At 55.2% G+C, this 132,574-nt stretch overlaps 15 protein-coding genes across 17 annotated transcripts; 9 read left to right on the top strand and 6 right to left on the bottom strand.

The window, feature by feature from the left end:
- Nucleotides 1-3: 3 nt before the first annotated feature.
- Nucleotides 4-249, bottom strand: LOC101533017 (histone H2A type 3; the record flags this gene model as incomplete). The annotated part of the gene is made up of 1 exon (XM_004586343.4): nt 4-249. A coding segment is annotated over exon 1 (240 nt), but the record flags the coding sequence as incomplete, so codon positions are not given.
- A 293-nt stretch (nt 250-542) lies between these two features.
- LOC101532773 (histone H2B type 3-B) lies at nt 543-1,095 on the top strand. Its single transcript, XM_004586342.2, has one exon. It carries the CDS (start codon nt 570-572, stop codon nt 951-953), a length of 384 nt encoding a protein of 127 aa, XP_004586399.2. The 5' UTR covers nt 543-569; the 3' UTR covers nt 954-1,095.
- A 2,097-nt stretch (nt 1,096-3,192) lies between these two features.
- Nucleotides 3,193-4,044, bottom strand: LOC101532535 (histone H2B type 3-B). The gene has a single exon (XM_004586341.4). It carries the CDS (start codon nt 3,719-3,721, stop codon nt 3,341-3,343), a length of 381 nt encoding a protein of 126 aa, XP_004586398.1. The 5' UTR covers nt 3,722-4,044; the 3' UTR covers nt 3,193-3,340.
- Nucleotides 3,720-12,599, top strand: RNF187 (ring finger protein 187). The gene is made up of 5 exons (XM_058677404.1): nt 3,720-3,759; nt 7,971-8,689; nt 9,370-9,462; nt 11,461-11,682; nt 11,959-12,599. Exons 1-5 carry the CDS (start codon nt 3,720-3,722, stop codon nt 11,959-11,961), a joined length of 1,077 nt encoding a protein of 358 aa, XP_058533387.1. The 3' UTR covers nt 11,962-12,599.
- Nucleotides 12,600-15,313: 2,714 nt separating this feature from the next.
- Nucleotides 15,314-24,164, bottom strand: ZNF496 (zinc finger protein 496). The gene is made up of 8 exons (XM_058677697.1): nt 23,862-24,164; nt 22,528-22,938; nt 22,277-22,436; nt 21,621-21,694; nt 18,051-18,183; nt 17,841-17,927; nt 16,860-16,970; nt 15,314-16,481 (listed from the first exon to the last, which is right to left on the bottom strand). The coding sequence occupies exons 1-8, from the start codon at nt 24,000-24,002 to the stop codon at nt 15,823-15,825; spliced, it is 1,776 nt and encodes a 591-aa protein (XP_058533680.1). The 5' UTR covers nt 24,003-24,164; the 3' UTR covers nt 15,314-15,822.
- A 9,123-nt stretch (nt 24,165-33,287) lies between these two features.
- Nucleotides 33,288-42,190, top strand: NLRP3 (NLR family pyrin domain containing 3). Its single transcript, XM_004586345.2, has 9 exons — nt 33,288-33,937; nt 34,720-34,839; nt 34,908-36,663; nt 37,816-37,986; nt 38,171-38,341; nt 38,603-38,773; nt 40,516-40,686; nt 40,805-40,975; nt 41,238-42,190. Exons 1-9 carry the CDS (start codon nt 33,661-33,663, stop codon nt 41,335-41,337), a joined length of 3,108 nt encoding a protein of 1,035 aa, XP_004586402.2. The 5' UTR covers nt 33,288-33,660; the 3' UTR covers nt 41,338-42,190.
- A 1,184-nt stretch (nt 42,191-43,374) lies between these two features.
- LOC101516355 (olfactory receptor 2B11) lies at nt 43,375-51,163 on the bottom strand. Its single transcript, XM_004586545.3, has 2 exons — nt 51,109-51,163; nt 43,375-44,355 (listed from the first exon to the last, which is right to left on the bottom strand). The coding sequence occupies exons 1-2, from the start codon at nt 51,161-51,163 to the stop codon at nt 43,451-43,453; spliced, it is 960 nt and encodes a 319-aa protein (XP_004586602.3). The 3' UTR covers nt 43,375-43,450.
- An 8,662-nt stretch (nt 51,164-59,825) lies between these two features.
- LOC101516590 (olfactory receptor 2C3) lies at nt 59,826-60,800 on the bottom strand. Its single transcript, XM_004586546.2, has one exon. The coding sequence runs from the start codon at nt 60,798-60,800 to the stop codon at nt 59,826-59,828; it is 975 nt and encodes a 324-aa protein (XP_004586603.2).
- A 3,951-nt stretch (nt 60,801-64,751) lies between these two features.
- Nucleotides 64,752-92,915, top strand: LOC101517319 (olfactory receptor 5V1-like). Its single transcript, XM_058677614.1, has 2 exons — nt 64,752-64,843; nt 91,901-92,915. Exons 1-2 carry the CDS (start codon nt 64,827-64,829, stop codon nt 92,847-92,849), a joined length of 966 nt encoding a protein of 321 aa, XP_058533597.1. The 5' UTR covers nt 64,752-64,826; the 3' UTR covers nt 92,850-92,915.
- GCSAML (germinal center associated signaling and motility like) lies at nt 64,757-76,367 on the top strand. 3 transcript variants are annotated; one of them, XM_058677615.1, is made up of 6 exons: nt 64,802-64,843; nt 66,003-66,081; nt 68,793-68,852; nt 72,490-72,530; nt 73,271-73,299; nt 74,773-76,367. In XM_058677615.1, exons 2-6 carry the CDS (start codon nt 66,062-66,064, stop codon nt 75,010-75,012), a joined length of 390 nt encoding a protein of 129 aa, XP_058533598.1. In that variant the 5' UTR covers nt 64,802-64,843; nt 66,003-66,061; the 3' UTR covers nt 75,013-76,367. The 3 variants fall into 3 exon arrangements, with proteins under 3 accessions (XP_058533599.1, XP_058533600.1, XP_058533598.1); XM_058677616.1 differs by lacking the exon at nt 66,003-66,081 and having other exon boundaries at nt 64,757-64,843; XM_058677617.1 differs by lacking the exons at nt 66,003-66,081; nt 68,793-68,852 and having other exon boundaries at nt 64,757-64,843.
- LOC101517072 (olfactory receptor 2G2-like) lies at nt 81,367-82,634 on the top strand. The gene is given in 2 exon segments (XM_004586548.2): nt 81,367-81,792; nt 81,795-82,634. Coding segments are annotated over 2 exon segments (948 nt in total). The 5' UTR covers nt 81,367-81,449; the 3' UTR covers nt 82,400-82,634.
- Nucleotides 92,916-101,419: 8,504 nt separating the features above from the next.
- LOC101517567 (olfactory receptor 5V1-like) lies at nt 101,420-102,358 on the top strand. The gene has a single exon (XM_004586550.2). It carries the CDS (start codon nt 101,420-101,422, stop codon nt 102,356-102,358), a length of 939 nt encoding a protein of 312 aa, XP_004586607.2.
- Nucleotides 102,359-110,197: 7,839 nt separating this feature from the next.
- LOC101517823 (olfactory receptor 6F1) lies at nt 110,198-111,133 on the bottom strand. Its single transcript, XM_004586551.2, has one exon. The coding sequence runs from the start codon at nt 111,131-111,133 to the stop codon at nt 110,198-110,200; it is 936 nt and encodes a 311-aa protein (XP_004586608.2).
- A 6,537-nt stretch (nt 111,134-117,670) lies between these two features.
- Nucleotides 117,671-118,618, top strand: LOC101518067 (olfactory receptor 14A16-like). The gene has a single exon (XM_004586552.2). The coding sequence runs from the start codon at nt 117,671-117,673 to the stop codon at nt 118,616-118,618; it is 948 nt and encodes a 315-aa protein (XP_004586609.2).
- Nucleotides 118,619-125,754: 7,136 nt separating this feature from the next.
- Nucleotides 125,755-126,705, top strand: LOC101518302 (olfactory receptor 9S13-like). Its single transcript, XM_004586553.2, has one exon. It carries the CDS (start codon nt 125,755-125,757, stop codon nt 126,703-126,705), a length of 951 nt encoding a protein of 316 aa, XP_004586610.2.
- The last annotated feature ends 5,869 nt before the right edge of the window (nt 126,706-132,574 follow it).

Below are 132,574 nucleotides of genomic sequence, written 5' to 3'. Positions count from 1 at the left end.
CGGGATGATGCGCGTCTTCTTGTTGTCGCGCGCCGCGTTGCCCGCCAGCTCCAGGATCTCGGCCGTCAGGTACTCGAGCACGGCCGCCAGGTACACGGGCGCGCCCGCGCCCACGCGCTCCGAGTAGTTGCCCTTGCGCAGCAGGCGGTGCACGCGGCCCACAGGGAACTGCAGCCCGGCCCGCGACGAGCGCGACTTGGCTTTGGCGCGCGCCTTGCCGCCCTGCTTGCCGCGGCCAGACATCCCGCACGAACCCCGATCCCCGAGAACAGCTGAGCCGGAGCGCGGCAGCCGAGAGCAGGACCACAGCGCCGCGTCCCCCGCCAGCGCTTATATATGGTCCCGCGGTAGGCTAGACGGCCGCGTGTGATTGGTTCACACCGGCGGCCAATCAGAACGGAAAACCAGAATCCCCTCATTTGCGTACGTTTGCCCCGCGGTGACGTGCAGGAACACACTGTCCAGTCGGAGGCGACCACGAGCTGATCCTTCATTTGAATATAGGGAGGGCAAATACGCTTGCTTGGGAGTCGCAATTTTTTCCTTCCCGGGCTGGAACCTTCGGGATCATGCCCGACCCGTCCAAGTACGCCCCGGCGCCCAAGAAGGGCTCCAAGAAGGCCATCACGAAGGCTCCCAAGAAGAAAGACGGCAAGAAGCGCAAGCGCGGTCGCAGGGAGAGCTACTCCATCTACGTGTACAAGGTGCTCAAGCAGGTGCACCCCGACACGGGCATCTCGTCCAAGGCCATGGGCATCATGAACTCGTTCGTCAACGACATCTTCGAGCGCATCGCCAGCGAGGCGTCGCGCCTGGCGCACTACAACAAGCGCTCCACCATCACGTCGCGCGAGGTGCAGACGGCCGTGCGCCTGCTGCTGCCCGGCGAGCTGGCCAAGCACGCCGTGTCGGAGGGCACCAAAGCCGTCACCAAGTACACCAGCTCCAAGTGACGCGCGCCCCGGGCGCCTCGCACCCAAAGGCTCTTTTCAGAGCCACCCACGCGCTCGAGAAAGGGTCTTGAACACGGCGAGGACGGGCCCGAGGTTGCGTGGCGGTCTGGGGCCGAGATCCAGGTGGCGGTGGCGGGGAGGACAATTCCGCAGAGGGGCGTTGTAGGGATCCCACGTCCTCACTGGTTAAAGGGGTGCATTCTGGAGGGGGACGGGGGAAGGAGCTGTGCGCGCCGCCAACGCTCTGCCAGCCTGCAGTCTGTCCTGGGGTCGGGAAGCCTGAAGCTGTGGAAAAAATCGGAGGCGTCGAGTTCGTTATGGTCCCTAATCAGGAACGACAGTCGGCGATCATTCAAAGCACAGCTCCCTTCCAAAAGGATGCTGGCACAGAAAGGCCGAACTCGGAGAGGCCCCGCGCGGCTGTCCGCAAACAGGCATGTTCTAAAGTCAAAGGCCAAATAGCCGCTTCTCCAGCAGCCTCCGTAAGGGCCCCCGACAGCAGGTGGCGGACCCCCGAACCCCGGGTCGGAGACGTTGAGAGCCAGCTCCCGATGTCTCTCGCAGCCCTGGCTGCGGAGGACAATTGGCAAATGCACGGATGGATGGGCGAGCTCACCAGCTCTCTGACCTTCAAAAATAAAAGGTTTAATTAAAACTCCTCAGCCATTTTAAAGGTAGCGCCTGAAATTTCCGTTTGATCCCACAGCCAATTCCTAAAGTTCAGGAACAGATGCAGCAGGAAGATTCTGTTGGCGCCATGTCCATGCAGTGCTGCCTCTGCGTTCACACACGCGGTTTACCAGAGCGCTATTCTGGTTCAGCTGCTCTCGCACCCTCCCTGCAAAGCCACGGAAGCCCCGCGCTGGCTGCTCTGAAAGCCCAGCCTGTCCCACGGGCAGCGGGTCCTGTCCGGAGCCGAGGCGAGACGCGGTTCTCAGTCCCTGTGCATTCACAGGCGCATATGTGCTGTATGTTGGCACTCCCGCAACACATGTGGGTTGTGTGTTGTATGTCTGCGATGCCCACATGCACGTAGGTGTGGTGCCTTCACGGTCACATGTGGGTTTGTTTGTTCACACCCCCACAGCACACACATTGTATGTCCGGAACACTCCATGGTACCTGTGTGTTGTGTGTTCACGACCCCTCCTGGAGCCCACATCCCTTCCATGATTTGACAGGAAGCAGAATGTGCTTACAGGAAGAAAAACATTCATTATTTTATTCAGTTCGTGGCCTCCTTGGTTCTCATCAAAACATCATCAGAAGTGTCACCACAGAACACAGGATTTGTGCCCAAAATGCCACCTCGTGTGCTGGGATGGGAGCGTATGCAGGCCGGATCATGGTGGCTGCAACAGCTGACAGGCACCTGTCAGTCCATTGTGAGGCTCGGCCCAGGCTCAGCTCAGCTCGACTCTCAGTGTGTGGAGGGGAGCTCAAGAAGGCAGGCCACCCCGTGGGGATGTCCCCCTGAGTGCTGCACCAAGGCATCTGGGCTGACAGCAGCATGCTTGGGCGAGTGCAGGGCGGCTCACAAGCTCAGGCCTGGAAGGGGTGAGGAACTGGTGCTGAGACTGCGCTGGGCGGTCTCCCACTGCACAGGTTTCCGGCTGGACTGTGCTGAGCGAAGATTCTGGAAGGACTTGAGGCTCCTCGCAGGGCAGACAGGAGACAGCCCGTTCTCTCGCTGGATGTTCCTGATCCAGAGCACATGGGGAACTCGGGGCGAGGTGGATGGGGTGACTGCGGGGACACGCAAGGTGGAAAGGGGCAGCATCAGGCGCTCGGCAGCCAATGCCCGCCAGTGGACACACAGGCAGACGGGACTACACCCCCAGCCACACACCCGTATCTTACACCCTGGCTAGGATGACCGGCACCACACACCCCAGCGAGTCTCAGGGGGTGTGCCTTTGACCCCCAGTATCTCTCAGGGACTGTCCTAATCTGCACGTGACTTACTAGATTAAAGACAAAACATCCGTTTTATTTTTATTTAATTGTCCTATCAGTCACCAGGTGTCCACGACACGAGTGCACAAAGCGCAGGTGTACATAGCCTTGTAAATATGCACACGCAGACGCACACCATGGAGAAACTAGGAGTGTAAAGACCCGAGCCTGGACGAGCGCGGGCGCCCCCTTCCGCTCCACCTAGAGAACGCCGAGGTCTGCAGCCTGTGTAGGGAGAGGTGGGCGCCTGGCGCGATGTCTGCCAATGAACCAGCATGCCTTTTGCGGCGGTGGGGGTCCGCCAGCAGGGAGCAGAGGCTCACACAGGCCCAGGACACTCACTGCACGACCAAGCAGGTGGCACGCTCCTTTCTCGAGCGCGTGGGTGGCTCTGAAAAGAGCCTTTGGGTGCGAGGCGCCCGGGGCGCGCGTCACTTGGAGCTGGTGTACTTGGTGACGGCTTTGGTGCCCTCCGACACGGCGTGCTTGGCCAGCTCGCCGGGCAGCAGCAGGCGCACGGCCGTCTGCACCTCGCGCGACGTGATGGTGGAGCGCTTGTTGTAGTGCGCCAGGCGCGACGCCTCGCTGGCGATGCGCTCGAAGATGTCGTTGACGAACGAGTTCATGATGCCCATGGCCTTGGACGAGATGCCCGTGTCGGGGTGCACCTGCTTGAGCACCTTGTACACGTAGATGGAGTAGCTCTCCTTGCGACCGCGCTTGCGCTTCTTGCCGTCTTTCTTCTGGGCCTTCGTGATGGCCTTCTTGGAGCCCTTCTTGGGGGCCGGAGCCGAGCGAGAGGGGTCCGGCATGACGAGAAGTCAAGCACTCGCACAGGCGCTGCAATGCGGTGGGGGCAGCGCTACTTGTCGGCTCTATATTCAAATGAAGGGTCCAAATCCTCAGCGTCTGATTGGATGGGTTGTCTCCCCCGAACAGGCACTTATGCAAACAGAGGCTGCTGGTTCTCCTTTCCCATTGGGCCGTCGTGGAGCCAGTTAGGAAGCGCGGCCGCCCCGCAGCGGGCGGAGGTCAGGCCTTGTCCGAGTCCTTTGTCTGGACTGGCCAGGGGTCCTCCGCTGCGTCGCGAGTTCGCGAACTCCCCGTGCGCGTCCGGGCGGGTGGCGAGGGTTCCCGTTTCCCACAGGTTCTTCCTGTCCCCCTACCCCGAGGCCCACAGCAACATTCCTATCGGAATTCCGGGTGAACCCCGAACACAACCCTGAAGTGTGCAGAAACACCAGCATCCCGAGCCAGCGGCAGGACCAGAGCCTAGGGGACTTCTCCTGCGTGATGTCCACGGTCCGCCATGCAGGCTTCCAGGGGCACTGCTGGCCCAGCTGACCATGGTCTGACCTGGCTTCTCGCCTCTACGTCCCTTGGAGAGCTTGGGTGGGCGCGTGGCGAGTGCTCCAGGGGCAGGCAGTTCCAGGGCTGGAACCAAACTCCGCTGAGCAGGTACCCTAAGCCAATCACCCTGGGTTGAGTGTTTGAACGGCCTTGGCATCTCATCACGAGTGCCCTGCCCCTTACTGAGTGTGGATCCTGGTCTCCGTGCCGCTAGGTGCTGGACTCAACCAACACCAGCCTAAATCATTCCAGAAAAGTGCTGCCTCTGCGAGGAACGCCACAGGCTTCTGCCACAGTCTTGTCGCTGTTCCTTGCGTGCCACCTGCCTGCCTCACCTTGCGTCCTCTGCTGTGACATGGAGATGATTTCCAGTTTGTGGGAGAAAAGGGGTTGGGCAGGCACTAAGTCACAGAAACAAAGTTACGAGTCCTGGTGTGCAGGAGGCTGAGGAGAGATGGGGGGCTACATACAATCTCTCTCTATATGTACACATATATATGTATGTACTTTTTCTTTCTTTTAGGGAGGCTAGCACAGTTTACTGTAGCAAAGTAGGCCTCTGCCTGTGGCAATGCATCCCTGAGGGCGCTGATTTGAGTCCCCTGGCACTCATCTGGCTCCTGCTACTGGCCTGGGCACTCATTTGGCTCCTGCTACTGGCCTGGGCACTCATCTGGCTGCTGCTACTGACCTGGGCACTCATCTAGCTCCTGCTAATGGCCTGGGAAAGTAGTGGAAGATGACCTTGGGACCCTGCACCCACATGGGAGACCTGGAGGAAGCTCCTGGCTCCTGGCCTAGGACTGTTCTGGCCAGGCAGCCATTTGGGGAGTGAACCAGCAAATGGAAGATCGCTGTCTCTCTTCCTTTCAAATAAACAAATCTTTTAAAAATTATTGAATATTCATATGAAAGGCAGAGACACAGACATTCACCACTCAATGCCTATAGCAGCCAGGCCTGGGCCAGACTCCCACACAGGTGCTGGACCAAAGCACCAGGGCAGCCAGCTGCTGCACAGGAAGCTGCAGCTGAAGCCAAGTGGAATTTGGTAGTGGTTTAGCTTGCGTGTCACGACACGCACCCCCACACTGAAAAGCTGCAAGGGAGTGTGCTGAAGGCATTCTACAGGAGGTGACAAATGCTGGAGACACACTACTTCCCCACCCCCGCCACCGGAGCACGCTGCACCCATGCTGGGAGCTGGGGTACAAGCCCAAGGCACCCAGAGCAAAGGCGGGAAAGGCCTCAGACACTGTGTGGAGGGCAGGGATACACAAACACTAAACTCGTGGGACCCTCACCCAGGGAGTGAGAGGCGCCTGTCACTTGCTTCCCCCTCCTGGGGGACAGCCCGAGGTTTCCCTCAGGAGAAAGGAAGGAGTGAGCTTCCGGGGACAGACGTGAGGGGACAGGGCAAGGCTGCCTGCCAGTGAGGCCCTGGGGCACACTGACCAGTGCGCACTGCTCCCACTCCCCTTCCTGAAGTCCCAGAATGGCAGTACCCCTGGCCCACCCCTTGGCCCCCAGCTGGCCCTGGGTCCTCTGTGTTGGGCCAGCTGGCATCTCAGTGAATAGCATTAGCCAGGGAAATAGGCGACCCCAACAGGATCTGGCGCCTGGGCGAGCCTCTCAGGGATTGGAAGTGGGGGACAGCAGGCTGGCCCAGGAGCCCAGGAGCCCAGAGATGCAGAGGGCAAGCAGGGCCATACTCCTCAAGGCTATTGGTGCCCTGGTGGTCGGCAGCAACAGCAAAGCGGCAGCCCCTGCCCCATTGGGGGCCTGCGCATTACAGCTGCCCAGTGACTGGTGGCTGTGCCAGCAAGCAGCCATCACGTGCCTGGCCCCAAGTTTTTTGACCTTGTGAGGTCATGGGCCCTGTCCGGGCAGCCCACGCCACTCGCATGGGGGAACAGTAATACCGGAGGGGTCCCCGCCATGGGTGGAATGTGCACCCACCAGTCTCACAGCTGGTGAGGTGGGGAGGGCCCTGCCAGGTGGCCTTGTCCCGGGGCCCTGCTTGCACAGCCATTACTGCTAGGGCTGTCAGCAGGACCCCCTAGCCCAGCCTGTCCTGCTGCCCCCCAGGGTGTACCTGTAGCTCTCTCTCTCTCTTTTTGCTTTTCCTGTATCTGGGGGAAGGGAGGATACAAGGGGAGAAACCACACCCAGCCCCCCAACCGCCTCAATACCCGACGTGGAGCATGTTCCGAGGATTCTTTTGTTTGCTTTGAGGATTCTGTGCAAGTGGCTTTGCTAGTTCTGACTCCCTACCGCCAAACAGCAGCTGTTGGTGCCGCCCCCAATGTCTGTGCTGTGTGACCCTGCGCCCCGTCCTCCGCTCTGTCTGACCCAGCAGTGGGTGTGGATGACACGAAGTTGTGAAGAGAACAGCTCTCCTGTTGGCAGGTCCAGGGGAGCTTCCAGCTGTATGGCAAGGCCTGGAGGATGTCTCTCCCACCACCTTGACGCAGTAGGGAGCCTTAGGGCCCCAGCTGAAACGCGTGGGCAGCAGGCAGGATGGAGACGACACCCGCGTTGTGGCTCCTGACTGAGGGACGCTAATGGGACCAGAGTGGCCTGGGTCAGGGCTGCACTGTGGGAGCAGAGAACACTGCTGAGCAGGGTCTGCCTCTGGGGTGAAGCCCTGGGACCTGTGGCCTAAGACTGGACAGCGTGGAGTGGGTTCTGCTGTTCTTACCAGCAGCACTGGAGGGACTCCAAACTTGCAGTATATCTCCCGTCCACCTCCAGGCCCCCCTGGGGTGGGCATGGAGCACCACCCAGCACATGTCCCTCCCTAAATGCTGGAATCTGAGCCAGCAGTCCCCGCCACTGGCATCCCACGTGGGCGCTGGGTTGAGTCCGGGTTGTTCCCCTTCTCACCCAGCTCCCTGTTGACATGCCTTGGAAAGCAGTGGAGGATGGCCCAAGTCTTGCACCTTGTACCTATGCAGGAGACGCAAAAGAAACTCCCTGCTTCAACCTGGCCCAGCCACGACCGCTGCAGCGTTTGGGCAGTGAGGCAGCGGATGGATGAGCTCTGCAATGCTGTCACGGGGAGAGGTGGGGCGGGAACCTCCACCCTAGCTGACCTCAGAGGACCTTACAAGGCCATGACCACATCTGCCCCACTCCCATCTGTCCAACAGCCCACCTTGTTTCCCGATGTGTGGTCTCGCTAATCAGGGTTCAGCAACGAAGACCCCAATCCAGCCCAAAAAAGCAAGCAGGCATTGTTGTCCCACATTCGCCCGTTAAAGGAAAAACAGGTCCCAGGTCAGGGACTACAGCCAGCCTGGAGCACAGCTGCAGCGAAGCAAGGAGGCGGGGAGTGGACAAGCCCCAGTCCGGAGGCCCAGCGCGCAGGGTGCACACTTGGAGCCCTCCAACTCGGCCCACAAAGTGAGACACAAATATCCTACAGCCCAGTCTTCTACAAAAGGTATCAGGACCCTTGCTCGCGCTCACACCGCCGCCAGGCCCCTCCCTTGCTGTATACACCGCGGCCAGGACCCTCGCTTGCACTTGCACAGCTGTCAAGACCCTCTCCGCTGCACACCGCAGTCAGGACCCCCCACTCCAACCTCCACAGCTGTCATGACCCCCGCTCGTTCTTACGCCGCCCGGGACTCTCCTGCTCACACCACTGTGGGCATTCCCACTTACATAGCTGTCAGGACCTTCGCGTGTTCTTTATACCGCCGACAGAACCCTCGCGAGAGAACACCGCTGTCGTTACACCCACTAGTTCTTACACTGTCGCCAGGAGCCTCCCTCGCTGTGTACCCCGCCGCGAGGACCCCATCTGCCCCCCAGCTCCCCACGTACACCGCTGCCAGGACCCTCCGTGGCTGCACACACCGCGACCAGGACCTGGGCGCGCAGCCCCGCAGGACCCGCCCCGCGCGTCCCCGCCGCCGTTCCGTCCCCGCCGCCCGCCGTGCGCTCCGTCCCCACCGCCCGCTCCGTCCCCGCCGCCCCGGCCTCCGCTCCCTCGCCACCGCGCCTCGCCGGCGCCGCCGCCCGCAGCCCTGGCGCTCCCCGCCGGCCCCGCCGAGGCCGCCTGCGCCCTGTGCCAGCGCGCGCCCCGAGAGCCCGTGCGTGCCGACTGCGGTCACCGCTTCTGCCGGGCGTGCGTCGTGCGTTTCTGGGCTGAGGAGGACGGGCCCTTCCCGTGCCCGGAGTGCGCCGACGACTGCTGGCAGCGCGCCGTGGAGCCGGGCCGCCCGCCGCTCAGCCGCCGCCTGCTGGCACTCGAGGAGGCGGCCGCGGCGCCGGCGGGGACGCGCGACGGCCCGGCCAGTGAGGCTGCGCTGCAGCTGCTGTGCCGCGCCGACGGGGCCCCGCTGTGTACCGCCTGCCGCATGGCTGCAGGCCCCGAGCCGCCCGAGTGGGAGCCGCGCTGGAGGAAGGCGCTGCGCGGCAAGGTGAGCACCCCGGGCCTGTGCCCTGGCCCCCACCCTGGCCGTGTCTGGCGCGGGGGGCGCGGCACTCGGTGTGCGCCCTGCCCTCTGGGCCTCCTGGCTGGGGCTTGTCCACTCCCCCGCCTCCCTTTCTGGAACCTTCTTCGCTGTGACAGTGCTCTACGCTGGCCATGGTACCTGTCTGCACACGGAGTCTGGCTGCAGCTCGGGCTTGAGGAGTCCCAGGGCCAAACCCCTGGGCGAGGGGGTTGGGGCGCGCACTGTGACTGGACATTATGGTCCCTAGGGCCACAAGCCCGAGTACCCTAGCCAGGCACTGCTGTCTGTGTTCTCTGGGCTAGCATGTGCGCCCACAGGAGTCACCTCATCCTTCTAGGCTGCCGCAGGCCTTGCTATCCTGGAGCGGGGCGAGTGTCCAGAGAAGGCTCAAGCTCCACTGAGGAGGTGGGGTCAGGAGCCTAGACCCCCAGCACCTGCACCGTCCAGGTGGCCCCCTTCCACCCCCACCCCCGTGTGGACCACCAGGGTCCAGGACCCCACCTCTGCCCGAGGCCATTAGCACTTGGGGGCCTGGAGTGGGCAGGTGTGGGGCAGTCAGCAGTCCCGCCTGGCCAAGGCTGAGCTCAGGCTCTAGGGCCTCGTGTGGCTTCCCAGTACTCCCCCACACCCCCTATTCTCTCCAGGAGAACAAAGGGTCGGTGGAGATCATGAGAAAGGATCTGAATGACGCCCGGGACCTGCATGGCCAGGCCGAGTCAGCGGCTGCCGTGTGGAAGGCAAGTGGGGCCCTGGGGCCTGGGGGCAGGGGAAGAAGTGGGGTGCTGTGGTTCCTGGCACCTGCTTCTTCTTGCATACATAGGTCTGAAGAACCTGGCTGGGTGTGTCTGTCCAGGCACTGTGAGGATATGCCACACAAGCCTTAGCTGGGCATCTGAGGACAGCTCCCTGGGCAGCAGGTGGTGTGGCCTGGCCCTGCCTGCCTGTTTCCTGGTGAAAGTTGTGGGAACGTCTGGGTGTGCTTTGCCTGGCAGTTGAGTCCCAGGCAGTCCATGGTCCAGCAGCTAAGCTCCAGGTCTGCGTTCCCTTTAGGTATGGGTGAGTGGGAGCCTGTGCTCTCCAGCTGGGGCAGCAGCCTTGGTGGACGGTGCCATGACCTCACTGTCACCCCATCTCTACTGAGCACATGTGGACTGTGTCCCCCACAGGCAGTGGTGGCACTGAATTGTCTGTCATGTCATGGAGATGGCCAAGAGTCTCCTGGAGGTGTGGCTGGTGCACAAAGGGGATTTGATCGTCCTGGGGCGGTCCCAGAACCAATCCGCCATGCACACCAAGCGGTCACCTGGTGACCCCAAAACCAATCCACCATGCACACCGAGCGGTCACCTGGCTACCCCAGAACCAATCCTCCATGCACACCCAGTGGTCATCTGGTGACGATGGGACACAGGACTGCTCCCCACCACAGCTCTCAGGTTGCTGTAACTCGGGGTCCTCATAGGAAGTGCAGCCCAGTGCTGGACCTCAGGAGGCACAGGTGTGGGAAAGCAGCTCAGCTGCCCACGGAGGCTGGAGGGGTACAAGTGTTTGGGCAGTGGCACCGGCCTAGGCTGGACCCTAGAGCTCAGGTGCTGGGTGGAGAGAAGCGGGTCTTTCTTTTACAGATTTGCTTCCTCTTTGAAAGGCAGAATTCCTTCCGTCCACTGTTTGAACTCCCCAAATGGCTGCAATGGCCAGGGTTGGGCCAGGCAGAAGCTAGGAGCTTCCTCCCTGTCTCCCTCATGGGTGCAGGATAGTAAGCTCTCGGGCCCTCCTCTGCTGTCTTCCCAGGCAGGGACCTTGATGGGAAGTGGAGCAGCTGGGACTGCAGCCCACATGGGATACTGGCGCTGCAGGCGAGGCCTTTACTGGCTGCCCCACATGTTAGTTATTTAAAAAGATTGCAGAGTTCTAGTTCTAGTTCATTCTAATTCCCACAACCTGGTTCTTTACCGTGAGCTGAAACACACCAGATGCAACGAGGTATCTTAGGTTTATTCCAACGGGGCAGGAACGGGTAGAGGTGGTGAAAATCAGGAGGAGAAAAAGGGGAGAGGAGAGCGAGGGAGAGACCAGAGAGAGAGCAGAGAGACAGACCAGAGAAGGAGGGGTAAGAGGGATAAGAGGGATGAGAGGGATAAGAGAGAGGTAAGAGCAGGATAAGAGGCGGGTAAGAGAGGGAGGGATAAGAGAGCGAGCCGCACCTGGGGGGGGAGCTTTTTGTCTTCCAGGTGTAGGGGGTGGGGATTGGGAGGGATTGAGGCCAGGCCCCCAGGGGATTGGTGCCTGCAGGTGAATGCCTAGGGATGATTGGCGAGTGGGCGGAGTTGGGGAGGGGGCTGGAAGATTGGGAGGTGGGATTCAGGTGGAAAGCCAGGTTACATCCGATTGGTGGATAGCTAGGCCGGCGCGAACTTCATGAGCTGTGAGGAAGAAGGAATGGCACCCCGGGTCCAGGGAAGGATATTGGAATAACTCCTTACACCACAAGTTTCTGAAGTTGGGAGTTTTGGAGACTGAAGCCGGACGCTGTGGCCCCTCTGCGGCGCCTGGGAGGCCCTCACCAGGTGTCCCCAGCCACTGTCCCAGGCCTCAGCTCCAGCCTCGGGCACCCTGGGGCCGGAGCAGACAGTGCTCTGAGCAGGCTGTCCTGCAGAATCCATGCACCTGCTGTCATGCAGTCCCCGGCAGCCTGTGGAATGGGAGGGTGGGCTGAGGACGCCTCCCATCCGCAGGGACATGTGATGGATCGCAGGAAGAAGGCGCTGACTGACTACAGGAAGCTGCGGGCCTTCTTCGCGGAGGAGGAGGCGCACTTCCTGGAGGAGGCGGCAAAGGAGGAGGGCTGCCCTGAGGACGAGCAGGCTGCCCCTGCGGAGCGGTTCCGGTCCCTGCTGCAGGCTGTGTCGGAGCTGGAAAAGAAGCACCGCAACCTGGGCCTCAGCATGCTGCTGCAGGTGGGGGTGGGGCTCACGGAGGGGCGGGGCATCGGCAGTGGGGGCGGGGCCTGCCGTTGCAGGGGCTGAGGGCAGTGGGGTTCCCATAAACTAAGAGCTGGGGGCCCGTTGACAGTCTGGTTGGCCAGAGGAGAGGTTTCCACTGCTTGCTGCAGCTTTCCGGGTTAAAGAGGTGGTCCAGTGAGGTGGGGCAGTTGGAGCCATCAGCTCCCTGGGTGCCTCCTGCCTGCCCGGGGCAGTAACTCCAGCTGTGGTGGGCCCTCTCTCCCTGTACAGTGACGTTGCTGAGTCGGCGCAGAAAGGTCGCTCCTCACAGCTGGCCCTCCCCTGCATCTCCGTCTCCGTGGACCCCACTGGTGATGGCTGGGGACTGCTGCACAGGCGCCCCCATTTCCTCATGTCGTTTCCTGTCTCGGCAGTCTGGTCTTGGGGTGTGTGCCCCCTCCCCCAAGTGCACCCGAGAGTTCCCCCACCTGCTGGAGAGCCTAGGTCCTTGGTTTTGGATTTGGTTTTGCCCCAAGGGTCCCCAATCCCAGCTCTCCTGAGGGGTACCTGGAGTCTTGTCCTGGCCTGAGGCGCCCCAGTGACCATGGGAAAGTGGGGACCCACAGCTTCAGGGCAGGGACGAAAGGCAGGTTCTCACCTTCCCTGGCTCCCCTGCCATTTCTTCACCACCTGTCCCCCTATCTTGATGCCCCCTCCCTACCTCAGCTGAGTCCCTGTCATTTCTCAAGCCTGTGTCTGCGAGTGACCCATGCCCACTGGTGTCCCCAAAAGGTGGAGGTGGGGCATAAATGTTTAGCTTCTCCACCCACAATGTGTGTCTTGGGGTCCCCTGGGAGTCCCGTGCAGGTGTCCAGCCGTCTGACTTATCCCTGCGTGGGCTCCCGCTGCTGAATAAAGTGGGTGTGTCTTGGCTTGTTCATTTGAGTGTGGGTGCTTCCAAAGGGCCTCCCTCAACTCTCCTCGGGACAGCTGGCTCCGCTGGTCAGGATGAGGTGGGCACAAGCTGTGGGGGTGGGCAACAACAGGCTGTCCCCTCAAGGAGGGGCCACTGAGTGACCTGGCATCTCAGGGTGGCACCGGCTCATCATAAGAGTTCCCTGTTGGTCTCACCCTGGGGCTCTGATGTGTGCTGTGGCCTGATCACCACTCCGGGACTCCAGCGGGGGTTCTGCATGGCAGCATTCAAGGAGGGGGGCTCACGGCGCTCCCAGTCCCTCCTCGCCCTGGCCGACCGTGTCCTGTTCTGGCTCAGATTCCGCTGACACGTTTTAACTCTGGGGGACCCAGGCAGTTGCGGTGACTCCAAGTGCCAAGGCCTGGGGTCTGGGGGCCCAGAGGCAAGCACACAGGGGCTGCAGCCACAGCGGATGTGTGCAAACGAGGCGACTTTCCAGGTTGTGCCTGATTGGACAAATCACTCTCCATGGCAGCCAATAAGACCCTAGGGCTGCAGAGCCTTGTCAGCCCATTGGTGGGCACAGAATCCGCAGCACAGGCTGGGGCGCTCACGGAGCTGCAGGACCAGGAGGCCGGGTGCTTCCGCAGGGCGCACGGCAACAGCTGACCCGCGCCAGCTGCAACAGCCAGGCGCAGGGCTGCATCCGTCCCGCATCCCGGTCGAGCAGAGCTACTGCTCTTTCCCTGTGACTCTGCCTTCTGCATAAACAGATCTTAAATGAGAACAAGCAGCTCAGGCACTGTTTTCTGCTGCCAGCGCAGGCCCAGGTTCCATGGGCACAGCTGCCCTCATGGGTCGGGTCAGCTCTGTGGAGTATGGATCAAGTAACCCTTTCTGCAGTCCCCTTGGGCCTCCAACACGTAACAGTCTAACAGCTGGATGTTTCCTAGCCTGTGTCGACTGTGGCGGCAGAGCACAGGCCAGGCCCAGGACCCGCACATGGTCCCTCCCTGCCAGTGGGGGCATGGCAGATGGTGTCTGGGACAGGTGCGGTCCACCCAGGTAATCAGAGGTGGGAGGGGCTCCCGGAGCCGGTCATCTAAAAAGGCGGGCTTTTTTCAATAAACATCGTTTCCACAGGCAACAGGCAGGGAGGGGATTTTCAGAAATGCACTGTAGAGAGCAGGGCTGGGCACTTTGGAGCTGCTGAGACAGAAGAGTGGCAGTGGCCCCCATCTATGCAAATCGTAGCCTTTGGGGGTGCCCAAGCCAGACATCTGTCCTCAGGCCCATCTCAGCCCAGCAACTCCCAGTGACTTCTCCATTTCCTCAGGCAGGACTGGGTCCCCAGAGGTTGGCCCCCTCCTCTGGAGCCCCATTACCAGTCTTGTGCCCTGGGCCACATGTCAGGCCCTAGACCCATGGATCCCTCAGGCTGGGATCCTGGGAGTGGGTGCTGGGGCAGGAGATGTCTGGCTGGGTGTCCAGTGTGAGGGAGAGATTGTGTGGTTATATCTGTGAGAAACAGAGCAATATACAGATTAGGCCAGAAAGACGTGATGGGAGTGGCCCCCAAGCTGGTTGGCTGTGCCTGGACCCCTGCCAGCCTGGCCTGGCAAGTTCTAGCAGCGTCTCAGCACTTCAGAACAAACTTTGGTGGCCAGAAGCCCCACCCTCTTTCACAGATCTCTCAGTGTGGCTCCAAGTCTCACACAAGCCAGCTTGGAGCTGCCAGCTGATGCCAGGCACAGTGCCACCTTGGGCCTCTCAGGATGGAGGCAGCACTGGAGTCTGGGTCCAGCATTGTTTGCTGTGGCTGGAGTAGGCCCCGTGGGAGGGGCTTGTCCTATAGGGGCGGGCCATGCCCAGGTGGGAGGGGACTTGCTCAAGGTTGAAAGCCCCCCATTCTCTGTGGTCCTTGGGTCCAGTGTGCTGGAAGTAGTGAAAGCGCCACTTCAGGAGTGGCCCTGTGACCTGCAGCAAGCTGGGTTCCCAAGCAGCATCCTTGTGGTAATGCTGTCCTCTGGCCCCTCCCTTGTCCACCCCCTCTGCCCAAGGTGGTCTAGGCTGAGCCAGGGGCACCAGTGGACAGCTCCATGTCTTAGTTCTCTGCATCCTCTGTCCCAGCTCAGAGACTCCTCTCCCCCCGTGGCTTTCACATCCCAAAGGCCTTTGCCAGTTTGTGGTTCACCACCCTTACCAGCACTTAATTGTGACTATTCCTGGTCAGACACAGGACAGTCTCCCTGTGGGGAGTCTTAGTGCTGGCTCCAGCTTCACTCAGGTCTGCACATAGGACACTGGCATTGTAGGCTGTGGCCCAACCACTCTGCCCCCCAGAAGCAATTTTAAAGGCTACTTCACCTGTCTCCCAAATACTTTACCCATCTTAGTTGGGCACCATAGAGGTGTTCACTTCCAAATCACAGATGGGGTCCACGGCAGTACCTTGAGGTGGGAGGATGGACGAGACATGTCCTGGAGCCCCCTCCAGTCCCGGCATGTCCCTTCTTGACCAGACTTCATGCCTTTCCCACCCTTGGAGGCCAAGTGATTCCAGGCCTAGGCCTCCCCAACTACAAAGACAGATGTTTAAAAACCATGAGCCTAGGCCATTTATTCTGACCATGTGGTTCTGGGTGTGAGGACCCCCTACCAATGCCCCCCCGGCAGTCGCTGCACCTATAGAACCTTCTAGCTGTCACTGGGCACATCAACCTGCTGCTGCTAGGGCCCAGCTCCTCCCCTTCCCATCAGTCTCCAGGAAGTGGCAATGCCAACTTTTAACATGTCACTGCTCTGGGCTGGCCCAATCAGGGATCCTCCCTCCGGCCCCCAGGAACGTTCAGCCCTGCTGAGGGCCTGACCCTGGGCAGTGCCAGACATTCCTGCCACCCACAGCAATTTCAGGAAAAGCCCAGGGGGCTCAGCTCCAGCCCAAAACTCTCGGGGCAGGGAGTGTTCTGGGATAGGTGCCCAGCACAGATGAGGATCAATATCTTCCTTGGGAGCCCATCCCCCACATACATCAGGAGGGACCAGGGCCTGGGGCTCCCAGCTAAGAGTGCCTCCTGAGGACATGCTAGACACGGCACAGTAGCCACCCTGGATCCCAGGGGACTGTGTGCAGGGCAGGCTGGGAGTGGCCCAGCCAAGCCCTCTGCCAGCCCAGGGACCATGGCATTCGGTTGGCTCCTGCAGAGCCGGCTTCAGGGAGAGGTGGTGTCTGGGATCCCTCAGTAGGAGTTCAGGGCCTGCTTGGAGCGCTGCCTCATGTGCATGCGCTCGTGGCGGAGCAGGTCTGAGTTCTGCGTGAAGCTCTTGACGCAGTAGCGGCACTGGAAAGGGTGCAGCGCGTCCCGCCGGTGCGTGTGGCTGCGGTGCCGAGCCAAGTGGTCCTGGCGCAGAAATGTGCGCTTGCAGTCCCGGCATGCGTAGTCCCCCCCTGCCTCCCTCGGCTTCTCAGGCTCCAGCAGGTGGATCCGCCGGTGGGAGAGCAGATGCGAGTGGAGGCGGAAGCTCTTCCCGCAGGCACTGCAGCGGAATGGCCTCTGGGCCCCGTGGGCCTCTAGGTGCCCGTCCAGGTCCTGGCCCTCACCCAGCACCTCGCCGCACTCCGGGCACACGTGCGGCGGGTCCTGGTCCCTGCGGCTGCGCAGGTGCCGCAGGAAGTTGACCCTCCAGCGGAAGGCCTTGCCGCAGGAAGGGCACACATAGCTCTTCCGGGAGGTGAGTGCCTCGGCCCCACGGCGAGGCCGTGGCCCGGTGGGGCTGGGAGGCTCCTCCCCGCAGTAGGGGCCGTGCTGGGAGTCCTCGTCCCCAGAGCTGGACAGCACAATCTCGATGGTCACCTCCTCCTGCTCCTCCTGGCTGTTCTCTAGGGTCTGTGGGCCACCTGCAGCCACGGGGGTGCAAGTGGAGGTGAGAGGTGTGCCCAGTTCCTGGGACCCCCGGGAAGGGCAGACATCTGTGGTGTTGTGGTCCAACCTGGGTCCTCACTGGGAGGACTCTGCACCCCTGCCTCTCCTCTCTCTCCCCGCCATGTGACACCTCAGCCACCAGCCCAGCACACACAGGTACACACGCGTGTCTCATGCGCATGTGTCTGATCTGGGTCCTCACTGGAAGGACCCTGCACCCCTGCCTCTCCCCTTTCTCCCCGCCATGTGACACCTCAGCCACCAGCCCAGCACGCACAGGTACACACGCGTGTCTCATGCGTATGTGTTGTGTATCCCACGCAGCACCTGCTCTGTTCCCAGTCCCGCTTTACCTGCATCGGAGGCTGGAGGCAGTGCCGCCTGCTGGAAGGCCTGGGGTTCTGACATTTGCAGGTCCTCACGCTTCCTTTCATCCATCTCAGAGGGCTGGAAGGCCACAACATCTTTCCAGGGAGAAAAGCAGGAAAGTTGGTTTGTCTCACAATGGACCTGGGCACCACTGAGTACCCACTGAATGAAAGCAAAACGGGCCAACACCACGAGGATGGGTCCAGAAGGCAGACTGAAAGGCGGGCATTGGGGGATGACAACAGCCTGCAGGGCTGACATCCCCCACAGGTACCAGTTCGAGTCTCGGCTATTCCACTTTGATCCAGCTCCCTGCTAATGCGCTTGCAAGGCAGTGGAGGATGGCCCAAGAACTTGGACCCCATCAGAGTATGGGGGAAACCTGGGTGGAGGGCCAGGCTCTGGCTTCTGACTGCCCTAGCCCTGGTCAATGCAGCCCTCTGGGGGAGGGAACCAGCAGACAGAAGAGCTGACTCTAAATTTCTTTCAAAATAACACATGACTCTTCTGAAAGTCCAGCTGGAGCAGAGCAGAACCTGGATGGTCCCAAGTTGAGCCCATCATGTCAGAAGGCTGCAGCCCAGCTGGACAGGAGGACTAGATCCAACTTGGGGCACTCCTGGGTCCCAAGGAAAAGGGGCTAATGCTGAGGACCCTCACATGCTGCCCCCAAAGTTCCAGCCAGAGTCTGAATTCCGGTGACAACAGGTTGATGGGCAAGTGGGAACCTCCACTGAGTCTCAGCCCCTCACTCTGGCTCAGGGTCTTCACGGTGCCCTGGATGCGGTGGGTGGAGGAGCAGGCCAGACAGACACCTGGTGGGGATGGACTCAGGGCCCAGTGGTGGGAAGATGCCTATGCCTCAGGCAGTCACAGTTGGGAACCGGGCCCAGGCAGGGCATCTGCCATATCCAGACAAGGCCTGAGGGCGCTGTTGCACTGCCAGTTCTGGTACCTTCACTCACCCAATGAGGAGTCCTGGGGAGCTTCCTTTCCATGCAACTCTGGCAGCTCTTCCTCCAGGGAGAGGTCTGGCTGGGCGGCTGGGTCGTCTGTTCCAGAAGGGCAAAGGACACGTGGATCACTGAGCTGTAGGGTACTGGGGTCAAGCACCCTATCCCCCCATCCCCAGTTTCTTGCATGGAGCCCTTCGCGGTCTGGGAGCTGCATCTTACAGGGTGTCATGGAGACTCCGCAGTCCTCCCCAATGATGAACTCCCCGTAGAAGCCGGTCTGGCCAGGGTCCAGCAGGGACCAGTCCTCCTCAGAGAAGCACAGAATCATGTCCTTGTAGGGAGATGCTGAGCTCTGAAACCACAGGACGGGGCCTCGGTCAGGGTGCCTGTGACACCTCATAGTGCTGATGCCATGTGCCCAGGACCAGGGCAAGCTGGGCACATGGGGTGGGTCTGCACTCAATCCAGGGTCCTCCTCCTAAGGACAGTCATGCATGCCCCGGCTTCCTACTCATATTGCTCCCGCAGGAAGGCTCAATCTCAGGCACTGTGTGTGCAGAGGGTGGCCCCGGCTGGGGCTGTGGGGACTACTGTGGCTTCTTACTGAGACCTGGCCCAGAGCAGACACCCCCCACCCCACTGGGGTGACTGGGGAAGACAAGTGGCAGGGACTAGGCCAGTCTCAACCCCTCATGCTCCATGGCCTTGCCTGGTTTTGGGTAGTCCAGCCCCAGCTGCCACCTGCATGGGCTGCCTCCCTCCTGAGTGACAATTCCATCCCTTGGTACCACCCTCTCCCCAGAGCATGCCGGGAGCATGTTCACCCAGTGCTCACCTCTTTAGGATCAGAGGCCTCCCTGGCATCCACACCAGCATCTGTTCTCAGGAGAGGCTTGGCGGGGGCAACAGAGCCTTTCCAAGGATATACATACTGTCTAGCCACTCTCCCCTGGGGGTATCCATCACCTGCTACCTGCACCACCAGGCTGGGCTGGCCTCACCCAGACAGAGAGCAGGCGTGAGCACAAGGCCCTTGCCTCAAACTCTGCCCAAGCCCTGTGGGATGGTGTCCCCGCACGTAAGGACTCCCTGTTCAACCCTTTTACCACCTGCTTGAAACCAGGATGTCCCACCCCAATTCTGGGCAGTATGTGCACTCAGACCCCCGTGGCAGGGGGGAGGGTGTGTGTGGTGGTGTGGACCCCCAGCTGAACACAGGTAAGGGGGGGATGGGCCTCTTGGTACTCAGGTCACCAGGGTGCTCAGCCCAGTTTATCTGGCAGAGGTGCAGGGTGAGGTCTGCACCACCCCACACACATGCCCAGAAGATGGCGGGCACCCCTGCCCCAGCCTCGACTGCTAGCTTCAGTCCTGCCTCTGCTTCAGTATTGTAACACAAAGGGGAGCAAAAGTCCAGACATTTCAGTAGTGAAACAGCAGGTGGGAGCTTGCTCCCCCTCCACCCATCACAGAAGGAAGAATCTGATGGAAGAGCAATCCCCACACCCCTCCTCTCCCTGCTCGATGGTGCTGCGCATCAATCCACCGGATGAGAAGCACCTTTATCACTGACACCATGAGGCTGTGGACAGCGCCAGGGACTTTGGCCAGCGCAGTGGCACAGCCAATGAAGCTGCTGCCTGAGAGGTCGGCATCCCACATACCAGTTCATGCACTGGCTGTTCCACTTCCCATCCAGCTCCTGCTTGTATCCTGGGAAGGCAGTGGAGGGTGACCCAAGTCCTTGAGCCCCTATATTCATGTGGGAAATCCTGAGGAAACTCCTGCCTTCAGCCTTGCTTGACCCTGGCTATGGTGGCCACTGGGGAAGAGCCAGTGGAAGGAAGGTCTCCCTCTCTCTGTGACTCTGCCTTTCAAATAAATAAGCTTTTATAAAGGTCAAGTTAGCTGAGAATGCACATAAAATGACCCTTGGCCACTTTGATGAAATGTAAACTCATAGTCACCTGGTCCTTACCAGAGAAGCATCTGATTAGAAGCACCTTTAACACCTGTTAGGCCTGGAGGCCAAAATACCTGCCCCTTCATTTATTAGGAACCTTCCAGAATCTAAGGTCATGGGAAACCTACTATTTCTACACACTGCTGGACAACAACTGGAGGATGTACAGTTGGTACAGACAGTGGCGGGCTGCCTGGTCACAACTCATAGAACCACACATGCCTAGGCGTAACACCACCCTCACCAGACACCTGCTGGTCCTCACCCACCCAGCCCAGGCAGACAGTCCTTGGAGGAGAGCGCCATCTACTGGCAGACACGATGCCCAGAGCCGGGCAGTTATACTGCCTAGCCTCTCCACAGCGAGCAGTGCTCTGCACCACACAGATGTGCTGTACACAGATCATGGCTCAAAAAGGACACAGTACAACATCGTGGCAGCAAAGGCTACAGGATGCTGATACGAGAGCTGACATCTATCTGGAGACGAAGGTAAGACGTTGCTTGGGAGTCCACAGCCCTCATGCGACAGTCCCAATCAGCGTCCCTGCTCTGCTCGACACCAGCTTGCTGGGAGGCACTGGCTTGGTGGGCCTCTGCCCCTCCTGGAGACCTGGATGGAGCTTCAGGCTCCTGGCTTTGGCCTGGCCAAGCCTCGGCTGCTATAGGCATTGGGGAGTGAGCCTGGGGCTGGAAGATCTATCTGCTTTTTGGACAGAACAAGCACAGAATCCACTGCAGAGCCTATGCCAGTGACTGGCTCAGGGACCAGGACAGCCACCTTGCCAGTGCATGGGACCGACCTTCACGGAGCTCCAGACCACTTCCACCCAGTCATGGAAAACCCAGGTGGGAGACACACCGGGCAAGGAGGCCGCATGGCTTCCTCTTCTGTGAGAGAGCCCCAGCACTCAGAAACCCGGTGTGGGGATGACAGAGCTGCCAGCCACGCACGGTTTCCTCAGGGTGGGCACTGAAGGGGGGCGCTGGGGAGCCACAAGGGACCCATATGTCTTGGTACTTATTCCTGCCATCTTCCCTAGGTTTGAAACAAATTCCAAAAGATTAGGCAGTAACTAACAAATCTTATGTCTGCATTCCGGTTTGAGCCTGGCTTTTTGCAGGTGCAAAGCAGCTGTCTGGGGGATCTTGCCAGAATCCCATTCTCACTCAGTGGCCTGGGGCTCCAGGGGTCAGGGCTCAGTCTGGGCCTCCCCCAAGGTGGGAGCGGGACTCGCAACTGAGCCATCACTCTGTCTCCCAGGAAACTGGAGAGAGAGCAGAGGCAGGACCGGAGGCAGGCAGCCCAAGCGGGGGCTTCCCTGCCCAATCCCATTTCCCACGAGCTTCAGGCACCTTTGTATGCACAAACATCACAAAATCTGAAACTCTGATGGACCCAAGATTTCAGACAAGGTGTCCTTAACTGGCAGGACCATTGCTCATTCGATTCCTGCTGGCCAGGAAGACAGTAAGTGAAACAAGGTTACACCCCCATGCGGCCATGGCCCACAAGCAGAGAGGACCCTGAAAACTAAGCATCAGCCAACAAGGTGCCCGGAGGGGATGTGGTGGGGCAGGAAGGAAGGAGCATGGAGCTTCCTGCTGGGTCAGCTCCACCTGGCTCCTCAGAGGGCCGAGCAGACCACCTTGACACAGACACACAGACACACACACACTGTCTTGAGCTTCCAGAGCTGTCCCCTGAGTCCTGCCCATCTGTTCTTCCTGGGCCAGATGCCTCGTGGCCTGGACAGGGCAGTGTCTTGGGTCGTGGAGGTCTCAGCCCTGCCTGTCTGGCAGCTCCATGGGTTCTTGAGACTCACCAGAGGCAACTGGAGGGTGGCCATCTGCGGGGCACCCCGCACGATCTCCTCCTGAAGGGGGGCGTCCTGCAGAGCTGCAAGAGACCACACAACGGGTATCCAATGAGCCTGTCTGGGCACCTGTTCACTACAGCAGCAAGGGGCTCATCTGCAGGGACAGTCCCATGTGGTTCTCTGTGGGGCCTCTCCATGGCTGCTCCTCGCATAGCCCAGATGCTGTGTGCTTGGGCGAGTGACCATCCGACATCTGCTGCTGGGGGCACGTCTACGCCAAGGTACTGATCCCACATAGACACAGGCTGTGGCCTCAGTGAGTCTAGCTCCCATGGCTGGTGCTGGGACACGAAGAGGGGCCCAGGGCTCACCCAGGTAGCTGCCCTCCCTCTCATCACTCCGGCTGCAGATGTGACAGGATTGTATTTTTGCTGCTGGGCATGACTTACAGAAGTGGCAGGAATCTATTCCTGCCACCCAGACCCACCATGGCTAGGATTCCTCCTGCCTGGGGCATTCAGTCTGTCCCAGCTGTGTTCCCATCAGGCCCCACCCTAGGAAGCCACCTGGGTCCTGGTGCATTCCCAGACATGTGCAGTGGCAGGACCTCAGATGTCACCTCTGTGGCGGGACCCGCGGGAAGACCGAGTGTGGCTGCATACCTGGGTCTCCTATGAGTTGGCCTGCAGGTCTACTGGGGAGCCCGGGGCCCGGTGCCAGGGCCAAGAGCTGGGTGTCAGGGCTCCCGACAGGCTCCATCTGTGGCTGCTCTGGCTCCTGCTCCCCATCCTCGATTATCACTGGATCCTCACAGTGCTTGAGCTGCGAACCCAGGGAGGGTTTCAGGGTCTGGGCGCAGACAAGCCAATCCCGCTCTCCCCGCCCTCCCAGTTCTCCCCACCCGCTACCTCACCCACTGCCAGGGCCGGCCAGCCTCGCGCTCCAGTGCCTCCACGGCCGCCACCGCCTGCTCGCCGCTCTCTGGCTCCTGTGCGCGCACCCAGCTCTGTACCTCGCGCGGCAGGATGGCCAGGAACTGCTCGAGCACCAGCAGTTCCAGGATCTGCTCCTTGCTGCGCCGCTCCAGCCGCAGCCAGCCCCGGCACAGCTCGCACAGGCGGCGCAGAGCCTCGCGTGGCCCGGCCGCCTCCTGGTAGCGAAAGCGGCGGAAGAGTCGGCGGGAAGACTCGGGGCTTGGTGGCTCTGCCTGCGGACCGTGGTCCTCCCCCGGGGGGCTCCGCATCTTCCGGGGCTCTTCGCTTTCCTGAGGAGCCAGGACTCGGGGGCACAGCGCTGTGGGCATGACCGGTGGCGGAAGGCGACCCTGGATAAGAACAGAAATTACCGCGTCAGCGTCAGAAGTCCAGGAGCAGTCCTCACACAAGCACACGGGGCGGCGACACTGCCTGGGTATCCGTACAGGCCAGCTTGGGAGTGAGAAAGGCATCTGCCCTCGACTCGAGGAGGGACCTCGCAGCGCGGGGGAAATCTGGCCCCGTAGCTTCCTGGGGCCAGGTCTGTGCGCGAGGACCCTTTGGGTACCCAGCCCTCTACCAGAAGTCCAAGGTGGAAGTACAAGCCGCCCCAGGGATGAAGCGCGGTGGGGAAATAGGCTCAGACCCTGAGGTCATGAAAGATGGAACCAGCAAAGGCGCGTCATCATCGGGGTTTCTGATGAGCCAAGCCCACTCCCCTCTGGGGACACACCAACCCATTTCCTCCAGCAACAGTGACTATAGCCCCGGGGTGCAGGGCTCGGGCACCTGCATCTCTGGCTGCTACACGCAGGGCACAGCCTGGGGCACGTCACGACGGTCGGGGGACCCGTGACCACCGCAGCTCACCGCGGATGCCCCCATGCATACACTCTGGGCACCGGGACAGTGAGCGGGCAGGTGTGGCCCTCACACCCACCTCCCCTCCCTGCACCTAGCCCTCCGCGTCTTTAGCCCCAGGTGCGGAGGCGACGCCGGCCTGGCCCCTGCTTTGCAGGAAGACCTCCGAGACTGGGGCAGCTGCAAAGCCGCAGACCGGCATCCAGCAGCCGGGTCTCTGCTGTGCAGCCGGGGGGGCACAGGACCCGTCAGCGCCACCTGCCCGTGCTGCGCACCTGCCTCTGCATCCCACACCTGGAGCCCAAGCGCTCAGGCCCCGAGCCCCTTTGTGCCTCTTCCCGCCCCGAGGCCGGGATGACCGGACCCGCACGGAGCGCACTCGGCCCCCACACAACCACCCGCTCCCGCGCACCTCGCGGCCCGAGCTTGGACCCCGTCTGGGCCCCTCTTGCGGCACGGGATCCGGTCCCCGGTCCCGGCCCCCGCTGATCCTCTCCGGCACGGCCTCCCCGCAGGGCCCGATCCGCTGCGGGCCAGCGCCGCCCGCGCCCATCCAGAGAGCCGCGGCCCGGCGCGAAAGGAGGCGCCCGAGCGGCCGCGCCTCGCGCCCGCCCCGCCGCTGCCCGCCGCGCGCCCCCGGCCGCTGGGCGCCGCCGAGCTCGCGGACTCCGAGGCGCGGAAAGGCCGGACCCCGCGCGCCCTCCCCCGGGACACTTCCTGCTCCGCTCTAGGACGGCGGAGGTCTCCGCGTCTCACTGGTTCCCTCCCGCCCCCGGCCGAGGTGTGCGCGGGGTGACACCCGACACCGACCGGCCGCTCCGCCCCCGGCCCCCTCCCTGCCGGGCCGGGGCCACCGAGCGCCGAGCGCGGGCGGGGGTCGCGCCGGGCCGGGGACATTGCCCGGGGCTCCTGGCCCACTCGTCAGGAGAGTGGGCCTGGGGCGCAGGCGGGGACCCCCGCGCTGCATCTCCGGGCTCTCAGGTGCGCGGATCCTGGAGAGGGCGAAGCGCGTTGGAAAGGAGGGGCAGGGAGGAACCGGTACTTCGACCCCCAGAGCTGGAGCAGGCATTTGGGTCTCTGCGAGCCACTCCGCCGGGCGGAATGTCGCCCATATTTCAGATGGTTCTCCGACTGTGGTCAGCCAGTCAGGCCCGAGGCTCTGGGGAGAAGGGGAGAAAGAGGAGCAAGTCTGGTGTAGCTGCAAGGGCAGGCTGCAGGGAGCCCTGGCTGCCCTCTTTCCCCCTCTGCCAGTGGCCTGGCCCTCTCCCCCCTCGTTCCGAGCATCAGCTGTTGTCAGATCCTGTGACAGGATGGGGCTCTCCACTCCAGCCTGCAGGGCATTCACTGGATTCCCGCTGGGCCCTGTGATGGCCCAGCTGGCAGGCTGGGCTTTGGGCTGGACCGGCTGGCGTGCCCACTCATCACCTCTGGTCTGGAGCAGGCCCAGGCTGATCGGAGCTAGTGTGGGCAGCTGTGCACCTTGTGGCTCCCAGGCCGACCAGATGCAGGGATCCGAGGCTGTAGGTAGCAGGCTGATTCCCTCTGCCCTTGGGTAGAGTGAGAGTTGGGGTGTGATGTCTACCTAGTGAGCTCCCATCTGCAAGAGTCTACAGGCGATTGATACCTAAGTCTGTGGATGGGCACAGCAGGGGGCACTGTCGTGCTGGTGTCCGAGCAGTTGAAGGCCTTGGAAGCCAAGGCGGAGGCCTCCTAGGAAGGGTCCTGCAGTCTGGCCTCAGACAGCACCCAGCTCGCCCTGACTGCTGGCCACAGGTGCCAGCTCCTGAAGCCATGGTCCTCTTCCTTCCCCGTCCCTCAGTAGTGGAGGAGGGAATGGAATGTAAGAGCAGGAACAGGAAGGGAAAGTGACCGGGCAGCTCAGGGGAGCCACGCTGAACTGTGGTCCATGTGAGAACCAGTGCTTTCCAGAAGGGCAGCCTCGCCCCTGGGGGGGTGTCGCCTCATCTGGGACCTCCCTCCCACAGGGGAAGGCTCAGCTTCCTGAGGCCTGCCAAGGAGGGTATCGGGAGCCATCCTCACATGTCGGGGCAGTAGCAGGTGGGTAACACACTCCAGTGTGGGTGCGTGGCAGTCAGGGTGGAGATGGTAGCATTCAAGTGCAGGAAAGGACACCCAGCAGACGCTGGTCCAGGGTGACTGCAGATGAAGGCACGCCTCTCTCTGGAATGTGACTGAGACTGGAAACATGACCCCAGGACTATCAAGGGGCTTTAGGGTCTTGAAATGGAAATGGGGCTGCTGGGGGAGGGGTGCAGGGTGGCACTGGTGACACACCCTCTTGTGCCTTCCCTGTGCAGGATAGGCCCCCCGCCGCACCGGCTCCAAGTCCAGCTCTCCTGGTCCGGCAGACATGAGGACACTGGAGAGCTGTGTAGCGCTGGAAGCTCCATGGTGATGAGTCAGCGTGGGGCCTGGCCCTATCACAGGTTCAACAAAGGCAGTGAACTGCAGGGCTGGGGGTGCCGGGTCCCGGACTGTCACAGACCTGGAGGCAAGGCATGGACAAGGCACCCAACACCCTTTGGGTCTGTCCTGAGTCTGGGTGGTCATGCGGGTGCAGCCAGCCCACTAGGGACAAGGTCCAGTGTGCTGAGACCACCAGACCTGTTTGAGTGCAGCAGAAGGGCCGGGACATGCCTGAGGAAGAGGAGGGTGTGCTATGCGACTCCCTGCGGGTCTTCAGGGATCCGGCTGAACAGCACTGAACACACGGGAGGTAGAACAAGGGTCCATGGAGAGCAGCTCAGTAGCCACGCAGCTGGGAACCGTGGGGACCCAAAGACAGGGTTAGGATGGTGCGGTCACTGGGTCTTGGGCAGGGAGGGCAAGAAGGGACCTTGAGGCAGAGGTGTGCCTTGTCACCCTGGTATATCAGGTCTCCTAGGCAGGCGTTGAGACCCACTCGTGTGGCTATGAAGACACCAGGAAGATGGGAATTTAAAAAATGCAGAAGGCAGATGTTGGACCTGTTGGTCATGGTGCCCTCATGCCAGGCTTGGATCCCTTCTCTAGCACAACTTCAGCTTCTTGTCTCTGGCGGGGCCTGGGAGGTTAGTGGAGCCCTGGCTACCCGAGAGGGAGCCCTGGAGGGAGTTTCTGGTTTCCACTCTGGGCCTTGGGGAAACGAACCAGTGCATGGGAGATAGATCTCTCTCTCCCTCTCAAATAAGTAAATTCGGGCGGCTCAGGAGTAGGGGTGCTGTGGCTACCAGGAGACCAGGCCCCTTGAGTGAGGTGGCTCCCAGTTTCCTGGGATCCCAGGGAAGGGACATTGGTCAGAGGTCTGGGGCTGTAGTGGCACAGTGTGGGCTGAGGAAGGGAGACTTGCTCCCCAAGGCACCACTGTCCTGGGATGCTGGGGCGATTCACGGTTGGCTTCCAAGTCTCACCAGTGTAAGGCAGGGCCTCAGACCAGAGACCTCAAGTGAGAGTGAGTGGTAACTGTGTGAGGAGCCCTCAGGGTTAAGGGTGACCACATGAGGAGCCCTCGGGGTAAGGGTGCCCGTGTGAGGAGACTAGGGGTAAGGGTGCCCGCGTGAGGAGCTCTCACTTGGGGGCCCTCCTGGTGCCTGGCCCTTGTTCTGTGTCTCCCTGGTGCGTTCTGGCACACCGGAAGATCGCAGCCTGGATAACCACCGGGCTTTCTCCATCGCGCGCAGCACGGAGGCCAGGCGTGAGAGGGGGCAGAAGGGGGTGGATTCCGAGAAACCACTTGGCTAGTGGGTCTGGTGCCCGCCACCCTCTCCTGCCTCCGTGGCCTTGGGCTCCGTTGAAAGAGCAGGGCTCGGGACTGAGAAGATGGGAGCCGTTGATCCCATAAGAGGTGCTCGCTTCCTCCCGCCCTGCGGGATCTTTGAACTGCATCAGCAGGCAGCCGGCGCCCCAGCAGCAATCCCTGCTACCCTCCCTTTTGACTTGGGAGGACTGACCTGAGTCAGCATAGGCCTCTCTCCTGGCGTTGGATCGAAGAGGTTCACAGCCCGGTCTAGGGGGTTCACCGTGAGAGGAGGAGGAGGGGAGACGCCCTGGGGCTGGTGGGACGCAGGGACTAAGGGTGGCGCTGAGCAATGAACGGGCGATCGGCCCCAGTGTGGGCCCCTGATGGGTCCACAGTGCCTGCCTTACTTTGAGCGGCCAGTTGGGCCGTGGGCGGCCGGTTTGGGGTGGGATTCTCTGATCCCAGGATGTTGGAGAGGGGGCTGCAGCAGTGAGTTCTGGAGAAGCTCCCGGCACTGCGAGGCCGTGTGTTCACCTGGGGACCACAGTGTCACGTCCCTGGAGTTAGGGAGCCAGGAGACCCAGAGAACCTGCAGCAAGAGCCACTGACCAGCAGTCTCCGGGAGGGGGCTGGAGCTGGGGAGACTTAGGACAGGTGGGCCCCACTGTGCTTCACTTTAGTGGGCCTGGCAATTTTTGCTTATGTTGCATACAGGAAGGAAATAACAGTCCATGTTTGCTTTTTTTTTTTTCTTTTTCGAATTAGTTATTATTTGAAAGGGAGATTTATGGAGAGAGAGCAGGAGACACAGAGATCTATCCACTGGTTCACTCCCCAAATGGCTGCAATGACCAGAGCAGGGCTAATTTGAAGCCGGAGCTTCCTCTGGGCCTCACACATGGATGCAGGGGGCCCAAGCACTTCGGCCATCTTCCACTGCTTTCTGATCCAGATCCCGGCTTACGACCTGGGACTGAAACTGGAGCCCAAATGGGATATTGGTCCTGCCAAGGAAAGAGGTCCCCACTGCTTCTCTGCTGCCCTCTGCTGGTGGTGGGCAAGAGTGACCGTCCAGCAGCCCTGCTCCCAGAGGAGCTACAGTGGGGGGCCTCACCTGCCCAGGTGTGCAGGATAGCAGCACTGGCTAGCCTGTCAGGGGAGACATGCCTGCATGTGGCCCAGCAGGAAGGGCCTCAGTAGGCCGGTGTGGACAAAAGATGCCTGCCCTGTCCACACAGGTCCCAACCCCAGAAATCAGTGTCAGAGGTGGGGACTTGGGCAACTGACTGGGGCTCATGTGTGGGATATGAGACCCCCTCCTTTCAGGGGGTGGGGGAGAGGAAAGCCAAAAATGCCATCCTCCCCCCAGGTGCCACCTCCCTGAGGCCAGAGCTGGGGGTCATGCAGCAAGGACTGGGATGAGCCTGGAGTGATGTCCCATCTGTGTCCTCCCTGGAGTCCCTCGTCCTTCACAGGGGGAGGGGCCTTCACCCCATGCTTCTCTTCTTCCTCTGTGGCCCCCAGGTGTTGCACCAGAGCCAGGCTGGCTGGGAGGTCAGAGCTCAGCCACCTGGCAGGTTGGAACGGTCATCTCCAGCACCCTCACTGCATGGGGCAGGAGACGAGCTGGTGACCGTCACACTCCAGGCAGCACTGTCCTCTGCAAACACTCTAACGTGTGCTGCTGGACACTGCCGACTAGCCTGTGACCCAGGTCCTAGGTACTACATTACCCATTGCAACGACTCCAGGCTTGGCTCCTAAGCTTACCCCGTAGTGCCAGCTCTGGCCATCCCTGAGGGAAGTTAAGTAGTACAGAGAAACTGGCCTCCAGTTGGTCAACACCATGCTCATTATGGTGGCAAGGTGTCTCCTGTTGGTCTGGGGGCACCACAGTCTACCAGAGCTGGGATTCCCCTGCCTGGAATTGCCCCGAGCAATCTCCCCCCAGATAACACTGGCCAGCAGGGTGTTCCTCATGGAGATGAGCCTGGAACCTGGTCAGGCCAGATGTACCACTCCCTCATGTCAATGAATTCCTTTTGTTAGAGGCACACTGGGCTTTATTAAAAGCCCAGAGGAGAGGCTGGGTCTGGCCACTGAATTATACAGAGGTTGGGCCTCAGTGCTGGGCAGCTCCTGCATTTAGTCAGTGAGTGTGATTCAGAGCAACACCCCAAACTGCCATGGAAGTCCTAAGCTGGGCCTGCTCACCCAGCGCACAGACAGTCAGTCACTGACATCATCGCGGTGGTAGGAGAAAGCCACTGCTTACTGCAAAGTGCAGAGCAAGGAGCCAGAGGGCTATTGCTTAATTCCTGGGCTCCCTGAAGCATTAGGGGTGAAGGTTCTTAGGACTGAAATTGGGGTTGAGAGCCCGTGTGCAGGTTCCTGGCTGGTTAGTGGAGCTCATGAGCTCCCTGTGACTGGTCACGATGCCGTGCTCTGTAGGGAATCCGCAGTGGCCAGGTGGGCTCCAGTGGGCTGGGGTGATGTGGCTGTGGCAGTTACCTCCCACCAGACCTGGACTCCCCTGCACAGGTCAGCCCAGCACAGCACTGCCAGCAAGGTGCTGGTCCACTGGAGAAGCAAATGGCCCCTTGAGTCTGGTGATTAGAACCGTGTACGGCCAGCTGGACCGCTCCCTTAGGTCCATGAACTCCTCTTGGCACAGAACAGGCGAGGACCCTTGAGCTCAGGGGACGGACAGGAGGCTGGGTCCTGCTTTTATGTCTTAGGGGCTCAGTTTCAGGAGGGCAGTCATTTCATGACTGCAAAGGGGGCACGATGGTGTATCTGGGGTCTCGGGACAGACAAGTACTCCTCACAACAGATTGGGTACTCCTCGAGACATACTTAGTACTACTTTGCTTAACCAAAGCCTGAGATTCTGTGAGGTTCCCAGGAGAGGCTGGAACTCTGGGGTGGGGATCCAGGGTGGCCTGCCCCACACCCTCATGCTCCTTCAGCTTGGAGCCAACCCACCACCTTCGAAGGAAAAACAGAGGAACTACAGGACTGTTGTGGGGAGGGTGATGAAACCTGTGAGCAGGCTAAGCCTTCCCCACCCCTGACACTGACTTCTGGGGTTGGGACCTGTGTGGACGGGGCTAGGCGTCTTTTGTCCACACCAGCCTACTGAGGCCTTTGCTCCTGACGTGTGTCCCCTACGCTGCTCTCCTGCACACCTGGGCAGGTGAGGCCGCCCTCTCCCTTCCCGCAAGGCCCTCTCTGGAGCAGGGCTGCTGGACGGTCACTCTTGCCCACCACCAGCAGAGGGCAGCAGAGGAGCAGTGGGGACACTCCAGGACAGAGGGGATGCTGGGGTTGCAGCCGGGAAAAGATGCTTTATTCCAGAGAAAAACCCAGGGAGCAGTGGCTGCAGGAGCAGGGGACAGCACTCCCTGAAAGGGAGGTGCAGGTTGTGTTTTTTGTGTAGAGAATCTTGTAGCATTCAAAGCAGAGGAAACATGGAAGAGTGGCCAGTGTGAGCTGTCTGCAGGGAGCCAAGCTCAGGGCTGTGGTTCAGCGACCTGGTGCTGTGTATAGAAGGATGCAGCTGGCTGATGCACAGCTCTGCCCTCACAGCTCTAACTCACAGCTCTGCCCTCACAGCTCTAACTCACAGCTCTGTCCTCAAGCTCCGACCCCATAGCTCTGACATCACAGCTCTGATCTCACCAGCACTCCTGTGGGAACTTTTGTGCCTCCTGCTCGTAGCTGCTATAGACCATGGGTCCTGGACCTTTCATTACAACAGGGAGGTGTAACATGTTGCTGGGGTGTTGGTGGGAGATGGAATCTACCTGACTGCAGACGTCAAGAACACAGCCAGGGTGAGGAGGGTTTCAGAGCAGGACTGCTGCGGCTAGGTCCCCAACCAGGGGCCTGCCCTCCCTGCTGAGTGGGCTCAGCCAGGATCGTGGCGGCCCCTCCCTGAGCTCAGTTCACCATGTGCCCACTGCTTCTGCCTCAACTTGGCTGGGATTCCCTCACCTGAGGCTTTCTCCCACTTTAGCATTTCCCTGGTTACCATACCCCATTACTTGCCCTGAGCTGCCTGCCTCCTGGGCATGGACCTTCCCAGGGCGACCCAGGCAGGACCTTGCTGGGGGAGGTGGGCGTGCAGTCCTGGGTCTGAGGGCAGGTGCCGGCTTCCTTTCTCTTTGCTCTTTCACCCAGTTGCTACTCTCATTTGAAAATTGTTCTGGAATTTTCACTTGCAATTATTTTAGTTTTATTGGAAAGGGCGGGAGGGACAAAGATCTTGCGTCCACTGCCTCATTCTACCTTGCCCGCACCTGCCGGGAGCCATGAGTGGCAGGGGACCCAGCACTGAGTCATCCTGTGCTGTTTCCCAGACATGTCGGTAGGATGTTGATTGGATGTTTCAAAAATCCAGAGAAGCAGAAATCTTAGGAATTTTTGGTTGTAGACATCTTGGGCACAGCAGCTCTGCCTGCAGAGCCAGTCAGAATCCCCATCCCTGGAGACCGCACCTGCCCCAGCTCCCAAGATCTGTCTGGGTGGTTTGGGACGCATTCCTGGCTTCCGCCTGCCACCTGGCCAAGCCCCTGCTACTGTGGACAAGTTGATATCCACATTTAGTGGTCTCTGTGTCTCTCTCTGTCAAACAAACAAACAAAACAGAGACAACAATAACAAAAATAAAACTAAGGGCCCACCATGATTACTCAGCGGCTAAATCTAAATCCTCTCCTTGCAAACACCGGGATCCCATATGGGAGCCAGTTTGTGTCCCAGCTGCTCCACTTCCCATCCAGCTCCCTAATTGTGGTCTGGGAAAGCAGTGGAGGACGGCCCAAGTCCTTGGGACCCTGAAGCCACATGGGAGACCCAGAAGAAGTTCCTGGTGCCTGGTTTTGGATTGACTGGTTTTGGTTCACTTGAGGGAGTGAACCATCAGACAGAAGATATTTCTCTCGCATCCCCTCTAAGTAAATCTGCCTTTCCAGGGGTCTGACATGGTAGCCTAGTGGCTAAAGTTCTCATCACACATGTGCCAGGATACCATACGGGCTCTGATTTATGTCCTGGCTCCTCCTTCCCATCCAGCTCCCTCCTGGTGGCCTGGGAAAGCAGTTGAGAATGTCCCAAGGCCTTGGGACGCTGTACCTCTGTGGGAGACCTGGAAGAAGCCCCGGGAGCAGCTCTGGCCACGTGGTGGCCACTTGGTGAGTGTGTTAGTGGATGGAAAATCTTTCTGTCTCTCCTTCTCTCTCTAAATCTGCTCTTTCAAGAAAAATAAATGTTTAAAAAGATCTTTCCAATAAAAATAATAAAATTTAAAAATAACTATTAATTAATTAAAACTCAGATAAAAGCTGACATGTGATGGACAAGCCTGTGCCTGCCTCTAAGACCCTCAGCCCTGCCCCTGGTCAGCCTCAGGATGCCAAGGTCCTGGAGAGACTGGGCAGGCTCTGGCCCCCGGGGAGAGGTAGCCTGATGGACAGGGCCCAACTCAGTGCCCCCTCTGCCCAGGCTTGACGGGAACCTCTGGCCTCTGGTCTTTGTGTATGACACAAGCTTGCTCACCGCAGCCGAGGCCACTTCCTTCCTGCCCTGCCCAGGGCTGTAACTTTGTGAAGTCATTTCCCCACAGATTGAGCTCCAGGCTGGTGTAGGTGAGTCCTGCTCCTGGGGCCAGGTGGGCACAGGGATGTGGGGGGAGGGAGAGGGTGTAAATACAGCCCACTGCCTCCTGGTCAGTGGCTCAGGGCAGGGATGCATGTGGGAGCCCAGGGTGCTGGGTCGGGCAGCACTACGGGACCAAGCGCTCTGCAGGGGTGTGGAGCTGGGAGGGTGCACACAGGGATGCATGTGGGCAGGGCCTGAAGCTGGGGACAGAGTGGAGGCGAGGAGTGGGTGTGTGAGGTGGCCTAGGTAGGACCACGCAGCTGAGAGCCCTTCCTGGCAACATGGTCTGTGGTGTCAGCTGCAGGCTGTGCTGTGTCCATTGTAGAAAGATGGAGAACAGCCCAAGGCTGACCTCAGGTCCCCCACGCAGACTCCAGGATGCTGGACAGCCTGAGTTGGCAGGTGATCTCCAGCTGCAATGGGGCACAGGTGCTCATGGGATAACACTCATGTGCAGAGGGGATGTGTGAGGGATGTCGGCAGCCCCTTGTCCGTCATTCAGGTGACTGTGTGCAACTTCCCTTCACTTAGCAGGACTCGGGCTCCTCTTCTGCTTGTCTGTCTAGAGACTGGAGGTTGAGGGGACCGGGAGGCCTCGTCTGGGCCCCAGCCCAGGAACTGGAAGCACTTCTTGTCTTCCAGGATTGAAGATGGCCACTCGTCCTGGCCAGACCACTCTCTTGCCTCTGAGCTTCCCGAGTTTGTGACAGTTCAGTTCTGGAGCAGACTACAGCCATCTCCGCCGCGTGCGGTCCCTGACCCCTGTGTCCCTGTGTGCTGCTAAGCTCGGGACCCTGGCAGGGCTGCGGACATGGCCGGCGCCCGCTGCAAGTTGGCCCAGTACCTGGAGGAACTGGAGGAGCTGGACCTCAAGAAGTTCAAGATGCACCTGGAAGACTACCCCCCCGGCCAGGGCTGTGTCCCCCTCCCCAAGGGCCAGGTGGCTAGGGCTGACCCCATGGATCTCGCCACCCTCATGACCAAGGTCAATGGGGAGGAGAGGGCCTGGGCCATGGCCCTGTGGATCTTCATGGCCATCAACAGGAGAGACCTTTACGAGAAGGCCAAAAGGGATGAACCGGCGTGGTGTGAGTGGGCAGGCGGCTTTTAACACACAGACGTCAGTCGTTGTGCAGGGAGAGTTGTGAGGGGAACAGGTGGGCGGAGGAGAGGACATTTCGGGTGACACGAACACCCTGGGTGGCACTGGAACCCCTTGGTCCTGCAAGACCGAAGCTTGTGGGAGGGTAGGAGAGGGAGGGAGAGAAAGGGAGGGGGGTGCCTGCTGAGCTGAGAGTTCGAAACAGAGGCATAGTGACAAGATGGCTGCCCCCTTGCCTCTTACTCCTTGTGGGATGGGCTGGCCAGCATGGTGTCTTCCCCACTCATCCCCTGGGCCTGGACTTTCCAGTGGTGCATGCTGGGAGTGTGGGTGGGTCAGATTGACTGGTGACAGAACAAGCTGACCAGGGCAGGTTCCTCAGATCTGCTTCCCTGTGATCAGGGAGCCAGGTCAGGAGTGAAGCTGGGACTGTAGCCAGGTGCTCCGACATGGAGTGTGGGGGTCCCTGACTGTGGCTCACTGCTGAGCCATGCACTTGCCTTGGTGAGTGGGCACTTAAAGCTTTCCAGGTGAGTAAAAAAAATATATATATATAGAAAATAGTCATGGCCTACCGCAGGTCTGCTGATTGATTTCTGGGCCTGGAGGAGACAGTGGGACACAATGGCACTGCCTGGCCGTGTACCTGCCCTTCTCCACTCTGAGTCATGTGCTCATTTGGGGTGTCTGGACAGGGACTGGTGATGGCTGCCCAGTGTCTTCCCCTGGGGTAGGAGCTCCGTTTGTGACCTGTTGCCTTGTTAGCAGGTTCAAATCCTGCAGCTGCTTCTAACCCCATTGTGATATGCCAAGGGGAGCTCACAGAGGAGTCGTCGATGGGGGTGCTGGGGTACCTCACCAGGATCTCCTTCTGCCATCGGAAGAAAGGTAAGCAGCATGGTGGGGCGCCGCCTGGTGCGGGGCTATGCCTGTAGTCATGGGTGTGTGTGTCCTAGATTACTGCAGGAAGTACCGCAGGCACGTGCTCAGCCGGTTCCAGTGCATTGAGGACAGGAACGCCCGGCTGGGTGAGAGCGTCAACCTCAACAGGCGCTACACCCGGCTTCGCCTGGCCAAGGAGCACCCGAGCCGGCAGGAGCGGGAGCAGCAGCTAGTGGCCATTGGCCAGACACCGGTGCGGGACAGCCCAGCTAGCCCTGTGCGTCTGGAGATGCTCTTCGAGGCGGATGAAGAGTGCCCGGGACCCGTGCGCACAGTGGTGCTGCAGGGGACAGCGGGGATTGGCAAGACCATCCTGGCCCGCAAGATCATGCTGGACTGGGCCTCAGGACAGCTCTTCCAGAGCAGCTTCGACTTCCTGTTCTACATCCACTGCCGGGAGCTGAGCCTGGGCACTCACCGGAGCCTGGGCGAGCTGATTGCAGGCTGCTGCCCCGACCCCAGTCCGCCCGTGGGGCAAATGCTGCAGCGGCCAGCCCGTGTGCTGTTCCTCATGGATGGCTTTGATGAGCTGCAGGGCGCCTTCGATGAGTGCCCTGGGGCGTCCTGCTGTGACTGGCGGGCATCTGTGCGTGGGGACATCCTGCTGGGCAGCCTCATCCGGAAGCAGCTGCTGCCCGAGGCCTCGCTGCTCATCACCACCCGGCCCGTGGCCCTGGAGAAGCTGCAGCACCTCCTGGAGCGGCCACGGCATGTGGCCGTGCTGGGCTTCTCGGAGGCGCAGCGCAGGGAATACTTTTTCAAGTTCTTTCCCGAGGAGGCGCAGGCGCGGGAGGCCTTCCGCCTGCTACAGGAGAACGAGGTGCTGCTCAGCATGTGCTGCATCCCCCTGGTGTGCTGGATCGTGTGCACAGGGCTGCGCCAGCAGATGGGAGCCAGGACCACGACCTGCAAGACCACCACCGCTGTGTACACCTGCTTCCTGTCCAGCCTGCTGCAGGCCCGGGGTGGTGGCCGGGAGCCGGGCCTCCCCAGCCACCTGCGGGGGCTCTGCTCCCTGGCGGCCGACGGCATTTGGAACCAGAAGATTCTGTTCGAGGAGTGGGACCTGCGGCGGCATGGCCTGCGAGAGGCAGAGGTGTCAGCCTTCTTGAGCATGAGCTTGTTTCAGAAGGAGGTGGACTGTGAGGCCTTCTACAGCTTCGTGCACTTGACCTTCCAGGAGTTCTTCGCTGCCATGTACTACATGCTAGAGGAGGAGGAGGGGGCAGGGACTGCCTCTCCGGGGAGGGGCGGCTCCGAGCTCCCACCCCGGGACGTGAGGGTCCTGCTGGAGAACTATGGCAGGTTTGAGAAGGGGTACCTGATTTTCGTCGTGCGGTTCCTCTTCGGGCTGGTGAACCAGGACAGGGCTGCATACCTGGAGAAGAAGCTGGGCTGCAGCGTGTCCCGGCAGGTGCGGCCGGAGCTGCTGCGCTGGATCGAGGCGAAGGCAGAGGCCAAGAAGCTGCAGGTGCAGCCGAGCCAGCTGGAGCTGTTCTATTGCCTGTACGAGACGCAGGAGGATACATTCCTGAGGGCAGCCATGGGCCACTTCCCCAGGATCGAGCTCAGCCTGTCCACCCGCATGGACCACGTGGTTGCCTCGTTCTGCATCCAGAACTGCCACAGTGTAGAATCTCTCTCGCTGGGACTTCTGCACAGCTCATCCAAGGAGGAAGGGGAGGAAGAGGAGGAGGAGGAGGAGGAGGGCTGGCTCGCTGCCGAGGGCCGGCACATGTGCCTGCGCCCTCCTGCAGCCTGCCCATCGAGGTAAGGGAGCAGGCTGCAGGCCTGGGTAGATCAGGCACCTGCCCCTGCTCCTCACTCTTGGCACTTGCCTCTGCTTTTCTAAGTTATTTTGAGAGGCAGAGAGACAGCTGCCACTCTCTGGCTCACTCCCTGCATGCCTGCAGTGCCTGAAGTTGCGCTGGCACTGGGGCCAGGAGCTGGGACACAGCCGAGGCCTCCTGGCAGGTGGCAGAGATCCAAGCACCCAAGCCTACAGCTGCTGCTTCCTGGTCTGCATGTGGGAGGCTGGAGTCAGGGATGAGTGAGGCTCGAGCCCAGACACTGGGATGCAGGATGCGAACACCTAACAGTTTCTTTGTGTATTTTCATTGAGAGAGAGAGAGAGAGAGAGAGAGAGAGAGAGAGATCCTCTATCTGCTGGTTTTTCCCCCAAATGGCTGCAAAGGTTGAAGTAGAGCTGACTAAAAGCCAGGAGCCAGGAGCCTCTTCCAGGTCTCCCATGCAGGTGCAGGGTCCCAAGCACTTGGGCCGTCCTCCATTGCTTTCCCAGACCATAAGCAGGGGTCTGGGTGGGAAGTAGGGTGCCCATCTAGGATGCTGGTGCTGCTGGCAGAGGATTAGCTAGCTACAGTACCAGACCAGTGCCTTTTTCTGTGTTTTTTTTTTTTTTTTAAAGATTTATTTTATTTTAATTACAAAGTCAGATATACTGAGAGGAGGAGAGACAGAGAGGAAGTGGAGCTGCCGGGACTAGAACCAGCAGCCATATGGGATCAAGGCAAGGACCTTAGCCACTAGGCCACGCTGCCGAGCCCCTTTTTCTGTTTTTTGAAGTGGTGTCTAGAAGCTTTGTAGGAGTGGTGGCTGACCCTCTGTGTGCCCTCGGGCATGATCCTCTCCCCTGCACAGGAGTCAGCATGGGAGACAACAGAACAGGACAACTTGGTGGGACATGGACCCCCGTCTCTGGTCCCTGAGATGGGAGACCCTGTCAGGCTGCTTGGCAATACCAAAGGCTGTCAGGTTCCTGGCCCAGCGCAGCAGCTCCTGGAGGTGCTGCGTGCCTAGGCCCCTAGTGTGTGGCCCCTGCCTTCTCCCCAGGAGCCTCCCAGGCCACCAGGCCAGTTCTCCGTGTGACCTGACTTCCCGCGCCCTGCCTGCTTTCTTCCCCAGGTCAGTGAGCTGCTACCCCACATCAGGCCTCTGCCGGAGTCTCTTCTCGGTTCTTGGCTCCAACCCGAGCCTGGTGGAGCTGGACCTGAGTGACAACAGCCTGGGGGACCCCGGAATGAGGGTGCTGTGTGAGGCGCTCCAGCACCCCAGCTGTGGCATTCGCAGACTCTGGTGAGCCGTGTGTGTGCTGTGCTCAGGGAGGGGAATGGGATAGGCTCCCAGGGACGGGGTCCCAGCCTGGGAGCTCCCAGTGTGGTGACACCTGTGAGAATGCGGCACCTGGGCCTTGGCTGCCGGAGAAGGCATCCCTCCACACACCCAGGGCTGATGCCACTGCCTTGTGCCGGGTGGCCAGGCTGGGCCGCTGTGGCCTCTCCCACCAGTGCTGCTTCGACCTCTCTCTGGTGCTGAGCGGCAGCCAGAAGTTGGCAGAGCTGGACCTGAGCGACAACACCCTGGGCGACTTTGGGGTCAGATTGCTGTGCGTGGGGCTCAGACATCTGTCCTGCCAGCTGCAGAAACTCTGGTGAGTTGGCACCCCAGCCTTGCTGCCCATCCCCTGCCTGGTGGAGCCTCGCCCGCCTCACATTGTGTGGTGTGTTCCACTGTAGTGGGGACCATGGCAGAGGGCTGAGATGAACTCAGGAGACTTGCCTGTCATCACAGCTTCCTGTTGGACACAGGCCTGGGGCGCTGCCCCCCAGGTGTGGCCTGGAATGTAGAATAGCAGGCCCCAGGGGCAGCGGTTGGGGGACAAGGCCCTGACTCTCAGCTGTCTTTCTGGAAGGCTGGTCAGCTGCTGCCTCACGTCCACCTGCTGTCCAGATCTTGCCTCTGTCCTTGACACCAACCACTCCCTGACTGGGCTGTACTTGGGGGAAAACGCCCTGGGAGACGATGGGGTCAGCCTCCTGTGCGAAAAGCTCAAGCATCCACAGTGCAGCCTGCGCAAACTAGGGTGAGTCCTTGCCGTGGTCGTGGGCCACTGCCTCTTCTGTGGCCGTCAGCTCAGGGACTCAGTCCCCTGGAGGCACTGCCGTGGGCCTGAGGGAGCTAGGACCTTGGTGCTGAGCCTGGCTCCTGCTCCTAGGGTCCCCTGTCTGCCCCCACTTCCTCCATGAGCACCTCCCTGCTCTGGCTCAGGTCACATCAGGCCCTGCTGTGGAGTCCAGCTTCCTGTTATGGGCCGGCACTGACTTGTGGTCCAGGGTTTCACTGCCGCTTCTCTGATTCCGTGGAAATGACTGACACTTCCTGGGCTATTTCATGCCTTCCCCACCCATCAACACCACAGGCACAGGGTCACACACAGCCAGTGTAGACACCAACATCACAGACACAAGGGTCACACAGCCAGTGTAGACACCAACATCACAGACACAAGGGTCACACACAGCCGGTGTAGACACCAACACCACAGGCACAGGGTCACACATAGCCAGTGTAGACACCAACACCACAGGCACAGGGTCACACATAGCCAGTGTAGACACCAACATCACAGACACAAGGGTCACACAGCCAGTGTAGACACCAACAACACAGACACGAGGGTCACACACAGGCGATGTAGACACCAATACTACAGACATGAGAGTGGGCACATATGCCCAGTCTCAAGGCCTCAGTAACATAGACATGTAAAGAAGTGGAAGTTTCTTTCAGCCACCCTGATAACCATCCCATCACCCATCATCCATGCATGCATGCGTGCATCCATACACTCATATCCCCATCCATACACCCATCTGCACCTCCATCCACCATCCTTGCTTCCATCCATCCATGTATCTATCTACCCACCCATCCATTTACTCATCTTTTCATTTATCTATACAGCCATCCATGCATTTACCCACCCACCCATCTACCTATCCATCAGACATTCACCCATCTGTCCATCCATCCACCCCCCCCCACATCTGCTCATGCACTGCTCTGTCCACCCTTTCCCTCACTCATCTTAATAATCTCTGTGGGTTAGTTTCCTGGCCACGATAACAAAGTAACACAAACACAGAGGGGCTCAGTAACGGCAGTTTATTGGCTGTCAGTTCTGGCAACTGAAGTCTGACATGAAAGGGCTGTAGTGTTGGTTCTTTCGAGGGCTGTGGAAAGAATCTGTCCACACTTCCCTTCCAGCTTGTGGTGGTTTTCAGGCAGGTTTGGCATTGTATGGCTTACAGGGTGGAGGAGAGGGACAAGACAGGAGCCTGGGTCTCCTCTCCCACACACCTGCTCTCGGACCAAGAGAAAAGCCGGAGATGTCACAAGGCCCCGCCCTCTCATGTGAGGGTGAGGGTGAGGGTTAGGCACCGTACGGCAGGTGAGCACAGGTGTTTGGAGAGCAGCTTGCAGCTTTTCTGTGGGAAGTAATACCAGAGAGAGGCCATTGCTGTATGTGTGTGTGTGCGTGTGTATGTGTGTGCACATGTGCCTGTGCACAAACATGTGTGTACGTGTGTATGTGTGTACACATGTGTGTATAATCTGCATGGGAAGGAGGGGGTGGAAGGGGAGTGTGACCTGGCCGCTTTTACTCTTTCTGTTGCCGGGTTCCAGACAAGGGTCTGCTGAGTCCTCATCTGTGTTTTCTGCGGTTCTGGATCTCCTGAGCAGGGTCGCCGGACTCCCCGCTGGGCAGCTGCACACTGCCCCTGAGGGACTGGGCACTGAGGGCACCCCTTCGTCCTCCCTTAGGCTGGTGAGCTCTGGCCTCACCTCGGTGTGCTGTGCAGCCATTTCTGCAGCTCTTGGCAGCAGCAAGAGCCTCACGCACCTTTATCTGCGGGGCAATGCTCTGGGGGACAATGGACTGAAGCTGCTGTGCCAGGGCCTCCTTCACCCCAGCTGCAGGTTGCAGATGTTGGAGTGAGTTCCTGGGCGGCCTGAGGGGAGGTGGGGTGATGGCTGGGGAAGCCCCTGGAGGGGTCTGTGTCTGGAACTGGCAGGGCCGGGGCTGCTGGTCTAATCTCCCCACGCCTGGCAGGCTGGACAGCTGCGGCCTCTCCTCGCATTGCTGCTGGGATCTCTGCCGGCTTCTGACCTCCAGTCGCTGCCTGCAGAAGCTGAGCCTGGGCAGCAACGACCTGGGAGACCTGGGGATGGTGATGCTGTGCGAGGTCCTCCGCCAGCCAGGCTGCCCCCTGCAGCGGCTGCAGTGAGTATGAGCAGAGGGGAGGCCGACCCCCAAGGGAACTCATGGAGCTGGAGAATCCGCAGTTCAGGCTCCAAGGGAATCCAGGGGTTACAGAATGTTCTCGGGGGAGGTGCCCCAGCATGCCTGAGAGAGGTCACCGGGGTGTGACCGAGGAGGCAGGGGCCACGCACACACCAAGTGCTTAGAGCAGTCGTGAACAGTGGCTGCTAGGGCCTGCGGGTGTCCATGGGATGCCATGCCGAAGTGTGCGTGTGCTCTGCAGGCTGCGTGAGATGTACTTCAACCCGGAGACGACGCGTGCTCTGGAGGCGCTGAGAGAAGAAAAGCCGGCCCTGACGCTAGTCTTTGAGCCCGCCTGGTAGGCGCGGACCCGGGCCCCTGCAGCCAGCGCTCTGAGGCCCGTGCCCGGGTACGCCCAGGCACCACCCAAAGCCGGAGCTTTCCGGCTTTTGTGGTGTAGCTGGAGAGCAAGACCTATGGTGTTGCCTTCTTGCGGGGAACTAGCACACCCCCTGTGTCCATGGCAGAGACCCCTGCCCGGCTGCTCCTTGCCAGCCCCTGTGGTGAGACTGACCGCACGTGCCTCCTGACTGCAGGCTTCCGGTTGGCTGTGAATCCACCGGGCACAAAGTAGTGGGGCTGCAGGCTGCCTTGCACCCTGTAGCTGCTACTGATTTATTGCCAATGTTGTGTAATATATTTCCTGGGCCTGGTGCAATAGTGGAGCGGCTAAAGTCCTCGCCTTGAACGCGTCGGGATCCCATATGGGCGCTGGTTCTAATCTCGGCAGCCCTGCTTCCCATCCAGCTCCTTGCCCGTGACCTGGGAAAGCAGCCGAGGACGGCCCAAAGCTTTGGGCCCCTGCATCCGCGTGGGAGACCTAGAAGAAGCTCCTGGCTCCCGGCTTCGGATTGGCTCAGCTCCCAGTCGTTGTGGCTGCTTGGGGAGTGAACCATGGGATGAAAGATCTTCCTCTCCGTCTCTCTTCCTCTCTGTATATCTGCCTTTCCAATAAAAATAAATAAATCTTAAAAAAAAAATAGATACATTTCCTGATGAGGATTCCTGCCCATGGGAGCTGGCTGACAATTTGGATACAGCACAATACTTAAACATACATGTTATGTGTGTACTTATTGTGTTAAATTGTTTCCTTAATGTTCAAAAAAGAGTATCTTGAAATATAAAATACTTAAATTCATAAAGATGGGTTAGATTGCTTTATGAATGTATACATCTTCCTGTGGGTGTGGGCGTTGGGGGGCGTGGGCCAAGCCATTGCCTGGGACTGCAGTGCCCAGGAACTAGTCTGCTCCATGTCCTGTCTAGCTTCGTGCTGATGTACCTGCAAGGGCAGCCCGAGTGCGTGGGCCTCTGCACACACGTGGGAGACCTGGATGCAGTTCCAGGCCTGGCCCAGGCCCTGCTGTGGTGGGTGTTTGTTTGTTGAGTGCCTCGGGCAGGAGTGAGCTGAGTGGCCCATGCAACAGCTCCACCTTCCTGGGGGAAGTTGCACACTCTGACCCTGGCCGGTTTCAGTTCCCTCAGGAGCCAGCTAGTAACTGTCTTGGAGTGGTTACAACTTGGGGCCAAGGCTCAGATGGAATTGATTGCATCAGGGACCTGCGTGTCCGTGGCTCCCCAGGGCAGTGCCTGTACCCTGCAAGCTCTCCACCACTGGTGGGAGCAATCGCGAGCTTCCTGTTTCTTCTCACAAAGCAGAGTTACAGAAAGAGAGGGAAAGAGAGATTGAGAAATCCAGAAACAGACAGACAGACACACACACACACAGACATCTTCCATTTGCTAGTTCACTTCCCACTGGCTACAACGGCCAGGGCTGTGCCAGGCTGAAGTGGGAGTCTGGAGATTGCAAACAAGTCTCCTGCATGGGTGTCGAGTCTAAGCACTGAGTCACCCTCCCCTGCTTCCCACATGCATTAGCAGGGAGCTGGAATGAAAGTGGAGCAAGTGGGGCTTGAACTAGTGCTGTATGGGATTTCAGCACCTCAGGTGGAGGTTCAGCCCACTGCGCCACAAGGTCAGCCCTGTTTCTTTGTCCTTAACTACATTTCGTCTATGCCCGTGTCCTCAGCTCAGCATTGCCCTTTTGTTTCACCTATAAGGCTCAGGCAGAGCTGTGGCAGGTGTGCCTACGGCCAGGGCAGCGGTGGTGGAGGGGTGGAGTTTCTAGAGAAGGAAGCTGGAGCCACAGAGTGGACTTGTACGTCACAGAACAAACGTGGTGAAGCTGTCACCCAGATCTCAGAGTCTGAAACTCACAGAAGCCTGTGTCTGCCACGGGAAGGGGGCAGCAGGCCAGTAGTCCACGGCACCTGGGGAATGATGGTGTGGCAGCCTCAGGACTTGAGGTGTGGCTACACAGAGGCCAAGTGGACTTCGAGGTGCTCTTCTGCCCTGGGAGACTGCCACAAGCCAAGGACCACTCCAGGCACAGATGCTGGCCTCGAGTCCTCACCAGGCTGGCTGCCCTGTCCCAGACCCTTGTCTGCAGCACAGCCTGCAGGCCCTGGCCAGGAGCCTCCTCAGTGCCCCCTTCATGACCTTGTTCCTCAGGGTGTAGATGAAGGGGTTGAGGGTGGGTGTGATGATGGAGTAGAAGAGAGAGAGGAACTTGCCCTGCTCCTGGGAGTAACTGGACGGCGGCTGCAGGTACATGTAGATGGCAGGCAGGTAGAAAAGAGACACCACCAGCAGGTGGGAGGAGCAGGTCCCCACAGCCTTGCGCCGCCCCTGGGCTGAGCGGATCCTGAGCACGGCACGGGCAATACAGCTGTAGGACAGCAGGATGAGTGCCAGGGGCACGAGCACAAAGAAGGCCACCAGCACAGCCAGCGTGGCGTCGTTGATAGCTGTGTCAGCGCACGACAACTTGATCATGGCCGGCACCTCGCAGAAGAAGTTGTCCAGCACCTGCCTCCCACAGAAGGGCAGCTGCACCGTCAGGACCACCTGCACCAGCGAGTTGCCAAAGCCGCTGAGCCAGGCCACAGCCACCAGCAGCAGACAGAGGGGCCGGCGCATGACCAAGGCGTAGCGAAGCGGCTCGCAGATGGCCACGTAGCGGTCCAGGGCCATGGCAGCCAGGACAATGCACTCAGTGCACCCCAGCCAGTGGAAGATGGCATACTGCACAGTGCAGCCACTGTAGCTGATGGTCTTCTGGGAGCTGCCCATGTTGGTCAGCATCTGGGGGACAGTGGTGGTAGTGTAGCACAGGTCCAGAAAGGACAGGTGGCTGAGGAAAACATACATGGGGCTCTGCAGCTGGGGGTCCAGGCAGGACGCCAGGATGATGGCCACATTCCCCAGCATGGCCAGGATGTAGGACACCAGGAGGACCACAAAGAGGGCCAGCTCTAGCCGAGGCCTGTCAGACACACCCAGCAGGACGAAGGTCCCAGGGGGGCCTCCCCAGGTACTCTGGTTGTCACCTCCCATGTGGAAGCATCTGCTGGCACCAGTGTGGAGTTGTGTGAGTGGGAGCAGGAGAAGGCAGCGCCGACCACATCCCTACCCAATCTCATGCTGGCTCCACTGGCCTCAGCTGCTCCCCCGCCGGATGCCTGGACATGGAGGAGGCCCAGGCAATGAGCTTCTCCTGCTGGCAGAGTCTAGATTTGCGAGCTGGTCCTGATCTGCCAGAGCGGACAACAGGAGACATAGGTCAGCCAAGGATAACAGGGACACAAGATCAGCTGAGGACGACAGGGACACAGGGTCAGCAAAGTGGAGTCAGGTTTACTGCAGGGATACCACAATGCCATGGACATCACCATCACTAGGAGACAAATTGTCCCTCTCACACAAGACTGCCCACTGTCCTACACACACACACACACACAGGGACTGTCCACTGTCCTCTACACACACACATATATGGGGATTGTGCACTGTCTCACATGGGTCACCATGTCCCTTGGAGCCCACTTTTAGTCTCCAACTTTGCAAGCCCCAGCTGAGAGTAAGGTCTGAGAGTTGGCTGATGCACGTGGCTCCATGGTTAGTTCTGGAAGCATTGACCAATTCTGGGACCATTTTGGACCCATCGTTGGGGTCCTGAGCCTCAAGGTTTCCTTTCTGGTGGTGAGGGGCTGTGGAAGAGGAGCTGGGGCTCCATGAGGGGGGCCACAGCTGCCTGCAACCTGCTACCCACCATCCATGGGACAGGGATCCACCCACCCCTCCATGCCTTCTTCCTCCTCAATCCCCATGGCCTCGTGCTGTTCTGGCCAGCTCGGGGCTCAGCTACTGGCTCGTGGCCTTTCTGCACGGCTGGGTTGGGCCAGCTTTGTTCTTACAAGGGGGACACAAAGTGGGGAAGAGGTTCAGGGCCCCCATGCCCAGTGGCAAAGGATGATCATTTGGGAATAGGGGCTGCCTGTCCTGCTCTGCTGTCCTGTCCGGTCGAGAGCACCCGTCCTACGCACCAGCCTCATGCCCCCCAACCCTGCCAGAAGCAGTGTGGAGGCATAGTGTGGTTGAGTGCTCCTCACAGAGCATGTCCAACTGGCTTGGAGCTGAGTGCTGCCCACTCACCGCAGGGATCCTGCAGGAGGCAGCTCTGTGTGGGGCAGGAGAACGCACTGTGGGTTGTTCCAGGCAGACAAGGCCACCGGCCTGGGCCTTACCTGGACCGGGCACTCTGGGCAGGTGGTGAGGTGGCCCTGGGTTGCGGCCGACTCTGGGGTACTGCAACTTTCTCTGTTTTCCTCCGGCAAGCGTGCTCCATGGGTCCCTGTCCACAATGGCAGTAGGTTCACCGGTGAAGTAGGGCAAGCCTCACCACTTACATTGGGGAGGTCATGCCCCTGGGAGCCCTCCCCTCTTGGGAGCCCCGCTTCAGGTCCCCAGCTTGGGGAGCGAAGACTTCCCCTCCTCCTTCTCTTCCAGCTGGGGCTTGGTCCCTGATGCTTTGCTTAATTAGTGTTGAGCGGTTAGATGGCAACTGAGGCCATGTGTGGGAGCCTGGGACACTGGTAATTAATGGGCCAGCCCAGGAACCACGACATACGCATCAGCAGGAGGACCACATTTGAACTCCAAGGCAGAGGTGGAACTGTCTCCAGGGCAGCTGGGAGTTGGTGCCAGCTCGGTCCAGCCAATCCCATTCCCTGAGTGGTCATTTGTCCTTCCCATGGCTCCTCCAGGCTGTTCACATGACATGCTATCCTCCATGTGGTCCCAGCCATGGGGCAGGAGAAGACAGAGGGTAGGCAGGGGTGACGGCTCCATTTTTCTTTCTGGGGTGCTCAATGCCTGGAGGAAGGGGCACTGGCTCTGAGGGGCACGGGGCTTTCCTGGGTGAGGGCCAAAGATGTCGGCATGCGGGCGCCCTTTTCTCGACTTGCCGGACGAGCCCCGACAGCCATGTCTGACTCTGAAGAGCCCAGGGGGCATGCCCATCCTGCTCTGGGTCCGAGTTCAGCCTGGCCTCACTCTTTCTCCACACGGGCATTTTGTGGGCTGCAGCAGAGCTGTGACACCAGTGACCAAGCAAAGAGGAGTGGGCAGGTCTGACTGCAGATGAGTGATGATGGAAGCTCTGTGCAATGTCCCAAGTGGAGGCCAGAGACGAAGGTGGCCGGGCCACAGCTCTCAGCACCTGAGAGGGAAGAAAGCAGGAGGCAAGAAACACCACAGACTGTCACTAATGGCCCTGGTCAACAGAGGGAGCAGGAGTGTGCAGTGACCAAGGGGCCAGAGTGTGAACTGTCCCCTGGTCAACAGAGGGAGGAGCAGGAGGAATGTGCAGTGACCAAGGGGCCAGAGTGTGGACTGTCCCCCTGTACAACAGAGGAACAGGAGGAGTGCGCAGTGACCAAGGGGCCAGAGTGTGGACTGTCCCCCTCAGGGGCACATGGCTGACCTGGTACTGACATTGAGCATGTGGCTCTGAGTTACAGCCAATGCTTATTCCTAGCAGTTAATCATGCAAGGAGTCTCCCGGGACGATCAACTCATGTCCTCTCTCAGACAGTGGCTACAAAGGCTGCCTTGAAGGACATTCCAGAAGGGCATGTGGGCAACACAGCTCTGCCCAGCTGAGCGGCTGCACTTGGTCACCCATCCTGCCCAGAACACAGGCAAGTAAATACAGACAAAAAACCCTAGTGCAAGTCGGTGGAAGGCACTAGGTCAAGAAAAGGTTTATTTAAAAAAATTTTTTTTAACTGGAAAGGCAGATTTACAGAGAAGGAAAGAGACAGAGGTCTTCCATCTGTTGGTTCACTCCCCAAATGGCTGCAACAGCCAGGGCTGCGCCGATCTGAAGCTAGGAGCCAGAAACTTCTTTTAGGTCGCAAGGCTTTGGTCCCAGGCCACATGCAGGGAGCTGGATGGGGAGTGGAGCAGCTGGGACATGGTGCTGTAGGGAGAGGATCAGCTTGCTGTGTCACTGTGCCAGCTCTCTGGAAAGCACTTTGAATGAGCCTTGTAAAATTGTTGGTGATGTCCCTCCTGCCCTCACAGTCATGTCCGCCACGCACGCTGGCCTCTCAGATCCCTTCAGCCCCCAGTCTCCCCATTAATTACCTTCACCCCAACAACAGGAGTCCCTGCCAGGGAGATGGGGGAGCACTACCTGTGCTCCCCGACCTTGCTCAGTCCAGGCCCCTCCCTATCCTTCCCTTTCTCCCAAGCAATGGAGGTCTGGGCTGGTCCTGTATCGTGGCTGCCGTGAGGGCGTCCCCAGAACAGGCACTGCTGGGTCACTGTCCTGATTTCCGAAGGAATCCCCTGCTGTCCACCACCCTGCACTGGTCCACCCAGCCACCTCCTTTCCCACTCTTGAGACCTCGGCAGGTTATGGGTGAGAGGTGGTACCTCATAGGATGGTTAAACTAATGGTCGGAACTGCAAAGATCGGCCCTGAACTTGGTCCAGGCCTTCCCACGAAGTGTGTCAGAGGGTTGGGGTTAGGGGAGCTGGAGTTGGGGGCAAGCTGGACGTGGTACCCGACTACCTCTTTGCCCAGGCCTAACACCGGATTCCAAGTGTCAGCACAATCTCACGTGGTGGGGACTGCCAGGGACGGGCAGGGGCTGGGCAGGCCTGGGGGCTCTGGGTTCTCACCCTGGCTTCCCCCCCTTCCAACCACGTGTGGGCATTTTTCTGTAGGTTCCCCCCATGCCACAGGATATTACTTTTAATGTCAAACGCAGATTTGCAGAGGGAAAAGGAGAGAGAGAGAGAGAGAGAGAGAGATCTTTACCATCTGTGGGTTCACCCCTACGAATGTCTGCAATACCCAGAGCTGGACTGATCTGAAGCTGGAAGCCAGGAGCCTCCCCAGGTCTCCCACAAGGGTGCATGGTCCCACATCCTTGGGCCGTTTTCCGCTGCTTTCCCAGGCCACAGGCTGGGAGCTGGATGGGAAGCGGAGCATCCGGGACTCGAACCCGTGTTTATGTACCGCAGGCGCGCTGCAGGCCACGGCGAGGGAAGCCGCCGGAACCTAGCCGGGCAGGTCATCCCGCGCTCCAGCCGGTCCAGGCCGAGGAAGGACTAGCCGGCGGGAAGCTCAGCTGCCCCGCGACGCGACGCCGAGTCCGGCCCCTCCCTCGGCTGACCTCCAATCCCAGGGCTCGATACGGATCGGCTTTGACATCACCCAATTGCCGCGCGCAACACGACCGGGGTCACCGCCCAAGCGTTCCTTTCTGTGACCTCATACCCCGCGACGCTAAACAGCCCATTGCGCTTCCGGAGCGCTTGGTGGTGTTACCCTGCTCTCCTTCCCGCGGTGGGGACATTCATGGTGCCCGGGAGGGAGACTGGGCCTCGCCAGCCGAGGGGCTAGGGTTAGCATCTCGGGGTGCCTGGGTGGGCCTGAGGTTGCAGTTGGGGTGTGCCCAGCGCTCGGTAGCAGATGGCCGCCAGTCCCCAGGGTTCCCGTCTGAGAGCACGGGAGGTGCAGCCGGCCCTGCTCTCAGATTCAGTGGGCGGCAAAAGCGAACCTGGCGGCTCCTTGAAGTTAAAGCCGAGAGCCAGACTTGCTCCTGAACCCTGGCAGTCGAGGCTGGGCGGTCAGCTCTCTTCCTGCCTCTGTCCGGGGTGAGAGGGCTGTGAGCCGGGCGGTCAGCTCTCTCCCTGCTGGGATGCAATTGCGGCATGGACCAAGGCTTGGTGTCTGCTGCCGGACTGTAGTGGGTTTCACTCTGAGTCTCAATGAACTACAACTTTTCCTTCATCATGAATGGGGGAGCGGGTGTCAGTACCTTGAGGCTGTGCTTGCTCCCCTCAGCCCATTGTGCTTATCTGTGTTGGCCGCTCCACGTTAGAGGTGTTGTGGGCACTGGAGCTGTGTGCTTGCTAGCCAGTAGGCAAAGGAACAACCGTTTGTCTCTTTTTTAAAAAGATTTATTTATTTTTATTGGAAAGGCAGGTATACAGAGAGGAGGAGAGACAGAGAGGAAGATCTTTTGTGTGATGAGTCACTCCCCAAGTGACCACAAAGGCCGGAGCTGAGCCCATCCAAAGCCAGGAGCCCGGAGCCTCCTCCAGGTCTCCCACACGAGTGCAGGGTCCCAAGGCTTTGGGCCATCCTCGACTGCTTTCCCAGGCCACAAGCAGGGGGCTGGATGAGAAGTGGAGCTGCCGGGATTAGAACTGGCACCCATATGGGATCCTGGCATGTTCAAGGCGAGGACTTTAGCTGCTAGGCTACCGTGCTGGGCCCAACAGCTGTTTCTCTTTTTAAAATTATAGATATTTAGAAGAGACAGAGAAGGCTCTTCTATCTGCTTGTTCACTCCCCAAATAGCTGCAACAGCTGGAGCTGAGTTGATCCAAGGTCAGGAGCCAGGAGCTTCTTCCACGTCTCCCATGCAGGTGCAGGGTCCCAAGGCTTTGGGCTGTCCTCTGCTGCGTTCCCAGGCCAGTAGCAGGGAGCTGGACGGGAAGTGGAGCAGTCAGGGCACAAATGGCTTTTGTGATGCTGGTGTCACAGGTGACAGACCCAGAGGTGGGCCCCTGTGACGTTAGGATGGAATTGGTGGTTGGTAGGGTGACAGTAGGCTGAGCTTGTCTGAGTTGGAGACAACACAAGGCTTGATGAGAGATTATATCAGAATCTGTTAATGTTTTTACCAAATTTACCCCAAGTGCATGTTGTGGAGCATTCAGAAGCAATCTGAATGGGTGTGTTGTCCAGCCTTGTGGGTATGTGGCCAATCCTCACGCTTGTCTGGGGAGCAAGCTGCTAGGGGTATGAGGAGTGAGGACGAAGTCTCTGATATTCCTTGGCAGCAGCTTGTAGATGGGAGAGAAGTGGCCGCTGCTGGGAGCTGTGGGCAGGTGTCTGGGAAGGCAAGCATGTAGGAATCAGCTGTGTGTGGGTCAGGCTGGGCCACCCTGCTTGCTGAGGCTTCACCCTGGACTGGAGGCCCCACCTCCGTGCTGCCTTCATGTCCTTGTTTCTCAGGGTGCAGCTGAGTGGGTTGGGCAGGGTGTGAAGACGCAGTAGGAGGATGTGGACATGGCCTGGGTGCTGTTGGCAGGACCTGGAGGTACCTGTGGATGGTTGGCCCAAAGTACATGACCATCGTGTGTCTCCCTGTGGCTGAAGTGAGCTACAGTCCAGCCCTGGTGATGACCATGTAGATGACAACACACGGGAGCCAGCAGTGCCACAGGGATGGCTCGCAGGGCCAGTGCAGGTGACTGACCGGGCTGTCCCCACAGGCCAGATTGACCAGAGCAGACACCTCACAGAAATGGTACAGAGTGTGGCAACTGCAGCGGGGAAACCCAGGGTGAGTATGGCATGTGACAGTTGGCCAGGTCACTGAGCCAGGCTGCGGCCACCAGCTGCACACACCTGGGGATGCATGGTGATTGTGTCCTGGAGGGACTGGCCGATGGTCACAGAGCGATCCAGAGTTGTCTCAATGAGCCAGGCACATTTGGTGTAGCCCATCCAATGGCAGTCGTCTTGGGCCCCTAGAGGTTGGCTAGGAGCTGTGGCACCATGGCACAGGTGACACAGAGGTCCAGCAGGGACCAGCTGTCCAGGAAGAAGTACATTAGGGCCTGGAGCCTGGGCTCCACCAGCCAGAGCAGGATGGAGCTGTTCCCTATCAGGGTGAGGATGTGGGCGACTAGGGCCACACCAGAGAAAGGAGTCTCCAGCCATGGATGCTCCGAGAAGCCCAACAGGACAAACATGCTTGTACGACTCAACTTCTCTCCCTCCATGACATCCACCTTGCATGTGGGCAAGTGCAGAGACAAAGACGTGAGACAGATGTGAAGGCGTTCATGTTGAGGTGACTCCACGGCTACATCAACTTTGAGCTGCATTTGAAGCCCTCACATGCCAAGCTCATTCTGTATGATAAACTCCTAAGTATAGACACTGAAACGAGAGAGCATGAGTGTGTGTGTGCGCAAGTGCTGGGATACCCTGGACTGGGGCAGGACTTCTTTTTAAGATTTGTTTGGGTTGGAACGCAGATTTACAGAGGGAAAGAGAGAGAGACTTTTTTTTTAAATAAAAATTCATTTATTTTCATCGCAAAGTCACATACAGAGAGGAGGAGAGACAGAGGGGAAGAGCTTCCCTCTCATGATTTGCTCGCCAAGTGTCTGCAACGGCTGGAGCTGAGCTGACCCGAAGCAGGTGGCTGGGTTCTTGTCTTTGCACAAGAGATAACTCAGGCGTGAGGTGGAGGAGGAGTTAGGGTTAGCAAGGTTCAGTGGGGGCAGGGCATCCATCAGAGCAGTGGAAATCTCTCCATGGTGGGTGACACAGCAAGGTGCAGGGGGGACAGGGCATCGGTCAGAGCAGTGGACACCTTTCCAGATGGAATTGGAGGTGAACAACCATTAGGTGGGAGTGGACAAGGTTGTACAGCCAAGAAAGGACATCTGGCAGGCCAGGCAGGTGTCCAGCTACGGGCTGAGGCGGGACTTAGCAGCCTACTGCTGCATTCCTTTGCCCACGGCTTTGTTTCCCTTCAGCTTCTCTCTCTCACAGAGGCTGATTTCTGGCTTCCTATCTAAGGCAGTCATCAACTATCACACTGCACAGAAGCCAGATGGGGGCAGTGGGGAATACTTCCCACCAACCAGCAGTGGCTCACCTGGCGCTGTGTCACCCAGGGGTACCGGGTGTGTGTTGAGAGGCCACGGTGGGCAGCTTGCTAGCAGGCACACCCTAATGTCACGTGCAGGGCTGCTCCCTTCTCCATCTGCTGTATTCCTATCCCTGGAGGCTCAGCTTGGCCATATTTCTGCCTGTACTGCACAGGGGCCCAGGAGAGCTATCAGGTGGGATTCAGACTAGGTACATGAGGTCATGGGCTGGGGTTATATCAGGGATGGTCTATACTGAAGTGGGTCTGGTGTGTACACTGAGGGAGGTCTGGGGTCTGTACTAAGGAAAGCCTACGCTGAGATGGATCTGGAGTCCGTATTAAGGGTCTACAGTGAGGTGGGTCTGGGATCTAAGAGGTCTACACCGAGGTGGGTCTGAGGTCTAAATCGAGGTGGGTTGGGGTTTATACTAAGGAGGGTCTGCACTGAGGTGGGTCTGGGGTCTGCATTGACGGTCTACACTGAGGTGGGTCTACACTGAGGCGGGTCTACACTGAGCAGGGTCTGAACTGAAGTGGGTCTACACTGAAGTGGGTCTACACTGAAGTGGGTCTGCCTTGAGGTGGTTGGGGTCTCGGCTGGACTGCCCTCCCCCCCCCCCCCCCGTGCTTGTTGCCTCATCCCTCCTGGCAGTGCTGCTGCTTGGCTCTTGTCCTGACTGCTCAGGGAACATGAGGTTCGGTGTAGCCAGCAGCCTGTGCTGGCTGTGGCAGATGGTACATGCCAGCTCTCCAGCTGGGATGCCCGGCACAGCATTTGCCATCTTGCTGGGAAGTCGGTGCTTTTTGGTCCTCTCCCTGATGCCATTGCTGACCCACCAGCCTCTATAAACACATCCTTGCTGTCAGGATCTCATCTTTCCTGGGCCCTGCACGCTGTGGCCCTGGAGGAGGGGGCTGTCTCCTCCTCACTGCACTTGGGGTCCAGTGTCCTCCATGGTTACTAACTGGATGGGCTGCCTGGCCTGGGTCATGGTCTGGCTGCCAACTTAGGAGTGAGTGTTATGGCACCTGCTGAGGTCTGACATCCTCTCCTTTCCCTTCCCCACTAGCTTACCTCGGGGCAGAAGAAAGCGTTCCCTCAGGCTGAGCCACAGCAGTCCGTGCCCTCTTTAGTTCAGAGGGGGCTCATTTCCGAGGGGGGCTCCCAAGGGCTGTCTCTGCTAAGCCTGGGCCCTGGTCTTCTTGCGTTGCCGCAGGGAGCGTGCTGGGGGTGTCTACTCCTGGCAGCCTGTTGTCTGCAGCATGGCATCCCACCCGGGGCTGAGCTGTGGGAGCTGTCCTCGCTCAGGCTGCCGGCAGAAGCCGCTGAGGACTGACAAGGCCCTGGCGTGCTGTGTTTCTGCTGTCCAGGCAGAGCGTGGAGGTCAGCAGGCCATGAACTTGGCTAAAGGAGGCTCCCCACCTGGGGTTGTCTCTGTCATTCAACTGCTTAGGGTTAGTGTGTCCTCTGAGTGTGATGACCCTGTTTCAGAGAGGAATGCCAGCTTGCTTACAGACGTGTAAGCTTACAAGAATGTTTTTGCGGCCTGGTGTGATGGCTCAGTGGCTAAATTCTCACCTTGCATCTGCCGGGATCCCATATAGGCACTGATTCCTGTCCTGGCGGCTCCACTTCCCCTCCAGCCCCCTGCTTGTGGCCTGGGAAAGCAGTCGAGGATGGCCCAAAGCCTTAGGACCCTGTACCTGTGTGTGGGAGACCTGGAAAAAGCTCCTGGTTTCAGATCGGCTCAGCTCCAGCCATTGTGGTCACTTGGGGAGTGAACTAGCAGAGAGAAGATCTTTCTTTCTGTATCTTATTCTCTCAAAAAAAAAAAAAAAAAAAAAAAAAAAAAAAAAAAAGAAAGAAAGAAAGAAAGAAAGAAAAAAAAATAAATGTCTTTGCCTGGTGTGGTCCTCTTGCTGCACACAGGAGGTATTTCATTTTTCCCTGCTTGTGGCCTGGGAAGACAGTCGAGGACAGCCCAAAACCTTGTGACCCTGTACCCATGTGGGAGATCTGGAAGAGGCTCCGGGCTCCTGGCTTTGGATGGGCTCAGCTCCGGCCTTTGTGGTCACTTGGGGAGTGAATCATGAGAGGGAAGATCTTCCTCCCTGTCTCCCCTCCTCTCTGTATATCTGACTTTGCAACAAAAATAAATAAATCTTTAAAAAAACCCATAAAATCATCACTGGCTCCAAGATGTTGTCCTGTTTATCTATAAAGTTTTTGTTTGGAGAGCAGGCGAGTGAGCAAGATGAATTACCCATCCACAGTCGGCTCCCTAGCTGCCCATAGGATACCCACACCAGGGACCCCGTCCAGGGCCTGAGCCTGGGCCGCTCTCACAGGGGTGCATCTGCAAAGAGCTCAGCCCAGGCGCCCCAGCTTTGGGACGTGTGTATGTGCGTGCAGGTGGTGGCCTTGCCTGCAGTGTCACAGTGCCGGCCCTCAGCCCACCTTTTCACTGAGCCTGCCTCCCTTCTGCTCTCCTCCACAGACCCGACCTCTTGGGAAGCAGCTACTCTCATTGTCTGGGGCACCAGGCTCTGCATCCTTCCTCAGCCTTGTCCTTGCCATGAGCGCGGTGCCCCAGCTGCTGAGGAACCCTGGTGGTCGGGGAGAACAGAGAAGACGGTCAGCTCTGTGTCTGCATGGCACAGGGCTCCACCCAGGGCATCCTCCTGGCCATCGTGTCCTACGACTGCTGTGTGGCTGCTGGCCTCTGTGCTGCCCGGTGGTCACCAGCGGCTGTTCTTGAGGTTGGTGCTGGGCTTTGTCGATGTGGCCCTAGGTGACTGAAATGGCAAAGTCTGAAACTAGTCAGGACGCCCCAAAGGCAGTCCCCACCAGATCTGCTTGTGGGCAGATGTTATGGGGGTGTTAGGCGGGCACACAGTCTCCCCGACCCCCCAACAGCGGCTCCCTGGAGGCAGCAAGGACAAGTCTGCTGACCACATAGCGTGACATCCAGGCCCTTGTACCTTGCCACGCTGCGCCATGATTCCCCGGTGCCCAGACGCCACCCAGTGGACACTCAGACCAGCAGCTGCTGTGCCTTTGGGCGCCATAGCCCTGGGCCCTCACGCTAAGGGCTCATTCTTTTAAACAGTCAGTGGAGACGTGACAGCAGTGTGTCAGCAGGGACGAGTGCCTCGGGGACTTGCTGTGCACTGTGGAGGGGCTCGGCTGAGTGGGCACTCCGCACTTGCAGTACTTCACTGAGAGAACTCCAGCTTGGCAGGCCAAGAGTGCTGACGACAGCTTCCCTGCTGGGCATGGGGGTGGGGGTGTGCTGAACCTGTTCCTCCTGGGTCAGATTTTGTGTCCTCTGACCAGGAGCTGCCCTCCCTGTCTCCACTGCCCCGAATCGGCTGTTTCTGAGACCAGCTGTTGTAGATCCTGCAGGAGTCAGACTGGGCAGGACTGCCTGAGCCCTCCGGGCTTATTCTAGCAGACATGGTGTCCTCCAGTTCCGTCATGTTGTCACCAGGACAGGGTTTCATTATTGTTTATGTCGACTGGTACTGCCTTGTGTTACTGCCTGACACCACATTTCTCTTTCTGTCAGTGGACACTTGGTGGCCATTGCCTCCTGTGGAAGGTCCCTGCTTTCGGGGGCCTCCTCACTGTTCTCCGCCATGGCTGCACCGACTGTAGCAGGGGTTGCCTTTCTCCTCAGCCTCAGCATCACTCATTGTTGCCAAACGGCACTCCAAACTGGTTGGAGGCATTTTTGTAGAAGCCCAAACTGGGCACACACATACTTTCTGATGTGCAGAAAGCCAATCACTGACATCATTGGAGTGACAGGAGAAAGTGGCTGTTTACTGCCAGTGTGGAGTAAGGAGCTGGTCAGCTGTTGCTTCATTCCCAGGCTCCCCGAGGAATCAGGGTGAAGGGTCTTACAGACAGAAACGTGCGGCTGAGCGGTGTGTCTGTGCAAGGCTCCCGGTTGGTCAGTGAGGCCGTGATCTTTAAGGAGCCAGCGATGGGCTGGTGGGTTCCAGCCGGTCTGGAGGTTGCCTGGATATGGTTATTTCTCTAGGATTTCCTTCCAGACAATACTGGTCATTCAGTGTCCTGTCCTCAAATGACAATGAGACTGTTGCTGGTTAGAACCTTATGGCGTTGGTTTGCCCTTCTCTCGATTCAGCGATTGCTTTGGATAAAGGGCAGAGAATCCGCGTGCTGAAGCAGGCAGAGAGGAGACCTGGGCCTTTGAAAGATCCAGGCTGCAGTCCCCTCTGGACTTAATAGTGTCTCCAAAGTTTGTTTTTAAGGATTTATTTGTTTTTATTCAAAAGACAGTTACAGAAGTTACAGAAGACCTTCCATCCATTGGTTTACTTCCCAGGTGGCTGCAGGAACCTGAACTGGGCAGAAGCCAGGAGCCAGGAGCTTCCTCTGGGTCTCCCAGGTGGGTGCAGGGGCCCAAGGACTGGGACCACCAGATGCTGCTCTCCCAGGTACATTAGCAAGGAGGGAGCTGGACTGAGGTGGCTTCCTTTACGGGATGCTGCCCCGCAGGCGGAGGATTACCGTGTCGCTCCAAGGTGGGAGGAGGTGAAGGGTAATTACTAGCAATATAAGCTCAGTTGGTGTTTGTAGCTGCAGAATTTCAGAATCCTAACTCCCCTGAGGCCTTGCATATCTGGTTCTTCCTTCTCACACATTCAGTCAGTAGGAACCTTAGCTTGACTTCATTTGCATGTAAATGAAATGGTGGCATCCATTTGCAAGAAAGAAGACCCACCCACACTGCAGTCTCACCCAGCACTAAAGGGCATGTCCCTGTGGGTCTGCAAGAGGAGTGAGCTCTTGGCCAGAGGAGACGCTTGGGCTTTCACAAAACTGCAAATGGAATCTGCAGGCAGCTGGCATGCCGGGAGAGTGCAACTTTCCTGCAGTCGATGGTGCAATGACAGTTAACAGACCTTGGCCAAATATGTCAACTAGAAAGTATTTATTTATTGGAAAGGCAGTTATGGAGGTGGCGCGGGGGGTGGGGAGAGAGAGAGAGATATGGATTTTATCTGTAGGTTCACTCTCCAAATGACCTGACAGTGTGTTTGAAGCCAGGAGCCAGGAGCTTCATCCAGGTCTCCCACATGGATGCAGGGACCCAGGCACTTGGGCCATCCTCTGCTGCTTCCCCAGGTCACAAGGAAGCAGCTGGGACTTGGATTGGGGCTGCATGGGATGCTGGAACCTCATATGGAGGCTTAACTCGCTATACCCTGGCACCACCCTCCCCAGATTCTCTCTTATACTTTAGGCTTTTGATGTCCAAAGGTATGCTACCAAACTATTCTACTGAAAGTCTTGTGGTTTTCCATTTAAATTTGCAATGCATTTTGGGTCAGTTTAGCTGGAGGACTCGTGAATGGTAGGTGGGTGTCCAGCAGTTCCAGCGATTGGCCTTGAGTGCTCTGGAATCACTCAGAGCCTTGCTGGCCTGGCCTGTTCTGTTCCTCTGTCTGAGCCTTCTTTAGCTCTTTGATGCTTTATTTATTTCAGCTTGATAGTAAGTCTTAAAATCAGGCACTGCGAGTTAGTAGGATGAAACTTTAATCTTATTTTTAAAAAATATATTCCTAGGACTGGTGCCGTAGTGTAGTAGGTCAAGCTGTTGCCTGTGGTGCCTGCGTTCCATGTGGGCACTGGTTTAAGTCCCAGCTGCTTCACTTTCCATTCAGCTCCCTGCTTGTGGCCCGCGAAAGCAGTGGAGGACGGCCCAGGTCCTTCAGACCCTGCACTGCATGGGTGACCTAGAAGAAGCTCCTGGCTCCTGGCTTCAGATCAGCTCAGCTCCAACTATTGCAGCCACTTGGGGAGTGAATCAACAGATGGAAGATCTTTCTGTTTCTGCCTCTCTCTGAAAAAGCAATCCACAGAACAGTAGGAAATGTCTTATCAATCTTTGGGGTAGCGTCTGAGTTAGTCCTCACGGGAACTCTGTCCTGGCCTCCCCTTGTCAGTGCAGGCTCCTAGCACGTGGGCCGTTCTCTGCTGCCCTCACACGTGCATTAACAGGGAGCTGGTGTGAAGGTGGAGCAGCAGGACTCGAACCTCAGATGCAGGACACCAGTAGTGCATGCAGCAGCTTAGTCTGCTGCCACAACCTTGTCCTTGCCCAACTTTAAAGTCCGTTTTGTTTTTCCTGTGATTGAGTTGTTGAATCTCTGCAGCCGTCTCTGCACGCTGTCGACGGCTCCGGCTCCCTTTGCCCTGAGGAAGCCTTCAAGTTGACTGCTACCCGCTGCTCTACTCTGTGTGTGTGTGTGTGTGTGTGTGTGTGCGCGCGCCTTCAGGGTCCTTATAAGAAAGTGATGGCTGATTATATGTGTCAGCTTGGTTAAGCCACAGTACCCATATAATTGGCCAAAAGCCAGTCTGGGTGGGCCGTGAAGGCAACTTTTCAAAAGATGAGATTGTTATTGAGATTGTCAGACTCTGAGTGAAGCAAATTATGCCCAGCAGTGGTGGGTCGTATTCGATCAGGCGAAGGCCCTGGGTAAAGATGGCGAGGTCCTGCAAGGAGGAATGGGTTCTACCCACGGTGGTCTAGCATGGGCCCGTGTCTGGGGACCCAGCCTGCTCTGTGGTTTCTGGACCTGCAGCTCAGAGTGCCTTGTGGTGCCCTCACTCCATGGAGGCAGCGCTGTGCAGCTCAGAGCTCTGTACTGCCCCGTGGCCTCACTCCCTGGAGGCAGCGGCCCTGCCAGCTCACGAAGTCTCTGCCATCACACACTGGGGTTTCTGCACAATTTCTGCAGTTCTCTGGCTGCCAGATGGGATCCCACAACTGAATTTCATGCTGACATCAACACCCCAGACCTCAGGGCTCTGCCCGCACAGTTCTACTGAGGCTCCATTGCACAGGCGATTGAGTGAGCTGTTGGTCACTGTTTGCCTGCCTGTGCCTCCAGCCCCCACCCCTGGAATCTGGGACTGAACGTCTCCTGCACTCCTGCGGGTGCGGCCCTTTCCTGAGGCTGCCCAGGCTGTGGCAGGCCATCTAATTAGCACAGGCTCAGGTGTGGCTCAAGGGGCTCCCTGCGGCCAGCAGGAGAACCCCACCTCCTTTGCTCAGGGAGACTCTGAGGGGCTCTGGGGTGGGAGTCGGGGAGCAGACCGCATGCAGGCCAGTGTACGCACGGGTGGATCCAGATTAAACCTCACTGCAGACAGGGGGAAGTGGGCAGACTCCACATTGGATTGGGACCTCTCACGCAGATATTGTAAAGAATGAGCAGAGACAAGGGATGAGGAACGTAGATGTTCGATGTGAACAGTGGACGAGGTGACAGCCAGCACGTATGCACACAATAACCGGAGCTACATGACAGTGGGACGGTGGAACCAAAGAACACACTGAAAAGCTTTGTTCAGAAAATAACTGGCAAGCACTTTTGTTCCAGAATGCCATCTATCTTGGGTTCCAACAAGGATCAGAATAAAAGTCTAAGCATCTAGCCCTCCAAAATTAGTATTTCAAATTATTTCACGTGAGGATAGGCACATGTGCACACACACACACACACACATATACACAGGGAAAGAACTATCGCTTCTCAAATGCCTGGCCAAGGCTGGGGGCCGGGAGGCCCTCGGAGGGGCAGCGTAGTGACCTGAACCCGCTTCTTAGGCCTACACCTGGAGGGGGTTGGAGTGTCACCCTGACATGGCATGCAGTTGTGTCAAAGTCCCCGTTCAGACTCAGTTCTGGGTGACTTTGAATTGGTTCTCGCTATAGCGCAGCCCTGGCCCCTCGTCTTCCTCCCACACCACAGCTGTCTTCCAGCACCAGCTGCCTGAGGGCCTTCTTCACATCCTTGTTCCGCAGGGTGTAGATGAGCGGGTTGAGTGCAGGCGTGGCCACCGTGTAGAACAGGGCCACGAACTTGCCCTGCTCGTGAGAGCTGCTCTGTGCTGGCTGCAGGTACATGAAAATGATGGCCCCATAGAACAGGGTGACAACCGTCAAGTGGGAGGAGCAGGTGCCCAGCGCCTTCCTCTGCCCCTCAGCCGATCTCATCCTGGCCACAGCCCCAGCGATGTGGCCGTAGGAGACCAGGATGAGGCCCAGAGGCAGGACCACAAATAGGAAGCTGGCCAGGTACATCTCCAGCTCATTGGGGCTGGTGTCCACGCAGGCCAGCCTCATGATGAGGGGCATCTCACAGAAGAAGTGGTCGATGCGGTTGCGGCCACACAGCGGCAGCAGCAGAGTGAGTGTGGAGCCCACCAGGCTGGTGCTCAGACCCCCGAGCCACGAGGCCAGGGCCAGGCTGAGGCACAGCCGAGGGCGCATGATGACTGTGTAGTGCAGGGGCCGGCAGATGGCGGCGTAGCGGTCGTAAGACATGGCGGCCAGCAGGACACACTCGGTGGCCCCCAGCCAGTGGGAGAGGTAGAACTGGACCACGCAGCCCGCGTAGCTGATGGTCTTTTGGGGGCCCCAAAGGTTGGCCAGGAGCTGTGGGACGATGCTTGTGGTGAAACCGAGGTCCAGGAGGGAGAGGTTGGTCAGAAAGAAGTACATGGGTGTGTGCAAGTGCACGTCCATGCATGAGACCAGGACAATGAGGCCATTGCCCAGGAGAGACACAACGTAGAACCCCAAGACAACTGCAAAGAGCACGGGCTCCAGCCAGGGCCGTGCCGAGAAGCCCAGGAGCACAAAGATGGCGGGTGAGCTTGTGTTGGCCCCTTGCATGGTCATGGGCAGCAGGGTGGGGCACAGGACACAAGTTGTGGGGGGAGTGATGTCAGCAGGTGGCTGAGGAGTGGCCCTCGTCCTGCCCTGCAGACAACTTGCTGCGTTTGAAGGAAGACTGAGGGCAAAACAGATGTTCCCGCAGAGCTGCTGATGCCCGTTTTCCAGTTACTACCTTGCTTATGGCAGCAACATCTGGATTCACCAAGCGATTCCGGCTGGCAGAGGCTGTCTTCTTGTGATGGCCACCATCCCTTCTCCACTCCTGCTGCCACCGAGTCTGTCCAGGCCCTTGTCCCTTCTCGCCAGGTCAGTTACCCGTGGCCAGGCCGGTCCTCACCTGAGTGGTGGCCCTGTTCTGTCCCACACTGGTGCTCCCCACCCCCGCCTGTCACCTCCCCTTCCAGGTCATTTTTCAGGGTCCTCCTTCTGCCCGAGTCCCACTCTCCTGGTCCTGGTCTGAAAGCAGCAGCTGCTCGCTGGGGACAGGTACGCTGTTCTTGTTGATGCCTCCTGCTCTGCCGCAGATGCCACGCTTTCTGTCCGTTCAGTTCACTTCCTATCCAGGTCTGAGCCACAGAGGTCCCTTCATCGGCGCTGGCGGCAGTGCAGACAACACTGCTCAAGAGTGGCCCTAGGCTGCCCTCTGGACAGGACCAGCTATGAAATCATCTGCCAACCACTACCTCTCCAACGACAAGCTGATTAGGCCTGGGGGCACAGGGCAGGGACTCCCCTGGGTGAGCACAGGCTGGGGGCCCAGGGCACCTGTCCAAAGCCACATGCTGCTCTGGCACCGAGACAGCAGGGGGAGCTGTGAACTCAGCAAGGAGCCCCTGCCTGGGGATCCAGCCCAACTCTTGCAGCTGGGCCCGGCCACCGCGATGTGGATGTGAAGGAAGGGTGAGTGGGCTGAGTGGGAGAAGTTACCAACGGCTGGCCCTCAAGGCTCCTGGGGTGGGGCTGGGGGCACAAGGCCACAGGTGGAGGCGCCTCCCACAACCCCACTGCCTCTGAGGGTGCCCAAAGCTCCGAGCTGCCCTGTCCCCCGCACAGTGGCTCTGGGAATGAGTCCAGCTCAGATGCTCGCTGGGCTGAGTTTGCGTCCCCATGCGCATGCAGGGGCCCGGGAATCGGTGCTGAGGGCACGTGTCCACAAGCCCTGGAGTGTCACTCACCAGGCTGAACTGGCTGCGGTGGTCCTTGTGTGCTGCTGGCAGAATGGTCACTGGGCAGCACCCTGGCTTGGCAACCCTCTCGGTGTCTCCAGGCCACATGGGCACAGCGACTGCTCAGACTGTGTGTGTAGACACATCAACTGCTGCAAGCCAGAAAAAGGAGCGGAATTGCCCTGAGGGAGAGTGGTCCTCAGAGCTGTGAGCGTTCAGCACACTCCCTGGTGCCCAGTGCCTTCTGGGGAGACAGAGCGTGATGTGACTGTCGGGGGACCTGGGGGCCGTCTCCCTGTGGAGTAATTATACTCTGCCGGGGAGGAGCACCACAGCCTGCTTGTGCACGAGGCGGAGGCCTGGGGGCCGTCTCCCCGTAGAGTAATCGTGCTCTGTATCACGGCTTGCTTGTGCAGGGTCAGCAGCTTTAGGCTTTTATGGAGAAAACAGGGACGAGGCAGTGTTTACTCATGGGATGCCGCCTGTTTTTGTGGAAAAAGTATGCTTCTTCACACAGTGAATGAAAAGCCACGTGGTAAATTGCCGCAGAACTGTTTGAGAGTGTGAGTCAAGTTGCTGTCAAGTTCCAGATTCTCCCATGCCCCCGATGGGTAACCTGTACCCGTTCTGTGGTCGCTTCCCACCTGCTGACTCCTGTCCGTGGTGACCCGTGCTGTGTCTGCGGATTCACCTGCCTGAGGTGTCACTAGACTTTCTTGCTAGACTTGCTATAGAGTCGTGTACCGTGGGGCCTTCATGTCTGGCCGTTGGCTTCTGTGTAGCCTAGTGGTGGCACGAGGACCGAGTGGCCGTCCACTCTGTAGCTCACTGTGAGTGGGGCTGCTCTGGGCATCAACTCTAAGTCCTCTGAGTGCCCACTTGGGGTGCACGTGCCAGTCTCACTGTAATTCCAGGGTTAAATGGTTGTGCACGGATTAGTCACACTTCTCTCCACACCTACAAGTAATGAGGGACCCAGGTTCTCCCATCACGGCCAGGGCCGTGCACTTTCCAGGCCAGTAGTGTCCAGGGGTGAGGAGTGGGAGGGAGTGGAATCTCACTGTTCTGATCAGCATTTCCTTCACGACCAATATGGTATTAGGCCATGTGACCTGCTTTGAGTACTTCCTATCTTTGGAGAAACATCTGCTTAACACATTAAAATATTGTTTTGCTTACTTTCATTTGAAAGTCAGATTTACAGAGAGAAGGAGAGACAGAAAAAAAGATCTTCCATCCACTGGTTCACTCTCCAAATGGCCACAACAGTTGTAGCTGGACTGGTGCGAGGCCAGGAGCCAGGAGCCTCTTGTTCTCCTATGCAGGAACAGGATCCCCAGGTTTTGGACCCTCCTCCATTGCTTTCTCAGGCACATTAGCAGAGAGCTGGATGGGAAGTGGAGCAGCCAGAACTGGTGCCCTTAATGGGATGCTGGTGGGGGCTTAGGCTGCTACGCCATGGTACTGGCCCCTGGGAGCAGTGTTTTGAGCTGTGTTTGTATGGGAAGCCAGGTGCCTGATCCTCCTTTTGGCATTGCGAAGCCAGTGGGTGCCTGTGTGTGTCTACATGCTTCTACGCTGGTCCTCACTTCCTCGGCTTTCTACCCAAGGCCCACCAGTGGTCAGTGCTCAGCAACGGCCAGCACCCACTAATGGTCAGCGCCCAGCAGTGGTCAGCACCCACTAATGGTCAGCGCCCAGCAGCAGTCAGCACCCATTGCTTCTTGGCCTTTTGGCTAAGATCAAGTGTAGCAGTCAGCACCCAGCAGCAGTCAGCACCCACTGGTGCTCAGTGCCCAGAAGTGGACAGTGCCCACCAGTAATCCGAGAACAGTGAGAGGCCAGGGGAGTGGAGAGCACCTTGCCTGCTTGGAGGAATGGAGCCTGTACTAGCCGCTGGGTAGGCCAGGGGAACTCCAAACAAAAGGATGTCCCATGGGGGACCCCAGAAGGCTTGTGGGAATTAGGGGTGCCCCAGCCAGGTCCAAGGGGGTGTGTGGCCCTGCTCTTCTTCATGTCTGCTTCTCATGCATGTGATCAATGTGGCCTGAGGCATTGTCTCTGGGGGTGAAGGAGTCGGGCTGTGGACCCTGTGGTCTGACTGGGTGTTGCTGAGGCTGTGGAAAGCCAGCTGCCCACGGGGCCAGCTAATCCGCCACGGGTCAGGGCTCTCCAGCTTATCTCTGGGGCCAGCTGGGGCTGTGGCTGCCGTGGGCGGTGCCGGGAAGGAAGTCAGCAGGGCGGTGGGCAGGTCCTTGGGGCTGCAGCCGCCCTGAGTGTTAGCAGCAAGAGTGGGGCCTTCTCTGCACGCCTACCTCTGTGCCCAAGCCCGGGCTCTCATGTTCCTGTCCTCACCCTGAGCTCCTCCCTTTGTGTCGGCCAGCGCTGGAAGGACAGTGACACTGAGCTGGATGCTGGTATCCAAAGCCACACAAAGACACCTTGATTCCTCTCTTCTGTGTTTCCAAAGAAACGGCTCTCTCTCCGACAGTTTGCAAGGCAGTAGGATGTGGAGGGTGAGGGGTCTGGGGTCTCAGACCTCTGAGGAGTAGGTGAGGCCCCACCTGTCCAGTCTCCCACTGCTGGAAATGGCATGGTGGCCTTCATTCTGAGGCTCCTGCCCACACATGCACACACGCACACACATGTGCTCCCACACCCACATGCACACAGTTTTCTGGCCCCTCTCCTCCCTCCTGCAACAGATCCCGCCTCCTCTGCTGAACCCGCTCCCTGGCAGCGTGGTTGGGTGGCCCCGGCCTGTGGTCAGAGCTGCGTCAGCCCCTAGGCACTCCGCCTGTGGGGGCAGCCCCAAGCGGACTGCCCAGTCAGGCCATTTGCACCACCCAGGCCACCTTGGAGGATGGGAAATAACCTCCGGTGAGTGCCAGCCTGGGCAGCATGGGCTTGCGGGAGGGAACCTGAGACGCTTGCCCAGGTGGGAGGGGTAAGAGCGGCCAGTGTGCGGCCAGTGGTGGGTGGCCAGGGTGTGGCGCCAGGTGGGCATTGCTGCTTGCGCTGTCCTCAGGCGGTGGAGATTTGGGTCCAGCTGCACGTTCTCCATTTGACTCCGATATCCGGCTGCTGTCTCTGGAACTTTCCTGCTCCCCCTTGTCCTCGGTGGACGCAGAGTTTGCTTCAGCATGAGGGTGAGGGGGCTCCGAAGGTGCATTGCAGCGCCTGCTGGGGTGATTCCATCACGTCCGCACCGCAGAGCAGGTCCTGGCGATGCTGAATCAGAAAGGCTGGCTGAACTGCCTCCCCTGCCCCTCCCGACCACACAGGGCTGCCCACGGCAAGACTGCTCCTGTCCCTGCGCCCCTGGGTCCTCGAGGACACTCATCCCCAGGAATAACTTGGCTTGGATTTTAATAAATTGTCTATTAATGTGAAAGGCAGAGCTGCAGAGAGAGGGGGAGAAAGAGGGAGAGAGGGAGAAGAGGATAGAAGGAGACAGAGACAGAGAGAGGGAGATACGGAGAAAGAGGGGGAGAGAAAGGGAAAAAGAGAAGTGGGGGAGAGAAAGAGAAAGAAAAAAGAGAGAGGCATAGGGAGATCTTTCACCCACTGGTTCAACAGCTTGGGCTGGGCCAAGCTGAGGCCAGGAGCCAGGTCTCCCACATGGCTGCAGAGGCTCGAGAGCTTGAACCATTGTCTGCCGCTTTGCCAGGTGCAGCAGGCAGCTGGATGGGAGACAGAGCTGCTGGAACGCAAACTGGGCACTCTGACACAGGGTGCTGGTGGCTCGAGTGGCGGTTTAGCCCGCTGCACCTCAACCTTGCTTGTGTGTCAGATTGCAGGATCTCGGACACTGTTTAGTCACTCCCTTCCTTTTTAATTGATTCTTGTACTAAGATGCATTTGCTTATTTGGAAAGAGTTACAAGTAGAAAGTTACAGAAAAGGAGGAAAAGGAGACATTGTGCACCTGCTGGTTTGCTTCCTAGCTGGCCGCACTGGGCCTTAGCCAGGAGCTTCTTCTGCGTCTCTCACGGGTGCAGTGTCCCAAGCATCTGGGCCATCCTCTGCTGCTTTTCCAGGTGCATCAGCAGGCGACTGGATGGGAAGTGGAGCAGCTAGGACTTGAGCTGGCCCCCATATGGGATGCTGGTGCTGCAGGTGGTGGTTTAAACCCCTATGCCACAGCACTGGCCCAGTCACTCTCTTCTTGTCCTCTTGTCCTCTGGGCCTTGTCTTCACCTTGCTGTTCAGCTGCCAGGCTCTGACTCAGTGTCCCCTGGCCAGCAGGGAGCTCTCAGGTGCCCCCGTGGAGAGCTCAGTGCGGAGCCACATGTGTGAAGTGGTCAGTGAGGTGCCATCTTCTGGTGGACACTATGCTCCTATCAGCTCTACCACTGCGAGCCTTGCTCCTTGGCCAACAGCCTCTGGCTCCAGCACTCTTGGTCTCTGCCCTGCATGCCCTGGTCCCCACTGTGTCCTCCTGCTGCTGGCGGTCACTCTCTCTGCCCTGGTCCCCGCCGTGTCCTCCTGCTGCCAGGGTTGGGCTCTCAGTTTTTTTGATTCTTGTGCTTGTGGCCTATCCTCTGAGATGGTGGTGGGGAGCTTGGTCCTGTGTGCAGCCCTGCCGTGGGGATTCTGAGTGTTCTCTGGTCTTGGCAACTCTGCTGTAAGGCCCAGGTGCTCTGGGGAGCAGACACCTCTCCATCAAGCCCCGGGAGCAGAGGCTGCGGTTGGAGCTGCTCAGTTCCGGCTGCTCCCTCTCCATGCTCTTGACCACTTCCCTGGTAGCTGTCCCTTTTCTGGAGGAAGCCGTGGGCCTGCCTCCCTCACAGAGGGATGGCGTGGAGGACTGGAGCAGGACCCAAGGACATTTATATTTGGCTGGGAGGTGGGACAGAGACAGAGTCTGGTGGTTCTAACCAGCAAGGATGCCTCATTGTTCTGTCCCAGGCCTCTCCTACACCCACTGCACTAGGCAGCCTGTCTCTGGCTTAGGTCTGTTCTGGAGGATTTCTTCCAGCTCCTGTTGTCAGGTGAAGGAGCCAGGCTGGCCAGCTCCAGGCTGCTGGCATCGGGGAGTAAGGGGTCACAGAGCCACCAGCCTGGGCTGTTCTGCATGGCTGTGGTTGTAGCCTCCCCGTGGTTGTCCCAACACACACCTGGTGCTCCCCACATGTTGTTGAGCTCAAGAAGGCAAGAGACTTTCTGAGCTCAGAGAGAAGGACCACGACAACCAGCATGTAGCTGACAGCGTGGATTTCTGCATCATGTCCACCAGGCCAAATGCCCATGTGACAAGCACACATGCTCTCAGCAAGCCAGCCCTGATGGCCCTGGTCAGCCCTGGACAGCCCTGTTCAGCCCTGGACAGCCCTGGTCAGCCCTGGACAGCCCTAAACAGCCCTGTTCAGCCCTGGTCAGCCCTGGACAGCCCTGGACAGTCCTGGACAGCCTTGGTCAGCCCTGGACAGTCCTGGACAGCCTTGGTCAGCCCCGGTCAGCCTTGGTCAGCCCTGGAAGCCCTGGACAGCCCTGGTCAACCCTGTACAGCCCTGGACAGCCCTGGACAGTCCTGGACAGTCCTGGACAGCCTTGATCAGCCCTGGACAGCCTTGGTCATCTTTGGTCAGCCTTGGCCAGTGTTTCCTTTACCAAGTTTTAAAAACATTTTTCTAGAAGGAGAATTAAGCAAAGCCAGCTTTCTTTTCAGAATTAAAGTGCAGAACAATGGGAAAATTTATGGGACACAAGCTTCATAAGTTTGACTCCCACAAACAGTGCAGCTAAGTCTTGGGTTTTTAAGGCCTTTCTTTTACCTGTATTCCCAGTTATGCCAATGACACAGCAACCTTTTTTTTTTTTAAAGATTTATTCATTTTTATTACAGCCAGATATACACAGAGGAGGAGAGACAGAGAGGAAGATCTTCCATCCGATGATTCACTCCCCAAGTGAGCCGCAACTGGTCGATGCGCGCCGATCCGAAGCCGGGAACCTGGAACCTCCTCTGGGTCTCCCACGGGGGTGTAGGGTCCCAATGCATTGGGCCGTCCTCAACTGCCTTCCCAGGCCACAAGCAGGGAGCTGGATGGGAAGTGGAGCTGCCGGGATTAGAACCGGCGCCCATATGGGATCCCGGGGCTTTCAAGGCGAGGACTTTAGCTGCTAGGCCACGCCGCCGGGCCCTACACAGCAACCTTTTTAATGGTAACTAAACTTGTGGATTATATGTGAATAGGTGTGGGGCTCTCAGTTGTCTGAACATCCTAGGGCCTCTATGTGATTGGCTTTTTGGAGATGACAGGTGAACGGAGAAAACCAGGGCAGCCCGCATCCCTCTTGTCACATGTACCCAGAGCTCCCATGTACCAGTACTGAGTGGCCACCTTGGAAGCGTGGCTGCTCTGTGGGGTAGGACTCGGCTTCTATCTGAGCAAAGATACCAGATGAGGGAGGGCGGGAATCCAGCCTGGAGGGGAATTTGTCCATCCCTGCAGATGAGAGAGGAAGAGAGGGAGGGAAGGATGGAGGGAGGGATGGATAGATGGAGGGAGGGAGGAGGGAAGGAGGGAGGGAGGGAGGAAGGAAGGAGGGAGGGGACCCCGCCTGGAGGGGAATTTGTTCATCCCTGCACTGGGCCCAGCAGGTGTGTTTGGAGGCACGCCCACTGCTGGTCACTGGATGGGACCTCTGAGGCTGGGTCAGGGGCTGGGGAGGGACACTTCATGTGGAGCAGGCTTCCGAGGCTTGTGCCCTTCATTCTCTGTCGCTAATGTTAACGAGCAGGCTGGGCTGGCACGGTGACTTTGCTCCTCGGTGTACCTTCAGAGAGTGGCCACCAAGCTCCTTCCCTGTGTGTTTCCATCCAGCTGCCTGGGAGGGAACCGGAGGAAGCGCAGGGAGTCTGGCCCTGGCGGGACGAGGGAGCGGTAAGAGAAGGATGCCTTGTCTTCTGCAGGGTGTGCCCCTGGGCTTCAGCCTCTCCCCACCCCCCCCCCCCCCGCCTCAGGCCTCTCTGGGAGTACACACTGCTTGCCTGTGTAGACGCTGCCCCCTCGCCCCTCCTCCTGAGCAGCCATCCAGACCTGGCTGTGCCTCAGATTCTGAAAAACTCCAGGGCATCCAGCACCAGGCCTTACTCCTCCCTGGAGTCTGCAGGCCCTGCTCACTGCCCTCCCTACATCCTTGTTATGGCCAGACACTTGCTCTCCAGGGTGTCTGGGGAGCCCTGCCCAGGTGTCTCCAGCTCCATCCTGCCTACGTTGGCTGTGTTGTCATGGTCCCTCAGGCTGTCTCCCTTGCCAGGCTTCAGGCATGGAAAGCATTAGGTGCCTGAATGCTGGTTCTTTGTTGGGTGGGTACTGTGCCCTGCTGTGTTTCCTGGCTATGAGCTGGTCAGTTCTGCTTCCCCTCCTTGTTGATGGCTTTGTCTCCAGGTCCTGATTTCTGTGCAGGATGGACTATCCATGGTGCAGGGCTGGGGGTAGCCTCTGCTGGGAGGGGGTGCTGCTGTTGACCTGGGATCCCCACAGCCTGCTGCTGGGAGGCGGTGCTGCTGTCGACCTGGGACCCCCACAGCCTGCTGCTGGGAGGGGGTGCTGCTGTCGACCTGGGACCCCCACAGCCTGCTGCTGGGAGGGGGTGCTGCTGTCGACCTGGGACCCCCACAGCCTGCTGCTGGGAGGGGGTGCTGCTGTCGACCTGGGACCCCCACAGCCTGCTGCTGGGAGGGGGTGCTGCTGTCGACCTGGGACCCCCACAGCCTGCTGCTGGGAGGGGGTGCTGCTGTCGACCTGGGACCCCCACAGCCTGCTGCTGGGAGGTGGTGCTGCTGTCGACCTGGGACCCCCACAGCCTGCTGCTGGGAGGGGTTGCTGCTGTCGACCTGGGACCCCCACAGCCTGCTGCTGGGAGGGGGTGCTGCTGTCGACCTGGGACCCCCACAGCCTGCTGCTGGGAGGGGGTGCTGCTGTCGACCTGGGACCCCCACAGCCTGCTGCTGGGAGGGGGTGCTGCTGTCGACCTGGGACCCCCACAGCCTGCTGCTGGGAGGGGGTGCTGCCAGCGGCCCCCAAGCCTGGGTTGCATGTGGCCTCTGAGTCAGGCACTCACTCAGGGCATCAGCATGCCCTACTGAGTGTTTGCTCCATTATGTCTGAAATGAGGTCTGCACCAGATGCGCCAATTCCTTCCTGTTAAAGGAGGCCAGCCTGTCTGTCTTTGACAGACCAAGACCAAACAGTTATTGTAGGAGGGAGTCCTGTGCTGCGAGTGGCCTCGAGGCAGTCAGCGGGGCGGGGGCTGAGTGACCCTGTCCCTGAAGTTCTGAGTGTGGGTTCATGGGGGAGTGAGAGGTGACTGTGCAGGTGGTTAACTTCACAGCACAAGGGCTTTCTTTTTGTTTAAACAAATGAAACCTCTTTCTTTCTTTCTTTCTTTCTTTCTTTCTTTCTTTCTTTCTTTCTTTCTTTCTTTCTTCTTTCTTTCCTTCCTTCTTTTTTTCTTTTTCTTTCTAAATTTCCTATTTTTTTTTTTTAAATTGGAAAGGCAGATTTATAGAGAGAAGGAGACACAAAGGTTTTCAATCCACTGGCTCACTCCTTTAATGGTCGCACAGCTGGAGCTGAGCCAATCTGAAGCCAGGAACTTCTTCCTGGTCTCCCACGCAGGTGCAGGGTCCCAAGACTTTGGGCCATCCTCTACTGCTTTCCCAGGCCACCAGCAGGGAGCTGAATGGGAAGTGGAGCAGCTGGGACATGAACCTGTGCCCATATGGGATCCTGGTGCTTGCAGTGGGGAGGGATTAGCCAAATGAGACATTGCGCAGGGCCCACAGCATGAGGCTGTTTGAATAAAGCTATTATTTGCCTCTCTTCCCGAGTCATATTTGGCTATTTTTACCCAAATATTGTCCAGTTCATAACTTGAAATGTAGTGACAGGAAAGATGAACTTCAAGATATTTAACTTTCCGAGTTCGGGGTGTGGATGTGCAGTGACATGTGTCCGCAGTCTCAGCGTGGCTGGCTGGCTGCACGCAGGCAGCCGTGTGACTGCCAGCACAGGAGATAGGGAGCAGCCCCAGCGCTCGGTCACCACCGATCTGATTTCCGTTGTGCCTTTTTTCCGAGACGTCATAGTCTACCTTTATCTTTATTGCATCCTTTAAAATTTTTTTTTAGTTTTAAAAATTGTTGCTATTCTACTAATTTGTGTGCAAAACTTATTTTTGGAGTTTTCAAGTTTTCTTGCCTAGGAATGGGAACATTTAAGCAGTTGAAGTTCTGGCTCTGCGCATTTTTTCTGGAGTCTGTGGGCTGTGGCACTTGCCAGCCTTTTGCTTGGAGAGAAGTGGTTTTTAATTTCAGACATTGTTCTAAGTCCTACGTGCCATTTTGGTTTTGATTGTCGCTGGTGTCTGTGGTCTGTAATATTTCTGAGCTGTGGATTTCACATACGTTAACTCTGCGACAAGCACCTTGCACTCTTCGGATGCTGGCGTCTTTGGTGAGTCGCCATAACCACAGACAGGACGTGGGGCCCAGTGGTCAGGACACGCCTGGGTGGCTGAGTGGCCAGTGAAGACCCACACCCATGAGGGCCACAGATGAAACCTCATGATTTTCAAGTGTTTTGTTACAGACAAACAGTTTTCTTTTAAGATTTACTTTATTTCAAAGTCAGAATTATAGAGAGAGAGAAGGGGGAGAGAGAGAGAGATTTTCCATTTGGGTCACTCCCCAAATGTCTGAATAGCCAGAGCTCAGCTGATCCAAAGCCAGGAGCCAGGAGCTTCTTCCAGATTTTACAATTTTGTAAGGCTTTGGGTAGTCCTCCACTGCTTTCCCAGGCAGCCGGCAGGGAGCTGGCTGGGAAGGGGAGCAGCCGGGACAGGAGCTGATACCCATATGGGATGTCAGTGCTGCAGGTGGAGGATTTGCTTGATTTGCCATGGTGCTGGCCCATAGTTTCAAGAAGTCTGCCTTTATTTTTCCAGATAGTTTTCAGATGGTGGACTGACCTGCTGTTTCTGTGAGTCCCTTTCATGCTCTGTTCCTTAGGTTCATGTCACTCTGTTGCATGGTGGCAGTGTCTGTGGGTTTTAGTTTGTATGAGGACCCACGGGGTAGGGGATGGAGGCGGTGAGAGCCCGCAGGCTGAGCTGGACAGGGCTGTCCCATCCCCGCAGGCCAGCTGCGCCAGTTGTAGGGTTTTCGTAACCAAGTGATAGAGACGAGCTTAGCTGACATTCCGTAATCCTACCAGCTGGAAAGCTGGATCAAGCTGATGACTACTTGGAGCACCACGACAGCCACGTCCTGCGTTCTCTGCGAGGTAGGCTGATAATTTAGCAATTCCTTAATTTCATGATATGGATATGCAGAATTTATTCTCCACTTTTCGTTCTTCTCCAGATTATTGTGGTCTCCCGGAATGGGCTGGAGCAGGCAAGCTCTTACCTGTGAGATGGTTTAATGTTCTTGTAGTAAGGATCCAAGCACTTTCTGGCGTGTGTTTTCAGTGGCCAAGACCCTCAGCCATCCCACGTTGCTGTCTTTTCTTGTAGGCAAGAAGAGTCTGCGTCTGAAGGAGACCTTCAAGGCTCAGGTAAGGAAGCAAGTTCCTGCCCTGCTGAGTTTCACATCAGTGTGAATATCCGGATCATCAGAGGTAGCAGGGGCCAGAACATGTCTCACTATACTGTGATGATTTTATAGGATTTATTTCAATTCACACACAGGAAGCTGCTGTTGGCAGCCATGTGCAGATTTAATTTAACGTTGGTGTTTGAAGCCTGCTGCAGGGACTGGTGTGTTTTCTTTGTTTAAGAGTTTGCAGTTACCCCAGTATTTCTGTGTATTATTCTTGTAACAGCTCAAACTAGATGATGACTGGCCATGGCCCTCCTTGAGAGCAGATGGCCCCAAGGGCGGCACTTTGTTGTTCATCTCTTTCCCAGCTTCATTGAGCAGTCATTGACAGAAAGAAACTGCATATTCAGGTTCATGCTGAAATGGCTTGATGTGTACATATATTATGTAATGGCCACATGTAATCAAATTCCTCAGCATATGTATCATGATACACAGTCAGTGTGTGTGTGTGGCAGAGCGAGAGGGGGAGGCAGTGAGGGGGAGGGAGAGAGGAGAGAGAGAAAGCTGCTGAAGCACCGGATGCCATGTGTGCATTAGGTCCCCAGGACCAGCTCATCTTTCCATCTTTCCCAGATTTTTGTGTTTTTTTTGGAAGGGTTAGAGCTTTCAGTTGGGATGAGTTAGCATTTGCCTGGACGGCTTCATCCTGGCTCCACTCTGTGCTGACTCAGCCCCTCTTACTTCATCCTGCAGGTGAAGAAGCTGCAGCCGTATCTAACCAGGTAGTTCAACAAGCCTGACAACAAAGCAGAAAGAAAAGCCGCCTTCCTTCCGTCTGTCAGAGTCATCGCAACATGGATGCGTTTGTGTTGTCATCCTGCAATTTCTGAATAGATCTGGATTTTTAATTTTAATTGAGAGAGAGAGAGACTTGAGAAGGGGCAGGGAGAGAGAGAGGGAAAGAGAGAGAGAGAGGAGAGAGAGGAGAGAGAGGAGAGAGAGAGAGATGGGGGGAGAGAGATCTCCATCAGCCACTTGATTCTTCAAATGTGCTGCACAGCTAGGGCTGGGCCAGAAGCTCCATCAGGGTCTCCCAGGTGGGTGCTGGCCGAGGACCTGGGCCTCCCACGTGGATGGTAGCCTGATAACCTGGGTCTCCCATGTGGGTGCTGGCCGAGGACCTGGGCCTCCCACGTGGATGGTAGCCTGATAACCTGGGTCTCCCATGTGGGTGCTGGCCGAGGACCTGGGCCTCCCACGTGGATGGTAGCCTGATAACCTGGGTCTCCCATGTGGGTGCTGGCCAAGGACCTGGGCCTCCCACGTGGATGGTAGCCTGATAACCTGGGTCTCCCATGTGGGTGCTGGCTGAGGACCTGGGTCTCCCACATGGGTGCTGGCTGAGGACCTGGGTCTCCCACATGGGTGCTGGCTGAGGACCTGGGTCTCCCACGTAGGTGCTGGCTGAGGACCTGGGTCTGGTGTCACTGCTTTCCCAGGAGCAGGAGCTGCCTGGCTGACTTTGCTGTCTGAGCTGGCCTAGCTGTCTGAGCTGGCCTAGCTGTCTGAGCTGGCCTTGCTGTCTGAGCTGGCCTTGCTGTCTGAGCTGGCCTAGCTGTCTGAGCTGGCCTTGCTGTGGGATTGGCCCTGGCAGTCTTGTATCATTTTTCTTTGCTTTCTTTCTGTGCAATCACAGCTTTGTTTAAGCTCTGACTTTCATCATCAGCCTTTCCCTGGCAAGGTTTGTTGCTGGGTCTTGCTTCCTTGCTTTGTACAGCTTGTTGCCTAATGTTCTCAGTAGATGTGGCCTGGAGCAAGGACTGCTTCTCTGAAGGAAAGTTCCCTCCTTTATAAACAGCGAGTGAGTAGTGGCTTGGGTCTATGAAGGGTCTTCAAGAAGTTGATGGAAAATGTGCTGTGAAAAGTCTGTGCCCAAATTGTACATTTTTACACCTACATAAGCCTCTATTTTCAATCCAAGTTCCAGAGTCTTTTTCAAAGCACCCTTGTATGCTGTTTATATGGGGTCTTAAGTCATTAGGGTTTGGACAAGGACCTTAGAAAAGATTTGCATTTCTTTGGAATGGCTGGCAGAGGGCAGGCTCCGAGTTTCAAGTTACCGTGTTACAGGGCACCGTGATTGAGCCTAGGGGCACTGTAACCGAGTCCAGGCCATGGCAGAGGGCCATGGGTGGGCACTGAGATCCGGTGTCGCTGAGCTCGGGCCTGGGTCTCTCTCCCCTTGTGCTTGGCAGGAGTGTGACAACGGCAGTGGCTCAGAAGTGTGCTACAGTGTCATTAAGCACGTCTCTCACGGGAGGTCCTCGCTCAACTCCAATGACGACGGCGGCTATGAGAACGTGGAGGCCGCCTCTGGGAGAGTGAGGCCGCCCCGGGAGGGCTCGGAGACCGAGTACGCGCTCCTGAGGACAGCCGCCCTCGGACCCTCCTCCTACAGCACTGAGCCCGACTACGAAGTCGTGCTTCCGCACTAGCAGCCCTCCTGTCCCCTACACGGATGGGGTGCAGATGGGCAGCCTCGGTTAGCGTCCACCCTCTCAGAAGCCTCTGGAGCATTCGTCTCTGGCCAGAGGCTATGTGTTCTGCGTTAGGTTTTAGTCTACCACTATCAGCAGCTCCTGGGTGAGGTGGCTTTGCTTTGGTTGAAATGGTGCTCCAGAGAGAGGCCCAAGACCTGCCCAGGACAGCCAGGGCACACGCATGTGTCTTGGGGTCTTGGCTCCAAATGTCAGCATCTCCAGGGACCTAGCTCCTCTTTGAGGTGGGACTAACTCAGTACATTCAGAAATGTCAGACTAGTGACCAGACCCCTCATTAGATGCCTCACTGTTGCTTTTCTCTGTGTGCTGGGAATCTTGCTCACACACTGTGGTGGGGATCAAAGGACTGACGGTTTCCAAGAGGAGGAACCGAATGTGTCACCAAGAAGGAACCATGAGACAGGGTTACCCCCTCTGCTTTTCTGTCCAATAGTAAATTGTAGGATTCTCTTCAATGATTAGTCAAAAAAATTGCTGAAAGTTGTGTTTACAATGAACCAGTTCATGCCTGTGTATTTCTTTGAGGTAGTTTTAAATGGCTCACTTGCTTGTGTACAAGTTTTGCCCAAGTCTGGTGCTTCCTTGTGCTGATGTCAACATGTAGAAATCCCGTAGTTCTGGAAAACTCATCCTGTCCAAAGTATATGAGTAGAAATCAGCCAACTTTGGAAAAATGATGAAATTATTGACTTTTGTGCTTTTGTAGCCATTTTTGACATATAACACATATACTTAACATTCATGGATTATGGCATTCTTAGCTTCGACACAAAATGTTCTGGGGCCGGGCTCCCATCTGTTCTCTCACCTGCTCGGCGTGACTGGGTATTGGGCTGTTTATCTCTTTCTCCACCTGTCATGTGGGCTGAGAAATGGCATCCACACTGGCCAGGGGATGGCCGGGTCCGGCACCGTCCGCTCCTATGCTGTTCCCGCATCCTTATGTGCACTAGCAAGTGCTCACAAATGCAGCAGCCCAGACCTTGTGTTGAGCTGTACACATGGGATCAACTGTTCAAAAATGCCTGAGCATGAAAGGGACAGCTGTGCTCAAAATGGTGCCTACTCTGTCCTGGAGTTTACACATGAATAGTCCAACTCGAATCTGGTAGACTCTTCACTATGTGGTGGCATCTACTACTGGGAAATGACTTGTTTTCAGCAAATTATCTGTGAAATTAAACCTACATCATTCCAGGTTCAGCATTTAGGGCTACATGCTTTTATTTTATTTTATGTATTAAACTGAGTAGAGCAGATACTACACTTGATCTTAGCCAAAATGTGAAGCGATTTTATGTATTAAACAAAAAAGTTGCCAAGCAATGTTACATGGACCTTTACCTTGAAGGAAGTGGTATGGTTTTCCAAATTGCAAATATGTCGAGATGATATGTATAAGCAGGCATTGCATCTGCTGGGCAGTCCTTGTGGCAGAGGTCACCGAGTCTCTGGTGGGGTCAGCCACCCTGGGACCAGTGCCATGGCCTTTCGGGGTGGGAGCAGAGCTGGCCACAGGGTGCTCCTTCTGCACCAAGGGGGCACCCTGTGTCTGAACTTCCATAGGAGCTGAGAGGAAGGCCACGGTTAAAAAAGACAGAGCTTATGTCAGGATGCGGAGTTTGCACCTTGTTGATTGCAGGCAAGCAAGTGAAAATGGGGACTGGGAATATCAGCAAAGCAGCATCTCTGAGAGCAGAAAGGAGGAACGGACATCTGGCGTATCCAGCTAATCCTCCTCCTGCAGTGCCAGCATCCCATACAGGTATTGGTTCCAGTTCTGGCTCCACTTCTCACCCAGCTCCCTGCCTATGGCCTGGGAAAGCAGCTGAGGATGGTTCAGGTCCTTGGGCCCCTGCATCCACGTGGGAGACCCGAATGAAGCTCCTGGTCCCTGACTTTGAACGGGTTCAGCTCTGACTGTTGTGGCTATGTGGGAAATGAACCAGTGGATGGAAGATCTTTCTCTGTCTCCTCTTCCCTCTGTAACTTGGCCTTTCAAATAAAAAATAACACAAATCTTAACAAAAAAGGTGGGGAAGAGTAGAAAAGAGGAAAAAAGAAGAAACAATTAATCTGCCCCCCAAAACATGAAAGGGGCATTTTGTGGTAGTGGGCAGAGTGTGGTGAGGCCCACCACGTCCTGCCCCTGGGCCCATGCCCAGCCCACCTGCTGCCTCCGTGGGCCAGGTATGCCAAGGATTCACCCAGGAGCCATCGCTCTGTGGTGGCCCACTGGTGACGCTTCTCTACTGCTCTGGGCAGGCACTGCCACCTGCTCAGCAGGACGTGTCTGGTCGTTTGAGAAGCTGTCAGGGCTGCCATGCTCTTGGTGCATGGATCCCAAGTGCCACTCAGGTGTGTCTGCGGGCATTTCCCACGGCCATACCCCGGCTCCTGCCTCAGTGCTAATGAGTCCTCCTGTGTGTTCTGGTGGGGACAGACGGTGGCCCTGGAGCCCCTGGGTGTGTGATGACACGTGAGCCAGCGCCTCCCAGCACACACTGCTTCCTGGGGGAGGGGGTCACGAGGCTTCTCACCTCATTATTTCCCTGGGACCGGAGCACTGGGGCAGCACATTTTCCTCCTCCCGTGCAGGAGTCGGGTAAAGTGCTGTGATATTGGAGTGTCATCCCCCCTTGTCCCTGGGCTGCACAGCCAGGGAGCCCCCTGCGTGGCCACGCCAGGAGTCTCCTGCAGAGTCCCACAGCCTCCTGCCAGGAGGCAGGTAGGATGAGCTTGGCCATGGAGGTCTCCTTTATTTTGTTTCCTTCTCTTTATTTTGGCCTTATGCCATTCTTTTCCTTTTATGCTACTAAAAAAAAAAAAAATACCAGGTACCAGAGCATGAGTGTAGCAGTTGACTTTGTCCAGGACATTCATCTTGTGAACAGTATGTTCTCACAGAGCAAAGCCACACCTTTAAAAAGGAGATGTGCTTAGACATTGCACTCTGTCTAAGGTAGCAAATATCAATGTTCGTAAGTTAAATTAGATTCGCTCTGGGGGATTGGCTCTTCCGGCACTCACAGAAAGGGTTGCCAAGCTGGGCTTCAAGCCAAGTCTAGAGTCCCCGCTTGCTGCCCCTTCCTGTAACGACGTCCAGGAAGCGAACGTGCATCATTGCACTTAGACCAAAATCTACAGAAACACCTCTTGCTTAAACAAGTCTTCCACATCCCCGAAGCGCCTTCCCGATGCAGCTCCTGAGGACGGCAGGCTGTGTCGCCCATCTCCTGCGACGTGGAGCATTTCTGCGAGGCTCTGCACTCACCCAGAGGCGTTGGACATACGCTTGCATGCGTCTCCCGTTTCTCTGCCTTTCTTTAGGAGATGCTCCTGGATATAAAATGGCTGGGTCACACATTTTCTGTTACTCATTCGTCTGCTTATTTTTTAATATAAAGAGAACAGATTTAAAATAGTTCTTAGATATAGTTCTAAGAACAGCCTACTTCCATTCTTCCCTCCTTTCCTTCCCTCCATCTTTCTCTTTTGCATTTTTGAGATCACGTATCTTTAAATTTACTGTTGTAGTTAAGGCTTCATGCTCCACCAGATGAAGAGTTCAACAGGTGAAAAGAAAAAAGACCAAGTTCAACGGGATATGGGCAGGGTGCTAGGACCCCAGGATCACAGGCTGGGGTGCTAGGACACCAGGATCACAGGCTGGGGTGCTAGGATAGCAGGATCACAGGCTGGGGTGCTAGGATAGCAGGATCACAGGCTGGGGTGCTAGGATAGCAGGATCACAGGCTGGGGTGCTAGGACCCCAGGATCACAGGCTGGGGTGCTAGGACCCCAGGATCACAGGCTGGGGTGCTAGGACACCAGGATCACAGGCTGGGGTGCTAGGACCAGCAGGATCACAGGCTGGGGTGCTAGGACAGCAGAATCACACGCTGGGGTGCTAGGACCCCAGGATCACAGGCTGGGGTGCTAGGACCAGCAGGATCACAGGCTGGGGTGCTAGGACCCCAGGATCACAGGCTGGGGTGCTAGGACCCCAGGATTACAGGCTGGGGTGCTAGGACCAGCAGGATCACAGGCTGGGGTGCTAGGACCAGCAGGATCACAGGCTGGGGTGCTAGGACCCCAGGATCACAGGCTGGGGTGCTAGGACCCCAGGATCACAGGCTGGGGTGCTAGGACCAGCAGGATCACAGGCTGGGGTGCTAGGACCAGCAGGATCACAGGCTGGGGTGCTAGGACAGCAGGATCACACGCTGGGGTGCTAGGACCCCAGGATCACAGGCTGGGGTGCTAGGACCCCAGGATCACAAGCTGGGGTGCTAGAACCAGCAGGATCACAGGCTGGGGTGCTAGGATAGCAGGATCACAGGCTGGGGTGCTAGGACCCCAGGATCACAGGCTGGGGTGCTAGGACCAGCAGGATCACAGGTTGGGGTGCTAGGATAGCAGGATCACAGGCTGGGGTGCTAGGACCCCAGGATTACAGGCTGGGGTGCTAGGACCAGCAGGATCACAGGCTGGGGTGCTAGGACCAGCAGGATCACAGGCTGGGGTGCTAGGACCAGCAGTCACAGAGATGTTCAACACAGTATAGACGGTGAATGTGGCCGTCTAGGTGTAGCAGCACCTCAAAGGCAGGCACCACATGTTTCCTTCCCCCCTTGATGGGAAACTGAAATTTAACAAGTGATAAAGGCGAAGAACAGAAGCAGAGGGAGACGTGCCTGGGCGTGCCAGGGTCGCTGTATACCTTTTCCACCTGGGATTTACTTTTTTTACTCTTTTGTATAACTTCCCCAAATATTAGAGAAAATGTGTTCTTTGTCTCATTAGGTCTGGCCTATTTCACTTGAGATAATGACTTCCAGTTGCATTCATTTGGTTGAAATTTTTAGGATTTCGTTTTATGGCTGAGCGGTATTCCATTCTGTACCCGTGTGTGTGTGTGTGTGTGTGTGTGTGTGTGTGTGTGTGTGTGTGTGTGATCACTGTCCCGCTGACTGCTGCTGGACCTCCACGGTTGGCTGTGGATCTGCGTTGTTGTGAAGGAGCTGCTGTAAACCTGGGAGTGTTGATTTCATTTCCTTGGATTCAGTCCCAGGAGTGGGATGCGCTGTCCGTGGCCTTTGGGATAAGAAAGTTTCACTTATGACTTTTTTTTTTAAAAAGGAAACTTTATATGTGTGTTTTTTTGTTGGATTATATTTTATTTTTAAATCAATTTATATTTGTATGTGTGTATTTAATTTGAAAGACAGAAGGCATAAGATAGAGACCTGCCATCTCCAAGTTCTCTACTGGGCTGGGCCACGTTTAGGGCCTGGAACTCCACCCGGGGCTCCCCGACAATTTCAGCTGGAGTTGGATGGAGCCAGCACTTGAACCCAGCAGTCTCATCAGGGCTGTGGGGTCCTAAGAGGTGGTTCAGTCTATTGAAGGTGTCCCTAGGTTGGTGTTCCTTGAGGTGCGGAGCCCCGGCCAGGTGCACTTTCTTGGACACCAAGAAAGTGAAGGAAGAGGAAGCAGAATGTAGGCTCCCGTGGGCACTGAAGTGTCCTGTGGGGCCTAATGGGACATGGCTGTTGGTGACAGGAGGCAATTGGGCAGCTCATCCAGATGGCAGGCGTCTCTCTGAGAAGCATTTGCCACATTTTGGGCTGGCTGCCAGTGGGGCTAGAACCCTCCTGTGGCCACTGAGACACACCTCTGGGAGCTGACTGCACGGCAGTCATCTGGGAGTCTGCTTGTGGGTGCTCCCCACTCTGCAATCGGCCCAGTCTCAGAGGGTAGGAGGGCCTGGCTCTTGGCTCTCCTATTCCTCTGGTGGGCTCTCATCCAGTGAGGAGCCGTGGGGTCCTTCAGGATCCCTAGCCGTGTAGCCAAGCCAGGAATGATAGTAGTTAATGTTGTATGATGTTTGCTTCATTCTAGAATGAACCAGAAAAAGGAGACATTTGCTTAGCTGTGGAGGAATTTGAAGAAGCAAATCCGGCCCGCAGGCAGGGTGGCCTGCCTGGTCGTCTGCAGGAGGCTGCAGGGTGGCCTGCCTGGCTGGCCGTAGGAGGCTGCAGGGTGGCCTGCCTGGCTGGCCGTAGGAGGCTGCAGGGTGGCCTGTCTGGCTGGCCGTAAGAGGCCGCATTGTTGTCAGTGTCAGCCGCTTTCTGCTCTGAACACCAGAGCAAGCTGAGGCCTCTGCAGAACCTGCGAAGTTTATTTAGGGAAATGGAGAGACCAGGCCAGCAGGTGTGAAGACTCATTCTAGATGGAGAGACTGGACCAGGGGGCATGCGGACGCGGTTCAGAGTAGCCACAGGCTGTGCTTCCTGGGAGTCACCCTAGCCCTGGGGCATCTGCGTTGTCCACAGCTGAGCCTTGATTTTCTGGAGTGTTCCTCGCCCATGGGGCTGGTGAGCAGCAGTAATGGCAGGGAGCTGGCCGGCTTTCTCCTGCTTGGCTTTGCTGACCACCCCCGGCTGCAGAAGGTCCTCTTCCCTGTCACTCTGGCCTTGTATTTGCTCACCCTCCTGGGCAACGCTGCCATCGTGCTGGTATTCCATCTTGATTCAAAGCTCCGCACGCCCATGTACTTCTTCCTCACCCATCTGTCCATGCTGGACCTCTGCTTCTCCAGCAGTGTAGTGCCCCAGCTCCTGGTCAGCCTGCATGATCCTCTGAGAGCTATCACCTATGGGGGCTGTGTGGTCCAGCTCTACGTGTCCCTGGCCCTGGGGTCCACGGAGTGTGTTTGCTGGTGGTGATGTCCTATGACCGCTATGTGGCCGTCTGCTGCCCACTGCATTATGCTGTCATCATGCGTCCCTGGCTCTGCCGCCTTCTGGCGTCCCTGGCCTGGCTCAGCGGGGTGGCCACCACCCTGGTCCAGTCCACTCTCACCCTGCAGCTACCGTTCTGTGGGCATCGCCGAGTAGACCATTTCATCTGTGAGGTCCCTGTGCTCATCAAGCTGGCCTGTGTGGACACCACATTTAACGAGGCAGAGCTCTTCGTGGCCAGTGCCCTCTTCCTCGTGGTGCCCGTGGCACTCATCCTGGTCTCCTATGGCTGTATTGCCAGGGCAGTGCTGAAGATCTGGTCAGCCATGGGCCGACGGAAAGCCCTGGGTACCTGCTCTTCACACCTGCTGGTTGTGGTCATCTTCTATGGCACCATCATCTTCATGTACCTGCAGCCAGCCCAGAGCAGGTCCCAGGACCAGGGCAAGTTCGTGTCCCTCTTCTACACAGTGGTGACGTCCGTGCTCAACCCGTTCATCTACACCCTGCGGAACACAGAGGTGAAGGGGGCACTGAAGGCACTTCTAGGCAAGGTTTCGGGAGTGTTCACATGACTGTCAGGTGACAGTTTAATGATCATCTCCCTGTGGCAAAAGCAGGCCTTGCTGGCAGACTTTTGGGTCAATCTCACTTGGTTCGATACTTACCCATAGCTCTTCCGTATGTGAACCGCTGCAGGACACTTCCCTGACCCCAGCTTTGCTGTGACCGGGAACAAAGTGAGGGGTGTCACGCAGTCAGTGTATCCCCTGTGGCTTTTTCTAAACACAGGACATGCTGAGCCTGGCCAAGCCCCTTCCCTGTTGGCTGCAGAGGACTCAGCCCATCTTGGGTCCTCCCGAGGCTTTCTGTTTGACAGGCGGATGTGAAGCTGGTTTCCCTGCTGCTCTACAGCCACCCCTGAACTGTGGAGAGATGGGCTGAGGTGCAAAGCAAGCAGAGAGGAGAGACGGGGATGGTGGCCAAGCTTCTGAAGGGCCCTGCCTCTGCGTGGGTCCTCGGTCCCACCTTAGGCGGCCTCACCCTGGTGTCCACGTGCTGTCTTCTCCAGCTTGCACAGACACGCACAGGGCGACACTGCTCTTGGAGCAGCCGTGCGTTCTCTGTGGGAACAGTCCTTCGGAATCTGCAGATTCCAGCTCAGATGAAAATTTGCTCAAACCGCAGGAGTAACTGCCATCGAATGTCAATAATAATTTCTCATGGTTTCACTCTAAATGACCTTCCTTTTGTCATGTATTTTCTGCAAATGAGGAATTTTTGCATCTGGATTCTAGGGGAATTCTATGATATTTTAAAAATGATTTATTTATTCTTATTGGAAATGCAGATTTACAGAGAAGGAGAGACAGGGAGGAAGATCTTCCACCACTGGTTCACTTCCCTGATGGCTAAAATAACCCCGGCTAGGCTGGTCTGAGGTCTGAAGCCAGGGGCTTCTTCCAGGTCTCCCACGTGGGTGCAGGGGTCTGAGGCTTTGGGCCGTCCTCCACTGCTTTCCCAGGCCACAAGCAAGAAGATGGAAGGGAAATGGAGTAGCTGGGATACAGACAAGCACCCATACGGGATCCTGGCACATGCAAGGCAAGGACTCTAGCCACCAGGTTACTGTGCCAGGTCCCATGACATTTATATTTCTCATCATTATAGCAAGGCTAGGAATGCATAGTTTTTATCAGAAAATGATCATCCATTCACTGTGACCTTGTCAGCTGTCACTGTGGCCCTGGCAGCTCTAATTGTGACCACGTCATTCACTGTGACCTCCTCGTCTCTCACTGTGACTTCCTCAGGCTAGGGTAGATGAAGAAGTGGACCCTCACGAGGCAATGGCCATGCAGCCCTCATGCCAAGCGGAGCTCCTGCCACCTGCACTCTAGGCTGTATGATCATGTGCTCCAGCCAGGGATTCCACCTGCACCTCCCTCAAACTGCCCAACGTCCTACAGATCCTGGCTGCTTTGTTCTGAGGATGATGGAGGCTTGGCTCTGGTTCCTTCTACAGACCTATCAGGTCTGGGACAGAGAAGATGAAGTGCCCACAACATGCCCTGTTGCTGTCATGGCCCTTGCTTCTTCATGCTACCCTGCAGCCTTCCCCTCGTCCCAGCAGCAGCCGTCTCCTGCACTGTGAGGTTGTCTCATGTCCTCCCAACCTGCCCTGGGGAGGCCTGTTTTCTAGTGGTGTGTGTGTGGTGGGTGGGGGGAGCAGGGTTGCCCCATCTCTACCTTGAAGTCTGCAGTCAGCTAGACTTTTTCAAAGACGACACTTAAAAATTGGACGCCATGTCCCTCTTTCTGCGCACAAGAACAGAGGTTTCCTCTATCAGCAGGCTTACTTAGGGGGTATGGCTGATGCTTGGGGAGTGGGGTGGGTTCACGGGACTCCGAGGCCTGAGTGCCCACCAGGTGGCCGTGGGCAGCAGCAGCCGCCAAGTGTGTTCCTGGAGTGGCCTGGCTTCCCTGTGGCACAATGCATGTTCCCCACCGGGGGAGTTCTCTGACAGATGAGGAGGGGCTGGGAGCAGATGGACCCATGGGATCTATTGACCTCAAAATCAATGATAGATGCATCTTGCAGGAACCAAGTATCATGTCGTTTTTCAGAGCACAGGCTCTAGGTGAGAGGAGAGATTCGAGGGTAGCTGGCCCTGGCTGGGTGAGCACTGTGGGCTGTGAACAGCTGAGGAGGACCAGCACCCGCTGGGGATCAGGGCATGGCTGACGCCTGCTCAGGGAGAGCACAGGACTGGAAAAGGACTGGCAGGAGAAACGGTCTTGCTGCCTGTAGCCCCTAGCAAGATTCCGGGGCCGAGGTCTAACCAGCGAGACCCTGGCCCTGGGAGGAGCTGGGCTCTTGCCACTTGTCTCAAATGTTGGGGCAGAGGCAGAGGGAAACTTGAATCTAATTGGTGAATTAATTAGCAAATTGATAACACCTCTAATATAATAATGATCTGAGTGAGATTGGTCAGTAAGCAACCTCCAAATCTGATCATAATCTTGAACCTAACTCTAACCCTGAGCCTAACCCTAACCCTGAACCTAACCCTGTCAGTGAGTACTGTCACATGCCAAGAGAAGCCAAGGTGATCTATCATTTACTTATGTATGTATTAAAATGTATCACATCAAAGTCTCTTTGGGGTTGTTTACTTATGTCTGGCTCTGTTTTTTAAAATTGCCATTTATTTATTTGGAAGGCAGAGTTATATAGAAAGAAGGAGAGATGGAGATCTTCCATCTGCTGGTTCACTTCCCACAGCCAGAACTGAGCTGGTCTGAAGCCAGGAGTCAGGATCTCCTTCTGGGTCTCCCACGTGGTGCAGGGGTCCAAGGACTTGACTTGGCCTCCACTGCTTTCCCAGACCACAAGCAGGGAGCTGGAAGGGAAGCAGAGCGGCTGGGACTCACACTGGCGCCCATTTGGGACACTGATGCCACGGGCAAGAAGGTGATTTTTTACAACAGAACGCAACATGATGCTCCCACTTTCCAAACAATGACAAAGTGATGTTGGCGCACCTCATGTCTAGACTCCAGGGTGTGTTCCCAAGGGCTGTATCTAGTCCTGGCTTGGGGGGAGCGGAGTGTGAGTTGGACATGTGTAAGGTGAATTCCTTCAGTGAATGGTCCATGTCACTGTGTCCCACGGGACAGAGTCCACAGGGTGCAGACAGCACTTGGCCCAGAAGACGAGCTTCGGTCTTTAGAGCTCTGCTCGCAGTGCGAATCCACACTTCAGCTGCACGCACCTTTTACTCTTGATTTAATACAATAGTTACCTTAGAGCAGAGAACAGCTTCCTTCAGCTCAGAAGTTGTGCAGAACCCCCGCTGCTTGTCCTGAAGCCGAGATTCAAGATACACCAGTACTGAGCTGTTCGCAGCTGCAGTTACTGATCGGACGTAGGTGTGAAGGAGATAAAGGTATCATAGTCAAATCTGGGTGGACCCACGCTCCTAACTTGTGCAATGGCAGCGGTGGTGAACCCTGCTTTCCACAGGAAATGCAGTGGTGAGAGCAGAGTCAGACCCAAACACAGCGGACTCGAGGTCCACCTGCAGGTGGCCACGGCAGCCTACCGCTGGATGCAGGCCAGCTGAGCACAAGAGGGAGTCAAGGAGCAGGTCTGGATGCCCTGCCCCCTTTGGGCTCCGATTGCCACAGGTCTTGTCTTCGCCCTTCATCTCATCAGTCCTCGGCAATCGGGCAAGATGTTGCAAGTCAGTTACTGAAACCACTTATGTTTTTGATTTCTTAGCAGGGGGTTTCCAAGTCCTCCACACCCTAAACCGTGGACTTCTTTGCTTTACAACCTTTGCTTTTTCTCCCTTCGCACGCAGTGTTATTTGAAAACACAAGGAAAATACTCTCTCTTTCTTCTTCTGAATCATCTCAAGTTTATTTCACCAACATGAATATGATATTACATGTAAATGAAGCTTAATGGAGTCCTTGAAGCTACTGCACATGTTAAAAATACAGGATACTTCTCCGAAGCTATGTGTTAATAATGTTTAAAAGCAGACCCATTATCCCAAGAACACTGTAGATCAGCATCAGTGGTGAATTCTGACATAAAAAATCAACAAAATACCAGCAAACTGGACCGAGCAGCACTTTAAGTGATTCTATAACATGGCTGAGTGGAATTTCCAGGTGCACGTTTAGGGTCTCTCCACATCCACAGAACTACAGTTCACACACTGAACTGGAAGGAAATCGCCTCAACATGACTGAAACCATACACAAAAGGGCCACAGCTCAAACGGGAAAGACTCACAGCCCAGCAACGAGGGGAGGATGTCTGTTCTCACCACTTCTGCAAGTCCAAGTCAGAGCAGGTGGACAAGGCAAACACAAGGTGCCCACACTGGAAAAGATCACAATTACCTCTGCTCACGTATTACATGAGCTGTTCATGTCTGAAAGTCTAGAGCTGATAAACAAAACTGTTTAAGCTAGTCAATGACCTCAGGACACACAATTGATGTGCAAATTAGTCGTGCTCTGATAAGCTAGCAATCACTAACTTAAAAAGGAAACCAAGAGAGGGCTTGGCGCTGGGATCCCATATTGGTGCTGGTTTGTGTCCCGGCTGTCCCAGCTGCCCCACTTCCCATCCAGCTACCTGCTTATGGCTTGGGAAAACAGTTGAGGATGGCCCAAAGCCTTTTATTATTATTATTATTATTAATAATAATAATAATTACTGGAAAGGCAGATGTACAGAGAGAAGGAGATGCAGAGAGAAAGATCTGTCTGCTGGTTCACTCCCCAAGTGCTTGCATGGCTGGAGAGCAGCTGATCTGAAGCCAGGAGCCTGGAGTTTCTCCAGGTCTCCCACTTGGGCACAGGGTCCCAAGGCTTTGGGGCCATCCTCCTCTGCTTTTCCAGGCCACAAGCAGGGAGCTGGATGGGAAGTGGAGCAGCTGGGATACAAACCGGCACCCATATGGTATCCCAGCAGATGCAAGGCAAAGATTTAGTTGCTAGGCTGGGCACCAAAACAAATCTTGAAAAAAGGAAACCAAGAGAACAGCCACATTTCCAGCAGCATCCACAATCCCACACTTAGGAGGGCCAGTGTTGGGCTCAGCAAAGGGGCTGCCACTGGACACCAGTGCTGGACACCCTTTGGCTGTTCCACTTCCAACCCAGCACCTGGGAAGGCAGCAGCAGAGGAGCCAGTACGTGGTTCCCTCCAGCCATGTGGAAGACCAGCAGGGAGCTCCTGGCTCCTGGCTTCTGCCTGGCTCAGACCTGGCTATTTCAGTTATTCAGGGAGTGAAACAACAGTTTCCAACAGAGCCCCCTTGTTGAGCTCCCTCCACTCCCTGTCCCTACCTCACACCTGCTCCTGTGTCATTAGTCTGTGTGTTGATGGGATCTCGTCCTGTGGCCCTGGCTCATGGCTCTAAATAAGCTGTTGAACACTCCGTTGCTCTCAGCTTGCCTTCTCTGTCATGGGTTCTTTTATCTCTGACAAAAAGATGTCAGAGATACTCAGAGAGTAGAGGAAGGTGTTTGCATGGCAGAACCCACAGGGTTCCACCTCTCCCCTAGGAGGAAGGAAGTGCCCTTGCTATGGGCATTGTCACTGTGCTGCACCCTTGGAGCCTGGGTGGAGCTTTCACAATGCAGCAGGGGGAGTAGCTGGTGGAGAAAAGCAAATTCTGAATTGGGAATCTGAGTGAATAAAATGAAAATTGCCCTCCACCATCTCCAAAGCCCCACTTCCCATTTCTGAACATACAAGTTCAGAGCACCTGCAGATTCACTCTAACTCACGTCCCTTTAAGAAGTCACAGTATGAGAGAGTGTGCATTGTGTGAGTGTGTGAGTGTGCACTGTGTGTGGAGTGTGCACACTGTGGGAATGTGTACTGTGTGTGTGGAGTGTGTCCTGTGTGCAGTGTGCACTGTGTAGGTGATTTCCTTCAGGTTAGTGCTTCCACTACACAGAAGGCACTTCATGGAGGCCACATGGATGTCCTTTGGCCCCACGTGGATGGTGTGTGGAAGTCATGTGTCCTTCTTGGTCCCACATTTTGTGGTTCTGGACTGCCAGCTGTGAATGCAGGAGAGCAAGCAACTCCTGGAATCCTGTTCACACCTTCCGGCTCTCTGCAGAGTGGGCACACTTCCAATGGGGCTTTTCCGAGCTATGTTGCTTTAGCAGGACACAGGGCAACAGTCTCTGCATGAGACTGCTCTGGGCTGTAAATTTAAAGAGCTATAAAATAAAAATAACGACATGGATTTTCAGGTTTTAATCAAAGAGAAATGATAATTATTTAAGGTATTAGGCAAACTCATCCTGCAGACAAGACCTGGAGCCAGCCAACCGCCCCAAGGAAACCTCTTGGATTAGCAGGCAGGTCTACAAGGCCGTGAGATAGAGGCTCAGATATGAAGATCTGTCCTGTTTCTACATATTGCCAATGAAAATTTGGAAATCAAGCTTCTTGGGAAATAATATAGTTTAAAATAACACTGAACAAGAAGGCAACACACAAAAATGGGAAGGGAGTATGCGCAGCAGCTGTTGGGTGCTACCACACAGGTGGATAGTTCAGGCAACTAACCAGAAGGAAATGCCTGCCATGTTGAGGGACTGCAGGGAGATACTGGTTCAGATTAGATTCCTGCACTAGGCAGAATTCCAGTTAAATTACCAGAGATGTTTTCAAAGCTGCAGACAAGCTAGCTGTACAAAGCATACTAATGGGGTAATGAAGGCATGAGAGAGCTAGCACAGCATTCTGAAAAGATTAAGCTGAGGTGAGTGTCTTCAATTTTAACATTCACACATGAAAAGACTGTCTTAGCCTTTGCACTGCTAGAAAAGTCAAGTTAGCGGTTACAGGCTGAAATAAGTTTGAAATTCCACTCATTCTGTGACCAGCAGAGTAATTCTCGGGTGTTGGTAGGAAGCAACATACAGGTGCATGACAAAGTACAAGTTATGTTAACATTTGAAGAACGCAATTTTATAGCGACTTAGACGTATGAACATGTTTGGTGGGAATGATTACTCTGACTTAAAATTCTTTGCATTTCATTCTTTAGTGTTGTCTGGCAATACCATGGCTGGGAAAAGGAGCTTGTCCTGTATTGCCCCAGAAAACTGCAAGAAATGAAGTGTAATTCCTGTGTGGCCTACATCTCTTTCTCCCTAATTGATCAGCTTTGTTGCCCGTTACAAGGCTGGCAGTAATTCAGATTTTCCAAGGGCAGAGGGACAACCACCACCCCGCCCAGAGTCTCCATGGGGCAGTGGGCATTACATAACCTGCTCGGCAGGAGCCCTGTGTGGGACGAAGCCTGGCTTCTGTATGTGGGTGTGTGCGAGTGCAGTGGAGCCTCCACCATCTCAACTTTCCCTGATTCAGCTTTTGCACTGGTGACAAACTCTCAGAAGCCAAGAAGGTAAGAAACCCGTGTGCCACATGCAGGACTTTCAGGATCGGCATTGGGTGTCTGTGAATATGCCCAAACACTGTGACATGCACATGTAGAAGAGACTAGGTGCAGGTGAACATTGAGTGGGCGCCACTAAAGGAGAGCTTTCACTTGTGCACAGTGAGTGACTACATGCACAGAGCTTGCCAGCTTATCTCTGAAGCATGTGCACGCCAATGCTGGTGGACCCCATTTCTACACGGATTTAAATAGCTGCTGTGTGCAAGAGGGTTTGGGACTCACGGACCTGGATTTATGGGTCTTGTAATACGGGGTACAGGGATGGAACTCCAGGCAGCCGTGGTGATGCCCCAGGTTAGCAGTGCTAACCCACCCACGATTGATTGCTTTCTCAGCAACACAGCTTCAGCTGTCTTCTTGGTTTCTGATGAAACGTTCAATAGTATTTCCTTGATGTTGATAACTACACACATGGTGAACTCTGAGCGATCCCAGCACCCAAGAGCCACTAGGGGCTGTGTTGCTGAACTATATGCTTGTCTTTTTCTCTGTAGTGGGCTGCTGGAGTCGCTGCTTGCTGAGTCGCTGCTTGCTGAGGAGAGCTTCCTACATGATGCATGTGGCTGCGACCACACAAACAAGAGGGTAAGGTCTGGAGAGGACGGCAGGCTGGTCGGTTGAGTGTCTCCCAGGAGCAGCCCCATAGTCCCTGCACCAGTGTCACCCTATGGCCAAGTGTTCATGTAAAAACAATTAAAAGTACGAGCTTATTTTGACACACAAAATTTTTGGTGATTTTTTCATAACTCTTGGGAAACGTGTTATGAAATCGGCATGCATGAATTTCAGAAGATTTTTGGCATCAAAACAAGCTGACATTTCTAACCTCATTTTCCATGAGCACTTTAAAGGATCCTGTTATATATTCAGAAACATTAACTTGATTTAAAAAATTTAAACAATCAAGAGCAAAAGGGAGCAAACATGTGTTACCATTTTCTGAAAGGTGCTTGTTGGATAACCTGATGTGTAGCCAGATAATGTCTTACTCAAGATGTTGTGGTCCTGTTTCTCACAATCACTGTGTTGTTTTTAAACAACTAGTTAAATTACTATGATTTTCTTTCCTAACGTTCAAGACATTCCTCCAAATCTGGTGCTGTTTGGGGAAAGAACCACAGCGTCTCCTGTTGTCTGTGATGCCTGTCCTAGCCTTGCAAGAGGAGGGGCGTGAGAACCACTTCCACTGTGTGCATGTCATTTTGCGTGTTTGTGTTATTCATCCTTTACTTTTGGCTTGAGCTCTTATCAGGCAACGCAAAGGGATGGGAAATCACACAAAGCAACCTTTGCGTTTTCTTTTCAATCCATCTTTTCTCTGACTTTTCTGTCAAACATGCTCAATAGAAAGGCAGAGAAATTAGATTCCAAGGGACAGAGGGGTGAAGGGTAGATGTCCAAATGAGGTCTGTTTGCAAATGGCTGGAAGTGTGTGCTTACGTGGGCTGCAAGGAACAAACAACTCAACAGGCAGGCCGAAATGCTCCAGCATACATGGCTTAGGGAATTCCTGTCTTGTTAAAATCTCTCACACACAGGCAAGCCCGTGTGTTTTAAGGGGAAAGGTATGTGGATTCGTCTTTTGGTGGGATGCTTCAGGCCTGATCCTAAATTTGAGTGTGTTGAATTCCACTCTGGTCCTGATCCTGCTTAGCTGCTCCCACATCAGGTCTTCTCAGTGGAAACCCTGGGGGCAGACACTCCAGCCTTTCACTCATCTCCTCCTGCGTCTGCTGATTCCTGCTACCGATGCAGGCTTGCGCAACAAGGAACCACACAGAAGGCGTGTGGAGCACGAAACTGCTGATGGAGAACAGGTGATGTGACGGTGGCGTGAGAACCACCAGCTGCCGCGGCTTTCTTGACAAAGTGGACTTTTCAGACGTCTGCTGCTGCTAGGAGCGTCTCCTCTGGAGCAGGAACGAAACTGGAGAGCCTTTGAAATATCACAGACTTTTCTCATTGGTTCTAATACTGAAATCTCTGTCTTAACCAGACACTAATTTCCACGTAGGTATCAGGCTGAGCTTTCTTACCCTAATCTGTTGGCTGGTTTCCTTCCTGCAGATACGTCCTTCAGGGGAGAGTCGGGGACACCCACAACGTCTCCTCGGTGACTCGGTTCGTCCTCATGGGGCTCTCGGAGCTGCCTGAGGTGCGCTACCCTCTCTTTGTGCTCTTTGCCACCGTCTACCAGGTCACCTTGGTGGGAAACGGGGCTCTTCTGCTGGCCATCGGGACTGAGAAGAAGCTGCACACGCCCATGTACTTCTTCCTGGCAAACCTGTCCTGCATTGACATGCTCTGCCCTTCGGCCACTGTGCCCAAGATGCTGCAGAACCTCCTGACGCAGGAGAATGGCATTTCGCTCATTGGCTGTGCGCTGCAGCTCTATTTCCTGGTGGCCCTGATGGGGACGGAAGTCTTCCTGCTGGCTGCCATGGCCTATGACCGGTACGTGGCCATCTGCTTCCCTCTTCGTTACACCCTCATCGTGACCAGGGTTCGCTGTGTCCAGCTGGCGTCTGGGACGTGGGCAGCTGGCTTCCTTAATTCCTTCATCCACACCATGGCCACCTTCAGCCTGTCCTTCTGCAGGTCCAACCTGGTTAACCAGTATTACTGTGACATTCCACAGGTTGTGGCTCTCTCCTGCTCCTCCACGTACCTGGCAGAGACCCTTGCCTTAGTGATAGGTGGGGTCTTTGGGGTTGGCGCCTTCCTCACCACCCTCGTCTCCTACTTCTACATCGTCTCCTCCATCCTGAGGATCCAGTCGGTGGAAGGGAAGCGCAAAGCCTTCTCTACGTGTGCCTCACACCTCCTGGTGGTCTGCCTGTTCTATGGCACGGCTATATTTACCTACCTGCGCCGTGCCTCCAACCAGCACTCACTTGCCCGAGACAGGCTCATCTCTATGCTCTATGGGGTCTTCACTCCCATGCTGAACCCCATAATCTATAGCCTGAGGAATACGGAGGTGAAGGGAGCCCTCAGAAAACTGTTGTGTTGTTGAGTATATTGTGTGCGTTGTGTGTGAGTGTGGTGTGTGTATTATGTGTGTATGTACATGTATGTATATTATATAGGTGTCGGTGTCCAGGTGTGTCTGTGTATATTAAGTGAGTGTGGTGTGTGTATGTGTGTGTGTGTGTCAGTGTGGTATGTATGTGTGTATGTGTATGTATGTGTGTATATATTATACAGGTGTCCGTGTCCGGGTTGTCTGTGTATGTATGTGAGCGTGGTGTGTATCTATGTGTGTACGTGTGTGTATATTATACAGGTGTCCCTGTCTGGGTGTGTCTGTGTGTCAGTGTGCACAAGAATGCAGCTATCTAAGGAGATTATGTGTATAAGCACGTATGTGACAGTCCACGTGTGCATGGGAGATGTGCCTATCTATGGATTTGTATGGGTGTGTGAGTATGATGCATGTGTTAGTGTACATGTTTTTGTATGCCCAGGACCATATTTGTCCATGTGTATGTGTGAGGGTGTTGGTCTAGGTAGGCATGTGTGTGTGTTTCAGTGTGTGTTTGCAAGTGTTTCTATGTGTGTGTAGATTAGTGGTGTCCAAAGACTGAGGGCAGGCAGCAGGGGGAATGGCAGTTGCCTAATGGATTGGGCGTAAAGGTTCAGGCATGGGGTCTTTTGTAACAAAAATCATCTCAAATGGATTCTAGTCGTAAGTTTAAATCTGTGCTATGTTGAAAAACCACTCAATTACAATAGTTCAAGTAGGAGAATTGTGTGTAGTGTGAATTCTTTCTCAATACAATTGTTAACAACTGAAGTGACTATAACCAAAGGTGGGTAGCCAAAGTTAGAGACGAGAAGAAAACAGAAATGAAGAGGAAGTATCTTTCTAGGCAGTAAGCTTGGTGGCCGACTTAAAGAGGACACAGTTGCCGGGCCATGTGGGCAGCACAGAAGGGAACTGAGAGCCCAGTGGGCATCCCCTCTGTGTTGCCTCCCTCCTCCTGTCTGGGAGGCCTGCTGTGCTGGGTTTCAGGAGATGGACCTGCTGAAATCCTCTGTAAATTCTGGACAGACCTCACCACCGTCTAGCGCTGGGTGCTGGGACTCCCCTAAGCTGTCGCCAGGGGAAGCCCAGAGCCCACCCACCAGATAATGAGCAGTGAGGAGAGTTTTGCTCAATCAGTGTGGATTTGCTTCGGTGTTTCTTCCCTTGTTCAACAAGCAAGAACCTCTCCAGTAGGGCTATGGGATGGAGCCAGGCTTGGTGTGAGGTCCCTCCCAAGGCTGGCTTCTCCCCTCACACACAAGTAATTCCTACTTTCTTTGCTGCTCTCAACTTGTAGGTCACTGCTGCCAGGCTCTCACACAAATACAGGCCCATAGAGCAGACTCTCACACATGTAGGCTATGTCCACCTGGCTCTCTCTCACACACAGGCCCATGTCCACCTGGCTCTCTCTCACGCACAGGCCCATGTCCACCTGGCTCTCTCACACACAGGCCCATGTCCACCATGTTCCTTCAGCATCTCTCCTAGGAATGTTCTAATGGAGGTCGTGTGGATGAAGGCCCACGTTCAGGCAAATGGGCACAGAGCTTGTTGTGGTTGTTCTTTTCCTGTTGGAGGTTGTCCTAGAAATGATCATCTTGTTAGCCCAGATGGCTGTTGCAGCATTGGACAGCACAGGCAGAACGCCCTGTGGCTTGTCTGTCTGCATTCAAGAGGCTTTCATTCAGTTAGGAACAGATAGATGAGCCCTTAGAGCACATGGTGCAAGGAGAAGCAATGAGCATCTGGGCCCCACAGGGCCGAGTTGGCACAGGGGCAGGAATCCATGGCTCTGTGCACCCTGGAGTGGTGAGTCCTCACCCAACACACTGAGAATCCGGGTTTGTACTTGCTTGTCTCATTGCTTGATGCCCAAACACTCTGAGAGCATAGCATGGACTGCGCTGGGCAGCAGTCCTTTTACCAACCTCAGAGTTAACTGAGGAAGACATCAAGAAAATGGATACAGAATTCAAAACACTTGTTATAAAACTTCTTATCAGCAACGAGAAGCACGTAAAGCAGGAGTTCAAGAAATTTAAGGAACGTGTCACACTGGAAATGAATCAAATGAAAGCTGATATATCACTAATGAAGAGTACAGTGGAGCACACTAAAAGTAGTGGAGAGTCTCCAAAGTAGAATGAGGGGGCAGAAGAATCTCAAAATTGGAAGGTAATTCCTGTCACCAGGGGGAAACAAACAAAAAGCTGGAAGCAGAGCTGAATCAGGATTTAATAAGTATTCAAGAATTGAGACACTATTAGAAGGCCAAATATAAGAGTTATGGGAGTCCCAGAAGGTGCAGAAAGAGAAGCTAGGTTTACAAATGTATTTAATGAAATAATGAGGGGAAATTTCCCAAATCTAGAGAAAGAATTGGGAACAAGATCCAGGAGGGGCACAGAACTCCCAACAGGCTTGAGCAAAAACGATCTTCACCGTGACACATGACAATCAAGCTCTCTTCAATCAAACATAAGGCAAAGATCCTTATATGTGCACGTGAAAAAAACCAACCGACATAAAGGAATGCCAATTAAACACAAAGGAGACCTCTCACAGGAAACTCTACAGGCAAGAAGAGAATGGAGCGACATATTCGATTGTAAAAGCAAAAAATTGTCAGCCTAGGATAACATACCCAGCAAAGCTTTCTTTTGTTTTTGAAAATGAAATAAAGTCCTTTCACAGCTGTTGTGGGCTAAGGAGTTGATTAGCGCTGGTTGTGCTGGGCAGGAACAGGAACTGGGCTTGTGGCTAAAAACACCTAGACTAATTGGGCTCATCTGTATCCAATTTTCTGGCTAAATTGGGATGGGGCGGGGTGGGGGAAGAGTATGTAAGAAGAGGTGAAGGAGCAATAAAGAGAGACTTTGCAGAGACTTCTGCTGTCACTGGTCTTCTGTTGGCACTTCATCCCCAGACCCTCTCCCTGTCCACGTTACTGGCTCTGAGCACACAGTAAAGCAAAGTTAAAAGAACATGCCTCTTCCAAACCTGCCCTACAAAGGATACTTAAAGATGTTCTCTTGACAGAGGAAAGGAATAGCACCTACGAAAACCAAAGGCAAATGTGAAGAACATCCCAGTAAAACAACGGAAGACTAAATCAATGAACAACCCATTGCTAAAATGACAGACCCAAATTACCACCCATTCATATTAACCTTGAAAATAAATGGCTTAAACTTTATCAATCAGATGGCATAGATTAGTAGACTGGACTAAAAAATAAAACCTGTCTGTTTGTTGCCTACAGGAGACACATTTCACCAACAAAGATCAGTGGAAGCTATATCTCATGGATTTTGATTCTGTTTTTGGCTACTTTCATCTCTTCAAAACACTTCCTTCTGATCAAATTCTTCAGTGACTCATAGATCATACAGTAGCATCATTTTCTTCAAAAAGGTCCTTGATTTTCTTTTTCATTTTTTCAGTGACACATTAGTCATTCAGTAGAATGTTATTTAACTTCATGGAGTTGTAAATTTCTCTTTTCTCTTCCTGTTGTTGATTTTGTATTGTGGCTTTTTCATTTAAGGGAATGTATACTAACTGTGTAATGGAGACTATCATATCCAGATGCGATGATACAATGCAGTATGCATCTCTACTTCCAGGCAAAGATGGATTTCCAATGAAACTGTGTACTCTATCTTGACAGTAGGATGCTGGACTCTGCCATTGTCCATGCAATGATGGACATATGACTGTGTATGAAGAACTATACTATAGTAATGATATAGAGGAACTCAGTGAGGGGGAGGGAAGTGGGGAGGGGATAAGAGAAATCCCAGGGCCTATGGAACTGTATCATAAAATGATAATAATAAAAAGAAGTTAAAAAAAAGAGTTGCCTGTAACATCATCTCTGACCTAAGCTAGAAATGAAGTCACTGGCCAGCCTGACACGTGTCCCTGTGAGAGGCGACGGTGCTGATGAGAACAATGCCCATGACGGAAAGATCGGGAGTGGTGACTTGCTCACACACCCCACCTGTAATGTTGGAGGACGTCAGGAAAATCTACCAGCTCCCCATTGCCTTGGTTTGATAAGGCAAATTCTGCCCATGTACTGTGCCCAAGGTCAGGTCCATCTCTGTGTGATACTGTGTGTTGCGCCAGGCACTGTCAATGCACTGGACTCCTTTATATGGCTGGAGGTCCAGCTGTGCTTCCTGGTGGAGAGCCCAGGGCAGAGGATCCATTTCCCACAGTGCCCTCATTTCTCCTGCCTGGCTCACTTGGTTGCTGTCTTGGAACCAGAAAGACAGAATAGGGGTGAGTAGAATGTGCAGCTCCCAGAGAAAGCTGGGGGCCGAGAGCAAGTTTCCCATCAGGAAGGCAGATGATGGAAACACTCCTAATACAGAGTGGGGCTGATAGAAACTGTGCAACAGGCAAGGAGTCTTCATTCCAATGAGAAGAAACATGGCCAGAGACATGGAATTTCCACTTCAGTCAATGAGAGTAACACAGCAGCTTCAAGTTGCCACAGGAAAGTGGAAGGTGAACGAGGAAATACCTGGAGCAGGCTTGGGTTGCTCAGAGGGCAGAGAGGCAGAAATGCCAGGTGCTGCTAACATGCTGGCTTCACATTTGTCGATGAGGCAAAGATGGCTGTGTCACTGGTGCTTCACAGAGATGAGGAATTCAGGAAACGGAAAGCCAAGGCCCAGTGTGCATGCATACAAGCACAGGACTAGGAGCCATCACCTGAGGGTCACAGAGACTCACAGTGCTGTGGGTGCCTGTAAGTCACGATCCCATGGCCAAGGCACCTGCTCACAGTGTTGGGTCCAGTAAGTTCTCCTGGACCCTGGGAGTAAAGCGCAGCTGTCCATGCAAAGCTATGGGTTTGCACTACAGAGCTGCTAAATAAGAAACATTTGCAAAGGGAAGAACTAAGACGTGTGGCCTCTTGGGAAGAACAGAGTAACAGAGATGCCAAACAGACTCATCCTGCTTGAGTTCTTCACAGCAGGGTGAGGTTAAGACACAAAACTCAGAGAGCAGCCTTGTGGGGTTTGTGCAGCAGCGAGATCTGCAAAAACTCCAGAGCAACGAAGCATAAAGGACACATGTTGGATGAGACAGAAATGCATGGACTCTGAGTTGGTTACCTCTCAGGCAGATGTGCCCAAAACATCACAGGTAACCTGTGCAATGTACAACTTCATGTGTCAACGAAAACATGTAGTGAACTGTGAGTGTCGCTCCCATAGCTTAGGTTGTTTTCCACACGTGTTAGGTGGTGGTTAGCTGTGCCCCTTAGCCAGCTGGTCATAATGTGCTTTTATTTTTCACATTTTATTTATTTGTTTGATGGGAATTACAGAGTTTAACACGGTGGGAAGGATCAAGGATAAGGGAAAAGTGGGTGAAATCATTGCCTTCTAATTCTCCATCTCTTCTTGTCTCTGAGGGAAGGGAGGAGACAAAAGGAGAAGGCACACCTGGCCTCCGAAATGTCCCAACACCCAGGGATGGAGAACTGCCACCAGATATCAGCCTAGGGTCTCACTGCAATGCATGTTCTGAGGGTTCTGATCAAGTGGTCTGGGTAGATCTGCAATGCTGTCGCTTCACCAATCCAAGGATAATGCGGTCCTCCCAGTGCTGGGCTAGGTTTTGTAGTCCACCTCAAGTCTCCAGCCCCCCAGATTTGTGCTATCATCCTCTGCAGGGTAGTTGTCCAATTTGCTCTGTTCTCCTTCCTCTGCGATGGTACCACATGCGCTGCCATGTTCTCCCTGTGCTTCAGGGTCTGCAACCACAGCTATGCCTTTTTAACTCACAGGCGGGACCAAGGACCAGAGCCAGGCGACCTGAGCCCCACCGGATCTCCCATCCCTGGGGCTCATGAACCTGGTATCATCTGGTCCCTAGTTGGTATGGCTCACCTCACCTCAGTATGTACTATCGTGTTGCCTCAATGTAAAGTGGCTGGTGTTGTGCTCTGACCTGGCCTCTCCTGCACCCTGTCCTGGTTCTCTGCTATGCCAGTGGATGTTATGAACTGGCCCAGGCAGGTCTGTCCTCAGACCTGACATCACGTATGCCAGCGGGCACTGTGACCTGGCATGGTCAGGACTGCTCCTTGCCTTGGTTCTTGCGCTGCATGGGCTGCTTTCCTACAAAGCAGTTTCCCAGGCTCCTCGTCTGGTCTCCTCCCAGTGGCAGATCTTGTGGACACCAGTGAGTCCTTGGCCCAGGTTGGCTTTGTGCACCTCTTATGCTGGCAGGAGCAATGGCCTTGCTCAAGCAGCCCACATCTATTCTGATTCTTACTGTTGGGTGTTGCAGTCCAGCCACACCTAGTCAATGCCCAGACACAGCTTCCACATGGTTCAGCAGGAGTCAAGACCTCGCCCAGCCCATTCTACACTCACCCTGGCACTTTTGAGTATCATTGGGCGCTAGAGTATAGTAGAGTCTGCCACTCTCCAGACCCAGTAGACATTCAGGCTGAGGGAGACTATAACCATGCCCAGCCCAACCTATTACCTTCACTCTAGCTCTCATGCTCACTGTTGGGCAACCCAACCCAGCTGGGGTGTCCTCTCAGCTCCCCAGCCAGGCCTGTTCCCATCCAAAGTTCTTGGGCATGCCAGTGGAGATTGCAGTTTCACAGGACCCCACCCATTCTTAATCTAACCAGTGGGAATGTGCTTCTATAGGGTTGTGCCCACAAATCCCGCATGGAATCTACCCCTGGCCCTGGTTAGTGTCATGGTCCTGTGTAAAGTGACCCATCCCCAGTTCCAACACTCAGTCAGGTTCTGTTATCTAGCCCTGCCTGACAGTGTTCTTCTGTGTGGACGGGCATGTGGTGGTCAGCAATGTTCCATGCTAACAAGCCCAACTCATGACTCCAATATGGGTTGGTGCCTCTGTCTGACCCTTATAGGTCTTCTGGTCTCTCCCTTCCACACCACCGGATCTCAGTCCCCTCGCTTACCTGCAAGTACGGTTACCTGTTGTTCGGAGTCCCTCAGGAGTCATTTCTCACCTACACGAATGGTTGCCTCATCCTTGGATGTTCCTAGTTAGTAATTTGCCACCCCAAAGTCCCCAGAGCTCGTCACTGGGCGGCTAGCAGGCTTCGCCTGGCACCATTGGTGCACTGGCTGCCCTGGTGGCCGCTGGGGCTTTAAATTTCCAGCTCTGGAGTCCATAATGTACTATGATGGAGAAGGCGAGAATGCTCCCTCAGGAGTCCTCATTGTGATTCTCTCCTAAGGGAAAAGTGTGCGTGATATAAATTGTACAGGACAAGCTAATTTGGGTCTGAGGCACAAATGATGCATTTGGTTTTATTATTTACTGATACAGTTAATTCATTGGCTGGCTGGCTCATTTAGAGTCTTGTAGAAGTTTCTATTGGTCATATAAAGTTTTATTCTAATGAAAACACAAACATGTTTTTGCTTTGATAACCATATATGATGTGAAGTGTAACTGTTTATTACGCCAAGGTGTGGTATTTTTTGTTTGTTTGTATCCTGATCATGTTTTCTCTGCATGGTGGAAACTGGAATCAGCTGTTTGCTGAGACAATTTTATAGCTGCTGTGTTTGGCTTTTACCCTGCACAAAAAGGTAAGTCCCTGAAACAATGAATTTGGGTTTCCAAGAAATTGCCCAAATAGGGCTATTCTAACCACACTTTCCTTTACTGACTGTCATTGCATGGTCAATTTTTATTTTTAATTTGGAAGACAGAGACAGAGATTGTGTGTCTGCCGGTTCATCTCCCAGTTCTTGATACAGCCAGGGTGGGGTCAAGGCAAAGCCAGGAGCCCAGAACTCCACCTGGGCTTGTGTGTAGGGCTGGGACCACAACTCCTGAGCCATCACCTTCACACGAATCTCCCTTTGTTATTTGTGTTTTCCAAGTGTCTGCTGATTCATTTACAAAATGTGTATATCATGAATTCAGGCAGGTTTAATATATAACTCTCAAAAGTATATAACATGTATAAATATATAACTCACAGTGTCTCCCTTCGAGGTGTTTTGTGATGAGATAGTGCAGGGAGTTACACATGATGAGACAATGTAAGGCAGCGCCCATCAAGTTCCCGGAGGTTGTGGGAAGGCACTGCGGGCTTTGACTGGAGGGGGAACCCAGCAGGTGCAGAGGGGTCAGCCTCACGTTTGCCAGGAGGCTGTGCTGTTCAGTCACTTGATCAGAGAGGCAAGTTATTAGGTCTCTTTACCGGGATGGGGTTAGTGTTAGGTGTCTTCAAGGCTCTTTGTAAGGCACTGGACTGCTGAGTGTCTTAACTGGAGCTCAGCATGTGAGTGTTGTGGTTGCTCAAGGCTTCCCCTTGGAGAGGAGCTGAGGGTGAGCCTCTCCAGGAACCTCACCAGCTGGTTCACAGCAGTGCTAGTACTTGGTTCTTGAATTGCAGGGCCCTTGCTGCTTGCTCACCCACCAGGCATAAGCTGGTTTGAAGAACTTCTTGTCTCCTGCCTGCTGGCCTGTCACTCAACATGTCTGATTGATTGCTTCCTTCCTGCAGATACGTCCTTGAGGAGCAAGAGATGGACACCCACAACATCTCCTCGGTGACTCGGTTCGTCCTCATGGGGCTCTCGGAGCTGCCTGAGGTGCGCTACCCTCTCTTTGTGCTCTTTGCCACCGTCTACCAGGTCACCTTGGTGGGAAACGGGGCCCTTCTGCTGGCCATCGGGACTGAGAAGAAGCTGCACACGCCCATGTACTTCTTCCTGGCAAACCTGTCCTGCATTGACATGCTCTGCCCTTCGGCCACTGTGCCCAAGATGCTGCAGAACCTCCTGACGCAGGAGAATGTCATTTCGCTCATTGGCTGTGCGCTGCAGCTCTATTTCCTGGTGGCCCTGATGGGGACGGAAGTCTTCCTGCTGGCTGCCATGGCCTATGACCGGTACGTGGCCATCTGCTTCCCTCTTCGTTACACCCTCATCGTGACCAGGGTTCGCTGTGTCCAGCTGGCGTCTGGGACGTGGGCAGCTGGCTTCCTTAATTCCTTCATCCACACCATGGCCACCTTCAGCCTGTCCTTCTGCAGGTCCAACCTGGTCAACCAGTATTACTGTGACATTCCACAGGTTGTGGCTCTCTCCTGCTCCTCCACGTACCTGGCAGAGATGCTGGTCCTGGTGGTAGGAGGTATCTTTGGGGTTGGCGCCTTCCTCACCACCCTCGTCTCCTACTTCTACATCGTCTCCTCCATCCTGAGGATCCAGTCGGTGGAAGGGAAGCGCAAAGCCTTCTCTACGTGTGCCTCCCACCTCCTGGTGGTCTGCCTGTTCTATGGCACGGCTATATTTACCTACATCCGTCCATCGTCCAGCCAGCACTCACTTGCCCGAGACAGGCTCATCTCTATGCTCAATGGGGTCTTCACTCCCATGCTGAACCCCATCATCTATAGCCTGAGGAATACGGAGGTGAAGGGAGCCCTCAGAAGGGTCCTGTGTCATAGAATGTGGTCATAGCGGACAGTAGGAATGTAGAGCAGCTCGACTTGAAAAACAGTGTGTAGCAAGAATCATGGGAGCCCGATTCTCTCCCGATATGCATGTGTCTGCATGTTTTATACAGCCATCTACATCACTCCGTACCACATCACTTTATTTGCCTTATGTCTGTGCACTGATCTTATAATTTATCTTGCAATGTAAAAATTTCTAAAGACTAGAAACCACAAAGGGGATAAAGAAGCAAAATGGGACTGTGACCAGTGATGCCTAGTAGGGTTTTTCCTGACTTTTCTGCTGCTCCCTCTGAGCTGTTCCCACCTCCTGCCTGCTCCCACCTTTGGTGCCCCCACCTCAGGCTGCACCTGTTCCCATTGTGCTTTGTCTGGAGGGCGTTTCCTCCGCTGCACAGCCCTTCAAGAGCAGCTTCCAACTCTGCAGGTGCCTGCTGTGGCAGGGCCTGCCTTCTCTGTTTCGCGGCCTATCTGGGCACAAAGGCTTTGGGACCCAATGAGCCAAAAGTGGTCAGTTTTAATCTTTTGTCCCAATTGTGTAAGTTGAGTCAACTGTGATGTCTGTGATGTTGGCTCTTATTTTTGATGCTAATTTGGTCCTCCACACTGGGGCGAGTTGATGTGGATGGTGGCCTCTGTGAACTTCATCTCCCACCTCAATTCCTCCATCCTACAGTGACCACCTGCCCAGAGCCTGCTGCATCCTTCCCCAAACTTTACCACCAATTGAGTTTTTGCTTCAATTTCAGCAGAACTTAAGTGGCTGTGACAGTGGCTGCTTTTAAGCTAATGTCTTATCTGTCTTAATACCTCAAACCAGATCCTGCTCATATACGTTCTAACAAATCAGCACAAGTTAAATTTGCTTTAAAAGCATAATAAGGATTTCCCTGAACTTCTGAAGGCCCTCCATGCCTCGCAGATGGCTTCTTCCAGTCTGGACAGCCTTTTCACTGGGTATCTGTCTCCTTCTAAAGCAGAAGTTGTTTCATTTCTGTGGGTGTTTTAGTTGCCTACATTTTGGGATCAAACCTGAAAACTGTTTGCCAGAGGATGTCCTGCACTCCGCTTTCTTCAGTCTTACAACCCTGTGAACGCCGTGTGAGTCTCATTCATCCTGAGTGGCTGGGTCCAGGCTCCTCTCTGCACGTGTGGACATGGCCTTGAGGTCTCACTCCCGTTTATTGCTGAAGAGTGTGACTTTGTTGTTGTGGCTGGATGTTTGGCTACATTCATTTAGTCTGACATGTAGCTCAGCTTTTCTTTGTTCATCTTCTCTCTGCAGGATCTGCTGTTGAGACCCTCTGATCCCCTCTCGGCCTGTGTCTCTGTGTAGTGAGGTGCTCCTGGGTTGGGGGTGTTGGTCTACGATTGTTACAGTCCTTGATGAATTCACAACTTTTCTGGTGTCGAATGTGTTAGTCTCTCTGAGGTTTTTGACTTTGGGCTGTTTTAGTGTAAATAAATGTAGCCATGTGTACTCTCTTGATTTTCTTCTGTGTAGAATAACCTTTTACACTCCTTCAGCTTCAGTCCTGTGGCTCCTCAAGTTAAAGTGAGTCACCTGCAGGCAGCATAGAGTTTGTTATTTGGTTCCATGCAGTCATACTGTTTTGTTGAAAATAATTCAGTCAGTTTATATCCAGAATAATTATTAGCAGGTAAGACTTTATAATGTCATTTGGCTTTTGGATGATTGTTTTTTTCTTCCTCCCTTGCTGTCTAGGTGATTTGAGTTTTTCCATTGTCATATACTTGGATTTATTTCTGTTTTTAAAATGTATTTAATCATAGAATTTTGCTTTGTGGTGTAAGGAAGTTTTAATGCATTTAAAATGACTTACTTGTATTCAAAAAACAGATTATAAAGAGAAGGAGGGAGGAAGGGAGAAAGAGAGAGAGACAGAGACAGAGACAGAGACAGAGAGAGAGATCTCTCACTGGCTCACTTCCCAAGTGGCTGCAACAGCTGGAGCTGAGCTGATCCGAAGCCAGAAAGCCAAGAGGTTCTTCTGGGTCTTTCATGTGAGTTCAGGATCCCAAGGCTTTGGGCCATCCTCTACTGCTTTCTCAGGTCACAAGCAGAAGTGGAACAGTTGGACATGAACCAGCAGCCAAATGGAATGCAGGCATGGCAGGTGGAAACTTAGCTTGCTATGCCATGGCATCAGCCCCCATAAGCAAGCTTTACATTTATTCTTTTTTTTTTTTTAAAGATTTATTCATTTTATTACAGTCAGATATACAGAGAGGAGAGACAGAGAGGAAGATCTTCCGTCCGATGATTCACTCCCCAAGTGAGCCGCAACGGGCCGGTGCGCACCAATCTGATGCCGGGAACCAGGAACCTCTTCCAGGTCTCCCACGCAGGTGCAGTGTCCCAATGCACTGGGCCGTCCTCGACTGCTTTCCCAGGCCACAAGCAGGGAGCTGGATGGGAAGTGGAGCTGCCGGGATTAGAACCAGTGCCCATATGGGATCCCGGGGCGTTCAAGGCGAGGACTTTAGCCGCTAGGCCACGCCGCCGGGCCCACATTTATTCTTTTCCCTGTGAAATTTCCATGGCTTAGTCTGTGAAGTAAACTGACAAGTGGTGAGTTAAAATGGCAGGTATCCTTGTGTGCCCTCCCACAGAGCCTGAGGATCTGAGGAGGCTGGGCATCTTTCTACACGGAGCTGGGCAAAGGCACACCAGTCTGGGCTCCCGGTGAGAAGGGAGGAGCCAAAGGCCATGGCAGGTTCAGTGAGGGAGCCTTGCCATGCAGGCAGCACCTCCTGGGATTAGCTGCTAGGGTAATCTGCCTTGGCCAGCATCCGATGGGTCTGTGGCTTGACACAGGGCACTTACCCTGTTGTGTCTGTGCCCGGGAGTCGCTCCAGGCCAGGAGTGATGGAGGCAGATGCAGCACAGGAGCCGCTGTGTGTGTGTGTTGGGGGCCTGGGTGGTGTTCCCAAAGACACAGCTGAATTGGACGTGAAAAGCTAGTCTCTAAGTTCCAGACTGTGTGGGGGAGGATCACTCAGAGCCGCGCTCTTACGGAATCTGTGCGATCCCATGGGCAATAATTCACACCCTCTTCATACTGTCATTTACACCACAGCTCCTGTGGTTGTCCATGGCACCCACACAGCTCAGCACAGCTCAGCCAAGCCCTTGCCCCTCCCAGCTGGAAGCAGGTCTGCCATGGGTCTCTGTGCAGGAAGAAGTCTAGATGGACAACGTTTTTCTGAGAGTATCAGTCTACCAGGGTTCACTGCGCGGTCTGTGGAAGGTTTTGCAACAAGAAAAAAGTCTGGATCCACTTGCTACACGTACCATGATTTTGACTTATTTATTTGTGAGACAGTCAATTGCCAACTCCTGGTTAACTCCCCAAAGGCCAGTGGCAGGCCGGGGACCAGGGACTAATGCAGGCTTCTTGGGCAATGCAGGGGCTGGGGCTTCCAGGGGTCCGAGTAGCAGGAACATGCAGTCAGCAGTGGAGCTGGGCACAGAACCGAGGTGCCCGATGGGATGGAGGTGTCCTTGCTGCAGGCAGAGTCCCTGATCCATGGACCTCACACAGCTTGAGTCAGGCTGGGCTTAATTTCCTGCACTGTTTGTTATCGACAGTTAATTGCTCTTTCCAGAGGTTGTTACTTCTTAGTTGGTTGTAGCCACATGTGATCTCTGGGCATTGTTAAGAACACACAGCAATGAAGTCGATGGTTTAGAGGCATGCACCAAAGACAGATGCCAACAAGTGTGCAGGAGAGAGAAGAAAACTCGAGTTCTCTGCACTGTAGGGAATGGCAAGTCCACTTGTCCATACTGAGCCCGATGAGCTCCTTTCCTGGAACATTCCAAGCACAGAGGGAGAACCTGCCAGTCTCTGGCAGGGAGAGAAGATGAACCGAGGGAGATGATCTGCTTCTTCTGCAAAGCTAAATTCAGCTGCATATTTAAACTTAACAAGGGTCTTTTAAACCGTAAAATTATGGACACGCATGTAAAACCTGAATACCCACTAAGCATACAGATTCCTAGCAAAATGGTGAAAAGCTCCCAGGCAAAATAAAATTGTCTTCAAGCACCTGTGGCACATATGTAACTGTTAAGTGTTTGTACCTCGGCCCCTAAGTGAGGGAACGAGAAAGGGCAGCAGGTGAACAAGAAAGAGCAGTGGTATGTGGCTGTCCCTCACAGACTGGTAGCCTGTGGTGCAGGAAGCCCAACACACCTGCAGGTGAGCTGGGGCCTTGGTCAGCCGTCCCCGCATTGTGCTGGCCGCCTGGTAGCCCAGCGGTCCCCGGGCAGATGACCGGGCCCAGCAGAGACGGCTGCACGCTTGCCGTGCTGTCTGCTCTGCCCTGTGCCCCACAGGGCAGAATCTAGTGCAACTCCTAGATTCTGGTGAGAATGTCAACCGAAGATGCCTGTGGGGGAGAAAAGGCCACTGAGAGAGGCCGGGTGGGTGTGGGTGCACATAGGGCCGGAGGGCTCACCTGTATGTTCTGTTTCCAGTCAGGGCAACCCCAGGCAGAATTCCGGCTGGTGGCTCAGAGCAGGGTGAGGATTTGCAAGAAGCAGAAGGTCTGGACCTGGCAGGCGTGTGGGGAAGAGCCAGGCCTGTGGACAGACGCCCCTGATGGATGTAGACATGGCTGGGGGCACTGCGCAGTGCACAGGAGGACACGTTGGCGTGAGGTCAGCTACATGGGTATGTGACGTACTGGTCACGGCACTGAGCTCTGTGAAAAGAGGGTTTCCTGCCTGTGAGCCCCAGGGCAGTGCGAGAGAGAGAGAGAGCGAGAGAGAGAGAGAGAGAGAGAGACCGCAACAGAGGGAGAGATGCAGAGAGAAACAGAGAGCAGCGGAGTAGATGGGTGGGGGAGAGGGAGAAACAGAGGGAGGGGCAGAAATACAGCAGATGTGAAGCTCGGGCTGTCCTTTACACCGCAGGGCTGGGTGTAACTGAATATTCCAAGAGGGTGGAGTTGGGGGTGGGCTCGGGGCCTCCCATTTCCCTGTCCTTTCCTACAAGCATGGTCAGTGTCAAGGTGCAGATATATGATGACTTCACTGTGATGACACACAGGCACGTGGGCCGCTGTCTGCAGCTGTCTGCAGCTGTAGTGGCTTTTCCAGTTGGAAATTAAGCTCTGCTACTTCACACATTAAATCCTGAAAAAGGTTTTAGGAAATCAGGAATAAAAACAGCCAGATATTAAAACATGAGAAAGTATTTTAAAATTTATTCAGGACCTTCATAATAAAAACAGTAGAAGCACACAGACATTTTGCAGAGGGAAAGTGATGTTTGTGAAGGTGCCAAGCTGCAGTTTCTCAGAAGGAAATTTCATTAATAAACAATGATTACAAGCATGCGTGCACCTGCTGCTCTCACTTGGAGACAGAGTGGTGCACTCTGTGCAAGCAGATGCCTGAGTAGCCAACATGGTCGATCTCCTGACGCGAGAACAGTAGCAGCTCCTCTTCGGCATAGCTGTGTGTCTGGAAGTCGACCGATGATGAGAAATGCGACATCCCCTCAACACAAGCAGAAGCCAGATGGCGATGAGGGCTGCAGGAAGGTGCCCGCTTGGAGACCCGGCGTGAAACTCCGGGAGGGGATGCTGTGGGCTGGGGCTGTGACAGACACAGGCATGCCTCATGTCTTTCCACACAGATGGAAGCATGTCAGAAGCCGGTGTGCTGCAGCCAGGCAGCAATGGCCACCTGGGAGCTCTGGTGTGCTTGTTGCTAGGGGAATATGAGGGAAGAGTGACAGGTGAGACATGGAGCGTCCTGGAATTGCATTATGCAATTGGAACAGGTTTCCTAGCAGGGGCTGCCTGTTGGTGGTCTGTCTTGCTGCTTCTGCTCTGAGTGCCATGTAGACAAGAAAGACAAGCAGCCATGGGCAAGGGAAAGAGAAACAGCATCAGGTTAACCCAATTTGATTCAAAGTGCACTTGGCTCTGCTGGGCAGAGGCATTCCTAGAGGGATGTCTGACTTGGTGCCAGCAGATTCTCACGAGGACGAGGGTGATGCTCAGGCACGCCGGAGCTGTGTGCTCTGGGTGCCTTTCAGGGGGTGCAGAAGCAGCCGGCAGCCTTGAATTTGGCTGTTTTCTCAGCAGCTTCCTGACCCTGGGCTCCCTGCCAGCTGCCTCTGCTCTGGGCAGCAGGGGACTTGTTAGAGTAGCTTAGAGCAGGGAAGGGGCACATCCCAGGAGGGGGAGGACCTGCAGAAGCACCGTGGTGTGTGACTTCCCTCTCTGGGCTGTTGAGATACAATGAAGCATTGTGCTCATCTGGGGAGGTTTGAAGCCACAGGGAAGCCTGAATGGAGGGTTCCAGGCCTTCCTGGTGCAGATGCAGCTCTGAGACCACACAGGGCTCCTTTGCTATGTGCTTGGGTCTGGGACAGGAGCCAGCAGGAAGCTCGTCCTGTGGCCCTGGTGATCTCAGTGCCCAGGAGCTGAGCGGCCTGAGGAGGGCCCGTTTGCTTCGAGTGACGGCTGGGCCCAGAGCCACAGCCCCTGTGTTTGTGTATGTCGCAGTGTTTATAGTGGGGTCACCACTTGGCGCATTCATGAACACTCCACACGGCTCCCTCACAGTGACCCCTCGGCTGGTGAAAGATATTTTGCAATGCAGTGACACATATGACAGCCAAGGACAAGAACCCCAAATGCCATATTTGATCCTTTATCCTCTGTTACACATATGGCATCAGTGCAACAATGTAATGTGGAAACTCAGCAAGCACGTTCAGAAAAGCAGCTCAGCATCCACTTTTTAAAAAGATTTATTTTATTTTCATTACAAAGTCAGATATACAGAGAGGAGGAGAGACAGAAAAATCTTCAGTCCGATGATTCACTCCCCAACTGGCCACAAAGGCTGGAGCTGAACCAATCCAAAGCCAGGAGCCAAGAGCCTCTTCTGGGTCTCCCACACAGGTGCAGGGCACCAAGTCTTTGGGCCATCCTCAACTGCTTTCCCAGGCCACAAGCAGGGAGTTGGATGGGAAACGGGGCTGCCAGGATCAGAACTGGTGCCCATATGGGATCCTGGCAGTGCGAGGCGAGTACCTTAACTGCTAGGCTATCACGCTGGCCCCATCCACTTTTTTAAAAAATTAAAAAGATTTTTTTAAAAAAGGTGCCCCAAATCTGACAATCAATTTGTTCCTGACTTCCTGGGATGGTGTGATGAGTGTAGCTCGTGCGGCGCAGTGTGTAAGTGATATGGCTGTGCCTCATGTGGTGCAGTGTATAACTGATACGGCTAAGAGAGAAGGCAGTAGGTATTATCAGCACAGAAAGTTAATGAACTGGGAGGTGATACACAGGCTAATGGCATCATGTGGTCACTGAGCAATATGCATAGACTGAAGCTCAGCGTGGTCTGATGCCCCTTAGTTTCTCAACTATAGCCTTAATAAATGTGGGAGAATAAATCAGAGATGTTCAGTGAATACTATCTTAATAATGTCCATTGCTATCTAAGTTTAGAAAAATGAGACACATTAGTACAGTTCTATGTGCACACCTAAGATGAAGCTACAATCGCAGAATTTACATCCCAAACCCTCTTATGTGATGACAGGATAAATTGTTGCTTCACTCAACCTCACCAGTATGCTTGTTAAAGTGAACAAGAACTCCTAATTCAGATGGCTTGGTTTTTTGTTTGGTGTGGGGACTGGTATGAGACACCATGGGTTAGGATGCCCTCTGCAAAGTCGGCATCCCATGAGTGCTGGCCTCAGGGCGGCTGCTCCACTTCCTTGAATGAAACAAGAGATTCCCTGGTCCTCTCAGGACACGAGTCAGTCTGTGAACCAGGACACTGTCAGTCTGCGGGGACTCGGCCCCCTTTCCGCCTTCTCAGCAGACTGGCCCTCACCTCCTGGTTCCGGAGCGTATAGATGAAGGGGTTGAGGACAGGGGTGACCACTGTGTTGAGGACATGGACAGCCTTGCTGAGGTCCAGGGCGTCCTTGATGGAGGTCCGCACGTGCAGGAAGATGGTGGAGCCATACCACAGGAGGACTACGGTGAGGTGTGAGGAGCAGGTGGAGAAGGCCTTGCTGCGGCCACCAGCCGAGGGAATCCTGAGGACGGTGCTGAGGATGTAGACATAGGAGACCAGGGTGATGAGGCAGGAGCTCAGGATGACCACGACGGCGATCCCGAAGGCCGCAGCCTCCACAGCTCGCGTGCTGGTGCAGGCCAGTGCGATCCAGGGCGCAATGTCGCAGAAGAAGTGATTGATGGCGCGGGGCCCACAGAAGGAGAGGCTGCCGATGAGGGCGGCAGGTACGGCGATGGCCAGGAAGCCACAGGCCCAGGAGCCCAGGGCCAGCTGCACGGACAGCAGGCTGTTCATGATGACTCCATAGTGCGGAGGGTAGCAGACAGCCAGGTAGCGGTCATAAGCCATGACGGCCAGCAGGAAGTATTCTGTGCAGCCCAAGGAGAAGACCAGGTACATCTGCAGGAGGCAGCTGGTGAATCCGATGGCCTGGCTGCTCCCCAGCAGCACGGCCAGGGCTTTGGGTACCACAGCTGTGGTGTACCAAATCTCCAGGAATGACAGGTTGCTCAGAAAGAAGTACATGGGCGTGCGCAGCTGCGGGGCAATGCCCACCAGCACCAGGATGGCCATGTTCCCGCCCACCGTGAGCACATACATCACCAGGAACAGGGAGAAGAGGGACAGCTGCAGGCCCCGGGGCCCGGGGAAGCCCAACAGGACAAAGTCCTGGGTGAGTGTCTCATTCTCCATGGTAGCTCTGATGCCGGGACGTAGCCAAGGCCTCTGGGGCTGGAGAGTCAACCCTGCAGTCTGGGAAGACACAGGGAGTGGGTGGTGGAGCGGTTGCCAACCTGCCAAGCGCAGGTGGCCCGACGTGTGCTGAGTGTCTGGGCTGCTTAGAGCGGGGAGGAGCTGCTGAAGCTGCCCCAGGAAGCTGGGGTGTCTTGTCAGAACCAAAGAGTGCTTTTGAGAGGCAGGTGTACTTCAGATCCAGTGTTCAAGTCCTGTGTCTGTCTCTATTGCTGTTAGCCTCAGCCCAGTTACAACCAAGCCCACCAAGGTGGCTGCTGTATGCTGACTCCCATCAGTCCAGTTACAACCAAGCCCACCAAGGTGGCCGCTGTATGCTGACTCCCATCAGTCCAGTTACAACCAAGCCCGCTCAGGTGGCTTCTGTATGCTGACTCCGTTCCTTTGAACCCTACTGTCTGACTCTGGAATGCCAACGTGCAGTTTGCTTGTTCTGAGACCTGCCTGGCCTCCTTCATGTGTGACAGTCATGGCCCCCAAGGTGACATTCTAACATGCGATCTTCGTCTTTAATACCAATGTGGACATGTGAACTGGAAGAGTTTAGGACCTCTTTGCTTGGAAATAACCGTTGGGTTTCTCTGACCTGTCCATTTTGTGTCTCTCCTTCACTTGAACAGCCTCCCCTGCCACCACGAGACAAAGCACACAGGTGCCAGTCCGCAGCCCCAGGGCTTCCCGGAGCTCACTGGGAGCTGGCACACCATGCCAAGAGCATCATGGACAAGGGGGCATTGGTCATTTCACTCCAAGCTCCCTCTGGCATTGGACATGCCCATCCCAACCACTCCTGCTCCCAACGTCCTCACAGAACCTGGGCTGCCAGGTGGTCCACACGGTTGTGGGCCTTACACAGGATCCCTTCTGGGAGGCAGGAGGGTCTCCTGATTTGTGGGCACAGGGGTCATCTCCAACTCAGTCTCCCAAGGTGGGGCCTGGGACTCTGCATTTCATGTCCTGCCTAGGACCACAGAGAGCAAGGATGTAGCATCCTTCTCACTTTTCTTTTGACAAGGAATGTAAACGTTGGGGAGCCCTTGGGAGCTCCCAGGATTGGGGGATGTGCAGAGAAGGGCTGAGTGTGTGCCACCCACACAAGTGACTCTGGTATGGGTAAAAATTAGGCCTCCCTCCGCTCAACAGGAAAGCAGGGGTGACACTGACTAACACAACTCTGGACTTGGCCTCAGTGCAGAGTCCCGCAGGTCCTGTACCCACTGGCTTCAGTGCAGAGGCACAGGACCAGTACCCACTGGCCTCAGTGTAGAGGCACAGGACCTGTACCCACTGGCCTCAGTGCAGAGGCACAGGACCTGTACCCACTGGCCTCAGTGCAGAGGCACAGGACCTGTACCCACTGGTCTCAGTGCAGAGGCACAGGACCTGTACCCTATGCCTGGCAGAGGAGCCCCACTACCTTTAGTGTCCTGAGTGTTCATCTTCCAGCAGCTTGCCGTCTCTTCTGCCGTGTCATTCCTGCAGCATGTCTGGTGCTCTGACGCTCCAATGTCGCAGCCACACAGCGAGTCGGTTTGCTTGACCCTCATGGCAGAGTGCTGCTGCAAGCCCTGCAGTGAACAAGCGAGAGGGCAGTGATTTTCTGACCTGTAGTTGGGCTGCTGCCAGCACCAGAACCAGCGCTCAACAGTCTTGGAAAGCACCCAGGCTCTAAGCAGCTGCTCCATACAAACCGAGACCAAGACCCAGGAGTCTGACCCAGCACCCAGCACCCAGCACTCAAATCTGCCCAAGACCTGGAGGTCTGACCTCAGCGTCCAGCACTCGAACCTGCCCAGGACCTGGGGTTCTGACCTTAGGACCCAGCACTTGAATCCGCTGTGGTCAGATTTTTGCCCCCAGAACAAGCCCACCCCATTGGCAGGTTCAAAAACTGTATTTTAATTTATATTTAAAAAGAAACTGGTCAAAGAAGCGATTCTGTCCTAATATTTTTCATCTGAACAGAGAATTATATTTATCTTCAATTTTTGAAATTTAAAATCCCAAATAAATAAAACCGGTAAGGAATGGAACACAGCATCTCTTCCCTAACGGCGCAGTGGCCTGTGGACTTCCTCAGCGCAGCCTGGGCTGTGATTTGTTGCAAGGGGCCGTTCTCGTGGTCACTCTGCACCCCTCCATGGCTGAGTGACTTTTGTGTCAGTTCCAAACTTAGTGAGAATTAAAAATATCACAAAAAGCAAGATGTCTTGGGATAATACATTTTTCTTTGAATTTTAAAAACCAACAGCAAATCAGTCTACTTCACAAGGACTAGTTTCGTGATGGGTGTGATGGCTCAGAAGCGAAATCCTCCCTTGTACGCGTGGGCATCTGATATGGGCACTGGTTCATGTCCCAGCTGCTCCGCTTCCCATCCAGCTCCCTGCCTGTGGCCTGGGAAGGCAGTGGAGGACGGCCCAAAGCCTTGGGACCCTGTGCTTGTGTGGGAGACCCAGAAGAAGCTCCTGGTTCCTGGCTTTGGATGGGCTTAGCTCTGGCCATGGGTCACTTGGGGAGTGAATCAGTGGATGGAGGATCTTTTTCTCTGTATCTCCTTCTCTTTGTAAATCTGCCCTTCCAATAAAAAAAAAAAAATCTTTAAAAAAGAGACAACTGCACTCTAATGAAAAAAAAAAAAAAAAAAAAAAGAAACAAAACGACAACTGGCTTTAACACTCTACTTACCAGACACCAGACATCACATGAATTTCTTCTCTGTGGGGAGTAATCAGTTTTGCACATAACCATTTTTTCCCCATAGGAGTGGGCACTCTGCACGAAGGTAACTGCATGGAAAATGCTGGTGCACCAGCGCTGTGGGCATTTCACCTGGGCACAAACCTGTGCTCAAGCCTGCTGGGCGTCCCGACTCAGACGTCAGGCACAGGGCTCACCCAGGGCGGCCTCTCTGCCCACAGCATCTCTGCTGTCCCACCTTGGACACACCATGTCAGGTACACGGCTCACCACGGGGTGGCCTCTCTGCCCATGGTGTCTGCCCTCTGCCTCTCTGCCCACGGCGTCTCTGCCATCCCACCTCGGACAGACCATGTCAGGCACAGGATTCACCCAGGGTGGTCTCTGCCCATGTGTGTCTGTGCTCTGCTGTCCCACCTTGGATGTCAGGCACAGGACTCCACGGGGCAGCCTCTCTGCCCGTGGTGTGTTTGTCCTCCGCGTCTCTGTCCTCTGCCGTCCCACCTTGGACGTCAGGCACACGACTCGCCCATGGCGGCCTCTCTGCCCATGGAGTGTTTGGGCTCTGTGGTCGTTACCTCCTCTTACGCCATCACTCTCTCAGCTGAAGTCACACCCGAGGTTCCGATCCTGCGTCCCTCACTTCACCTTTCCCTGCTGCTGGGGTCGTCTCTCTGCTGCTCTCTCAGCCTTCTGGCATCTTCCCACGTGACCCTGGACTCTGCTCTAGTCTCCTTTCCCCTGACTCCACCCCGCCCTGATGGTACCTATGTCCACTCTTACATCCTGTTCTTGTCACAGCTCCTTGTGGAGAACAGTCTGTGGCCGGGTAATCACCTAGCCTGGTGAGTCTTCTGGGAGAAGGCCTCTCGGGGGCACTCGGGCTGTCTCTCTAGAGTGGGTGACGTCAGGTTTCTTGCAGAGCTGGATGGCCAAGTCTTTGGCGCGGGAAAGGCCTGCTTCTTGGAGTCGCACTTGTTAACCTGGGCCTTTCGCCTGCCACAAATGCTGGTGTCCAGGTTTGCAAAAAAATTCTTAAAACATAATAGGAAACAGCATGCAACTGGGAATGGCCAGGTAGTTCCGAATTAGACAGATGCTATCAGAGAAAGAAAAAACAAACCCTGGTGATGAAAATGTTAGGGAATCATTTCTGCAGTTGCTATGTCACCTGCTTTAAGGGGTTACTGCTGTCTTGCTGAGAAACCCTCTTCCTTCAGAAATCCGGGCTTTTGTGATTCTGTCGACGCACAGGCTCACTTCTCAGCCCAGCCCCAGCTGCGGATGCAGTTTCTGGACACACAATCCCTCGTTCATCACAGCTCTAGTTCCTAAGAGTCGGGAGTGTGTGTGTGCGTGTGTGTGTCTTGAATGAAGACCCAGGTTACAGTCATAAGAATGAAAATTCTAAAGCAACTTCACGGAAGGAGGCTTGAATTTAACAGATGAATTGGTGATGTTTCAACCTCAGTGTTGGCAGGAGGGGCCTGTATGTTTATGGCTAGCATTCCCAGCACTGTATAGAGGAGCTACATGGCCAGGCTCATATGCTGCTAAAGAGGCAAGTTTACAACATGACCCTGGGCTGAGCCGTGCAGCACAGGGAGCCAGGGACTGTGTCCCATCTTCATGGCATAGACGAGGTTTTGCTGTCCAATGGCTGTATTATGTTGAGGTCGTACAGTTCTGCCACGTTGGAAACAACCTTTATATCCGGGGGGAGGGGGTTGGGGAATGGGCCATTGAATGGAGTCTCAGTGCTTTGAGTGCCAATGTGGGTACCAGAGCGAAGGGGGCCATGAGTACTTCTGGCATTCAACCTCCATTCAGCGACACTAGAAGGTCACCCTGTGTGTGCCTCCTGCATGTACTATGCATCTGTGTGTGCTGTGCCCTCTGTGTGTGCTGTGCCCTCTGTGTGTGCTGTGCCCTCTGTGTGTGCCTCCTGTGTGTGCTCTGCCCTCTGTGTGTGCTGTGCCCTCTGTGTGTGCTGTGCCCTCTGTGTGTACTGTGCCCCTGTGTGTGCTGTGCCCTCTGTGTGTACTGTGCCCCTGTGTGTCCTGTGCCCCTGTGTGTGCTCTGTTGCATGTGTGCACCTGTGTATGCTTGGCACTGTGTGTGCCCTGGTGTGTGTGCTGTGCCCCTGTGTGTGCTGTGCCCTGGTGTGTGCCTCTTGTGTGTTGTGTCCTGTGTGTGCTGTGCCCCTGTGTGTGCTCTGCCCTCTGTGTGTGCTGTGTCCCCTGTGTGTGCCTCTTGTGTGTACTGTTCCCACACAGGATGCTGGCGCTGGAAGGGAAGTGGGGCAGCTGGGGCTAGAACCAGCTCCCACACAGGATGCTGGTGCTGAAAGCAGCAGCCCTACTGCTGGGACAGATCACAAGCCTGATACATTCTGCTAAGTCAGATTGTATACTTTCAGGTATTCATGGTAAGGAACACTCTCAACACAACTTGAATAAAAGACATTTTTATGCAGATGAGGAGATGAGCAACCTCCAGACAACCATGCGCACACCTGGGAGAACTGGATCTTTTATTTTCTCCCGTGTCATTAGTGTTAAATCCGTCACAGCGCAGAGCCGCTGGCTTGTGTTCCAGAAAGGTGCCCCGGGGACAGGTGCGTGGCTGTCGTGCAGATCCCTGTGGTCTCTCGGGGAGATTGTCCTCTCGTCCCCGCCCTGGGCAGTCTCCCCTGTTTATAGGAAGATCGTGAAATGCTAACGACTTCTGCTGTGGAACCAGTGCACTCTGACAGGGGATTAACCAACTCAGCAGTCACTAGGGCACAGGTGATTACGCAGCCTTCGAAATGGGACCCACAGGCCTTCTGAAGTGAAAACTTCCTCCTTTGCTGACCCACTTGCAGGACCTGTGGCAAACATGCTGGAAAGTGGCAGCCTACACCAACAGCAAGACTGGCATCACTGTGACAGAGCTGCGCCCCGGGCTTCTTGAGACTGACCTTGCGTCAGCTGTAGCCTCATTGGAGCGGCACTGTGTCTGCTTCCCCCCGTCTCGGCCCCCTCCCCGCCTTCCCTGCTCGTTTACTTTCCAGCAGACCAGCACTCCTGGGAGCCTTCAGTACGGCCGTGAAATGTGTGTGGTCTTCCACTGTACCACCAGAGGACACTAGCTGCTGGACACGCAGTCAGCCACAATGACTTACACCTGTCTCCTAGATTTTTGAGGTTTAGAAGGTAATTAAGCCCTTGCCTGTTTCAGGGACAGTGAACAGACTGCCCTCTCCATGCAGGCCAGCTAGCCTCACGGGAAAGGACACCCATGAAACATCTCCCCAGTGTTGTTCCGAACAGCTGCATTTCAACCAGATTCAAGCCTTACATCAGGGATAGAAAAAGCGACTGTCCGCCCCCCTCAGTGTGAGCCGAGCGTGGTGTCTATTTGTCAGGGAAAGAGCGACTGTCCCCCTCAGTGTGAGCCGAGTGTGGGGTCCGTTTGTCAGGGAAAGAAAGAGCGACTGTCCCCCCCACTCTGTGAGCCGAGTGTGGGATCCGTTTGTCAGGGAAAGAGCGACTGTCCCCCTCAGTGTGAGCCAAGTGTGGTGTCCGTTTGTCAGCGATAGAGCAACTGTCCCCCTCAGTGTGAGCCGAGTGTGGGGTCCGTTTCTCAGGGAAAGGGCGACTGTCCCCCTCAGTGTGAGCCGAGTGTGGGGTCCGTTTGTCAGGGAAAGGGCAACTGCCCCCTCAGTGTGAGCCGAGTGTGGGGTCCATGAAGGGTAGTTGTTGATGTCTACTTTGTTTTACAGGTAGGGGCAGCATGGCCGAGCGAGGGGCCAATGTGACCACCATAACTGAATTCCTGCTGTTGGGGCTCCCTGAGGGCCGGGCACAGCAGGTGTTGTGTGCCACCCTTTTCTTGCTGATCTACCTGGTGGCCCTAACAGGGAACCTCCTCATCATCACCCTCACCAGTCTGGACCGCCGTCTCCAGACCCCCATGTATTTCTTCCTGAAGAACCTGTCCTTGATTGACATCTGCTATGTGTCCGTCACTGCCCCCAAGTCCATCATGAACTCTCTGACCAACAGTCGCTCCATCTCTGTGCTGGGCTGTGCCTCCCAGGTCTTCTTTGTCTTTGTCTTTGCCAGCTCAGAGTTGGCCCTACTTCTGGTGATGTCCCATGACCGCTATGTGGCCATCTGCCGCCCTCTGCACTACGAGGCCGTCATGTGTCGAGGTGCCTGTGTGCGGGCGATGAGTGCAGTGTGGCTCAGTGGGTGTGCGTATGGGTCCCTCCACACCACAGGCACATTCTCTGTCCACTTCTGTGGGTCCAACGTCCTGCCCCTGCTCTTCTGTGATGTCCCCTCGCTGCTCGTGCTGGCTTGCTCTGGAGAGCAGTCCCTGGAATACGCATTCCTCATCGCCAGCTTTGCTCTGGCCTTTTCCTGCTTTCTTTTCATGGTTGCCTCTTATGTTCACATTTTCTTGGCTGTCCTGAGGATTCCATCTGCACATGGAAGGCTCAAAACCTTCTCCACCTGCATGCCACACCTCGTGGTGGTGACGCTGTTTCTGTGTGCCGGCAGCGTCTCCTACTTTGGCACCACCGATGATTCCGTGTCTCCCTGGAACCTGCTCATGTCTGTGGTGTATTCTATGGTCCCTCCCAGCCTGAACCCACTCATCTACAGCCTGAGGAACAAGGACATGAAGGAGGCCCTGGGCAAGCTGCTGAGGGGTCAGTTGTCAGCAAAGCTGTAACTGTTCCACTGCTGTAGGGACGGATGGCTAGTGTGCAGTAAAGCCGATGGATTCCTTTACTGCTACTGTGCCCGTTGTCCTTGTCACAGCTCCATCAGATTCTGTATTCTGTAATCAAACTCAGACACAATCAGGCTTTTAAAATTCTTAGACAATTGACGTGCATGTAGGAAACACTATGGGTGAACACATTTCATCACAGTTTCTTGCCAGGTGTTTGTTTCTTGTCTGTCCATCACCAGTCACTGCTTCTGGACATGGTGTGTCATCTCTGGCTGCACTTCTATGGCAGCTTCCAGCCCAAGTGTCCCTTGGGGGGCAGGAGTGGGTCCCACATAGGGGCATCGGATGAAGTTCAGGGTCCCGGCTTTGGTCCTCCATAGTTACTGTAGACACGTGCAGAGCAAGCCAGCTGATGGAAGACCGCCTCTGTCTGTCTCATTCTCTGACTTTCAAATAGACAATTAAAATAATAATAATGTTTTTTTTCTCAAGCTTCTATTCAAAACAGAGCTATAAAATTGATCAGAAAAGTATTTCAGTAGTGATAAGGTTTAATTTCTCATCAACTAGGACATTAAGAGCGATTTTGATAAATGATGACACACCTACACATGCCTAGTTAAAATGCAATTCCAGTGAAAATATGTGACTGATATTATGGAAATTACTATCTTAAAACTCATATTTTAGAACTGGTGCCATGGTCAGTGTTGCTGCTCTGCGAGGCTGTGGCCATGAGGTTGCACTGTCCATCAGGCTGCATTGTCCATGAGGCTGTGTTGTCCATGTCTGTGAAGCTGTCTTGTCTGTTGCTTGTGAGGCTTTGTTGTTACTAAGGCTGTGTGGTCTGTGAAGCTGTGTTCTCTCTGAGGCTGTGTGGCCCTCGAGGCTGTGTTCTCTGAGGTTGCGTGATCTGCGAGGCTGTGTGGTCCTCGAGGCTGTGTTCTCTGAGGTTGTGTGGTTTGTGAGGCTGTGCTTAACCCAGCTCAGGACCCTCTGCTTGGGGTCTACGTAGAGTTCTCTCTCCTTCCACTCGACAAAGCCAGAGGTATTTTCTTGTTTCTTTTTTGAGCTTTTGTCCTTCCTTTTTCCACTCACTGCAGAGTCTGCCTTTGCTCCCTTCAGCTCTACCCAGCTCACTTCCGAGAGCTTCGACTGCGGGTTGGGAACTTGAAATGGATGTTTGAGTCCATCGAGTCTTTAACCATTAATTGCCTAAATACATGTTGCATCCAGTATAGCTATCAAAGTAGCTACTCTGACAGCTGATTATTGAGTTACTGATTTCAATGTGTTATCACACTCATCACTGCATTTATTCTCTGCTCCAATGTTAATTTTTAGCTAACTATTGAGTTAAATCACTGTTTAAATATGCTATTTTTAGCTAATTGTGATATCAACTAAGTCCTTCAATATATTGCTTTTAACTAATTATTAAATTGCCTCACTATTGCAATTATTCTATTACTTTTCAAATTCATATTTATTTCATGGATTTACTTTTACATTTATTTATTTATTTAAACATTTTTGTTTTAGATGATGTTTACATAGTCGGTCAGTGTGGGAAGGATTGAGGGTTAGGGAGAAGTGGGTGTGGTCATTGTTTCCAAGCTTTCTATTTCTTCTTCCTGTTTCGGGAGGGTGAGGGAAAGAGATAAGGGGTTAGGCCATTCCCAAACTCCCCACCATCCCAGTACCCGAGGGTGGGGAAGGGCCACCTGATATTAACCCAGGGTCACAGTGTGGTGCATGCTCTGTGGGTTCTGCCCAGGTGGATGTGATAGTTTTGAAATGCTGTCGATCTTGCCAATCTATGGATGAAGAATCCCTTCCAATGTCCATTGGCTCATGCCATCGACCTTATAGTCTCCAAATGCCCATATATTTGTTGTTATTGTTTGCCTGAGGTAGTTGTCCATATGTTCTGTTCTACATTCTCTGCTGTGTTACCAGATGTCCTTTGCAGGTCCCAACGAGCTACCATGTCCTCTATGTCCATGGTCTGCCATCCAGCACTCCATCTTCTACACTGTGGAGGACCAGGTCTCCTAAGTGGATTCATGGACCTCAGTCAGGTGACCTGGGCCATGTTGGACCCCCTACCCCTGGAGTTCATCAACCCAGACCCCCCCGTGCCGGTGGGCCCTAGGATGTGGGTCAGGAGATCCAAGGCCAGGCCGGACCTCCCACTCCTGAGACTCATGGGTTCAGGTCCCATAATGCAGGTGGGCCCAAGACCCTGGGCCATTCAATCCGCGACCTGCTGGACCCTCCACTCCTGGGACTCATGGACCTGGTCCCCACCACACAGGCAGGCTCAGTGGCCTGGGCCAGGATACCCAGACCCCTCTGGGCCCACCATCCCTGGGGCTCACGGGTTCAGTACCCACCACGGAGGCTTGCTCTGGGCCAGGAGACCCAGGTCCCACTGCACTCTGAACTCTGGTTGATGGACCCAACACCCACCATCTCCAGACTGACATTGCTGGAGACCAGCTCCAGCCGAGTACGAAACTCAAGAAGGGTGTGTGAAATAGGTATAGAGAGAAAAGAAACGAACCTCTACAGTTTCTGGATCATAATGGAAAATGCAAGGAAGCTGTCTGCTTTATTTATACAGAAGCAGTCACAAACTCTGGCACAGACCTTTGATGTCATGGTGTTGCATCCACTTGACCACAGAGCAATACAATTACAAAGTTTTCTTTAGGGGCAGTTTGACACAGCTTCAAGGTGGCACAATTTACAGCAGCTCAAGAGGTGAGTGAGGAAGGATCACGCATTCCTTGCTTAATCTTGGCTTGCCAGCCCCTGCCTGCTCTCCTCAGGTCTGGGCTCCAATCTTGGTGCCACCTGTGACAACCAGACCCCAATCCTGAATTCTTCATGGGTAATAAGGCTGAGGCCTTGGTTTATGGGGATTGGGGCAATTGGCACCAAAGGTCACGGTGGCCATTAGGTCTGCAAGCTCACACAGTTTGTTAGCTAAGCAAGTAAATCAGGAGTTATAAAGGGGAAAAGAATTACAATTAGCAATGAGTCATGTTTACTCCATTTTGATTTCAACTGTACAATGGACAAGTGAGAGTTTCCAAAGATAATTCTGCGAATTGTTTCACCTTAACGCAGGGCATTATCCATTCTGATGTTGCAGCCAGGAATTCCTCAGTAGATAACACATATTAATCAGTAATACACTCCTACTACAATTCTCATTCTACAGCTTATCAGATAGAGGAGAAAATATATTACAGAGGGGAAAAGATAAAGTTCAGAAACAGAAAACTACAAACATAAATTCCCGCTATAACTATGGACCCAATAACCATAAGTTAGTTTGAAAGCATGTGTTATGATGTTGCTACAGACATTCTTGAGCTCTTCCAGCCAAAGGGCCATAAGAGCGACTGAGCAGCATACGTTGTTAAAGGCCCGTTCACCAAGACGTTATCAGCAACATTAACTCCCAAGCTCACGTTGGTTGCAAAAACCATCTCGCAGGGGCAAACAACAATGCCTCAATAGATTACAGAATTCTTAGCGGGGTGGTTGGGTGTCCTTGCAAAGGGAGGTGGAACTGCGTTCAGGTGGTTGTAAAGACATCCACCAGCCCCTGCCATGCAGCTGGAAGCTCCCCTGGGTCCTGCCAAACAGGGGAGCTTTTCTCTTCACATCTTCATGTCGTCCACACCTACTGCATGGACCCCAGTAGACATTGATCATCTTTCTCAACATCCACCAGTGAGTACTACAGCCTAGTTCAACCCAACCTTTCCCCAGTTCCAGCCTGTGCTAGTTGGTGCTGCAACCATCATTTCCCAGGCTGCCCCCAGTCCTAGCTTGAGTGTGAACTGGCTGGTGATGTGGCCTGGCTCATCCCCTTCTGCACCCATCCTAGTTCTCAGATCTGTTAATGGATGTTATGAACTGGCCAGGCCTGGTCCACCTCCTGACCTGACCCACATGTTTGCTGGCAAGGCATTGTAACCTGATCTGGTTTGGGCTGCTCCTAGCCTTGGTTCTTGCACATATCTGCAGTGACTGCAACCTGACAAAAGGGTTTACCAAACTCCTCTATGCAGTCTCTTCCCAGTGGCAGATCTTGTGCATACTGGTGGGTCCCTGGCTGGGTTGACTTTGTCCACCTATTATTCTGGCAGGAATGGTGTCCTTGCCCAATCAGTTCACACTCTTTCTGATTCTTACTGTTGGGTGCTACAATCCATCCACACCTGGTCTGTGCCTAGACACAGCTCTCCACATGGTTTAGCAGGAGCTAAATATAGCCCGTTCTATACCCACCCTTACTCTCTTGAGTGCCAGTGGGTGCTGGAGTCCAGCCTGGCCCTCCCCAGAACCAGACTCCACCCATGCCAAGGGAGATTACAGCCTTGTTCAGCCCAGGACAATACACCGATTCTGGCACTCGCATTCACTGATGTTTAGTCCAGCCCAGCCAGAGCATCCTCTTCTAGAACTGTGTGTAGACTTGGAGATGACCATGTTGGATGTAGGTGTAGACCTGTATGTAGACTTGGAGGTGACCATGTTGGATATAGGTGTAGACCTATGTGTAGACTTGGAGGTGACGATGTTGTATGTAGGTGTAGACCTGTATGTAGACTTGGAGGTGATCCTGTTGGATGTAGGTGTAGACTTGTGTGTAGACTTGGAGATGACCATGATGGATGTAGGTGTAGACCTGTATGTAGACTTGGAGGTGATCATGTTGGGTGTCAGCGTTGAGAACTGTTTGGGACTGTGGAGTGAAAAAACAAGGTATGTTCACACACTGCAGTGCTGTGTAAGGTCATGGCCCTCAGCTGTGGCCTGGAGACCTTGCACGCTCCACCTGGGTCACTGTCCTTCTTAATGTGGCAGTGGGGAGTGGCTCTGGGGTCCATGCTTTGCAGTCGCTCGTATTCTCTGACCCTCCAGTAAACCAGGGTCCTGCTGGATTTTCCAGGTGTCCAAGGTCACTGTCATTGGGAAGTTTAGATTTCACAACATGTTTTGTCAGGATGGATATAGAATGCTCTCTGCTCCAGCTGCTTAGGTATCCAGAGAAGAAGGGTGTGAATGACTTCAGCTTTTTCACCATTCTCATTCTGCACAGCAAAGTGTGTGTCACATAAATGCGAAGTGTGTATAATGTATGAAGTGTGAAGCACCTGTGAAGTCCACAGTCTCTGCTTGGGCCTCAGTACACACATGTGGACTACATTCATGCACATGTTTTTTTCCAGTGTGGGGGAGACCTCTCTATAAACAGGGGGAAGAGCTGAGTAGAAGGGGGCTTCTTCTACTTGATGTTAGTGATAATTCATGCCCATGCCTTGCAATTTCTACATTGTGGCCAATTTTACCATTTTCATGGAAAGGCCTTAGGACATAAATACTAAGCTCTTGCAGGAGATTTGTGGGGAAGTAGGAACCCCAGATTGGCAAAGCTGTGGAGGCACACACAGGAAGCATGTGGGATGGGCTGAGCTCTGTGAACAGGAGGCTTACACAGGAAACTCGTGGGATGAACTGATCTCCATGTTTGGGGCAATGAGAAGGTGAGTGCCACGCCCTGCCTGTGATCCCCAACACAGCTCCCACATACTCTAGCCCACGGAGAAAGGAGCCCAATGGCACCTGTGAGGCTGCATCTGGTGTGCTGTGGTTAGAGTGGACGCACAGCTGTGTCCTCTAGGATATGTCCCTGACCATGGGCCCGACTGAGTGAGAAAGCAGGTAAAATCCCATTACGACTTGTGGCCTGCTACCTATAGTAGGTCTACTCATTAATTTTTTTTAAGGATAGGAACCAAGATTTTGAGGGCTTTTTGTTGTTGTTTTCGTTGGCTTGCTCATCTGATTTACTTAGTTTTTGCCCTGGGAATTTGATTTGTCTCATTGCCAAGTTTGGCATTTGAGACGGTGAAACTCACTCTCATTAAAAGGACACCTCGGGGAATGAAGCTCCCATGGCCAGCACTCGGGAAATGGGCCTAACCCTCGCTCTGGCTCCGGGAGCTCCGGGCTGTGCAAGCGCGGTGTGGACGCCATGGTGTGGAGTGTGCTGGGGACACTGGTTTCTGCAGGGCTGCTGGGCAAGGACAGTGTGGATTTTGAGGTGTGGACGTTGCTGGCTGCAGGCCATAGCAGTGGAGATGTTGTCGACCGCAGGGCTGTCACACACACCCAGGGATGGGCACACACATGAACCGCACACTCAGGGGGCTGGACCTATGTGAATGTGACCCCATGCTTCCTACCTCCAGCTGGAAGCCACACCTTGCAGTGAAATCCCAACCCACTGCAGCTCAAGCCAGCCTAGGGTGTGCTACTTTAGTGTGTGAATGTGATAGAATGTGCGGGTCGGGAGTCACCATAGATAAAGCAACATCAATCACTAACGTAATAAAGTTTGCCAGGATGTGGTATCTTCAGAAAGATGTAACTGGTTTAAAGATATACACTATCTATCATCATCATCATTATTTTTGTCTTGTAGCCAATGCTATTGGTGTGCTAGAGGCAAGCTGCGGAGACAATGGGGTCGCCTGTCATGACCCCAGGATGTCCACACACGGCTTGGAGACTGTGAACACAAGGGGGATCTGCAGGTGCAGCTCTGGAAAAGGTTGGTAAGGGGAGACGTCTGGTTTGTTGCCTCCAGGGGCCCCACAGGAGGGATTCAGGAAAGACGCAAGGCCAGCCACAGGGAGGGAAGAGCAGAGATGTGGTGCTGTGGGCTGTGAGGGTGGAGCAAGGGCCCTGGGACACGGGAGCGTCCAGTGCACAGCCTGCAGACACCTGCAGACACCTGGCTGCAGTGGGCCCTTGCCTGTGGGTGCAGACCCCTGGACTCAGAGACTCTGAGGCTGTCAGCTCCAGCAGGACCCTCAGGGGCGGTGGGTGGGGGCACAGGGTCTGCGGGAGGCTGCCCCAGCTGCTCCCTGTTCAGCCCTGGGGCGGATTCCTGCCACACGGTCCTCCTCAGGGAGAGGGGCCAGGGGGTGCTGGGCTGGCTGTGTGCTCACTGTGAGGCCTTCCCAGGACAAAAGCTACAAAAGCTGGGTGGGCAGAACCCGTTTCCAGCAATCCCGACCACTGTTCCTCTCCTGTGCCCTCACAGAATGGGCAACCTGACCCGAGGCTCCGGGTTTGTCCTCCTGGGGTTCGCAGGGGGCCCAGGGGTGCAGGCTACGCTCTTCCTACTCTTTCTGGGGCTGTATGCGGTAGCCGTGGTGGGGAATCTGGGCATGGTGGTGCTCATCGGGGCAGACGCAGGCCTGCACACGCCCATGTACGCCCTGCTGCGAAGCCTGTCCTTGCTGGACGCCTGCTACTCTTCCACCATCGCACCCAGGGCGCTGCGCGACTGTGTGCACCGGGACCGGGCTGTGCCCTTTGCGGCCTGCGCCACCCAGTTCTTCTTTCTGTCTCTCTTTGGGACCACGGAGGCCTTCCTGCTGGCTGCCATGGCCTACGACCGCTTCCAGGCCATCTGCAGCCCTCTTCGGTACTCGGCCAGCATGTCGCCCCAGCTCTGTGCGCGCCTGGTGTCGGGGTCCTGGCTGTGTGGAAGCCTGAACGCGGCCACACAGACAGCTATGACCTTCTCGCTGCCCTTCTGCGGCTCTCGCGAGCTCAACGCCTTCTTCTGCGATGTGACCCCGCTACTGCCTCTTGCGTGCTCTGACACCGTGGTCAACCAGCTGGTCCTGCTCGGGCTGTGCGGCGCCATCATTGTCGGCACCTTTGGCGTGGTGCTGGCCTCCTACGCCTCCATCCTCCGCGCCGTGCTTCGCATCCGCACATGGCAGGGCCGCCGCAAGGCTTTCTCCACCTGCGCCTCGCACCTGGTGGCGGTGGGCTTGTTCTTTGGCTCGGTGTTCTTCATGTATGCACAGCCTGGTGCCGCCACATCCATGGAGCGCAGTAAGGTGGTGTCGGTGTTCTACACCGTGGTCATCCCGGCGCTCAATCCTCTCATCTATGGCCTCCGGAACCGCGACGTGCAACGTGCCCTGCGCAGGACTGGCCGCAAACTCTCTGGGCTGCTGTCGCGGGCAAGGGCTGCCTAATGTATCCATACTTCCACCTCGGGCTTCCCAGAGTCCTGGCAAGGGTACTGCCCAGTGCAGACCTTCCCAAACTGGGTGGCTGGCTGGGGTGTAGGTAAGTAGGGGGAGGTGAAAATAAAGTGAACTGCACGTTCACAAAGGGTTCACAGCTCCCAGGAGGACAGGGGAAGCCCAGCTTTCCTCCTCAGTGCTAGGAACTGGATTGGGTGCTGCTCCCAACCCACATTTTTGGTCCCCTAGTGTGATGGTGATGGAGATGACGGTCTTGGAAGCAGTGATGGGCTCAGTGCGGGTCAGTGCGGGCACCGGCTGACGCTCTCCTCCTCTCTCCCTGAGGACGGGTCCGGGGAGGCCCAGGGACAGGCACAATCTAGAAGCTGGGGGGGAAGGCCCTCTGGGTGGACGCTGGTCCTGGGACTGTGGCTCAGGGTTCCATAAGCTGTCAGGTTCCACCATTCCATCAGGGGCCTCTGTCATGCCTGCTGAGGGGAGCATTGGGAAATCTCATTTTGTAACAAAAACTTGTGTGGGGGCCTGTGCTGTGGGGCAGCATTGGATGTGCCAGCATCCCACAGCTGAGCAGCAGCTCAAGTCCCGGCTGCTCCCCTTCTGATCCTGCTCCCCATTGATGAGCCTTGGGAAGCAGTGAGGGGTGGCTCAAGGGCCTGCCCCACTCGCATGGGAGACCGCGGTGAAGCCCAGACCTGGCTGGTGCAGCCATTTGGGGAGTGAATCAGGGGATAGACCCCTCTCTCCCTGTTATTCTGCTTCTCAATTAAATAGATAGGTAAGTCAATCTCTGCGATGATAGATTGGGTCACTGTATGTCTGGGGAGATCAGGAGGATTTGAGCCCCGGAGGGAGCTTGTTGATATCACCTACTCCCCGGGAGAGAGGTGCAGTTCCACACAGGGAAGTGTGAAACTCCACAGGAAGCCGCTGGACAGTGCTCACAGAGATGCACAATGCATGCGGGATGTTTGTGAGACCAGTCGCTTCTAAGTGGGAATGTCTGCTTGCTTCCAGAGGACAGAGTCCAGGCAGGGGGCAGGGCACGGTGTTTAAGCAGGAGGAAGGCCTGAGAACCTTGCTCCAACTCACATCACAGGTGCGGAGCTGTCTGTGACCACGCAGTCCAGCGACCACTGGATGTGTATGGCACAGCCTTCCAGCAGGCTGTTAGTGGCCTGCAGTCTGTAAACACTCCGGGGATGCAGGTTGGGAGTCAGTTTCCAGCCTGGCATGTGTCACATCACAACGGAGCTGGCCCTGAGAACACGTCCGTGGGCAGCTTTGTCTCTCAGTACACCTAGACCCAGGGGGACACCCAGTACAGCCTGCAGCTGTACTGAACACTCAAGGCTCCTTGACTTTGGAAACTGCTGCTTGTTGAGAGTTAACACATTCACTATTATACTTATAGCTTACACCTTTTGTCAATGAACCACATGTTCTTGATGCATTGTGAGGGGTAATGTTTAAATATCATTTCTCAGAGACTGTAGCGGTTCAGAAAGATAAATGTGACTTTGGTGCTCTTGTCTCAAGGGCTTTGGCTGATTTGCTGCCCTAGTGCTTGAACTTTGTAAACGGCATTCTTAAACTGTTACTATTCTTTATAACAGTAACCAATAGGAGTGTAACAGTGTAGATGCTTCCTGGCCATTCTGAATGTAATTCAATGTTTTAGGGTTTTTCTATTGTAGGGCAGGAAAGAGCCAGTGTGCCTCTACCCTCTTACCATTTAATACACACATTCCCCTAAGCAGTGCAGAGTTGGGTGCATTTATTTTAAAGCGTGAAGGAAAATTGCATCAATTACATGGAAAAGCTGTACATTATTGATTGCACAGCATCTGAAATTATTTCTGCCACCTAATTTTGCTATCATAACTAGCACCGCTTTATCAACATCACTTTTTTCTTTATGTTATCTGGTGGAAGATACTTTTTTTATATCAGTTTGCTAAAATGGGTAGTGACATTTATTTTCCACGAAAGTTAACTCGCCAAAATCTAACTAAATGTACTGAAAATTATAAACATATGTAGAATTTAGAGCCCTTTAACTGTGATTGTACTAGGCATTGCATCATCGTCTCGACAGTCAGAGAAAACACACGTGTGACGTGAGACGTGAGATGGCGTTTTAAAGGCCCTGCCAACACACTGAGGACAGCAACATGCAGGGGAACGCCACAGTTTTCTTACCCCTCCATCTGCTATGCCAGGCACGGCTTCGGCCATGCCCCGAGGGGTGGGGTGCAGACGTCTCATGCCAGTGACTCTGGGACAACTTGGGGTCCAGAATTCCTCTGTGTCCCATAAGAAGCAGCATGAACTGGGACCCAGCACTCTGGTCTGTTCAAAATTTCTGTCATGAGCCTGGGGCAATGGCTCAGTGGCTAAATCCTTGCCTTGCATCCACTGGGATCCCATATGGGCACTGGTTCCTGTCCCAGCTGCTCTTCCTGCCTCCCAGTTCTGTGCCTATGGCCTGGGAAAGCAGTGGAGGACAGGCCCTGCACCTGCATGGGAGACTGGAAGAAGCTCCTGGCTCCTGGCTTTGGATCAGCTTAGCTCCAGCTATTGTGGCCACTTGGAGAGTGAACCAGTAGATAGAGGATCTTTTTCTGTCTTACCTTCTTTCTGTAAATCTTCTTTTCCAATAAAAACAAATGAATGAAAAACAAACAAAAGCCTACTGTCACATGGAACCCTTAGTCGCCAACGTTGTGGGAGTGCTCAGGTTCTCCACGCACCGGCTGTGTATCACCATCAGGAGGCATGTTGAGTGGAAAGGCCAGGTCCAGTAGCGAGATCAGGATACAGTTGGCCAGGCCTAAGGATGATTATCTCCAAGAGAAAGGGGAAAATGGGGCATTCAATAACAGAAGTGGAGTTTGCAGTGCCAGCCACATTGACCAGATAATTGTCATGAAGCTTGTGGTCAGCTTTGCCTGCTGGACAGGCCGTATGGGTTCTATCTCCATGCTTCTCTTGGTTTTGAACGATTTTGGCTATTTTGGAACAAAGGATTGTAACGTAATCAGATTCCGGTTTCTCCTTGCACTGTGGAGTGTCCTTAGTGGGGATTCGTCTGTGTGAGATCGTGGAGTTGTGGCTGCAAAGCTGACCATACTGGCACAGACATGCTGCTCTCACACTTGGTCACGGTTCTCAAGGAATAGGGCTTGCTGGAAGCACTGTCTCCCAGACCAGGAAGAAAGACTACTAACGCCTGTGTGAAACCACACAAGATCCCAAACAGCCAAGAAGAAAGCAGGAGGCATTGCCCCAGATGACTTCAGAATCTGCTACAAAGTGACTAGTAAGGACAGCAGGGTGTTGCTATCAAACCGTGAAGTACAGAGGGATAGAAGCACAGCCTGGAGGTAACCAACCTCCACGGGTGCCTGAGCCTTGACCGAGGCGCGAGACGCCTGCATTGGAAGAAGGGCGAGCTTTTCCTTAGAGGATGCTGGGAAGGCAGGATCCCCACACACGAAGAGTGGAACCAAAGCCCGCCTCCCACCGCCTACAAGGTGAACTCAAAATCAGATCAAGACCTAAAGGGAAGATGAAACTGTACTAGACAAGCGTAGAGGGGAAAAAGCAGGACGTTGACCCGTGAGGAGCTTGTGGGTTAGGCGCTGAGGCCAGCACAGATCACCGGACGGCCTCAGGCTGCAGGCTGCCCAGGACAGGAAGCCCTTGGCCAGGAGGAGGGGCTGTCGTGGGGCAGGGCACAAGCTGCACAGCTCACGGGAATCCGGAAAGGCCAACAGCAGGCACAGACTTGGGGGCTCTGATTTTAAATGAACAGCAGATCTAAATGGACATTTCCCAAAGCTGAGCACACCAGTGGCCAGCAGGGACATGAGAAGACGCTCAGCATGACTGGTCACCTGGGAAGTGCAAACACAGACCACAAGGAGATACTCTCTTAAACTATTGGATGAGCTGCCCTGAGACAGGCCCGGGAGAGCCCGTGTGGACAGAAGGTGCAGGGCTGCCCTGAGACAGACCCAGGAGAGCCCAGGAACTGGATGGCATGTTACTCTGCCTGGCACATAGAAGAGCATTGTGATGTGGAGTTGGCGAGGGGTTCCATAGGATGTTAGTGCACCCCCTGAAAGGTGGAAATTCCATTACTGGGAGTTTACAAAGAAGAGGAGTCAGGGACTGCAAGCAACAGCCCCAGCCCCTGTCTGCTGCAGCACAGTTCACAGCAGAGTGACCCTGAGTGACCCCAAGTGACCCTGAGTGACCCCTAGTAACCCTGAGTGATCCTGAGTGATGAGTGGAAAAGAAAGCTGGTACACACAAGGCACTTCACAGAGTTCATGGGACAGAGCAAGTTAAAGATGAGTTTATGTGTTTGTGACAGCATTTAAATCATGCAGGTTTTTTTAATCACACAATTTTCATGTACTTTCAAAATATTTATTTCCATTTATTTAAAAGATGGGCCACACAATGAGCTATTTCTATCCCATCCCCGGTGTGCAGGGCCATATCATGGGTCATTTCAACACCATCTTCTGTGTGCAGGGACACACCATGGGCCATTTCCATCCCATCAGAATCAAGGAGGACTTTATCTCCACTCGGTAGGTAGGTTCTAATGACCCTGCGTTTGCTCACTGCCCTCATGCATTCCTCCAGCAGGGCCCATGGTCTTTCCCCGCGTTCTGCATTCCCACCAGCCACTGATGGAGACCCTTGGGCCTGGGACCAGAGAAGGCCATGGAAACGAGGGGTGGTCTGTGTTCTGCCTACACAGACATTCTTTCCATCACTGGGACGTCTGCTTCACCACCTGGGGAAACTCATGCCCTCAGCCCTGACAGTCCCTCCATACAAGCCACCCCAGCACCCCAGATCAAGCTCAAAGCCAAGGTTCTGCCCACGGGGAACTTTAGGAAAGACTCTGACCAGAGCCTGCCAAGTTCCTCTTCTGTGGTGGCTGATAAGTGCACGGCCCAACCGTTCCTATTAGGGGCCCCTGGGTACCCTTATCACCTAGGACCAGGACCATCAACCCGGGCAGTTCTTGTGCCTTGGCACCGAGGCCTGCTGACCCTGTCCATCTGGTGTGTGTCATGTGTTCTACAGCCCAGCTCAATGGTGACCTTAATACTCCCTTTGTGGTCCTGGTTGGTGACCTGCAAGCTTTGCAACTGTAAACTGTAAGTGGCTCATCTGTCACTGTGTACCTGTTCTTTCATGGAGTCTCTCACATGGCTGTAAGTCTTTTTTTTTTTTTTAAAGACTTTATTATTATTGGAAAGCAGGATATACAGAGAGGAGGAGAGACAGAGAGGAAGATCTTCCGTCCGATGTTTCACTCCGGCTGTAAGTCTTATAAAGCATCTCGACAAAGGTTCCTCTGAGTGCTGGGACCTGGGCCAGAGTCTGGGTACCCTGTGCTATCTGTCCCCGTGTGTCCACAGTGTCGGGTCAGCGTGATTGTGCTGTGTGCCCCAGTGTGTCCACAGTGTCGGGTCAGCGTGGCTGTGCTGTGTGCCCCCGTGTGTCCACAGTGTCGGGTCAGCGTGGCTGTGCTGTGTGCCCCTGTGTGTCCACAGTGTCGGGTCAGTGTGATTGTGCTGTGTGTCCCCGTGTGTCCACAGTGTCGGGTCAGTGTGATTGTGCTGTGTGTCCCCGTGTGTCCACAGTGTCGGGTCAGCGTGGCTGTGCTGTGTGTCCCCCGTGTGTCCACAGTGTCGGGTCAGTGTGGTTGTGCTGTGTGTCCCCGTGTGTCCACAGTGTCGGGTCAGCGTGGCTGTGCTGTGTGTCCGTTTGTTTTTGCTGCTCTCTCTCCCTTGTAGGGCCAACCCAGCTTCCTGTTCTGTGTTTTAGGACA

The sequence above is a fragment of the Ochotona princeps genome, chromosome 19 (genome assembly GCF_030435755.1).
Source record: "Ochotona princeps isolate mOchPri1 chromosome 19, mOchPri1.hap1, whole genome shotgun sequence".
In the NCBI taxonomy this organism is placed as follows: domain Eukaryota; kingdom Metazoa; phylum Chordata; class Mammalia; order Lagomorpha; family Ochotonidae; genus Ochotona; species Ochotona princeps.
This window is presented reverse-complemented; position numbering and strand designations above follow the sequence as displayed.

Coding starts and splice junctions, on each gene's coding strand:
- LOC101532773 (XM_004586342.2), top strand. CDS start 570: ATGCCCGACCCGTCCAAGTACGCCCCGGCGCCCAAGAAGGGCTCCAAG.
- RNF187 (XM_058677404.1), top strand. CDS start 3,720: ATGACGAGAAGTCAAGCACTCGCACAGGCGCTGCAATGCG. Junction 3,760..7,970: donor CGCACAGGCGCTGCAATGCG/GTGGGGGCAGCG, acceptor TACCGCCGACAG/AACCCTCGCGAGAGAACACC. Junction 9,463..11,460: donor CAGCGGCTGCCGTGTGGAAG/GCAAGTGGGGCC, acceptor TCCCATCCGCAG/GGACATGTGATGGATCGCAG.
- LOC101532535 (XM_004586341.4), bottom strand. CDS start 3,721: ATGCCGGACCCCTCTCGCTCGGCTCCGGCCCCCAAGAAGGGCTCCAAG.
- ZNF496 (XM_058677697.1), bottom strand. CDS start 24,002: ATGGGCGCGGGCGGCGCTGGCCCGCAGCGGATCGGGCCCTGCGGGGAG. Junction 16,971..17,840: donor TCCCCAGGACTCCTCATTGG/GTGAGTGAAGGT, acceptor CTCCCTGGAAAG/ATGTTGTGGCCTTCCAGCCC. Junction 16,482..16,859: donor GCCTCCAGCCTCCGATGCAG/GTAAAGCGGGAC, acceptor CCGTGGCTGCAG/GTGGCCCACAGACCCTAGAG.
- NLRP3 (XM_004586345.2), top strand. CDS start 33,661: ATGGCCGGCGCCCGCTGCAAGTTGGCCCAGTACCTGGAGGAACTGGAG. Junction 38,342..38,602: donor TGCCAGCTGCAGAAACTCTG/GTGAGTTGGCAC, acceptor TCTTTCTGGAAG/GCTGGTCAGCTGCTGCCTCA. Junction 38,774..40,515: donor TGCAGCCTGCGCAAACTAGG/GTGAGTCCTTGC, acceptor GTCCTCCCTTAG/GCTGGTGAGCTCTGGCCTCA.
- LOC101516355 (XM_004586545.3), bottom strand. CDS start 51,163: ATGTTTGTCCTGTTGGGCTTCTCGGAGCATCCATGGCTGGAGACTCCT. Junction 44,356..51,108: donor GCTGGAGACTCCTTTCTCTG/GTGTGGCCCTAG, acceptor GGCCTCGGCTAG/AGCTGGCCCTCTTTGTGGTC.
- LOC101516590 (XM_004586546.2), bottom strand. CDS start 60,800: ATGACCATGCAAGGGGCCAACACAAGCTCACCCGCCATCTTTGTGCTC.
- GCSAML (XM_058677615.1), top strand. CDS start 66,062: ATGGGATGCTGGTGCTGCAG. Junction 72,531..73,270: donor AGGAGACCTTCAAGGCTCAG/GTAAGGAAGCAA, acceptor TTCATCCTGCAG/GTGAAGAAGCTGCAGCCGTA. Junction 73,300..74,772: donor CTGCAGCCGTATCTAACCAG/GTAGTTCAACAA, acceptor TGTGCTTGGCAG/GAGTGTGACAACGGCAGTGG.
- LOC101517567 (XM_004586550.2), top strand. CDS start 101,420: ATGGACACCCACAACATCTCCTCGGTGACTCGGTTCGTCCTCATGGGG.
- LOC101517823 (XM_004586551.2), bottom strand. CDS start 111,133: ATGGAGAATGAGACACTCACCCAGGACTTTGTCCTGTTGGGCTTCCCC.
- LOC101518067 (XM_004586552.2), top strand. CDS start 117,671: ATGGCCGAGCGAGGGGCCAATGTGACCACCATAACTGAATTCCTGCTG.
- LOC101518302 (XM_004586553.2), top strand. CDS start 125,755: ATGGGCAACCTGACCCGAGGCTCCGGGTTTGTCCTCCTGGGGTTCGCA.